The sequence below is a fragment of the Papio anubis genome, chromosome 17 (genome assembly GCF_008728515.1).
Source record: "Papio anubis isolate 15944 chromosome 17, Panubis1.0, whole genome shotgun sequence".
NCBI classification, from domain to species: Eukaryota; Metazoa; Chordata; class Mammalia; order Primates; family Cercopithecidae; genus Papio; species Papio anubis.
In genome coordinates this window covers 14,145,472-14,289,650 of record NC_044992.1, presented here as the reverse complement: position 1 = coordinate 14,289,650, position 144,179 = coordinate 14,145,472, and positions in this window count along the sequence as shown.

The following is a 144,179-nucleotide window of genomic DNA, read 5'->3' as shown; positions in this document are numbered from 1 at the left end:
TACCCCTAGGGATGAGATAGAGCAACCAACGACAAGACCCTCGTCTCCCCTAGAGCTTAGCCTCAGATGACATTGGGGAGGGAAAGACCGTGGCTCCCTGAATGGCAGAGAAGCGTTTGTAGTGCCGCGCCGGCAGAACTTGCTGGAAACCTCCTCTGCAGAATATCCTCCTTCTAAGGAGATATCCTCCTTCTAAGATAGCAGGGGGAGCTTTTCAAGGGGGAGGTGGAGGGAAGTTGCCGGCCCTGGGGCTGCTGCTGTGCATGGCAGGGAACCTGGTGCCGGGGCTGCCGCTCACACTGTCCAAGCTGAGCACTGACAGCTGCGTGCACTGCTTGGGCCTGCTAAGAGAAGACGCTAGAACCGACAAGGAAGCCCCTTCCTCCTGCAGTGTGTCCCCAGTACAGTCCACTGACAAACCAGCTACCAAAGGAAAAAGAAAAGCAGATATCTTTCAAAATAGCTAAAAAAGAATAATTCGAATGTTCCTAGCATAAAGAAAAGATGAATATTTAAAGTGATGGATATCCCAATTACTCTGATTTGATCTTTACACATCACATGAATGTATCAAATTATCACATGTACCCCCAATTATGCACATCTATTATGTATCAACAAAAATAAATCAATAAAAAAGAAAGCAAGGAATGAAGAATAAATTTGGAGTGGAGAGGCAACACCTTTGTAATTGGCACATAGAGTATCCCGCAAGCGGTTCTAAACAGATGCCGCCAACTGCTTCCGGGTGATGGTGAGCATAAGAAGAATCCTTTTCTGCACTTCTCTCTCAGTGGAATGTGTTCCTTGGGCAGAAGCATTTGAGGATTAGAGTGGAAGGACAGAACACCACGATGGGTGAGACACTTCATCCCAAGCAAGCACAGATGACATATTTAAATAACTGTGACTCTACCACATGCTACAGGACACTCATAGTTCCCCACCATTCTTCAAGGAAACGACCACACTCAAAGACATGAGCAACCCAAATCTGGCACTGCATCCTGAAAATCTGTTTTATTGGGGCCAATTCTGGTACCAATGACTGTAGTAGTATCCAACTGTGCTAGTATCCAACCAGGAAGATGGGAACCACTCTGAATATTTAAAACAAAGGAAATCTAAGATAGGAAAGTTGTTGTACAAGTGTTGGAAGAGCTAAATAAAATAGAAAACAGTAAAGTCACCTGAACAGTAGTAAGAACAGGAAGCCACTATCATCCCGAGGCTGAAGGGACAGAGCAATGAAGTAGTAGGACTGGTGTCCAAGGACTTTCCATGGGGCAAAGGAAGGGCTGGTCATCCCTGTCTGAATAACATTCTTGTTTACCCATAGAGGCATCCCCCTCTGGCCTGTTCAGAGGAAGCTGAAACCTCACCGCTATCATGGTCACTGCTGGAGGTGACACCAAAGTCAGAGGGGGATGGGAGAAAAACCTGCTTATCCCTTCCTTCTTCCTCCAAATTTCCCTCTTCCTGTTTCCCAGCTGACAACCTCTCTGCAATACAGAACGAAGCAGAGGAAATGTGAGTGAAACAGCCTGAGGATGGACACACTGAGTATCTGTAATTTTTTTTTAAAATATTCGTCTGGGGCTATAAATTAGCCAAGTTTGTGGACCATTGGTACATCCCAGTATTAGGTTATGTTCCCAGATTATTTTCCTATTTATATTCATATCTCCAGAAATTAGCACGATGTGTGGCATGCAGTGGATGCTCATAAATGGTAAATAACTTATTGAATGACTAAATTAATGAGATGCTCTAAATTAATAAAAGCTACAGAAATGAAAGAAGGGTCTGCATGGGGGCTTGAAGAAAAGAAAGGTCAGGGGAAGGAACTCCAAATGAGAGGAAAAGCAGAGAGGCAGGAACATACGAGATACAAAGGAAGTAATACATAGATTAAATTGGCCAAAGAGGCTGGTTCATTCTGGCTTCCCTGCAAAGAACATATCATAGAAGGCAGGTGTAGAAAAGTGGTCAATGGTCACGCTGTTTGACATTGCCATCCAGAGAAGAGATGGCAGTGGTTGGCCAGGATGGCAGCCATGGCGGTCAAGAAGGGCACATGTATCAGATGTATTTTAGAGACATTCATGCCTTGCACTGGAAATACAAAAATGAAAGACATGAACCTCGCACTGTTAAACCTCACAATCCTAGTGGACAAATAGTGGGAAGACAGGAAATTCAGGCAACAAAAGCCGGAGCGCAATTCAAGCACAGGTTCCATTTCAGTTCAAGATTTCCCATCAACCTGTCCTCACATGGGTCCCATGACTGGCAGAGTTCATCTGAATCCCTTTCCATGGGGCAAAGGAAGGGTTAGTCATCCCTGTCTGGATAACTTTCTGGTTTACCCATAGAGGTAACAGCAGCCTTCCGTTTTTCATTAAAATGTTTTTTTAAGGCTTACCTTCTTAATGCAAGAGACACTAGGCCTTTATCTGTATTTACTGATATAAAGTATCATATTATGTACATACAATAATCCGTTATAGATGTTATATATGATTAATTTCCAGTTTAGTCTTTTCTATACTAGAAAACTAATTGATTTCCCTTCTTCTAGATGACATATATATATTTGTATATATATTTGCTGTTGTTGTTTTGTTTTGTTTTGTTTTTGAGATGGAGTCTCGCACTGTCACCCGGGCTGGAGTGTAGTGATGCGATCTCTGCTTACTGCAACCTCTGCCTCCCAGGTTCAAGTGATTCTCCTACTGATTTTTTTTTTTTTTAAACACAAAAACACAGCCATTGTTTGTATGGATTAGAAAACCCCCATTATCACTTTTCTTTCGTATTCATAGCCACTGAATTAAGAAAGAAAGAAATTAAGAAAGAAATTAATTAATTAAGAAAGAAAGACTGAGAGAACCCCTCACACACGCTTGGTCTCTGTGTGATGCTCTGTTATAAGCATCCTTAGGCTTTATTTGATTCCAGAATCTCAAGTCTGTCACAGGAACCCATGTCTTTAGGCGCAGCCTGCCATGCTTCAGGCCTCCCACTAACTGGAACGTTCTCAGCCTAAGCATTTCTTTATGAAATTTCTCCTGAAAACTTGGAGTTATACCCTTGATACCACCCACAGATGTCTTTCTCCTTTGGCTGTTTATTCTGTTAGCAGTTATTGCCTCATGAACCCCCCTCTTTCACTGGGTGTTCCAGAAAGAAATGTGGTTTGTATTAACATCTTCAATCATCCTTCATAAATCAATACTCAGAGTCACTTAATTATCTTTATTACTTTTCTTTCAATTCTTTGCTATTTACTATACTTGTCACATGCTTTTCCAAACAAACATTTTAGGACTGTCAGAGGTGTCAAATGAAATAGCCACTGGCATTTAATAGGGTTCTCCAAAGAAAACCTTTACCAATGAAGCTGATTGTGTTGGGGTATGAACTGGTACAAATTTATCATCAGATCGAGGAACTGAGAATGAGGACACAAAATGGACTCAGGCTGAACACTCCAAGCCGTTTCCCTAAATGGTTGAAGGAATATAGGGGGCACAAAAGCCAGAAGATAATTTAAGTAAAAATACTAGCACACTTCCCCTTATCTTGACCAAAAGGATCAAGAAAAGCAAAGTTGGGGTGGAGTGAAGGGATGGGGCGTCAGGGCAAGGTGGTAACCATATGCCACAGGGAATTTTTCCAAATACAATAAAAGTTGAACCAAAGTTAAGGAAGATAAAAGCAGATGAGCAGAAATCTTAAATTATGATAAAGTTAAATGTACCATTCTATTCCTTTATGGATAGTATACCTTTTGTATCCTGTCCCAGAGATTTTTTTTTTTTTCTACTTCAAGGTCACTAAGGTATTCTCCTGTTTTCTTCTAGAAGTTTTATATTTCTGACTTTTGTGCTTGTGTTGAGGTGACCATGATCCACTTCAAATTAAGTTTTGTGTGTGGAATGATTAAGCTTTTTGTCCTCATACCTTTATCTAGTTGTTCCAGCATAATTTATTTTTAAAAAGCGTTCCATTTGCCATTGGATTGACCTAGCCCCTTACTCAAAAAGCAATTGACCATATGTGTGATTCTGTTTCTGGGCTCAATCTGTTCTGTTGCTTTAGTTGTCTGTCTTTATGCTCTTACCATACTGTCTTGACTACTTACCTTCAAAGGCAAGACAGTATGGTATGAGCATAAAGATAGACAACTTTATTTAGACAATTTCAAGTCTTGAAATCAGGTAGTGTACATCCTCCAGTTTTTTAGGACATTCTAGATCCCTTGAATTTCCATGTAAAGCTTGGAGTCAGATTTTGGTAGAGATTCCCCCAAATTGGGGAGAAAAAAATATCTTAACTCGATTATCTTCCAGTCTGTGAAGATAATATTTGTTACATTGATTTAGTGTATCTTTACTTTTCTTCTCAGTAATGCTTTGTAATTTTACCTATAGTTGTCTTAGACCTCTATTGTAAGATTTATTCCCTTGTATTTGCTGGTTTTAATGATACGTAAGTGGCATTTTAAGATTGTTTAATTTTGTTGTTAAAATAAAGATACACAATTTATTTTCCATACATTGGCTTTATAGACTTTGGCCTTACTAAATTTACTTATTAGTTATAGTAGATTTATTTGTAGTTTCCACAGAGTTTTCAACATATATAAATATGTTATTCTGGTAAAAAAGACACTTGAGGTTTTCCTTTCTAACCTTTCTGAACTTTCTTTTTAATTCCCCCTGCCTTTTTGCAATGGCTAGAATGTCCATTATACTGGTGAACAGTAATGATAATGAACATTATTACCTTTTTTCTGTCTGAGGAAAAAAGGGCTTAATATTTCACAATTAAGTATTATGTTAACTATAGGTTTTGCACTGATGTTATTTATCAAATTGAGTAAATTTTATTTTATTCCCACTTTTCTCAAATTATTATTTTTTAATTGTTAATGAGTGTTGCATACTGTCAAATGCAATTTCTGTGTCTAAAGAGATGATGTTTTACTTCTTTATTCTGTTAATGTGGTAAATTATACAGATCAGTTTTTAAACTTTGAAACCACTATGCATTCCTGAAATTAATCCCTAATTGTATATAACGTGTTACTGTTTTGATACGTTGCTAAATTATATTGGCTAATATTTTGTTAGGGTATGTTTAATCTATATGTATGAAGGATTTAATCTCTAATTGCCTTTTCTGGCAACATCTTTGCCAGGTTTTTATATCGGGCTAATGCTGCCCTAGTAAAGTGAATTTTGAAGTTACTCCCCTCCTCCATTTTCCAAAACAGTTTGCATATTGTTGGTGTTATCCTTTCCTTAAGAATTTGATAAGATTCACCAGTGAATATACCTAAACCTGCAGTTTCTTTGGTAGGAAGATTTTTTTTCCTATTGTCACAAATTCAGTTTTTTAATAGATACGAAGTTATTTAAGTTTTCTGCTTCTTTGCATGTCAGTTCCATATGTTTTACCAGAGAATTTGCCAATTTTGTCAAAGCTGTTCAGTTTATTGACATAGTGTACCATAATTTTCTTTTTAGTGTATGTAGGATCTGTAGTAGTATCTTCACATTCCTTCTTGATCTTGGTAATTTGTACTTTTTTATTATTTATTAATGTATCTGAAGATTTACTCTTTTCATTTTCTTTCAAAAAACTAACTTTTAACTTTATTTTCTATGCTGCTTATTTTCTGCTTTATTGTTCATTATTATTTTAAAAATCATTTCCTTCCTTTTACTTTAGGTTTAATTTTCTCTTTGTATAGATTATTGAAATGGAAACTTAGAGTATTTCATACCTTCTTTTCTAATACAGGTATTTAAAACTATCAAATTTCCTTCCAACTACTAACTTAGCTGCATTTCACAAACTTCATGTGTTTTGATTATCACTCAGTGTAAAATATTTTCAAATAGTTCATGCAATGTTTTCTTAGACTCTTCAGCTATTTAAAAGTGTGTTGCTTAATTTGCAAATATTTTGGACTTGGGGGTATTTCTGTTATTGATTTGTAATTTATTTTATTTTATTTTTTGAGACAGGGCCTCACTTTGTCACTGAGGCTTTAGTCCAGTGACATGTTCTGAGCTCGCATCTACTTCCACCTCCCAGGCTCAAGCATTCCTCCCACCTCAGCTGCCTGAGTAGCTGGGACTACAGGTGCATGCCACCATGCCAGACTAATGTTTTTGAAATTTTTGTAGAGGTGGGTTTCACCATGTTGCCCAGGCTTGTCTCAAACTCCTGGGCTCAAATGATCCAACTGCCTCAGTCTCCTAACTTGTTGGGATTACAGATGTGAGCCACCATGCCTTGCCCTGATTTCTAATTTAATACCATAGTGATCAGATAATATACTCCATATGAGATGTGTTTCATAGTCCAGCACATGAAACAAATTTCACCTCTGGCCACAGATATGCTCTGTGTGTAGGGGTCCTCAGAGCTCTAATTCATTATTCTGGCCTATACATTCCTGCCGAAAGTATTTACACTCTTCAGTCAGATTCTCCCTACCCTCTTCCATGGTGCATTCCTTCTATCTATGGTCTGACAGGCATAAGAGCAGCCATAGGCTTCTTTTTCTATGAAGAGATTTTCTGAAGTTTAGTTCACCTAATTTTCTCAGCTATTTTATTGGCTCAAGGAAGAAACCCTCTATGACTAGTAGTTTATCTGGCTTGTCTAGGTTATTAGATGAGACACAATCTCTTATAATCTTATACATCCTTCCACTCAGGCTCTTTCTTTCTTTTTTCTTTGCTTAGAAATTTCAAATTTTTAAAATTTTGATAATATATACATAACAGAAAATTTAGCATTTTGACCACTTTAAGTGTACAGTTTAGTGGCATTAAGTATACTTATATTGTGCAACCATCACCACCATCTTTCTCTGGAACCTTTTTATCTTTCCAAGTTGAAACTCTATACCTATTAACAACTATTAACAACATTGTCCTGATGTCCCCTTGGCAACCACCATTCTACTTTCAGTCTCTATGAATTTGACTATTCTAGGTACTTCCGTAAGTGGGATCACATAGTAGCTATACTTTTGTAACTGGTTTATTTCACTTAGCATGATGTCCTGAAGGTTTATCCGTGTTCAGCATGTACCATCATTTCCTTCCTTTTTAAGGCTGAGTAACATTCCATTGTATGATGAACCACATTTTGTTTAGCTGTTTATCCATTGATGGACATTTGGGTTGCTTCCACCTTTTTTGCATTGTGAATAATGCTTTTGTGAGCATGAGCGTGCAAATATCTGTTGAAGTTTTTGCTTTTAATTATTGGGAGTATATACCCAGGAGTAAAATTGCTGGATGGTATGATAATTCTATTTTTAATTTTTGAGAAACTACCATATTGTTTTCCATTGAGGCTGTGCATTGGGATCTTTTTAAAAACAATATAGTTGGATTAACAGGTTAATTAATTTTAGTTGGAAAGCCTTAAATATGGCTTAGGAAGAGTAGGCATTTGGATCAACAGAGTTTCCAATTTACTTGTAGCTTTTCTGTAGCCCAGCAGCCTCAAAAGCAACAGACAAATATATGACTGCATTTTCCAAATAACACATTGCTAATAAGGTTTCTATTATTCTTCAAGCAATAAGCCTGTGTCATTTCAAAGCTGATGATGAATCTGGTGCCACTGGGACATTCTCTCAAAGGTAAAGGCTACTTCTCCAAGTTGTTGAGATGGTACCTTATAACATGGTTACATAAAATGTAGAAGAAAAAGTGTTCAATGACTAAGTTACTTAGCTTCTGTGACCCCCATTCCCACCTCCAGGCTCCTGAAATTCTGGCTAATTAAATAAACTTGAACCAGCCTTCATTTTGTGTCCTCCATGGAGGACATTCAAAGAGAGCCCAGGTAAATAAGAAGGAAACCCAAAGTAAAACTAGCCACACTTTTTATGATAAATAGGAAGACTGGATAGATAAGTATCCATTCTAAAATAAGTAAACCAAAACAAAAAAAGAAAAAAGGAAACACAACATAGGGTTTGTACAAAATTTTCTAACACAACAAAAAAAGAAAATAAACACAAGCAGCAAAAAAAAGACTAAGAGTATACTTCTAGAAAAGACATATTTCTGCAACTATAAGAAAGGTTAGAAGAGTAAATGCTTTACTTGTCAATATAATTAAAAATAATGGGCAAGCACTCTACAAAGGTGAAGAGAAAACTGATAGTGCTAAGAAAACAATGGTAGGAGACAAAGTCCCTATGAAATGGAAAGAAATGGTAGAGAACATAAATTAAGATGGCATAACAAATGGAATTACATAGAGGATGTTAGCCAGAAGGCAGAGGAAAATTTTAAAAACACATAAAGGCAGCTAGATAGCAGGAATTTTTCCGAAAAATTGTTGATAGGCTCTAACATGCAACAGGCAAATTATTGAAAAATGACTAAAATCAAGACATATCTTGGTGAATTTATTTAAGAATTAATTGTCCAATCATTTAGATTAGGTTTTCTCAACCTCAGCACTGTTGACATTTTGGAGCAGGGAATTCCCCGCTGTGGGAGGGGCCTGTTCTGCTCATTGGAGCAGAGAATTCCCTGCTGTGGGAGGAGCCTGTTCTGTGCATTGGAGCAGAGAATTCCCTGCTGTGGGAGGGGCCTGTTCTGCTCATTGGAGCTGAGAATTCCCTGCTGTGGGAGGGGCCTGTTCTGTGCATTGGAGCAGGGAATTCCCTGTTGTGGGAGGGGCCTGTTCTGTGCATTGGAGCTGAGAATTGCCTGCTGTGGGAGGGGCCTGTTCTGTGCATTGGAGCAGGGAATTCCCTGTTGTGGGAGGGGCCTGTTCTGTGCATTGGAGCAGAGAATTCCCTGCTGCGGGAGGGGCCTGTTGTGTGCACTGTAGGATGCTTAGCAGCATCCCTGAACTCTACCCACTAGATACCAGTAGCATCCCCAAGTTGTGACAGCCAAAAATGTCCCCTGCAGGGCAACATCACCCCTGGCTGAAAATCACTGAAGTAAGATAAACATGTCACCAAAAAGACAAAAAGTAGGCTATTTCCAATATTTACAACTTTATGCACCAAAGGCCTGGGAGGCAAGGTCAACAGTTTTTAAGGACATATGATGTGCCCCCAAGAATTCTCTACTCAGTCAAGGTGCTGTTCATCAACTTTTGCAGAGTTCTTAAAAATCACTATGAAAATATGAGTTGCCCCTGTAATAAAATGGGCAAGGACACAAACAGAAAATTTACAAAAAAAAAAAACCCAAAAAACAAAAAACAAACAAACAAAAAGCGTGAAAAGGTTCAGCTTCATCAAATGAAAGTAAATTTTAAAAATTCTTTTTCAAAGATCAAATTAATAAACTGAATAAAATAGAAGACACTACAGTGTGGGCTAGGAGTGCTCAAATATTTCTTTTTCTGTTCCGATGAGTGATTGGGAAATATTTATCGAAAATGTTCATCGCATTGTTGCTTAGAATACGGAAAAACTGGATTGAACCTAAATGCATTACAATACAGAATTGATCAATACAGCTATACGGCAGTCATAAAAAGTTGTTTTGAATAAGGATTCTTGTTGGCATGAATAAAATTCTAATTGTGTTTTATTTATTTATTTATTTAATTTTATTTTATTTATTTATTTTTTTGAGACGGAGTCTCGCTCTGTCGCCCAGGCTGGAGTGCAGTGGCCGGATCTCAGCTCACTGCAAGCTCCGCCTCCCGGGATTTACGCCATTCTCCTGCCTCCGCCTCCCAAGTAGCTGGGACTACAGGCACCCACCACCTCGTCTGGCTAGTTTTTTGTATTTTTTAGTAGAGACGGGGTTTCACTGTGTTAGCCAGGATGGTCTCATCTCCTGACCTCGTGATCCGCCCGTCTCGGCCTCCCCAAGTGTTGGGATTACAGGCTTGAGCCACCGCGCCCGGCCTGTGTTTTAAAAAGAAATATATAAAGCACACACACACACACAGATAAAGTAACTGACTTAAGGCACTTATGCCAAAAGGCCACAGTGATTATTACTGGGTAATGAGATTCGTTTCTTTTTTTCTTTTTTCTTTTGATTTATCTGTATTTACCATTTTCCATACTCTGTATTTATCATATTTATTGTTATTTCTAAAATTTAATTTAAAAAGCCATTTTGAAATAAAAGTTTTAAGAGGTTTTTATGGAACATTTACTCTGAATTTGGATAAATCCACTCAGGTGATTTTAACGCCATAACAGAGTCAGCAAATCCATTCTGACTGGGTCCTTCTCTGCCGGCTTCCTGGTTCTCATTTGGGCTGACGTTGGACATGCAATATTTCAGATTCCACAGAGTCACCCATGTCATGTTATCATAACAGTCATAATTAGAGCAGTATCCGAAGACACCAAAACATGCCAGGGACATCAGCTAACAATTACTCCTGCTCCCTTTTAAGGATGGAGTGCCGTGATCCCCACAGGCCCGGGAGTCCACTCTTGGATTCCAAGGCTCACTTGAAAACCTCTCTGTTACATGAGGAAATCTAAAGTGCTAGAATATGATTTACAAAAATTAAATTGGCAAGGAATGTGGCAATAAAGTTGTCTAATGTGTTCCAGGGTGTTGGTGGGGAGATGATTTAAAGTCGCCAAGGGCAAGAGTGGTTTAAAATCGGCTGCTGAGCTGTGAGCGCTTTCGGAGCTGTCTGAGTTTTGGGTTGGGTGTGCAGCATTTTAGTTCAAAGGCTGTAGTCCATTTCAGGGTTTGACAGGACGAAGTAAGAGGCCAGCTGAATTCTTGCCAGAGGATATAACAAAGAATTCAGAATCCAATACCCAGCCGGCTCACACTCGCACACAAAACAATGGTTCTTTTTTCCCTTGTTTGAAATGCAAACCAGTCATTTTTCTGTTCCTACAATTGTAACTAATGAAATCATCTTTGCAGAGCTCTTACAATGGCTTCCCTTTCTATCTCTGGGGCACCCTTTCCTTATTCTTGCTTCCTCCTTCCTCCAGAACTGAGGCCTCTAAGAAGACTTATAACGGCTATAGAGTAAACACCATGTCTAGGACATAGTGTTCTTGGTTACTTCATTAGCTTGGATCCTAGAATGAGATGATAAGGACAGGTAGCAGAGCCATGGCGTGTAGCATGAGTCAAAATAAAATCTTCATATTTTAAGCCACAGGTATCTGAAACTGTTTGTTATTGCAGCATGATTTAGCCAAAGCTGCCGGATACACAGGAAACGTACCTATAACTGGCATTAATACACATGGATACAAATGTGCTCCCAGCATAGTGTCTGGGGTGTGTGAAGTGGGCACCCAATAAATATTTGCAAAAACAAATGCAGGCCAGGCACAGTGGCTTATGCCTGTAATCCCAACATTTTGGGAGGCTGAGGCAGGAAGACTGCTTGAAACCAGCTTGGGCTTACATAGCGAGACCCCGTCTCTACAAAAAATTAAAAAATTAGCCAGGTATGGTGGTGTGTGCCTGTAGTCCCAGCTACTTGGGAAGCTGAGGCAGGAGGATCTCTTGAGCTCAGGAGTTAGAGCCTGCAGTGAGCTAAGATGGCACCACTGCACTCCAGCATGGGTGACAGAGCAAGCAAGGCACCCTGGGTGACACAAACTCTAAAAACTGAGTGATGAAAAAGAAAAGAAAAAAAGAAATGCAAGGAAAAGATCTGGTTTCCAATGCCAGCTTTGTCATTTTCTGATTGCAAGACCAACACGTGATTTCTTCCATAAGTAAGCATACAGTTAGCTGCTGTCTGCTACAAGTATTGTGATGCCCCAAAAAGCATTTGGTAAAGCACAGAATAAGCCATAAAGTGTTGCACAAGTGAACTTGCCTATTTGAGGGGATTTTACTCATTTATTTTTGGTTGAGGCATAAGTTGAAAAGTTTTCTCTTGCCTCTAAGTAAAGGAGAAAATGGAGAAATGGAACAAAGTACATAGAAGTCCAGAGGGCTAGGGTCTAAACCAGGGTAAGTCATCAAGTAGCTGTGTGGACTTAGCCAAGTAACATCCCTTCTCTGGACCTCAGCTTCTTTATCTACAAAATAGTAGATTACCCTAGTTACCCTAGATTGCATATGAATTCCTTTTCAAATCTACTCTTCTAGAATGGACTTCATGGTTATAGACCTCATGGGGTTGGGCTCCCCAAAGCTGTAATGGTGAACAGATCTGTAGCCTCTCCATGTCTTTGGTCAGGGCTGTGTCTGCCAACATTTCTAAATGAAAAGTGTACAACGATTGACTACTTAGATGCTCCTCAGCACGGAGCAGTTTGGCATGGAGGCCTAGTGATACGGTTTGGACTTGTTTCCCTGGACAAATCTCATGTCAAATTGAAATAGCCAATGTTGGAGGAGGGACCAGGTAGGAGGTGATCGGAACATGGGGGCAGACTTTCCCCTTGCTGTTCTCATGAAAGTGAGTGAGTTCTCAAGAGATCTCATTGTTTAGAAGTGTGTAGCACCTCCCAGTTCTCTCCCTTCTGCTCCAGCCATGTAGGATGTGCTTGCTTCCCCTTCACTTTCCACCATGATTGTAAGTTTCCTGAGGTTCCCTGCAGCCACACTTCCTGTACAGCCTGAGGAAACATGAGCCGATTAAACTTCTTTTCTTTATAAATTACCCAGTCTCAGGTAGTTCTTTATAGCAATGTAATAACAGACTAATATACCTAGCAATGTAGTGATTGACTAAATGTCTTCATTTTTCACCCAGAACTTTTGTCTTGTTTCTGACACAGCCCCTCTCTCCAGACCTGGAAGAAATTGACCTATGAGGAAGTGAAGACCCAAAGTCCAGGCCAAGAGAAAAACGTGAGCTTGGAGCTCTTTGTCATACAGAGACTTGGTGTGGATAAGAGAGGCAATGGGTTTCCTGCTTTCCCTCAAATTGTCCTGCTTTGGTGTCTCAGTCCAAATATATTCATGACTCTAGATGCTTTGGGACCCTAGAAATTATAGAGACAAATGACATCTACAAGCAGTTTTACCTTGGCCCAGTCACTGGGTAAGTCAAAGACTGCCTTCAGTCTCTCTCTCGGTTACCCCTTCCTCTGCTCTCTCTACATAGCTAGCATGGACATGCCTCAAGTTTCATTTCCTGACCTTTAGCTCTTCTTATTTATCATCTTCAGAAAATATGTTTATTTTCAGAATTTCAGGAATCACCTTAATCATAAGTATAGAGGGAGAACAAAAATGAACTTAAGTTGCCCTAACACCCCAAAGCAATGTCTTCTTCTGAGTGGGGGAAGCCCACTGCAACAATTTAAATGTGATATAGGTTCCAAATATCCACAAAACAGTTATGTATACTGTAAAGCATAATACGTGTATATTGGTTTGATGAAAGTAAATTTTGCCAAATTATGTCAAGATAGGAAATAAGGAAATAAGGAAAAGCCATTCATGCATCTTAACAAACATTCTTTGAGGACTGCCAGTGCTCCATATTAGTCATCTAGTATCATAATGCAGAATAGCAACTCATCCCCCAAAACAGTGATTTAAAGCAATAAATATTTATTTAGCACATAATTCTAAGGGTCAGCAATTTGAGCTGGGCTCAGCAGGGCAGTTCTTCCAGTCGTGGCTGGCCTCACTCATGCACTACACCCTCAACACAAGTCAGTTCTTGTGTTGGTTGAGGACTGGCTAGTCTGTGATGGTCTCAAATTAGAGAGCTTATCCTTGCTCATCATGGTCTCTCATCTGGTAGTCGATTATCAAGGCTATTTCTCAAAGTCCTAGGCAGTGTTCCAAGAGAGCATGTGGGAATGTGGATGGTGTCATTAAGGCCTGGGCTTGGAAATGGCACAATATCACTTCCATCATTTTCTGTTGGTCAAAGCAACTCAAAGATTAGCCCAGACTCAAGGAATAATAAAACAGATTCAGCTTTGTGATGGGTAGAGCCATAAAATCAAATTGCCAACATTATGAATATAGAGAGAGGTGGAGAATTAGGACCATTCTTACAAGCAATCCATCACACCCCTTCGCATCTATTCTCTAGCCTTCTCCACTCTAATTTCTACCCAAAAGACTGACCTGTATGGGCTGCATCAATGAAGTCCCCTATGCATTGCCTTCTGAATGGACACAGCCAGCGGGAAACTGGAGAGAGGGAAGATTGGAGCAAGAAAGAAGATATTGCATTTGTTCCCTGGTTTCCTCAGGCTGGCTTTTTCATGCACAGAAGATCAGTGCTCCTCTTAAACTGGTCACAAGAGGTCAATGCCAGGTATTAATGGGGCCTGTGACGGTGTGAAAATGTGGGGCTGGGATGTGTTCTTCTAGCTGGCATGGTTATGGAAGATCTTTCCAAGGAGGAGGGTTTTAAACAGGTCTGAATGCTATGAGGAATGAGCTACGCAGGAAAATAAAGATGTGAGTGTAAAGCACTCCAGGCAGAGGGAACAGCCTGTGAACTGTGCTATAGACAAGACTCTTCACCCATCACAGCTCCCAATTCGCAGCTGCTGGCAGGACATGTGATGAGTCCTTCTGTCCTCCCACTCAGCATCTTCCCAAGTAAAACGGTCATCTTTTTATTCTCCTGTAATTCTCACTGTCCTATTTCATCATTTTTAGGATTTTCTGCATTGGAAACTTTGCAGTCAATTTTGGCATCATTCCAATTCAATATTTGTTTATTTTTACGTGTGACAAATTAACTTAGAAACTGAAGTTCCTTGTAATACAAAGATTCTATGAGCCACCTTTACTTATCTGAAATAGATAGCAATATACGCAACAATGTAGTTGTCATAAGAATTGAGACAATACAAATGACTCTGTTTAGTATGATTTCTGGTCCATAGACAATGTGCAATAAATGTTCATTTCTTTGCATGGATACACAAGAAATTTTACAACACATTTTGTTACTTCATTTTTTCTTGTTTTTGTATCAAAGTGTCTGGGCTCTGAAAATGACACCTAAAATGAGGCCTCAGAAGCCGAAGTTTTTCTCTGACTTTCTCCTACCCACCTGTCTCTGGCTCTTCATTCTTCCCGGAGGTTAGCAGTAGAAACTAGAATCCCTCTTCTCCAAGGCAGGTCACAGACCAGAAAGCTTTTCCCCAAAATGCAGCCATAAAACCTAAAATTATTATTCTAACTTTCCATCTGCTTTTCTATGTAAAAACTAGTCATAAAGAAATTATCTGTCCCATCATGTTTGACTGCAGGCCAGAAGACCCCCATTCCAGAGAGGAATGTCTCACACCTACAAGGCAGGCATGCTCAGAAAGGCCAAGAAGAATCTAGACAGGCAGACCTTGTGGGGTTTCCCCATTCAATCCATTAGCATTAGATCATACCTTTGGTCCCTTCCCTTCCCTTCCCTTCCCTTCCCTCCCCTCCCCTCCCTATTCTTTTTTTTTTTTTTTAGATGGAGTCTCACTCTGTCACCCAGGCTGGAGTGCCATACCGCAGTCTCAGCTCACTGCAACCTCCACTTCCCAGGTTCAAGCGATTATCTTGCCTCAGCCTCCCAAGTAGCTGAACTACAGGTACACGCCAACATGCCCGGTTAATTTTTGTATTTTTAGTAGACATAGGGTTTCACCATGTTGGCCAGGCTGATCTCAAACTCCTGACCTCAGGTGATCCATCTGCCTTGGTCTCCCAAAGTGCTGGGATTACAGGCCTGAGCCTCTCTGTGCCCAGCCGATTTCTATATGTCTGTTCATACTTTGTTGAACCTAAGAATAAAAACGGACAATTCCCCCTGCCACATAAAACTGTGATCAAATAAATTCATGTGTTTTTTCTCCAATTAATCTGTCTTTTATCAGTAATTTTCAGCAAACCTTCAGAGGGCGATGGGGAAGTTTTCCCTGTGTCCTCATAAGATTAATATGCACACAGGGTAGTTGTAGCAGATGCTGTCCGTGCCCTACCCAATATCCATGCATCTGCACCATTTCCATGTGATCCCCAACACTGCTGACTGGCACATCCCCATCTCTGCGCCTGAGCGCATTCTTTCTAGAACCACAGCAGGCTGTCCTAGAACAGTGGGCCACAGTTGCTCGGAAATTAACAGCACTCTGGGAGTCGCCCTCAGCTAACAGCTGAGAGGGATCGGTATAGAAACAGCCCCCAGCTCCCTTGCTTCTCAGTGCGGATGTGTATAAGACGTTTTCTGGTTTCTCCTTGGAATGAACTCTCCTTGCCTGCTGTGGTGTGCTGGTTTAATAACCGAGTCTTTCTGGTTCTCATCCTGCATTATATCATTTCCTCTCTTCCCTGGCAGCTGTGCCCTGCACCACTCAATAGACAACGTGCCTCCAAATCCTGGTTCAAGGTTTACTTCTAGGGGGACTCACACTAAGATAATAACAGTTACGCAGCACAGAATCTCATTGGCAGAAGCCAAGGACCTCAATCCTCCTATGTCCTACTCTGCAAAGACGAATTTCATTTACTCCTTCGGTTATTAATGTCTTCAAAACTTCAAATTGAATGCTTATATCTCTGTTTCTCGATTAAAATATTTTGACAATATCCACAGACTCCCTCATGCGAGATGAATATTTAGTCACTTGTAATACCACCCTCATTCTTCAACATTTGACATGTGCATTTTAATATTTGGTTCTCATATTGGCTACATTCAATTTTAAAATAATATATTCAAACATTTCTCTAGTTCTCAGGAAATCAACTTTAGACAGTGTACATGAACCCCCTATTCAGTTAAGTGAGGAGAGTCCCCCCACCTTCCTTACCCACACTCCCATTACCCACTTTCTGTCAACTCTACTTTCACTCTCACCATGTCAAGGTTGTTAACATTTACCTTTGCGCCTACAACCTCAATGAAGCTTTCCGTGCTTTATCCAAAAGCACGTGGAGACTGCAAGAGAGAAGGTAAATGTTAACAATCTTGACACAGTAAAAGTGGAGTTGGCAGAAGCTAGGTAAATATATAAAATCACATGGGATTGTGTTTCCATTTCAATAAGCCCAGAGTCATAATTCCTGGCCCACTAAAAACAGAATATTCCTAAAGTCCAATGAGCTCTTTTATCTCAGATTCCATCAATTGCTTAAAAATCATACCACATTTAAGTTTGTTTCACTGTTGTTGGATCATGGCCTTTTGGTCGGTTTGGTTTTTGTGTGTGTGCATTCTCTGTTTTGTTCTCAGGAGTATCTAGTTGCCTACTTTTTTCTTGATTTGTTTGCCTTTATCATGTCCTCATTAGTTTTCACAATAGCTCAGTCATATGCCCTATTCCCAAATTCCTTTTCTTCTTGGAGACTCTCCTCCTGCCAAAGGGATGGAGCCTGAGTTCCAGCAAACCTCTGGAGGGAGCTGCTGATGTGCTGGAGATCCAGGCGGCACAGGAACGTAGTGAACGCACCAGGAGTGTGCCCTCAGCAAAGTCCAGACCATGAGACATTCAGGTTAAATGGCTTCTTCAGGAGACAAATTATAAGGAACGGAAAGTGACCAGTGGTTTGCGTGTGTGTGTGTGTGTGTGTTTGTAATGGGAAAAACCAAATTTTTCCATAAGTAAATGTGATGAGATGTGTTCTATAACCTGAAGATTGTGATCTGCCCGTCTTGGGGCAGACCTTTTATAGGGAGGCAGGGGGCCAGGAGTGGAAGGTGCTCATGCAGTGGCTTGGGGGTGGTTGGGGGTGGTGAGCTGGCAAATCTCTCTTTTGACTTGGTTGATATTTTACAGGGATGTTAACCTTTTAGTAACTCACTAAGCTATTTGTGTATATATTTTTGTGGCTTTCTCTGTGTGTGTGTGTGTGTGTGCGTGCGTGTGTGTTTATTCAATACATGTTTTGGGAAAAAAGAAAGAATTCCAAAACAGAGGCTGATGTGGAAATAATATTCCTAACAAAGTGTACAGAGGGGTTAAGTAGCGTTAAAGTCATTTTTTGTGGTAATAAATACATGCAAATGTGAATATAAATTATAATATAAATATAAACACATACAAATGTGAATATAAATTATCTTATTAACGACTCAGTGAGTCTATCAGCAAATACCTACCATCTTAGAATATCTTTTCTGTTCTATGGTGGTGTGGAATAAGCAGAGGCACAGGATGTATTTTCTTTGCTAGAGAGTTTACAGGTAACAGAAAAGCATCTCGAGAGAGAGAGAGAGTGTGTGTGTGTGTGTGTGTGTGTGTGACAAGTTCTCACTCTGTCACCCAGGCTGGAGTGCAGTGGCGTGATCACAGCTCAAGGCAGCCCCAACCTCCTGGGCTCAAGCCATCCTCCTGCCTCAGCCTCCTGAGTAGCTGGGATTACAGACATAAGCCACCATGCCTAGCTTGATTTTTATATGGGATTAAAGGTAGAAAAAGAAAAGACTGTGAGGGTTTGGAAGATTTTGCTTTATTCTGCTAGTTTGGTGAGGTGGGGAATGCTATATGAAATTTTTAGTGATCTGTGCCTTGGACAAGAAGATTAAGAAACAGTAATACAGTAACATTCTAAACCCCTGGATCTGCCACCAAGCCAAGAGGTACGTTCCCTTGAATAATTTAACCTCTTTATGTGTTAACGTTCTTGTCTGTAAAATGGAAAATAGTCTCTATCCCTAACCCTCATGAGAGAGGAGGGAGCCCTTTCCAAGCCTTTTCAGATGTTTCTTGAAACCACGATGCAAGTCTATGTGCCAGCTTGAGCAGGGCTGTGGTTGTTTGCGGGGATAGAGATGATTGGAGGCATGTAGGCAGCAAGCAAAGAGAGGCCTGGGGAGCAGCCTCTAAAACACAGTGGGCCCATTCTCCCCTCTCTTTGCCCACAAGCATAAAAGAAGAGCTGGAGGAAGCCTGGTTACGTGGAATACTTCTGCCCCCTCTGCCCACTTCATTTATTTTGCTTTGCAACCTCCTTCCATGTTCTCACACACACAAAAACAAAAACATGTGTATGTGCTCAGGTAAGTGCACTTTGGCCAGAGAAGACCAGCCTGGAGTCCAAAGCCATCCCATGGGCTGAAGGGATACGTGTCTCACCCACACGGAGCCTTCAACATGGGCTGCAGGTGCGATGTTCTGGTCTAACTTACAACAGAAATGGTAATGTAGTCAACTCAGAACAAATGTGTGAAAAACAGGAACTCGATTTCTTTTTTTTAATTATTATTATTATACTTTAAGTTCTAGGGTACATATGCACAACGTGCAGGTTTGTTACATATGTATACACGTGCCATGTTGGTGTGCTGCACCCATTAACTCGTCATTTACATTAGGTATATCTCCTAATGCTATCCCTCCCCCTCCCCACAATAGGACCCGGTGTGTGATATTCCCCTTCCTGTGTCCAAGTGATCTCATTGTTCAATTCCCACCTGTGAGTGAGAACATGCGGTATTTGGTTTTCTGTTCTTGCGATAGTTTGCTGAGAATGATGGTTTCCAGCTGCATCCATGTCCCTACAAAGGACACAAACTCATCCTTTTTTATGGCTGCATAGTATTCCATGGTGTATATGTGCCACATTTTCTTAATCTAGTCTGTCACTGATGGACATTTGGGTTGATTCCAAGTCTTTGCTATTGTGAATAGTGCCACAATAAACATATGTGTGCATGTGTCTTTACAGCAGCATGACTTATAATCCTTTGGGTATACCCCCAGTAATGGAATGGCTGGGTCAAATGGTATTTCTAGTTCTAGATCCTTGAGGAATCGCCACACTGTTTTCCACAATGGTTGAACTAGTTTACAGTCCCACCAACAGTATAAAAGTGAGGGACTCAATTTCTTAAATGAAATTCTCTACCTCCCAGTGAATGATGTAATTAATCAGGTTTTCTACACCTGAGATATGCTGGGGCCATCTTGTCCCAGCTCTCAAGAGCCATGTGTGTGCACCTCGCCCAAGTGGACAGCACACTGAGGCCTAACACAGTGGAAGTATTTCCACCACAGAGAGAGGCAAGTGTTCCATACGGGTTTCTTTCTCTTTTCCTTCTCCTTTAAAATCTTATTAAACATTCACCAGCACCCCAGAAACCAATAGAGAAATCAATGCCATCGCAGAACTACCGTTTCACTGATTTTCTTTGTGCAGTTAAAAATTAGTTAATGACCCCGTCTCTACTAAAAAATACAAAAAAAACTAGCGGGGCAAGATGGCGGGCGCCTGTAGTCCCAGCTACTCGGGAGGCTGAGGCAGGAGAATGGCGTAAACCCAGGAGGCGGAGCTTGCAGTGAGCCGAGATCCGGCCACTGCACTCCAGCCTGGGCGACAGAGGGAGACTCCGTTTCAAAAAAAAAAAAATTAGTTAATGACAACTTCTACTTCAAAATGTTCTTATTTGTTTGATAAATAATTATTTAACACTTACTGTGTGCCAAGTGCAGCCAAGTAACGAGGATACAGTGGTGAACAGAAGACTCCCAGTCCCTGGCCCCAGATGAATAGATTGGAAAGATAAAACCAAGCAAGTGGCAGGGCGCGGTGGCTCACGCCTGTAATCCCAGCACTTTGGGAGGCCGAGGCGGGCGGATCACAAGGTCAGGAGATTGGGACCACGGTGAAACCCCGTCTCTATTAAAAATACAAAAAATTAGCTGGGCGCGGTTGCGGGCGCCTGTAGTCCCAGCTACTCGGGAGGCTGAGGCAGGAGAATGGCGGGAACCCGGGAGGCGGAGCTTGCAGTGAGCTGAGATCCGGCCACTGCCCTCCAGCCAGAGAGCAAGACTCCGTCTCAAAAAAAAAAAAAAAACCCAAAAAAACAAAACCAAAAAAAACCAAAAACCAAGCAAGCAAGTAAGTAAAAGATTACGAACAGACACGTGCTCTAAAGGAAAAGTACAGGGTGTGTTTGGAGAGCTCACAAGAGAGGAACTTGATTCAGATAAAAGGGCACAGGTAAAGGATTTTTGAAGAAGTGATATTTACTCCAAGACACAAAGAATGAGTGAAAATTAGTAATTAGCCTGAGGTTTGTATATCAGTGTGTCTCAGGAGAGAGGGAAGAGCAAATAAATACAAAGTCCCTGAGGCAGGAAAGTGCTTGGTATTGTTAAAAGAAGAACCTTAGGCAAATTAAATTTTACAGAGTTTAACCAGGGAAAGAATCATTCGTGAATCAGGCAGCCCACACAGGGGCATAGGTTGAGAGAGTCCAGCGCAGCCACATGGTAGATTTCTGGACAGAGAAGAGAAAGTGATACGCAGAAAACAGAAGTGAAGTAGAGAAAGTGAGGGATTGGCTGCAGCTCCACATCTGCCTTAGTTAAACATGATTTGAGCAGCTGGCCGCCTGTGATTGGCCCAAACTCAGTGATTGGCACAAGCATAAAAATAGGTTACAGGCCCTCAGGCAGTGCCTCACGCCTATAATCCCATCATTTTGGGAGGCTGAGGCAGAAGGATCACTTGAGCCCAGGAGCTCAAGACCAGCTTGGGCAACATAAGACACCTCATCTCTACAAAAACGAACAAAAAAATTAACTGGGCATGATGGCAGCACTTGTAGTTCCAGCTACTCAGGAGGCTGAGGTGGGAGGATCACCTGAGCCCAGGGGATGGAGGTTGCAGTGAGTCGTGATGGTACCACTGCATTCCAGCCTGGGTGAAATAATGAAGCCCCGTCTCTAAAAATAATTGCAGTTTAAAAGTAGTTTATGGTCTGTGTACACATCCAGTTAGGTTACAGTTTGCTATTTATGGGGAAATCTTTAGGCTGAACGTAAAATATGTAAGGAGGCAGCTTTAGGCTAAACTTAACAACATCATGAACTGATTATGGCAAGCCTTGGATGCTATGATGAAGACTTTGGATTTTACCTAAACATGGGAGGAAACCACCCGTGTAAGAAATGAGTCATGTGATGCAAGAAAACTGAGGAAGGGAATTCAAAACTTTGAGGGTAGGACTAACAAGGATGATTTTGTGACTCATCAATGAGATCGTGTGCATTAAGTTCTTAGCATAGTGTCTGGGGCATAGAAAGTGTTTGATAAATATGGGGCATTATTATTATTATTAATCGTAATTATCTGGGAAATGATTTAAACTGAGGGTCCAGCGACTCTCTTGTAAATTTGTAAATTATGGGTAATACCCATCTTAAAGTGTACATACAAATGGGAATCGTTTAATAAACTCTAAAGCACAAGTAATTTTTGGTAGTGGGTGGACGTGGCTCGCAGAGCGGCCTCATCTCTCCTTCATCTTCAGGATATTTTCACTGGTGTGGAAATTGCTCTAGGCTCTCAGAAAACAAACCAGTGTTTGCATGCGGCTTAGCTTTGGAAGTGCAACTGGTTTTCTTAGCTTTGACACAAGTACTTTTCTTCCTTAACACTCACCAGATCTCTCGCATAGGAGTAAAGGAGTTGCAGAGCAAGCTTCCAGCCCGGGTGCAGGAGCCTTGGCACGCTTCTCATCAACGGTTGCCAAGATATCCAAACCTGAAACTAGCGGCTCGGCAGGCTTAACGATCCACTGACGGAAGCTTTTAGAAATGTGTGGTTTCTATTTGTGCCAATGGAGTATTTTTCCTCTGGTCCCCATTTTCTGCAGGTGGTCCACTTAATTATTTAATTTCACTTCCAGCCACTACCTTCTGCTTTGATTTGGGGAAGTTACTTGTCTTCCCCATACATTTGAAATTCCAGAATCCTTTACACTTCCTGTGCTTTTTCCTCCTGCTCTCATCCCCTCCACCCCCAAACTCCAGAGGAAAAAAAAATCACACACACACACACACACACACACACACACGCATAAGATTTTTGAAAATCCTATAGAATAAAAAATGTCCATGAATTTGAACCAAATCTGGCATCATTTATACCTGCACAGCTATTTGACTCTGTGGTCGGAAATGGTTTGCTTCAACACCTGAGATTTTTTTTTTTCTTTTTAATGATCTTATTTTAATGGTTCGATTTTGACAAATCCGGAGTTCCTGCTGAAAGGGCTACATGAGACACCTCATTCCTCTAACTGGTGACAGGACTTTATGAAGTCTGGGCTGGTACAAAAGCTAAGGCAATTGTAAGAAATGAATAGGCGTTTTCAGTTTGGACCAGCCCTGACGGGGCGAGGGCCAGGCCAGACACATCATTCCTGCGAGTAGGGGAGGAAGACTTCCTGGAGGAGGTGATGCTTCAAAGGAGCAGGTAGATGATGAGAAGGCAGACACCTGGGAGGACATTCAAGATGCAAGAGAAACACCAAGGTAAGACTGCAATGAGAAGACCAAGGAGGCTTTCAGTATGTTATCCTGGGAGGGGCTCAAAAAATACTCAAGGTGAAGGAACATGGATCGTGTGGCAGGGGTTATGGCTTAGTGAAGGACCTGGAACAGAGGCGAGATCCACCCAGCAGGTAATGGTGTGCATGTGCATGAGCGTATATGTGGGTGTGTGCAGGTGTGCGCAAATACATTTAGGCAATTTAAGTTGTTCTCTCCACACCCCTTTTTCTGAGACATAGCAGGTGTTAGGCAACCACAATGATTTAATTATTCACCTTGGAGACCTGAAGGGCACAGTGACAGAGCTTTCTGGAGCTTGTTGAGAAGGAAAAAAGGAATTAACAACTAAGGCGATAGGAACCCTCTGAGCTATGGGAGATGGCTTATTCACTGGGAGTCCTCAGTTTCTCTGAGGAGCAGGGTGCTGTAGTGATCGAGTCACACAGGCTGTGTGACTGGAAAAAAAAACTAACACATCTCCATGCCTCATGTCCCTCATCTGTGAAGTGGACATTGTTGGGGTGCTGTCCGTCAGAATCAGGGGTGGCGGGAGAGCATTTCCTGCTCCTGATTCAGGATTAGGGGTCTGAGCTCTTGGTTGCTCTAGAAATAAAATAGGGGAGGCAATGTCTCTCGCCTGCCCGTACTCATCTGTTATTTGAGGTCACAGACAATCACCTCTCTCCTTCTGACTCAGCATACCCCCAACCCCGTTTTCTGCTGGTTGCCTGTAGACTGTAATATGATCTGAGGGGTTTGTCTGCTGAGTTTCTGATGCCTGAATATGGGAGACAGGCGTTCAGTAAAGCCTAGGACCCCAGTGGGTGTGGGTGGGGCCTCAGAACACAGCACAGGCTCACAGAAGAACACACATGTTCCCACAGACTAAGGGCGAGGTTTGCTTCTAGTGCTGATTCCTAGGGGTTGGTCCGGGGAGATACAGTTTAGAACCGTGCTGGGGGGTGGCGTTTTGTTCTGTTCTATCTTTAGCTCATGGCAAACAATGCAAACCTTTGAGGCAGCTTTAAGGCATTAAGTGGCTTAATTTTTGGTATGATCCCCAGGCTTCCCAAGAATAATAAAACTCCAAATTCAAGTTCAAGTTCAGCCAGGTAAGTGGTTCATTATTTTCTTTCAATTACCCTCATATGTGAAAGGGCTGCCCAAACTACCAAAAGATCTGACACTAAGATTCACAAATAACTGACCCCACAACGGTGTTTGGAGGATTAAATTCAATGTGATAGGACACGTACAGTCCTAAGCAAAGACGCTAATGAGAGCCGAGTTCTTTCTCCTGTGCCATCTCTGGGTTGAGTCAGCCCTTCCCTCGCTGAGCTCTAACAGCCTTTGCCTGCCTCTCTCACACAGCGTATTTCCTTCTGCTTTATTCTTATGTCAGCCTTCCAGCTGGTCTATGTGCCCCTGGAGAGTTGGGGTCAGGTCTTATTCATTTTTTATAACCTTCATAACCAAATTTAACCAAAACATCAAGAAGAGAAAAAAAAAAACCCTTCATTAGAGCTGTTTCTGTTTGACTGGGCTTCCTAGTAACTCTAAAGTCTTTAACACATTCTTGCTTCTCTGGTGTTTGAAGCCTTGCCTCATTTCTAACCTTCTTTTACATCCCTCAAAGTAATAAATAGCGTAGGCATATTTCCTAATTTAAATTTAATTTAGCTTGGCTTTGAAAATGCTGTGAACCTTTGGTGACACGGTCCCAGATAGAGGAGCTGTAGTATGTCATAAGGACGTTGGACAGGGAGAAAGTGCCCCTCATCTGTCCATAAGGAGGAGGCATTAGCTTCTGTTTCCTGGTCGGGGCTGGTGCTTCAACCTTGAGCTTTCTCTAGAATACAGCTTCTCAAAGTGTAGTCCCCAGACGAGCAGCATCAACATCACTGTGAAACTGCTAGAGATGCAAATGATTCATTCTCAATCCAGAGCTCCTGAATCAAAACTTAGTGGGGTCTGGGTGGGGCCGGTGCAGCAACCTGCATTTTAACAAGCAGCCCGGAAGATCCTGAAGCACTCCAGCGATTGAGAACCGCTGATCCTTTAACACCATTAGGGCTAGAACTACGTTGGCATGACCATGGATTCCTCTTCTGGGAGAAAGCAAAATAGATGCTGCAGGCTTCGCATGTGGTGTGTTCAACAGCAGAACTCTGACAGAGCAAAGGCCAACAAGGTATCTTACTTGCCATCGCTATGCTAAATGGAGATTTATTTTTTAGATTTTTTTCCATAAATCTTTTTTTTTTTTTAATCAGTAAGCATTTGTTTAGTACATAATCTATTTTGGGCACTCTGCTAAATGCTTTTGGAGACAAATTTATGACATAGTTGTTCCATATACTCTTACACTAAATATTTGATATTTAGATTTTTTCCTGACAAACGTGCTCCACCTGAACTCTTCTAACATCCTATAGCTTCTTTCATTGTCCTGCTATTCTTGCCTGTCTGCTCCCATTTTTTCCATAAATCTTTATGCCCACAAATCTCAGTGAAATGTTAGTAGAACTAGAACAGAGAAATAACACCGTAAACCTCAGACAGGCATGTATGCAGTATTGAAAGGAGATGAATCCCATCCTGCTTGAGAGAGGAAGACTGTTTTCTTACCATTTTGTCCAAGACTCTGGTAAGCAGAACACTATGAGGCAAAAAATCAGGCTTCACTGCAAAGCCCACTTTCTTTCCAGTACTACATAAAGTGCTAAGTGAACTTTAAGGGGTAGAGAGCAAAGGTGATCAGAGAAATAAAGGGGGATGTAGCTATGAGCATTCAAAGTCCACATGGGAAAGGTCTCTGGAGACAATACTCTTTGTTCCTGTCTCTGAACTCTTTATCCAAATTCAGGCACCCAGTTTCTCAGGAGGTCCATCCACCTGCATTTAGAGGCTCCAGTTAGGGGGAGCAGTGGCTCTAAGTACAAAGTGTGCATGCCTTCTATGGCATAGGTTGAGGAGCTGGTTTGGCTGGGAACTGTGCTGGTCCTGCAGATTCAACTCTGAGGAAGACACAGTTCCTGCCCTTGGGGAGCTGACAGTCCAGCGGAAACATGGATGAGTAATCAGTCAGTGACCAACAGCGTGGGCATCTTACAATAGTCTCACATGGGGCGCTTAGGCACTTGATCCAGTCTTGGAGGGGTCAGTGAATGCTTTCCAAAGGAAGTCCTGAAAGCTGAAGGATAAGCAAACGTCAGTGAATATGTGATTGGGAGGATGGAATGGAAAGGGCGTGGTGATAACAAAGACTGAATCAGGCAAAGCTAAAGGCATCTGCACGTTGAGGATGTCTCAGTAGGTATAGAGCAGAGGCCAGAAGGGAGCAGGGGAGACAGAAGTGATATGGGAGGCCATTATCATGGAATTTTAGGCCGACTGACTTTGGAGACTTTAGATGGCACTTTAGGAGGGCAGAAGTTTGATTTGAATATAGGCAAGGCTGAGGGACAGCAAGGAGATTTTTAGCTGAAGCTGCCAACAAAGATAAAATTCCTAGAGGTAATATTTGCAAGAAATTGGCTAAAATTATGTCAAGAAAGTTTTACGGCTCTGCCAAAAGACATAAAAGTAGACTTGGACAAATGGAAAGACATTTTATGTTCTTAGTTGGGATGACTCCAAATTATAAATATGTTGATTCCTTCCAAATAAATATGTATTTAAAATGATTCCAATAGAAATATCAAGACTTTTTCCATATACATACAAACCTCCCCTGACCTCCCACCAAGAGATAGAGAGAACGTTTGTATTTTTAAAAAATGTAAATAAGCACTTTGGGAGGTTGAGGTGGGCGGATCACCTGAGGTCAGGAGTTCAAGACCAGCCTGGCCAATATGGTGAAACCCCATCTCTACAAAACTACAAAAATTAGCCAGGCATGATGGTGAGTGCCTGTAACTCCAGCTACTCGGGAGGCTGAGGCAGGAGAATTACTTGAACCTGGGAGGTGGGGGTTGCAGTGAGCTGAGATCATGCCATTGCACTCCAGCCTGGGCAACAGAGAGAGACTCCATCTCAAAATAAAACAGAAGAAAAGAAAAAAATGTAAATAAGCAAGAATAGCCAGGGAAACCTTGAATTAAAAACAGCAATGAAGAGGATGGAAAGTCCTATAAAATTTAAAAACATACTATCATGTGGAATGATTTTTATAGCATATTATTAGAAACAACCCAAATTCTCATAACTCACAGACTGGCTGAATAAACTACAGTATGTTCACTGCACACATTACTAGGCAATCATAAGAAAGAATGAGGATGGTCTACGTGTACCAATAAGGTCTATGTGTTCTGATAAGTAGACCTTCCCCATCCAAGAGAAAGAATGGGGAAAAACCTGCAATGTGCAGGGAAAAAACATGCAAGGTGCAGGCTGGTACATTTAGCATGCTACTGTTTTTTGTATTACAAGAAAAATGGGAAAATGATGATAACTGCAAAGAAATGTTCAAGTTCACTTAATACTTTTGATAGCATTATAACTTTAAGCAGGCTTATGTATAGTGTAGGATAAAGGAAATAAGTATATGTCTCAATATTTGTAGGAACCAAGATTTTTCATGTAAGGAAACAGAGATAGTAATATGAAATCAAAGTTAAGGGGAAAAAACTGTGTTGTTTAATTTGAATTTGAAATATTAATGTGCACTAATATTTTTAAAAATCTGTATATATTATATATCAGTTCCCACAGAGAACCTAGGAACAATGACACCCAAGTAATAATCAAAATAATGGTATTTTGCTTTCTAAATACCATTCCCCATAAGCAAAAAGATAAGGCTCCTCTGCGAAATTGCTAATCCAGGTCTAGAGCAGAAAAAGTACAAAGTGAGTCTAGGATATCTTGTTGCCCCAGAAGATAAGGAAGTTCTCAGAGATAATGGGGGAGTATCAAAAGGTGCAGAAGGCAGCCTGAGGGGCTCTCCATGGTCAAATTCAGTTTCAGATAAGCATCAAAAACACATTGGCTGTAGGTAATTGAAACACCCAAAATCGAGGAGTCTTCACGGATGCACAAAAAGAGAGAGACAGAAAAAAAAAAAAGAAAACTCGCTTGCCACCACTAACAGTGATTATTATACCAAATCCTTATTCCAAGAATTGATAACTAAGAGGGAAAACTAAGGATTTACCCTGTTTTTTAGGATGAAGTATAGTTTGTTAATGATGGAAAGCTATTTTTATAGAAAAATGCAAGCTAATAACTATGGAAAGTAAATAGAATTTAAAAGTCACCATTTGGAAACCTCCAGTGAGGTAACTGATTCAGGCAAGGATAAACAATAGACGATAAAATCATTAGGTGACTGGCTGAGGGGGAACGGGATGTTCAAATGGTGCCAAAATTCACTCCCACAGGTTATAGGTAAATACCAAAGGGGGAAAACAGCATTTTAATCAGGTGATCAAACTTAGTATCACTAATGGTAGGACGTGTTGCCTTGCATGCCTTTTGATGTGATGCATTTATGAAATGCAGAGCATCACCCATGCAGAATGCTTGCAAGGATGCTTTAACTTGTGCCTAATGAACCCTTTAGACGGAACTTTTGGTTTGCAGAAAATAGAGGACAAAGTTAAATGGCACCATAATGAAACAACATAAGAAACCCAGAATTTGGGACATTCTGTAATATGACTGGCTTGCTATCATCACAAAAGTCAAAGTAAGAAAATACTTACTTTGGCAGGGCATGGTGGCTCATGCCTATAATCCCAGCACTTTGGGAGGCCAAGGTGAGTGGATCACCTGAGGTCAGCAGTTCAAGACCAGCCTGACCAAAATTGTGAAACCCCATCTCTACCAAAAATACAAAAATTAGTCAAGCGTGTAGGCATGCGCCTGCAGTCCCAGCTACTCAGGAGGCTGAGACAGGAGAATCACTTGAACTCAGGAGGTGGAGGTTGCAATGAGCCGAGATCATGCCACTGCACTCCAGCCTGGGCAACAGAGTGAGTGAGACTCCATCTCAAAAAAAAAAAAAAAAAAGAAAGAAAAAGAAAAAGAAAGAAAAGAAAATACTTACTTTGAGGGGACTCTTCTAGATTAAAAGAGACCAAAGAGATATAACAACCAAATGCGTAAACCCTGACTAGGCTCTGGATCACTGAAATAAAGGTATTTGGGGAAATTTGCCTTTCCCCAAAGGGAACACCAGTTCGATATTGGAGAATTCGTGTTAATTTTCTTGAACAGGATAATCATATTGAAGGATGTAGGATAATGTCTATTTTCAGGAGATTCCAGCTGAAGCATTTAATTGTGAAAGGGCAAGTTGTTTACAATTTACTTTAAAATGGTTCAACTGAAAATAGGAGGACAGATAAAGCAAATATGGCATAATTTTACAAATGCTCATTGTCTCATTCCATTAACATTTTTGTGTGTTTGAAAATTTTAAGGATAGAAATCTGGAAAATTAAGAAAAAAATGACAGGCTGATAGTCCCAAGTTTTTGGATTGGGCAGGTGTTCAGTAATTTACCAAGAAAAAGAAAACATGATAAAATCAATAATAGAAGGCAAGGTTGGTAGGCTTAAGCAAGCAGGTCTTAACTGAGGAAGAAGGACTATCTTTAATTCCCTTCTTGCTTTTCTCTTCCATGTGGTAGGCTATTCAGGCCAAAATGAGAGTGTGGGGCTAGGGAAAAGGCCAGAGGGGTACTAAGAAGTCTTAGTGAACTTTGGCCTTGAACCTAGACCTGTGATTCAGCTCCAACCAGCAGAACTAAGACATCAAACCTGAGTTCACTAAATAGACTTAAGGGCAGATTTATAAGGGCACAATTGTAATGGTTGGATGTGCTAGGGAAGGAAGTGTCATGAATGATTCCAAGTTTATCTAAATTTTTCAGTTGGGTAGATTGTGTTACCATCACCGAGATACCCTGATCCTACAGGGGCTGAAAAAAAATCAAGCTTAACCAACAAACACGTGAAAATCACTGAGGCCTACAATTGAGTATTACAATTACTTGAACTAGTCAACAAGATTCCAGTCCATAATCAGAAATTAAAAGTTTAAATTGCAACTGTCACGGGATCCCTGGGGTGTCACATCACCAGCCGGAAACATCTGTGGCCAGCGGCACCTTCTGCCTGAGTATTGCTCGTGTCTGTGGAGTTTGTTCTACCTACTCAGCCCAGCAGGGTGTGGTTGACTCACACCTGGATCCCAAACCTGCCAAGGTCAAGCCAGGCAAAGAGCAGCAAGGGGTTGTGAGTGAGTGAGCATAGGATCCAGCCATTGTGCACAGCCAGGCACTCTGGCTGCTGCAGCAGGGTGGACAGCTCCAGGCCATGGTATAGGTGCTGGCTCCATGCAAGACTGCAGCTGGACCAAATTTACCACACATGGCTTCTGCTACAGGCACCTGCATCTGGACTTGGGGAATGTGGTGGTGCCTGGAAGCTTGGAGATGCCAGGAACCATAGAGCCCCAAAAAGGGTGTCACAGCCCTGGCTTGGGGAGTCCCTAGATCTGGGCTCCCCAAAAGTCTGTAGCTCTTCTGTCCTTCTCATCACCCACAATGTGGTGAGCAAGGGTTGTGTTACAGCTATTTCAGTCCCATCATTTGGTGGGTCCCAAGTTCTTGTCCTGCATCTAGGAAGAATGAGGTATGTGGACAACTGGAGGGTGAGAACGGCAGAGAAGTGCTTCACTGAGTGACAGAACAGCTTTCAGGAGACCCGCAGTGGGTAGCTCCTTTCCTCAGGCAGGTCATCCCAACAAGTCGAAGAGACCTAAAGTGGGTAGCTCCTTCCTGCAGCTGGTAGTCTTGATGTCTGTTTGAGTCTGGCTGGGTCTGGCGTTTTTATGGGCTCAGAAGAGAGGAAGTGTCTGCTGACTGGTCCATGGGTGGCTATGGGGAGGCCCAAATAAAGCAACATAAGTTCTCACTCTGGGCCATGAACTCCACCTAGAACTGACAACCTGGCTCCCAAGCTTCAGGCCATCCCTGGCATGAAGGTGAGGCTTCACTGGGTACCTGCCCCTTTCTGCCCAGGAGCCTATCTGCCTCCTGGTTGTCAACATGTTGTCCATGGGGTCCAGGTTACTTATATTGAGGGGTGCCTGCAAGCCGGTGTTGAGCCACCCTCAGCTCCCTCTCGACCTTGCTCGCAGGCTTGTTGGCACCCAAAGTCCAGAGGGGGCCGAGGCAGCAGGGGACTGCTGTGTTAGCGCCACCCTGAGTGTGCTCACATGCAGCCAGGCTCGGCCACAACTTTGCTCCGATATCAGAGCAGGTGCTGGGAGCAGGGAGAGGCCAGGGAATTGGAGCAGGCCCTTCTCAGACTGCAGGGGTGGTGGTGGGGCTTCCCGGGTCCCCAAGAGCACAGGGATGCCCAATTCTGGAGCCATGGCTGAGTGGCTGCAGCCGTGCCCAGGAGCCTGGGACTCCTGTGTTAGCTCGGTAAGGGGTGGGGCTCCCACCTGTTCCCAGTTCCTGCTGGCCCCACAGAGCACACCACTGCAGCCGCACCTCCCTTGCTGCAGCTGGCGTCTTCACAGTGGCCCCTCCAGATGGGCCACGGCTGCCATCACAACCTCATTAGTCATTAGGGAAATGCAAATTGAAACCATAATGAAATTGGGTATTGTGGTTACGCACCTATAGTACCAGCTACTCAGGAGGCTGAGACAGGAGGATCATTTGAGCTCAAGAGTTTGAGGCTGCAGTGAGCTAAGATTGCTGTACTCCAGCTGGAGGACACAGCTAGATATTGTCTCTGAAAAATGAAAACCATAACGAGACATCACTACATACCTACTAGAATTTCTTGGTGTTGAGGGCACGGAAAACAATTCCCCAAAATATGGCTCTTTGGCATGCTGAGCGCTTTGAAAACTAAAAGGCCCCAGGTATGAGCCTGAGAACTAAGGTTTCCCTCTGACCTTCTCCTGCTCCATCTCTCTGATTCTCTGTGTCTCCCAAAGCATAGGATGAAGTTGTTCTCTGAAGGTTCATTATCTACCTAGTAACTGGACCCCCCAAAGAGAAACATGATTGGCTTCAATACTTTCCCTGAAATTTCACTAAACAGAGATTAAAACTCATATCATAGAGGAAAAGACTAAACGTTAAACACCACAATTAAAACCCAGGCAAACTTCATCCCAAACAACTGTTTGTTTTCCAGTCCCATTCAATTCCCAAAGATAATTATTTACTTACCACTGTCTGAGCAGTTGATCCATTCATTTCCCCTAAAAATCATTTACTCCTACATCCCCAGCTCCCCTTTCCTATGTAAGTTTCTGCTCCCCACTGGGCTATTGATTGATCATTCTCCTGCTATTCCTCCTCGCTATGCACATTAAACAACGTTTCTGCCTTTTTCTCTTGTTGATCTGCCTTTGTCAGTTCATTTTTCATGAACCTTCAGAGGGAGAAAGGGGAAGCTTTCCTTCTTTGCCCCTGCAAGTGCAATTACACACACACACACACACACACAAAATGTCTAAATATATATAATATATTTATATATCATTAATTATATATTAATTACATATAACATAAATATGTATTTATTAAACACATTAAAATATAGTATATATAAATTTTCATATAAATATATAAACAAATACACATTTATTTTATATAAAATCTGTAATATATAATCACATATAATAAACATTATACATATGTATTATATATCATATATTATATGTATAATACACATATATCATATATAATATATCATGTATTATACATATGTGATATATATAACACATATATATATAAAAGATAATACTAGGTTGTAGAGCAACTGAAACTCTGTGTTGCTGATAGGGACGCAGCAATGGCACAGACAAAAAATCTGCTTGGTCTGGGAAGCGATTAGCTGTCACCTATAAAGTTAATCATGCACTAAGCAGAGAATGAACAATCCCATTCCTGGGCGTTTCTCTGAGAGAATAAAAACATACCTAGAAACTGTCAGCAAATGTTTGTAGTGACCTTTGTTCAAAATTTCTCCAAACTGGAAACAAACCAAAATGTCGGTGAATGGCTAAACAAAATATGATGCGTTCATACAATAGAATACTACTGAGCCATGAAAATGAATGAAATACAAGTCAATCCACACAACAGCGTGAAAAAATCTCAAAACCATTATGCAAAGTGAAAGAAGCCAAACTCAAAAGGCAACATGCTGTATCACTCCGTTTTTATGACATTCTAGAAAAGGCAAAACTATGGGGCCAGCAGGTGAGGGATTTAATTGACTATAAAGCAGAATGAGAGAATTAATCGTAGGCAGGGAGGAGTGATGGAGCTGTTCTATATCGTGATTGTGATGGCGGTTATGAACCGTATGCATTTTTCAAAACACATAGAATTGTCCGTTATAAAAGAGTGAATTTACTGTATGTAATTACAGTAATCTTTTGTTTTTTTAAGTGAAAGTGCAAATAACCGTGAGCTCCAACACTGGGCTAGAGTCCAATGACATTAAAATGAGGTCAATTAGCCAACAACCTCCAGGGGTTGATGTCATGACAATTCCTGATTTTGGAGAGCAAATGTTAGGAACTGTGGCGTGCTGGGGGCTTATGGAGGGCAGGGGAAAGCGCCTGCAGATGAGATACGCAGGAGACCAGCTGTGAGGCTTCCTCATGTGGCTCAGGCCAGCCCTGCTCTAGTTCATCTGGGCACACTTCAATTAAACTATTCATTTGCTAATGCTTCTTAGGGTGCTGTTTGTCAGCAGCTCTGTTGCCAAGCCCTGAGCCCCAGGCTCTGCAATATCTTGGGGGACACAAAAAATTATTTTCCTTGATTTGCCACTAAAATATTCCATAGCAAGGATGATCCATCGTAGTTATATTGAACACTTTAGCCAGTTCTTGCTTAAGTAGAAAGCCTCAAGCAACCTTGTCCTAAAATTCTTCGCTGTGGTGCAATCTGGTGGGAGATCTTGGGACGTAGTGTCTGAATTCTGAGGTTCCATCCAGGCCACATCACTGACCTATGTCCTCTAGTGTCTCATTGGCAAGTCTCAGTTTTCCCACCTGTCCAGTGGAAATAGTAGTTGTTCTCAGCAAGAAAGCACATTCTGTACGGGTAAGCAATTTGTAAACTGAAAAAATGTTATTTATGCAGAGAAGCGGGGGCCCAGGCATCAATCCCCTCAGACGCGACGCTGGGCCCCCTCGACCCTCCTCTGGATTGTTCAGAGCCTTTGTTCTGTCATTTTTACATCTGTGATATGATACTGCTGCCTCCTCTGAAGGATCGGTGGTTCCCACTAATGCAGCCCCTAACAATGGCTTCGATGAAAGAGGTAAGCGAAGAGGCCAGAGGGTCTCCGGAAAGAAAGGAAGCTTGTAGCTTTTCAAGTTCAATGAGGCTTAGGAGGTTGGAAGGCTCTCCAAATAAAGGCCTGTTTAAAAGAACGCCAAGGATTCAAAGCCCGTTCTTTTCCCAGACCTCTGACCACTTTCAGCCATCCCGGGGACGTGTGTGTTTACCCATGTCTCCCGCTCCCTTCTCGAGTCATTATTCCACTCCCAAGCCTGGATTTCTGAATCTGTGATGACACAAATGGAATTACCTGGAAGGTCTGACCGGGGTCAGCCCTTGGAACCCAGGGCAGCAGGTGCAGCCCGCGCCACTATTCCCAGCCCCAGGGACTTGATATATGCAAATACGGGGGCCATCAGGCCAGGGACAATAGAGCCTCTTAATCCCCCCAGGCAATGGGAGGGGGAGCACTGTCATCCACACCCCTCCCCCCTTGCCAAAGCTGAACTCCAAATGGAGCAGCCACAGAATGGAGATCTCCTGCACAAGCCAGGGATTCTTTTTCCTCAAAGAGCAGAGGTCTGGAGTGAGATCTGTGAAGGGAGCACAGACGCCTGGAAGGACCCGCTACAGGAGCCTTTGCTCCTGTGTGTTTCCGCTGCATAGCCCAACCAGACCTCCATAACCCCCGTCAGCCCCCAAGGGCTTTCTCCTGCTCTCTCCAACTAGCAGCAAGGCCTCCAGGCTCATGCCTTATTATTTATTCCACCGAAGCAGAGGAGGTGACAACAGCAAAATCCCAGTTCTTATCCTACTTGGCTGTGAACTCTTAAGTCACTCCCCTCTTAAGTGGCTGAGACAGTGTTCCTGATCCCTCAGAGAATCCAAAATAGACAGAAGGTGACTTCTATCTGTCCAAAAGGTTTAAATCTCTACTTCCACCACCCTGGGAGGCAGGGGTTCTGTCCCAATATTAGGTCATGGGAACCCCTCCCTTTTACCCTCACTTTTTACCAAATGAAGTAGTTACTACCAGGTTGGGCACTGCGGGTATAAAAATGGAAAATGCATGGTCACTGACAGCCACCCCAAAACGATTTTGCCTCTTCAGGGCTCCTTTCCCATCCAACTTAGCCAGTAAACCTTCAAAGTGCACGCATTTCACTCTCATGAAAGAAAAGTGAAATGCAGGCTGCATACAAATTAGGAAAGTTTGCAAAGTACAGTCTCACACTGTTCAGGTTTTACCCGTATTTCCAGTTGTTGTTTCTTTGTCTTCCGTCTTCCAGACACTTTACGAAGCCAGCTCTTTCACTAAACTCCGCGTTCATTGTTGCGGGCTGAGGCGAATACTGTATTTCCAATACCCTTTGCTTTGAGGCTCTTACCAGTATTTTCCCTGGATTGCGTTCTCCTTTTCTGGGCACACAGCTCTCTTTGAAACTGGAGGAAGTGACGTTAGATAAATGCTGAGGTCTCTTCTAGGTCTGAGATTCTGTGAGTCTGGAATTGTTCAATGGTCATGTTTAATCCCCCAGCGTATATTTCTGATACTGTCTGCAACTCTTGCTGTACCCCGGGAACGGTAGCGGAACCCTTCCCACGTGGCAGAACTTGAGATATGCCTTTTGAGCTCCAAGACTGAAAATATTTTTCCTATGCCTTCCCTTGTATTTTTTTTCCCTCTCCTTCTGGAAGACCTGTTGCTTAGACACCACTGGTCTGATCTTGGCCAGAGGAAGCTGTAGGCTTGCCTGGGTTCGGGTGTTGGGACTGGGACATTGTGATCCTCTTCTGCGCAACCTGGCTGTGTCTAGGTTTGAGCCACAGTCCAGCAGCCTCTTGGGGAGTGCTGTGGAATTGCGTGGAAGTTCTCCTCCCTCCACAGAAATCTGCAGAGAGATGCCAGGGTCTATAGCCCATTTGTCCTCCTGCTATTGGGAGAGTCAGGTTCATTATTTTCCAATGTTTTCAGATTCAAATTATCATGTAAATTAGAGATAGGAAGTCACCATTAGGTCATTTTTCCTATCCTCTCAGGGGCTGAAGTGGGATCAATGTATGTTCTCCAGTTCTTTGTTCTCCCTTGTGTTAAATAATGTAAGGAATGGGGCTTCTATTCTTGAGAGAGTATTACATATTCTAATAGATTTTCACAGTTAAGAAGGCCTTTCATCTTTAGCCCAAAGTTTCCTTTCTTTACATTTCATGACTTCATTCTTTGGAGCTCTTTTTACTGCGGCCTCTCCCTTTTGGGGTTTAGACCCTAAATATACATTTCTTAGACTTGGTTCTCTGAGCAAGCCTCTTGAGCCCAGACTTTCTCAAATGGGAAATAAATCCAACCCAACCAGATCTTTCCCTCCTGGTGTGAATGGAAAGTATTAGAGAAACAGAGTAAGGAGCACTGCAGACCCAGATCCCTGAGGCCTTGTGGGTCAGAGATTCCCCTGAAATTTTTCTCTAGATGTTTTATGATTCAAACAATATAAATTGTTCTGTTTCATTCGAAAGAGCCTGGAACACCAATTAGAAAGACCTCTTTTTCTTTGCGGTGCATCACAGCCCCCTTCTTCTGCCCCTGTTTCCATCTGGGCATAAAGGTGGTAGTGAGGAAGGGAGAATCAAAGGCTTGTTGAGGTTGTAGTTCCCAAAGTTGTAGGTAAACGATTTCAAATACCTACGTCTTTCCTTCTAAACTTTCCCTTTCTTTCTCCCTCTCTTCTTCCCTTCCTTTCTCCCTCTCTTCTTCCCTTCCTCTCTTTCTTCCTTCCTTCTTTCTTTCATTCCTTTCTTTTATATTTTAGAGACAGGGTCTTGCTCTGTTGCCCAGGCTGGAGCACAGTGGCATGATCATATAGGTCACTGCAGCTTGGCATTCCTGGAGTCAAGTGCTCCTTCGCCTCGGCCTCCCAAAGTGCTGGGGTTACAGGCATGAGCCATCGTGCTGGGCTCCTTATTCATTCATTTCCTTCCAAATGCTATTGAACGTCTTGCCAGAGCAAGCCCCTTTTTCTCTTCCAGAGATACAGAAGAAAATAAGAAAAACAAGGTACTTCGATGAAACTTGTACTCAACTGGGGAGAGACAATAATTGAGTAGGCATAAAAATAAATAATTTCAGAGAGTGTCACACGCTATGCAGAACATCAACTGGGTGATGTCATGCACAGTGACAGGCAGCAGCCGGTGGGAGGAGGGCATTGAGAGAAGGAGCTTCCTTAGAACTGGTAGCCACAGAAAATCTCTCTGAAGTGACCTTTGAGCTGAGTGCTGAACAAGAAGGATCCCCCTATGTGAACCCCCGGGAGCAGAGTACAAAGGAAGTCTCAAAGCCCTTGAGAGAAATTGAAGTAGAGAAGTAGTAGATGAAAAGTTAGTGGAAGGCCAAATGTGGCTGGAGCCTACTGAGCCAGAGGTCAGACCGACAGGCAGGGACCAATTGCATCAGCAGAGATCGCTGTAGCCCACAACAGTGAGTATGAACTTCACTGAAAAAGCTAATTCTTAGCTTTTTTCCTCTGGATATGTCCTTTAACCCCTTTGGCAGTTAATCTGTTATTTATGGCCAGGTAACAGATTGCCCCAAGACTTAGTGCCATAAAACAACAATAATAAGGTATGATCTCACAGTTTCTGTAGGTAAGGAATTCAGGAGTGTCGAAGCTGGGCAGTCTGGCTCAGAGTCTCTCATGAAATCTCAAATTTCAGTCATCTGAAGGTTTGACACTGGGGGGGAAGATCTGCTTCCAAGAGGACTCGCTCCCAAACAGACAGGTGGGTTGCTGCAGCTTGTGGCTGTGGTTGGAGACCTGAATTCCTCTCCACTCTGTAAGTGGCCTCATGGCATGGCAGCTGGTTTCCTCCAGGACAGGTGATTCAGGAGAGCAACACAAAGCTGCAACATCTTTTGTGATCAAACCTCAGACATGACACACCATTATTTCTGTAGTATCCTGTTGGCTACACAGATCCACCTTATTTCATGTGGAAAGGCTCTATGAAGGGCATGGATCCAGGGGGTAAGGACTGAGGGGCATTCGAAGGCTGCCAGCCACAGGTCTGTTTGCTTCTCTGTGCTTAAAGATATTCAGTCTGGATAATTTCTGAGGTCTTTTCTGACCCCAATATTTTACGGGGATAATTTCCATGGATATTCATGTTCTAACAGGGATTCTGGTTTTTGTCATTACTGTTGTGCATTAAGGGTATGAGAAGATGGGAAGAGGAGTAGAACTCATCCCTGGCACCCCTCAAGACAAACCACAAAAAATGCCACTAGGCTTCTACTGAAGCTGAAAATCCTGACTATAGGGGTGAGGGGGCTGGGGGGGAGCTCTAGGATTTTATGACTCCCTTAATTATGCTGAACTTTGCAAGACTGAGCTTGCTGAATATTCTGACATACCAACGTTGCCTTCTCTGTTGCTCCTGGGACTTCTCCAAGCCACATGCATACCAGCGTTATCATCAGGGAAGTGTTCTGAGGGGGCATCCTGACAATATGGCATTGTCCTGTGGGACTTATAATCAGGTTCCAACAATGACCTTTTATCCCATTTGTTTTTCGCTCGGTTGGTGGATGCGCCTCAACACAGGCTCATAGGGAATGTTTGGGTACACTTGCTTCCACACTGCTTTTCTGTCATGTCTTCAAGATTACTGTGCATTGCTTTCCACCCATGATTGGCACTGTCCTGTCTGTGTCCTTCAGATGGAATGTTGTTTTAGGGAAGTCCGGGGACTGGGGTAGGGGGCGGGTTGGCAACGGAAGTCCTCCTGAGCAGCTGTGATTTGTAGCAAAGAATGTTTCATAGTGGAATTCTCCCCAGCACAACTCCTTCTGCAACTCAGCATGGGATGGAATAATGTTGTAAAAACCCAGAGAAAAAAGAAAAGGATATTGTACACCAGCCAGGGTTAAGGGGAAAAGATCTTTCAAAGTTACAAAAACATTCTTAAGGAAACACATCATTGAATCACGTATGATTATTCAGAAAACCTGATTTCAAAACCTGATGTCTTACTCTCTATGTGACTTAGGCAGGGATGCAGAATCTTCATGTTTCCTCATCTATCAAATGGAGATTAATCTTTATTTGCCTAACAGCGTTGCTGCGAAGATCAGGTGAGAAGTTTATAGTTATTTAAAAGGACATTTGAACACATTGGTAGCCGCAGAGTGGGAAGACATATCGTTGGGAATAGAGCTTTGCAATTCACTAGCTCTGGATTCAAATTCAAGTTCTGCAGTTTAGCTGTGACTTAGTTTCGTGCTTCTTAAACTTGTGCACACGAATCACCAGGAAGCTGTGCTAAATTTTTGCACATTCTGATTCAGAAGATCTGGAGTGAGGCCTAGAGATTCTGCATTTCTAGGCAATTCCTACGCTGCTGGTCCATCCTATGAGGAGCAAGGAGTGAAACTCCCTACCACAGTGATTCTCAACTTGCATTGCCAATTTAGAACCGTCTGGGAGCCCTACAAAGTCCCAACACCCAGGTTGCGTCTCAGATCAATGAAATCAAAAGGATAAAAGGCAACATCGGTATTAGTGCTGAGACTTAATTTTTTACTCTGTAAAATTTAAAAAGAAAATCATAGTTTTCCTTTATAGGCCTGTGCTGGCATTCCAGGTTTATAATACTCTTGCTATAGTCTGTGTCATTAAAAAAAAAAAAACAAAACTCTCAACAATTTAAAGATACTATAGTTCTTCTGTGTTTACAAAGCACTGTACATGTATTGTCTCACTAAATTCTCCAAAAAGTATTGTGAAATACTTGTATTTTCTAGACTTTAAGAGCTAAGTAGCCTAGATAAGGGTCCAGAGCTAGGAGACAGTATCACTGGGGCTTGAGCTCAAGCCTTCTCCTGCATTTCAATGAACAACTTTGTGACTACTGCATATGGCTCTATTCATGTAAACTGTTACCGTAAAACCTCTTTCTCAGGGTATAAATCTGCCTGAATATATTATCACCATGTATTAGTCTGTTCTTACACTGCTGTAAAGAACTACCTGAGACTGGGTAATCTGTAAAGAAAAGAGGTTTAATTGACTCACAGTTCCACAGGCCGTATAGGAAGCATGGTTGGGGAAGCCTCGGGAAACTTACAATCATGGTGGAAGACAAAGGGGAAGCAAGCACATTTTCACATGGCCGGCAGAAGAGAGAAAGTGAAGTGAGAGATGCTACACACTTTCAAACAACCAGATCATGTGAGAATTCACTCACTATCATGAGAAAGGTAAGGGGGATATCCACTCCCATCTTCCATTCACCTTCCACCAGGTCCCTCCTCCAACACTGGGGATTACAATTCAACATTTTGGTGGGGACACAGAGCCAAACCATATCACACCACAAAGGTTCAGCTATCGTTACTGAATTTCATTCACTTGGGATCATACTGTACCCAGTGTGTGGAGGTGTGGGTCACAGATGGAGTTTACTTCCTTCCTTCTCTAAAGAGAAGAGGGCACTTTGGATTTACAGCTTGAAAATCTGTGTGTGCCTCCCCAGCCTCAGACACTTGATCTCACTTTATTTTAGAAGAAAAAGGTGCTAATATAGGGTTCCATGTAGGGCGAAGCAAAGAGAAATGACCCTTTTGGTGGAGAGGATTCCCTTCTGCTCCTCAGTTTTAAAAGGTTAAATAGCAATTCGGGACCAGCAGAGCATCCCCTGTATTCATCCTGACTTGCTCCTTCTGTTTCTTTACCTTCCCCTTGAGGAGGGAAAGAAGTTAAAGACAAGAGAAGCGAGAAGTCACTTCAAAAAAAATCTTAGATGGATGATGGTCATCCATCTTTACGGGAGCTCTGAAAATATGTTTGTTTTTTGTTGTTGTTGTATTTTTGAATTTGTAAAAGGGGATGTGGTCCCTGCTTGCTCCAGGGCTGAGATTAGTCATGAAACTAATGACTTCTGTGCCCATGCAGTAAAAATCACGAAAACAGCCTACTAGGATGGAATAATTTCAATTGGGATTTTTAAAAGTGCCTGAACATTACACATACAGATCTCATCAGATCTCACTGAAAGCTGGCATGGCACACCGTAAAGATGCTCTCAAAGGATTTAGGGATTGCCCGCCGGAATGTTCCCCTTTCCTGTTTCCAGCCCAATGATTCAGTGAAATGACTTCGGAGGGAAAAAAATCTTCCGTTTGGCAACTGCACCAAGTAATGGATAGAAAGTAGTGTTTTGGATGTAATGGATGCTTTTTTTTTTTTTTTTTTTTTTAGAATCAATAGAGACTAAGGGAGTTCTCATTTATTTTTTAAAAAGAATTAAATGGAAATACCTCTGTTATTTTAAAAGTCATTGGAACACACAACAGAAGGGAATTTATCTTTTAGTTGCTGACAATGTGTGTTGCTTCACCTGTCATAGGCTTAAGATAATGAATCCAGAGCTGAAGAGGCTCCTAATTTCTTCTCGGAGATCATCCTTATTATGAAACTAACATTTCCCCTTTCTAAGGGTGCAGAAATATTTAGCACACTTTGGGTAGTCTCTTGTTCTGGCTTGTTCACCAAAATACCCATATGATCAGCTGGTGGATATTTTGATTAGGCCAGGAATAGATGCTCCATCCTTATAGGTGGATAAAACCATCCCTACTCCCCCAGTAGCAAGACCTTTTGAGATGGGAGAGAGCAAGCTCTTGGCTCCCTTGCCATGTGGTTCAAAGTTATTGCAATCTCGGATGGGCTGAAGTTGCGCAATTGAGGCCAGTTGCCAGAAGATGGGCATATTGGTTCCCAAGAGAAGATTATCATAAGAGTCAGGGTACTTTTGGCTGATGGCCTCTGGCTTACTAGTGGGGACAGAAATCATCACAAGACAGCTGGTCCTGAGCTCATGGTAAAATGCCTTCTGCCTTCTGCTCTCAGTTGCCTGGAACAAATATACCTTTGGGAAGGTGTGTACATATTTTTTGCACTTGACTGCATTTTTGTACATATGTTATAAAAGAGCTGTAGGGTTGAGAGCTTTGCGGGGGTCACCCACAGTGAGCGTAGCCCCTTTTAAAGGTCTGAGAGTGGCAGCTAAGCACCATGTGAAGACAAGACCCTTCAGAGGACCTGGCTGATAACAGGTTTCTTATTGGTGAGGAAATTATGAGCAGTGCAAATTCTTTTGTATAGGCAAATTTCCTCATGGATTATGGGCTTATCTTGGGAGGGAGAGAAAAATGCACTTCTTTCAATTTGTGGGATGAGGCCTGGGAGTCATAATTTGAACACACAAGAAATATGATCGTAAGCTGCACCCTAAGCCAGTGAAGTGGGGCATATCAATTATCCTTGACTATGGAGTAGCCAGATTTCCCAAAGGCATGTTTAATCAAGAGAGAGCAGCACACTTTCCCACTAACCCTCCAACATCTTTTTCTTTGCAAAGTTTTCCAGTGGCAGCAGCTTTCCAATATTTACCGACACACAAACCTTGAAGGTCATTGTAAGCCTGTGGATTTTTCTCCACACAAAACATCCACTGGAGGATTTTGAACAGAGGAAGGATCTATTCTGACTTACATTTTAATACAGTGTCATTCCCACTGTTATGCAGAGAGAGGATTGTGGGGGCTGGGGAGTCGGGGGAGAAAGTTGGAAGCAAGGAGACCGATTAGAGGTTATTACACAATCCAAGTAAGAGATGATGGCAGTCTGGGCTGAGTCGTTGCAATGGATACGGTGAGAGGATCAGATTCTGAATATGTGTGTGGCACAAATGTCTATGTCCTACCTCTTCCTCAGACCTTATCTTAAGTAATGCAACAGACAATTCCAGATTCCTGTGTCTGCTTGTTCATGTCTGAGAGCTTTTTCTCAGGAACTCAGAAGGACACTTTGTCTACAGTGCCTCTCCAAAAACACCACCCAGGATTCACTGGGGCATCTGGTTTATTGACCTGGGCCACCACCTGACATCGCTTCTTACCAAGGGACCTACCTAACAGTAAGAGGGGAGTGAGGCAGGCACATGGCTGTGGAATCACGTCACCACATCATACAGCCTGATGGAAAAATAGGACGGTCTCCTGAAAGGCACATCCGGATTCCCAGCTTAGGGATGACATCCTGTGGTGTACACAGCCCTGTTTCTCAAGAGGTGGAATATACTTCAGTGAGTCTTAAGCTGTGGACCCTGGTCCTAGAGCATCAACAACACCTGGGGGCTTGTTAGAAACACAGAATCCTTGGACCTGCCCTCAGACCTCTGTATTAGATTCTCCGAGGTGGAGAGAACATTCAGAAATCTGAATGTTAACAAGCTTTCTAGGCGTCGCACACTGACGTACGGGAAGCACTGCATTATATGGTGTCAGATCAGATACACAATAGATGGAATACATATGGCCAGGAATCGAAAGTGGAAACGAGGCCAGGCGCGGTGGCTCACGCCTGTAATCCCAGCACTTTGGGAGGCCAAGGAGGGCAGATCACCTGAGGTCAGAGTTCAAGATCAGCCTGGCCAACATGGTGAAACCCCGTCTTTATTAAAAATACAAAAAATTAGCAGGACGTGGTGGCACATGCCTGTAATCCCAACTACTCAGGGGACTGAAGCAGGAGAATCGCTTGAACCTGGGAGGCAGAGGTTGCAGTGAGCCAAGCTCTCACCACTGCTCTCCAGCCTGGGTAACAAGCATGAAACTCTGTCTCAAAAAAAAAAAAAAAAAAAAAAAAAAAAGCGGGGGGGAATGAGAATGGTCCATCTCCCATTCCTTCCAGTCCCACTTTGGAAATTTGTGCTTCCAGTTCCTGCAACTTTAGGCTCTGCTGGATCAGACGCTCCGATTCCCAGGAGAAACATGGCTCCAACAGGGGCACATGGAAGGGTCCCACTAAATTTTCTTTTTCTTTTTATTTTTTGTGACGGAGTCTTGCTTTGTCGCCCAGGCTGGAGTGCAGTGGTGTGATCTCGGCTCACTGCAAGCTCCGTCTCCCAGGTTCACGACATTCTCCTGCCTCAGCCTCCCAAGTAGCTGGGACTGCAGGTGCCCGTCACCTCGCCTGGCTAATTTTTTTGTATTTTTAGTAGAAACGGGGTTTCACTGTGTTAGCCAGGATGGTCTCGATCTCCTGACCTTGTGATCCGCCCACCTCGGCCTCCCAAAGTGCTGGGATTACAGGCGTGAGCCACTGTGCCTGACCGGGTCCCACTAGATTTATAGCTGATACTTATAGGCTTTTTATGCCAGTAGATCAACAAGTAATGAAAGGAGTGACTATTGACCCTAATTATTTTGAGGAAATAGGGTTTCTGCTACACAATGGGGATGGGAAGGATCATGTCTGAAACACCGAGGAATTAGAGCAAACATAGCTTGGCAAGGGAAAGGGCATGATAACCTGGGATTCAGGCTCTGTTGGGGAAAGGGTCTGTACCACCCCACTCCCACCAGGGAGCTGCTTAGATCTAAGCCAGTAGAATACTGGTTGAGAGGAAGATGAATCTAGAATGGGTGGTAGAAGAGGGAGGTAATCCTTGTCATTAAAACCTTGTCTTGCTTGTTTGTAGAAACAAACAAACAAAAAAATTGGGACCAGCCACCACGCTGGGGGAACGGTGGCAGAATGGAGTGATCTGAACATGAGGCATGAGAAGAACTGAGTGGCTACAGTGATTGGGCTATAATAGACTCTGTCACTGGCCCAGGCGTAATCCCTGGCCCCTACTGCTTCAGTGTGTTCTGCAGGACTTCTACTGACCTGAATCGCTGACTCAGCGCCTGAGGTCTTTTTCTGGAATTGTGGAAGGTGCTCTGCTACGTGGGAAACAAGCTGGAAGTTCTGTGAATCACACTTCCCAGAAGCTACTCCCAACCAGTGATTGACGGGAGTTGAAGTAAAAATATCATGGCTTTCTTACCCCTTAAGTGGAATATTTTATACTATTTTTCAGAATTTCCCCATGGAGTTAAGCTGTAATTGCCCACCACGGCAGCTGGGTTAATAAGGTACCTGTATCTGCCAGAATTAAACGAGAAGGCAGTATCACATAGTAATTTGAGCAGGAAAAGTTTAATATAAGGAATGATTATGTAATTATAGAGTTGTTCTATAATTATGTAATATTATATTCTAATCTCCTCTTATATACTATGGGAAGGGATTTGCAGTAACAAGGGATTAGATAGTAAGATGTAAAGAGAACTCTGAAGAATATAGGACTAGTGGATATAAGGAACAGCCACTACCCCTGGGGCTGAGGTGGAGCACCCCAAGAAGTAAAGAACCTGGAAAAAGAACACCTCACTTCACTCACAGCTCACTGAATGGTGGAGAAGTCCTTGAGTTGTGATGCTGTAGAACTTTCTGGAAATTTGCCCTCCATATTGTCAAGGAAACCCGTCCAAGAGAGGTTTCATCTCTCAGAACTTACCTCAAAACTTTCTTGGGGATTGCCCTGGGAAATTGTCACAGGAGACTCCTTGAGGGGGGCATTTCACTCCTAGGCTCTTCAAGGGAGTTCTGGGGGAAGCTGGGCCCTGCTGGTCACAACAGGTTGCAAGAGCCAGGCCCTGGAGAAGCTGCTTCCTCCTGCAGGAGACTGGGTGCTGCTGGAGTTGCTGGATGAGCTTAAGGCATGTGGGGAGAGGACAGCATTAGAATTAAGAAATGAAACCTCTTTCTATTCTACTGTCCCTCCAGCACCCTCCACTGTAAATACTTAACATTGTGCTAACTGGCACAGGAGTAATATTTACAGGGCCTATCTGTAACATAGCAAAGCAGGCGATGAAGGGTGAACTTGGAGTGGCTCACATGTTGCTCCATGTTGACTTCTTCCCTTTCCTTTTCCATTCCCCTATTCCCCTTATTGGTTTTCATTAAATTCTAAATAAAATATAGTTGTCCTCGGTATCCAAGGGGGATTGGTTCCAGGCTTCTCAGAGAATACCAAAATCTGTGGATGCTCAAGTCTATGTTATAAAATGGTGTAGTATTTGCATATAACCTACACACATCTTCCCATATACTTTAAATCATTTCCATATTACTTACAGTACCTAATATAAATGCTGTATAAATAGTTGTTATACTGAATTACTTTTTATTTTTGTATTGTATTTTGTATTTATTATTATTATTATTCATTATTTTTTTCAAATGTTTTTCACTGCCTGTTTGGTTGAATCATAGATGTAGAACTTGTGGATACTGAGGGCTATTTGCACTTGAATTTTGACTCAGTGTTTGCTTTTGGGAAAACCCAGACTACATTTTGAAAGTAAAGCCAATACAATTTCCTAGTGCATTGTATTTGGGATATGAGCAAAACAGAGGAGTCAAGGGTGCCTCCGATGTTTTTGGCCCCAACCATGGGGAAAATTTCATCTTTATAATATTAAGTTTTTCAATTTTAATACTGAATATGATACATCCTTCCATTTTCTCTGTAGAGTTCTTTGCATCTTTCATTGAATTTATTCCTAAGCATTTAGTAGTTTTGATGCTATTGTAAATAATATATTTTTTTCTTTTCCTTTTTTTTTTTAAATAGGGTCTCATTTTGTCACTCAAGCAGGAGTGCAGTGGCACGATCTTGGCTCACTGCAGCCTCAATCTCCTGGGTTCAAGCGATCCTCCTGCCTCAGTCCCCCAAATAGCTGGGACTATAGGCATGCACCTCCAGGCCTGGCTAATTTTTTTGTATTTTTTGTAGAGATGGGGTTTTGCCATGTTGCCTAGGCTAGTATTGAACTCCTGAGCTCAAGTGATCCAATGGCTTTGGCCTCCCAAAGTGCTGGGATTATAGGTGTGAGCCACCACATCCAGTTTGTAAATGGTATATTTTTAAATGTTAGTTTCTAAAATTTTTGTTAGCATAAAGAAATACAATTGACTTTTTAATATCCATCTTGCTAGTTTAATAATTTAGCTCTAGATTTTATTTAGCCTATATAGCTGTGCAATCGTACTATCTGTGGAAAATGACAATTTTTCTCTTCCTTTACAATCTTTAGCTTTTCTTTCTTTTCCTTGGCTTTTTGCAAGATAATGGGATGTCCAGTGTGGTGTTATATACAAGTGGTAATTGTGAGTGTCCCTGTTCTGCTCTTTTTGTTTGTTGCTCTCAAGCTCAAAGAAAAACACCTTTGTTATTTCATCATTGAGTATGATAATACTTAAACTTACCTTACTGTAAGTTTATTGTACATAATCTTTATTATATTAAAGATGTTCCTATTTTGCTAAGAATTCCGATTTTGCTAAGATAGTTTTTATCTCAGAGGTAATGATGAATTTCACCATATACTTTTTCTGTCTCTGTTCAAAGGATAATTAGATTTCTCTTCTTTGTTAATTCTCTCCTCAAGGTCACGCTAAATACCAGACTTCCATACATACCCCAGGAAGTGATGAATCCTCTATACTAGGATCTTTGCAAAATTATCTGGGGCTTCTATCATTTGCCTCCCTTTTCTATCCCCCCACCCCCTAGTCTCTTTAAATGCCATATTCTTTTGGGAGGACAATTGGCATATTGGAGGACATAGTCTTTTTTTTTTTTTTTTGATATGGAGTCTCGCTCTGTCACCCAGGCTGGAGTGCAGTGGCATGATCTCAGCTCACTGCAAGCTCCGCCTCCTGCATTCACGCCATTCTCCTGCCTCAGACTCCTGAGTAGCTGGGACTACGGGCTCCCCCCATCATGCCCAGCTAATTTTTGTATTTTTAGTAGAGATGGGGTTTCCCCATCTTGGCCAGGCTGGTTTTGAACTCCTGACCTCTTGATTTGCCCGCCTCAGCCTTCCAAAGTGCTGGGATTACAGGAGTGAGCCACCGCGCCCGGCCCAGAATTAACCCTTTTAAGTTAAAAATATACTGAAGTTTTAAAAAATCCAGTTATCAAATGGTATATACTATGTCATATAATTTTTTTTTTTTTAAATCATATGCTTGGGCCAGGCGTGGTGGCTCAGGTGTGGTGGAGGCAGGAGAATGACTTGAACCCAGAAGGCGGAGCTTGCAGGGAGCTGAGATCATGCCACTGCACTCCAGCCTGGTGACAAAGTGAGACTCTGTCTAAAAAAAAAAAAAAAAAAAAAAAAAAAAAAAAATAATATGCTTATACTTAGGGTTTATTTTTACCTCATACATACTCAGAGTGTAAAGAGTGAACAATCCTAGGTTAATGCCCATGTTATAGTATTTTGAACATCACTCACTTATACAGTTAAAAAAAAAAAAAGACAAGAAAGACAAACAGTAGTTCTATCTAAGATAAAGGATAACCTTTCTCTTTTTATTTCTCTATATTTTCTAGAATTTCTGTTAAAAACATGTCTTTAGTCCTTTGTTTCTAGGACTTTACTTTAGTACTAGGGATGAAGCGTGCTTAAAATATGAGACTTTTGAGTTAGATCCATTATTCTAAAGCCTACTTGATCATCAAAATCAGCAGAGGAGCTTTTGTGCAATGACTAATCAGGTCCCAGACCAGATGTGAGGAATCTGAATCTCTGGATGGGATTCCCAGTTAGCGGAGTTGCCCCAAGCAGCCAATGGTGATGAGGTTGGGGAATCTCTGGGCTGAATGGTTGCTAACATTCAGTCTCTGTATTTTATGATGTCTGTACTGGAATGGGATATTTTTAAAAGGCAAAAACAAGAATGTCTCTTAATTTTGTCTAAGAGATGGCGTCTCGCTCTGTCACTAGGCTGGAGTGCAGTGGGGCAGTTATAGCTCACTGCAGCCTCAATCTTCTGGGATTAGGGGATCCTCTGGTCTTAGCCTCCGTGGTGGCTGGGACTACAGGCACGAGCCACTGCACCGACCTAGCTAATTAAAAAAAAATTATTCAGAGATGAGGTCTTGATATTTTGTCCAAGCTGGTCTTGAACACTTGACCTCAAGTGATTCTTCTGCCTTGGCCTGCTGAGTAGCTGGGATTATGGGCATTTCTCACTATGCCCAGCAGAAGTTTTTAACTTGTAAATATTCATTGATCTTAATTGTAAAATGAGCTATAACCTTAAATATTGACCAAAGGTCAAAGTAGATTATTATTCTTATTACAGATTTGGTGTGAGATTTCTTTAAATAGTGAGACTTTCAGATTTATAGGTTAATTCATCCATATTTCTCAGGAGTACATCTGAAACCTGAATACTAAAACCAGACACACCTGGAAGCATGCAGTAGGTTTGGGTGAGGCACTAGTCATATCCATCCCTAACATGGAGAAGAGCCACCTAGGCTCTGGGATGAGCTGAAATGAAGAGTCGAATTGCACCTTTAATAAATGGTCCAGACAAAGTATTTGTGTTCACTGCACTAAATTTTAGACATGATAAAAACGACTTTAGATTTTAGCTTAAAAAGATGGAACATATATACTGTTATTTTGTGTCAATGACTGTTAATTAGAACAATTTAATAGAATAGTTCCAAAAATGGGCAAGCAAAATACCCTCCAAAAAGAAAACAGACACTCAAGACTATTTGTTGTCAGAGGCAGCCTCAGGTAACCCTATTTCGGCTGAACAGGTACAGAGCGTGAGGGTGAAGCATGGCAGATTCTGGCTGCAGCCTAGTGTCACCTGGCTATTCCCATGTACAGACCTTCCCCAGATCCAGTACATCAGAACTTCCAGACCTGGAGCCTAGACATTGCATGTTTTTAAAATTCCCCAGGTTATTCTAAAAAGCAGTCAGGATTGAGAACATCTGAACCTCAACACACTGTTTCCTCCCATCACAGATGATTGCTGTCTCATACTTTGCTACCTAATTCCAGCCATTTCTAACATTCCTCCTCTATCTCTTGGTAGTAGAATGAGGCCTGGGTCTATGGGGATGGAGTGGGTACCAGGGACAGTTTCATGGGCCTGTGATGTGTGTTTCTCACACAGGGCCCCGTGCTCAAGAGGACTTCATGCTTGGTTTTATGTTTCACTGCCGTCCTGTCATCTTGAAAGTCTTCATTTTACCTTTGAACTTCCACTTTGTAAGTGAAGTCCAAAGGGACAGTGGAGCATGCTCATGAAGCAGAGATACACGCAACCGGCCACCCCATTTATATAGTGTTCACCATGCTCCATGAGCACAGAATTCTGGTAGGCCCGCCATGCATGGGACTCAGCAAGACTCAGAGTAAGTACAGGCTATGTGTGTTCTATTTACAAATGAGTAGTCAGGGGTATGGAAATTCCCGAGAGGCCAAGCTTTCCATTCCAGCCAGAACTTGCTGCAAATGGAGAAAATGGACAGCAACAGGTTCAGAAACGCAAAACTAAAGGATTCTATTATAACCTTTCATACTGATGTTCTTTGCCTGTATTAGCCAACCATTTATGTTGAAAATGATGACATAAAAAGAAAGAAAAAGTTCATTTTTCCTTTCAGTCCTTTCAATTTTTTCATCAGAAAGCCAAAGGTAAAAGTGAAACAAAAACAGCTGAACTACTTTTGTGCAGGATTTCCCGTTCTGATAAGAACAAAATACATACGCATGTGCATGCTAAGAGATATGCTGGGTGTAATTTTGTCGATTTCACATAGGAGTTAAACACCATTATAGTTACATTTTTAGTTTTTTTTAAATTGACACATAATTGCACATATTCATGAGGTACATGGTGATGTGTCAACGCATGCAATGGATAGTGATTGGATCAGGGTAATTAGCATATCCATCATCGCAAACCTTTACCATTTCTTTGTGTTGAGAACATTCAATATCTTCCTTCTAGGTATTTAAAACTATATAATATGTTATTATCCATGATAGCCATCCTATAGTGCTATAGAACACTGGAACTTATTCCTCCCATCCAGCTGTAATTTTGTATCCTTTAAGATATCTTTTCCTATCCTCCTTACCACATCCTTCCCAGTCTTTAGTATCCTCTGTTCTACTTTTTACTTCTATGAGATCAACTTTTTTTTAGCTTCCACATATGAGTGAGGACATTCAATGCTTAACTTTCTGTTTCTGGCTTATTTTGCTTAACATAATGTCCTCCTATTCCACCCATGTTGCTTCGAATGAAAGGTTTTCATTCTTTTTTACGGCTGAATAGTATTCCATTGTGCATATATAACATACTTTATTTATTCATCTGTTGTTGGATACCTGGATTGATTCTACATCTTGGCTACTGTGAATAGTGCTGCAATATACACGAGGGTGCAGATATTTCTTTCATATACTATTTTCCTTTCCTTTGGATAAATTCCTAGTGGTGGGATCACTGGATCCCATGGTAGTTCTACTTGTGATTTTTTTGAGGAGTCTCCATACTGTTCTTTATAGTGGATGTACTAGTTTATTTTCTTACTAACAGTGTATAGGAGTTCCCTTTCCTCTGCATCCTCATCAGCATTAGTTGTTTTTTGTCTTTTTGCTAATAGCCCTCCTAACTGGGGCGAGATGACATCTCATTGTGGTTTTGATTTGCATTTCTCTGACGATTACTGATGTTGAACATTTCCTCATATATTTGTTGGCCATTTGTATGTCTCCTTTTGATAAATGTCTGTTCAGATCATTTGCCCATTTTTTAAATTGGATTGTTCTTTTTTTTACTGTTTTTGCTTGAGTTCCTTGTATATTCTGGATATTAATCCCCTGTAGGGTAGTTTACAAATATTTTCTCTCATTCTGTAGGTTGTTTTTTCACTCTGTTGATTGTTTCCTTTACTGTGCAGAAGTTTTTTAGTTTGTATTGAAAACTGGCATTGCACAATATAAAGATGAGTGTTAAATTTATGACAACAATTTAAAGTTTTAATTTTTCTTGGCAGAGTGACATTCAATAGCAAAAAAATAAAAAACAATAAAAAAAAATCATGACAAGTTGAAAGAGACCATGGGATAAAAGAAAAAGCACTTTTTCTACACTTTTTGAACAGAGTTCCACACTTTTATGTTGTACTGGGTCCTGATAATTATGTAACTGGCTTTGGTGGGGGCCATTGGAAGTCAACTATGAACAAAAGTGCCCCCTTCCCTGGCCCCCACTTACTTACCCTCTCACAAGCTCCAAGAAGCCTGGCCTGAGGGACCACAGGCCCACAGCCTCCCAAGAGCCGAGAGTCACTTTTGGTAGCGACATGATCCAACGGCAGAAAATGCCGGGGCTCCAGCTCTACCACCGCCAGAATCCTGACTGACTGTTTCCAGACGGCCCAGCCTGCAGTCAGAGAATGATAATGAGCAGTTCCCTTCTGAGGATGAGCTAAGTACGGGCAGGAAGGGTAATCATTAACAGCTCTCTTGTGGATACACTAAGGCCAGCAAAAATGTCTGCAGACAAGTAATTTGACTGGGCGTGTTTTGACAGTAAACTCAAACCAGACAGAAGGTGGGGAGGGATGGGAAGGGAGAAGCCATGAACTCTACTGGAGAAAATAACTGGGTTCCTTCATTCTCCTTACCCCAAGAGGAGAGCTGCAGAGAGCAATCACCCGCATGGAGATAGTGTGGGCTAATGGTTAAAACCCTGGACGGTGTCAGGCTCTGGGCACTCTAGCTCAGCTCTGCTGCTGACTGGCTGAGTGACTCTGGGCAGTTCTAGCAGCCTTGCTGAGTCTCTGTTCTTACCCTCATCACGTTCTCATAAGCCTGAATCTATCCATATGCTTAGGATGCAGTGATTGGAAGAAGAACTCAGGCTTCAGCCACCACTTTCCTGCCTTATCTCAGAGTGGAAGGTTACCAGGTTAGCAGTCCTAAGTTTGGGCATAAATGGGTGGTGAACGTGCCAGTAAGATCCATCAGTCTGAGGAGATGAGCCCTCCCCCAGGCACGGGCAGAAATAGGTCAGGCCTGAAAGGCAGACCCGTCAGGCACCTGCTGTAATTCCTGAAAACCTTAAGCTCGTTTCATTTTGAGCTCTAGCTGTCTGGACTAATTATCCACTTTTAGAAATCCACAGATTAGCAAGTGTGGTAAGATATGTTGCTCAGGCCTAATATGGTCAGTCACCAGGGAACTGAAGAATGTAAGCTAATATTTTCCATCACAGTTACTGACAGGTGGTATTCGTGTCATACAGCTCTGAACCTTCACTCTTAAGAGCAGGGTTGCCTCTCCCCTCTTTGCAGAGGCCTTGGTTTCCTGTGGAACCCAGAGCATCCCTTTAGCTTGTGTTATTTATTGATTTCTTGCTGGAGATATTATTTTCAAATTACAGATTTAAACCTCATAGACCAGAATCTATCCATCCACTAGTGTTAACCAAGCAGCTACTCCGCATCAGAAACTTACTCTTTTCAGGACAAAGGCTTACAGAGAAGAAGTCTGAAATGGCCTCTGTCATAAAACAGTGTTTCTCAATTGTTTTAATTATCCTCACTTAAGGAGAAAAGTTAAATTTTATTTAAATTCTCCCCCCAAAACAGAAATTAAGTACTAAGGAATAAAATTTAGGCAGATAGGGTTGAGTTTCAGAGGACCACAAACCAGTGTACTAAGATTTTTTTTTTTTAATACTTCTTGAGAACCAGTTCTCACCATCTTGGGAAGAATATCCATCATCTCCAGTGAGAAGGCATCTCACACAGGACCCATTGGCCTGATCTGGTTGGGAGAGATAGGAGAAGGGGCAGAATAGCAGGATGATAAAAGGCCCAAAGTTTGGAATCAGACTTCCAGGGCTTTATTTGGCATAAATGCTTCCTGCCCTCAATTTCTCCACTTGTAAAATAGTCTGATAATGGTTCATTCCTCACAGGGTTACATAAGGATTAAGTAAGATAACACTCACATAGTACTTAGTAAAATACTTGGCATGAAGTAAGCACTACAAATCATACTTTGAATAACTGATAGTTTGGGGCCAAAATCTATATTATCTATTGCCACATAACGAGTTGCCCAAACTTAGCCGTTCAAAACAGCAAACATGATCTCATACAGTTTCTAAGGATAAGAAATCCTGGACCAACTCAGCTTTGTGGTACAATACAGCATCTCTCTCCTGAGATTGCAGTCAAATGTAATTGCCTTGGAGACCATTGTCTTAGCACTGCTACTCTATATTTTAAGTGACAATAGAAACAGCACATCCAAATGCAGCATAACCTCCATAAAGACATTGAAGAGGACCTTAATTGTTGTATAGGTTGGTGCAAAAGTAATTGTGGTTTTGTCATTACTTTAATGGCAAAAACCGCAATTACTTTTGCACCAACCTAATACGTTCTATTACATGGTATGTTATATCTTGTTGTTTGAGAACCTGCTGGAGAAAAGTACAAGAAATGGCTATGCTTTTCTAATTTGTCACTTTAGGATGCTCTGAATTATGTCATAATCAGATTTTGCTTTTTACATTGGCATCTAGAAAGGAATTGTACAGGAACTTACCATATATTTGTGTATTAGTTTCATGTCTGGCTTTACCTGATGTCCCTTTCCTTTTATCCTCTCTTTTTCATTCTGTCCTTCTTCAAAGTTCTTGTTTTATTTTATACATTCTCATACATTTTCTTAAAATCTTTCCGGAACAAGACAACTAATAAATAAGTAAGCAAAAAAACAACAGTATAATTATGTATATAAGTATATTAAAATGTGGTTAATCTAAGAATACATTTTAAGAAATAGTCTACTATGAGATAGAAATAAACAACATCATTTAAAATAGCATAAAAATGTGAGCAAGTTGGGGCAAATTTAACAACATATGTGCAATATCTGTACATCAGAAACTATAAAGCATTGCTGAGAGAAAATAAAAAAGACAGGATAAGGCTGGGCGCGGTGGCTCATGCCTGTAATCCCAGCATTTTGGGAGGCCGAGGCAGGCAGATCACGAGGTCAGGAGATCGAGACCATCCTGGCTAACACGGTGAAACCCCGTTTCTACTAAAAATACAAAAAATTAGCTGGGCGTGGTAGTGGACGCCTGTAGTCCCAGCTACTCGGGAAGCTGAGACGGGAGAACAGTGTGAGCCCGGGAGGTGGAGCTTGCAGTGAGCCGAGATCGTGCCACTGCACTCTAGCCTGGGCAACAGAGTGAGACTCCTTCTCAAAAAAAAAAAAAAAAAAAAGGCAGGATAAGAAGTTTCAATATTATTAAGATAGCAATTATGCCAAAATTGATAGAAAGATTCCACACAATCCCAATCAAAATTATGAGACCTTTTTTTAGAAATTGATTAGCTGATTCTTTTATATTAAAATGCAGAGAACAGAGAATAGCTAAAAGAATTTTGAAAAATAAAAAAACTGGAGGACATGTACTTCTTGATTTCAATATTTACTCTAAAGCTACAGTAGCTAATGCAGTGTGGTATTTGGTGCAAAAGTAGAAATATCAATGAACAAAATATAATGGAAAGTCTAGAAATGGATACAAATATAAGTATCCAATTGATTTTGAGTAAAATTACCAAGATAATTCACTGGGGAAGAGTACTTTCAATAAATGGTGCTGGAACAATTGGGTAGCCATATGTCAATAGACAGAAAGATCAATCAGTCTCAACTGTTACTTTACATCAGAGTTAAAATTAACTCAAAATGGATCTAGAACTGAAAAAAAGAGCTAAAACTCAAATTTGAGGGGAAAAAAGAGTAAAAAATATTTGTGACCTTAGGTTAGGCAAAGCTTTCTTAAAGTACAAAAAGCACAAATCATGTAAGAAAATACACTGATACGTTGGACTTCATCATGGTTTAAAAGTTGTGCTCTTCTAAAAACACTGTTAAGAAAATAAAGCAAACCACAGGCTTTTTTTTTTTTTTTTTTTTGGTGACATTTGGCCACACACACATTGCTGGCAGGAATTTAAAATGGTTCAGCCACTTTGGAAAATAGTCAGTTTCTTATAAAGTTAAGCCTACACTCATCATTCCACTATTCCACTCAGTGATTCCTCTTCTAAGTATCTGCCCAAGAGATATGAAAACATATATACACACAAACACATGGATGTTTAAGGCAACTTTATTGTTAATAGGCCAAATCTAGAAACGACCCAATGTCGTCCAACTGGTGAATGGATGAGCAAATGGTGAGAATGAAGACAGAGTGCAGGGCAAGCCTAAGGTGTGCTCCACATCCTTTCTAGAGGTTCTTGGAGGGATTAAGCCCCAGCTGTCCTCAGTAGGAGCCCACTCTTCCGCTCGCCTTGCACTGGCCTCCTCTGCTTCCTTGTCTCACCCCTCTCTCTCCTCCCAGCACATCCTGGATCACTCCCAAATAAGCTCCTTGCATTTAGACCCTTGTCTCAGAATCTGGGACGATTCAGACCAAGACAGTTCCACTTGGGTGGAGGTTTTGGTTTGGTTTCAAAGCATTCTTTGACCCCTAACGATCCCTAAGGGAAATATGTGATTAGGATTACCCAGTAACTCTTCCAATGGTGTGTAGCTTTGACCACAATAAAGACTGAAGTGCCAAGGTGACAAGTGGGAGCAGTGTTTTGCAGACTTTGCTCTGAACAGAAATCTGTCACTGTAACTAGGACTTTGGAACCCTTCCCTGTTACCCCTGTACATGTGACATTAGACATGTTAATGCTAAAACTGGGAAGAAATCAAGCTATTCATTTCACCCTCCCCTTGAGAAAAATGGTCTTGTCTTTTGCTGGGTATAATTATAGGCAGCTTTCTGCTTAAGTATCTCAAATTTGTTAAGCATCTACTATGTAGCTGACACTCTACTAGGCACTGAGACCAAGAGGTGAACGAGGAGGAGAAGAACTAGCAGGTGAGACAAATAGACAAAATCAAAATATGCAGCATGAAGAGAGGCATAGAGTATCGCCCTAAGTATGAAAGGGATGTCTCGGGACTCTGAAGAGATGCTTAAACTGAGCTTCGAAGGGCTAATAGGCACTCATCAAGTGGAGAAAAGAAAGGAAGGGCATTTAGGGCTGAGGAAATAATGTGTACAAACGCACAGAGTGCCTCAGAGCATGGTGCATTCAGCCATGCAAGTTCTGCAGGATGGCTGGAGGGCAGAGGTTTTATGATCCACAGATGGGGACATGAATGGCGGTACAGATGGGGCGGGCTACTGCTACCCAGACTTTGCCTCAGAAGCAATCCTGTGCACATGGGAGGCATGGTATTCACCAAGGTAAACATGTGAATTTCCCCAAACCGGAAATCCAGCTCAACTCTCAGCCTTGGCTGAAGCGGTGTGAAGAGGTTTTTTCCCTTACCAAGAGCCAGGAGCAGTATGAGGAGCCAGGGGTCACATTCTTAGGACTGAAGACGCTTGGAAACACATGCATCCCTGCTACCACTTCTCTGTACAGACTTTCTCAGTGGCTTTCCCTAAGGAAAGAGAAGGAGACTTTCTTCAAAGGTCTTTAGAGATTTCCAAACAGTGACAGGGTCTTGGTTGCCTGTTTCCTGAGCTGTCAAGCAACACCCTTTGGTCTTCACGGGGAGGACCATAAAAACGACTCACTCGTTGCTGTCCATCTCCCATCTCCTGACAACGTCAATGGTTTCTGCCAGATGGCCATTATATGTTTTACGAGCTCACAGGCAGTTTTGCGTGCCAAAGTGCTTGGATTTAGTACTTATGGAGTTAAGGACATTATCTCCTATATGCCAACAACAGGCGAACACCAGAACTACACAATCAGATTCCTGGACATTAGTGTGGCTTCTTCACGGGACTCCAGCAAGGTTGCCAGGCGTCAAACCTGACATTGTCTCCAAATCAAAAGATGTTCGCACACACTTCGCTTGTGCACTAAGCAACAATATGCCAGATGGAAGCCAGAGCTTCATTAGCCACAAACCTTGCCACTACCTCTGTTTGGACTTTGAAAATTATAAAGGAGCTTCAGGGCTGTTTTTCTTGGCACTCAGAGGTAGAAGTGAAGTTTCAAGACACCGGAAGTGAGCACCTTGTTTCTCAGCTTCTCTGCTCAAAAAGGTAGATGCCAATGGAAAAGATGCTTTTTTTTTCTTTCCTCCCTCTTTCCTTCCTTGTCTGCCTTCCAGGAGCTGATCGCAACATTCAGGAGTATGAAGACGGGCAAGACTTGATCCTGGGCTCAAGAAACTTGCAGGTTCTTCATGGAGAAAGTGTAGACAAAAGCACCAAAGGGGCCTACTGCCCTGCTGCTCAAAGTGTGGAGGCCAAGAGCATCACCTGAATGCTGCTAAAACTGCAGAAACTCCGCTCCAACTCACACCTCCTGAATCAGAGCTCGGTGTTCTAACCAGGTCCTCAGGTGACGCACGTGGACCCTAAAGTTGAAGAAGCTTGGTTTCGTACCCTTCAAGCTGCAAGATATGCTCCCTAAAGCACACAGGCTGGAAGTGGAATGAGTAGTTCTGGAATAAAGGAGCTCAAAGCAGGTTCTGTGGAAATAGTACCCAGTTTTGACAAGAGCTCGATGTAAACCAAGTGAGCAGAGAAGAGACTGAAGAAATAGTCTGTACAGAGAGTGAGTGGGACGGTAAAATCAAGTGAAAAGAGAGCTCTGGAGCTAAGGGAAAAAAACAATCCAGGTTCTAGTCCCAGAACTTGTCTTTATTATTCCCTGACCATTTGACATTGGACAAGAATCTCCATTTTCAACAGTAAAATGGGGATCATGCTACCTGCCCTGCTGACCTCATAAGGTCCCCAGAGTTTCTGATTCCGCAGATCTGGGTTGAAGTTCAAAAACTTACATTTCTAATATTTTCCCATTGCTGCCAATGCTGCTGATCCGGGAACTACACTTTGAGAATCAGGGCTCTAGGATGCACAAGATAAAAAGAAACATTTAGGCTGGGCCGGTGGCTCACACCTGTAATTCCAGCACTTTGGGAGGCCAAGGTGGGTGGATCACCTGAGGTCGGGAGTTCGAGACCAGCCTGACCAACATGGAGAAACCCCGTCTCTACTAAAAATACCAAATTAGCTGGGTGTGGTAGTGCATGCCTGTAATCCCAGCTACTCGGGAGGCTGAGGCAAGAGAAACACTTTAATCCGGGTGGCGGAGGTTGCCATGAGCCGAGATCGCGCCATTGCACTCCAGCCTGGGCAACAAGAGCGAAACTCCATTTCAAAAAAAACAAAAACAAAAACAAAAACAAAAAACAAAAAAAGAGAAACATGTATTGAAGCTAGGAACATTTATGACGATCTGGTTTTCTTTGTTTATTTCCTGAGATGGAGTCTTGCTCTGTCGCCCAGGTTTGAGTGCAGTGGCGAAATCTCGGCTCGTTGCAACTTCTGACTTCTGGGTTCAAGCGATTCTCCTGTCTCAGCTTCCCCAGTAGCTGGGACCACAGGTGCCTGCTACCATGCCCGGCTAATTTTTGTATTTTTGTTTGATTTTGTTTGTCTGTTTGTTTTTTTTGAGACGGAGTCTTGCACTGTCACCCAGGCTGGAGTGCAATGTTGCGATCTCCGCTCACTGCAACCTCTGCCTCTCAGGTTCAAGCAATTCTCCTGCCTCAGCCTCCTGAGTAGCTGGGATTACAGGTGCCGGCCACCACGCCCGACTAATTTTTTGTATTTTTAGTAGAGACGGGGTCTCAAACTCCTGACCCCTCGTGATCCACCTGGCTCGGCCTCCCAAAGTGCTGGAATTACAGGCATGAGTCACCACACCCAGCTAATTTTGTATTTTTAGTAGAGACAGGGTTTCATCATGTTGGCCAGACTGGTCTCAAACTCCTGACCTCAGGTGATCCACCCACCCCAGCCTCCCAAAGTACTGGAATTACAGGTGTGAGCTATCGTGCCTGGCCTGATTTTCTATTTCTAAATGCTTCTTCCAGTAGTCCTGCACCCTAAGACCAAGGCCTTGGAAGGTGACCACTTTAGTGCTCCAAGGCAGATGTGTGGCTTCTTAATCAAGGAAGCTATGTCTGGGAAGGGGGAAGGAGCCCTCCTGGGCAATGAAGCAAGTTGGAAGCAACTGGTGACCACTCTTTAAATGACAACTTCATCCCTAGGGTCCAGTTAAATCTCAGCTAGTCCAGGGACTAACACCCCAAAGACCTACACAGCCCAAGTGAATCTAGGGTTTGAAGTCAAATCTCCAACACCCACCTATAGGAAAAACAACTCAGAAAATACTTTCCAGATATTTTTTTTTGAGACGACATCACATCAATCAGAAATGTAGAACAATAGATGAATTCCAACCTTTCTTTTGTAAACATTTATTGAGCACCAACTCTATGCCAGACACAAGTTTTGAACGCTTCACCATGATGTAATCTTGAAATAACTTCCTGACAAAGAGTAAATCACCATACCCATGGCATCTCAATTCTCTTCACAAGTTCCTCTTTGCTTTCTTCTCATTTGTATTATTCATTCATTCTTTCATTCATTCAGCATCTGAGGCTGTGTTCTAAATTTGGGGCATGCACACAGATGATTAAGACCCTGTCATTGTCTATGAGAAGGTCTATAGAACAGCAGGGGAGATGAGGCACGCAATGAATAATTATAGTGCAACCTAGGAAATAAGTGGTTTAGGAGGGTTACAGATAAAATGTCAGGGGAGTTTTGAGGCAGGAGAGATTACTACCAGCTGTGGGTTTCATCAGTTCATGGGGAAAGAGTCTGGGATCAAATCTGGCAGAGGGAATTGAGTTCTCACTCCCCTTCTCTGAATCAACAATAGCGCAACTAAGTTTTCTGAACAAGGCCAGCAGGAGAGCCAAGGGGAGATGCTATAGGATCTCTGAGGTGTCGACGTTTCTGGCCAGAAACCTCTGTGGTCACAGTGCCTTTGCCCGAGTTTTTGTCCTACGTTCAGGAAGAATGAGGTAGGCAGACAACCGAAGGATGAACAAGAATTTTTTTTAGTGGTAGAACAGTTCAGAGGGGTGGGTAGCTCCTCTCTGCAGGCAGGTCGTCAAGTCAAGTGTTCAGCTCTTAGCAGAGAGGAGGGCCAGGAGAGGGTGGCTCCTCTCCACACCAAGTCATTCCAGCGTCTCTGCAGGTCTCTAAAGCTCCCAGCATAGGGTAGCTCCTCTCTGCAGCTGGTTGTCCCATCGTCTCCAGCTATCAGCAGAGAGGGAACTCCCGAAGATGCCCTCCCTGGCCAGAAGGTGGGGCCTTACCGGGACCCGGCTCCTTCCAGCCAGGAATCAATCTGCCTCCTGCTATCATTCATGGCCCCGGGGCTCAGCCCCAATTCCCCAGGGAGATCAGAGCAGGCTCTGAGAGGAGAGAGAAACCAGGCAGTGGGAGCGGATACTGCAGAGCTTGCAGGGACGCGGGGTCGGGGAGAGGGTAAGGTGTGGGGGACGGGTCCTTCCTGAGGACCCAAGGGTGCAGGCTGCAGAGATGCCTGGGTCCTGTGCCGCAGCTGCACCAGGGAGCTCTTTCCTCGCCAATCTGGAAGGGGCAGGGCTCCTGCTTGTCCCTGGTTCCTTCCTGCTTCCTGGAGCAGGAGGCCCAGAGCACCTGGGAAGACAGATCCTGCCTGTTCCTGGCTCCCCCAAGAGCACAGGGAGGCTCTGATCCACAGCTGTAGTTTGGGCGGCTTACTCCGTAAAGCAGGAGGCCTGGGTTTGCAGCTGCAGTTTGGGCGGCTGCAATGGCACAGGAAGCTTCCATCCCAACTCAGAAGGGCAGGGCTCCCACTGGCTCCACGGAGCGTGCAGCCCCAGACATACTTCCCTGCTACAGCCGGCATGATGGCAGCAGCCACTGCCATCAGAGCTACAGATGGGGGCCGCTGTTGTAATATTCCCAAAGAGTCTGATTTCAAACCCTCTCTAGGTTAATGTAATGGGACATATTTTCTGGATCTCTTGCAAAGAAATGAAGATCACATGCCTGGTTCCTTGTACCTATTCAGAACCTACTAGGAAATGACTAATACCATGTTTTGTATGGGATAACAGCAGTCTTTCTATCTGAAGTGCATTGAGCCAGGCCATCTGGGGTCTTCTTTTCCATTGACCATCAGGTATGTGATGGTCAAGATCTGAGACCTGGGAAAAGGTTCTAGGCTTCTGCTGAGGAAAAAGACATGGTCTTTAGTGTCACAGACCTGGTTCGTGTTTCAGTGTTTCACTCATTAACTTATTCAAAAGCCATTTGTTGAATACCTGCTAGGTACTGTCCAGAGCCCAGGTGTGGGAACACAGCAGTGAACTAGAAAGTGAAGGTCATTATGACTTTTTATCTTTATCAACGTTTCTTTGATCTTACGCATCCTAGAGCCCTAGTTCTCAAAGTGCCGTTCCCAGACCAGCAAGCATTAACAGAAATGGGAAAATGTTAGAAATTTTCTAACATTTGGCCCTGGCCTAGACCTGCTGAATCAGAAACTCTGGAGATGGGCTCAGACTTTACATACATTCACATTTTTTTTTTTTTTTTTGAGGCGGAGTCTCACTCTGCATACAGTGACACGATCTCAGCTCAGTGCAACACTTGCCTCCCGGGTTCAAGCAATTCTCCTGTCTCAGCTTCCCAAGTAGCTAGGACTACAGGCACCCGCCACCATGACCAACTAATTTTTGTATTTTTGTAGCGGCAGGGGGTCACCAGATTGGTCAGGCTGGTCTCGAACTCCTGACCTCAGGTGATCCACCCACCTCAGCCTCCCAAAGTGTTCGGATTACAGGCATGAACCACCACGCCCGGCCTATTCACATTTTTGATTGCTCATCAGCTTGTATTTCATAGTGGGCAGGTAGAAAATAAACAAGAAAACAAATAAATAACTATAAAATGTTAAATGATGGTGACTACTCTGGAGACGAGAGAGTAGAATAATGTTACAGAGAATGATCTGGAAGGTAAAGAGGCAGGTGTGGGTTCCTGAGCTAGACAGAGAAGGCCCCCCAAGGAAGGGACATTGCAAATGACCCTGAATGATGACCAGAAGCCAGGTGAAGGCCAGAAATTCCTCACTGTGACCTCAAGAAATTTGACTGTTTTGAGTCTCAGTCTTCTTACCCTTGAAACGAAGACAGTGTTACTGACTTCACATGGTTGTTATAAAAATCAAAAGGCACAGAAACTACAAAGCGTTTGGTTTTATGCCCTCTGAGTCCTCACGTCCCTTTCTCTCCTTCCTTCCCCCTGAAACCAAACTTGGAGACGAGGTCATGACTCAGTCCTACCTCCTTGGAGGTGCCTCCTTAGTACCCACCCCAGGACCTTTGATGCTCTGAGTCCTCCTTCGGCTTCAGACAGACTTTACATTCCCCAGAGGTCAGGAATGGAGTTGCCATCTGGCATTCAAGCAGATATCAGAAACTCTTCCGACTATATAGGTTCACATCGCAATCCCTAGAAAAGACAGAATCCAGAATATGCCAAATTGGTCTTCATCTCTTTTTGATGACAGATGAGCTTGCTGGGAGATCCCTGCTAATGCCCTTTGTACATATACTTTTTAAGTTAAAAACAGATTTTTCATTCAGGGTTACAAAATGCACTGCTTGTGAGATCAACGGCCTGTGTTTCACTGTACAGATCCTTCACAGACGGCTCCTGTTTTTCTGTCGACTGTCTTTCCCAGGAACCTTGACTCACTTGTGTGATAGCAGGAGAGGTTAATTAGTACCAACAGATGGGGGCATTTTTCTAAGGTTGATAAAATGTTCCCAGGTAGGATGTCTTGCGGTCATTAGGGCCCTCAATAGAGATCAAACTTAGGTTCCAGGGTCTTCTCTCAACTCAGGAATGAATCCATACACGACTGAAGAGGTGAGGGTGAGGGTGGAGGTAAGGAGAAGGGTCACCCAGGGCCAAGGACATTTCTGTTCTTGGCGGAGCTGCGGTTGCAGAAAAGAAGGAGGCAGACACTCTGGGAACTTACATATGAGGTAGGATTTCTGACCCTGGAGCACCGGTTGAGCTAACTCCACAGGTAAATGGAAGACACAAGTGTGAGCTTGGAAAACAAGAGAGGGCTGCTGTGAGAAACCAGTGTTCAGGGGCAGTATAGGATTGAGTTTCAGAACTTCATCCCACTGCTTGGGCTGAAATCTCAAGTACCTGCTGCCTACCAGATGTGTGGCCTGCCTTAGGCACGTTATTGAAAACTCCAGACTCCCATGAGGTGCAAAGGCCTTGCCTGAATGCTCTGCTAAGAGGCTTGATCACACACTAGCCTGGCTCCTGCCTACACTGAGTCATGTCTGTAAGGGTGACCACAACCCTCATGTTGAGTCTTCGCTCAAGAAAACTCAGTGCTGCTAAACCACCAACGTCCCAACCATTTTCAGTAATTTTCTACCTTTACTCACTTCCCGTAATTTTTCCATTTCTCTGTAGGCCCCTGCTCCCTATATTGGTTCTCTCTTTTTTTTCTCTCTCTCCATAGTCCTTTTTTCCCCCTTTTAAAAACCTCAGTCATGACCGGGCGCGGTGGCTCATGCCTGTAATCCCAACACTTTGGGAGGCCGAGGCGGGAGGATCATGAGGTCAAGAGATTGAGACCATCCTGGCCAACATGGTAAAATCCTGCCTCTACTAAAAATATATAAATTAGCTGGGCATGGTGGCACGAGCCCGTAGTCCCAACTACTTGGGAGGCTGGGGCAAGAAAATCGATTGAACCCAGGAGGTGGAGGTTGCAGTGAGCCGAGATGGTGCCACTGCACTCCAGTCTGGTGACAGAGCGAGACTCTGTCAAAAAAACAAAACAAAACAAAAAAACCCCTCAGTCATCTTTTTCTTTGGTGGAGTTGAGCTCAATTCATATTAGAGTCTCTGTCCCCTACTGCAATCATCTGAATAAAATATGTCTTTCTGTCTTTCATATGTGTCCAGGCTATTTTCCTTTGATGATACTAACCACTGCAGAATGACTTTCCTCCTCTGAAACATGGATCTCATTATAGCATGTATGTCATGAAGAGAAATAAGCTCTGTAATGCAACGTCCACAAAATATGTAGCCCATGTTCTAAGTACTACTCAATACATGTTAGCTGAGATGATTGTGTTAGCGGTTATTACAGCAAGGGCAGTCATCTTGCCTGGAAAGATGATGGCATTACTTGAGTGTGGTTCGATCCCTTGTCAGACCTGGCTCAGAAAAGCCTCATGAATGCCGGTCTGCAATTGGCAAGGTGTCTGGGAGGTGGAAGAGAGGAGCGTTTTGAGGTTCTTTATCTCACACGGCCTCCTCTGTGCCGAGCTAGCTGGCCTTCTCTGCTGTTCCTCATAGAAAGCAGCTCTTCTGCCAGAATGCTGAGATAACACAGAGAAATGACAGCTGCAGGAGGAGGAAGTGATTACATCCTATGTCTCTGTCCAGAGGTCGAATGTCCTTACCACTCCTCAGAAGAGGCAGGAGCTTATTGACCTAACAATTTAAATCATTTGCAATTAAGGATGAAAGCTTTCTTCCCTTAACTGCTCAGCTGGTGAAGTATGAGGTGAAAACTCGGCTGGCTGAGGGGACAATGACTCTACTTCCCAATAATGAATGACCCTAGGACCAACAGACTTCGGTGTCTTCAAACCCAGGGGGACTAAGCCTCAGCAGGTTCAATAAATGGGTCTTCACAGTCCTCTTCAGGGCTGGCAGAGAGGTAAAAGGGTGAAGGGTTCCATTTCATCATTCAAAAGATCCATAGGAGACTGCTGGTCCCTCCCTCTAGAAAGCAGAAGGCGGGTGGAAACATGACGGTCACGTGGGTCATTTGTGAGGGAGAGGTGACTTTTACTCAGGAAGCCGGAAAATCAGAAAAGACATCCTGTGACGGGCCTGGAGTCCCCACCCCTTGCCAGGCTGACATGCATGGGAAGAACAACGTAGGCAGGAAAACGTGCTTTCTAAATGGGCTCTCTAAATTGCTGCCTCTCCCTGATGGACTGGTTTTCAAAGTGCGGTCCCGGTACCAGCAGCATCAACATCATCTGAGAACTTGTTAGAAATGCCAAGTCCAGGACCCCATCCTGGAGCTATTGAAACAGAAATTCTAGGGGTGAGACCCAGGTAAGATGTTTAAAGGGTTTCCAGGTGATGCATTTGCACACCCAAGTTTGACAATCCCTGCTGTAAGAGATTAGGGTCCATTCTCAGCATTTGAATTCTTCTTTATTTTTCTTATGATGGTTAAAATTTCTAAAAGTAATCAGTCAGTCTCAAGTTCCTATCAATTAAACAAGAGGAATAGATTCCTGTTAAAGTAGGACTCCTAAAGATGTTGGGGAAAGATGAAAGCCAGGCGTGCACCTCACTGACTCCCAGTTCCTCTTCATGGTCACTGCTGCGTGGTCAGTACAGCCTTAGTGTTCAGCCCCAGGAGGGTCCAGAGAAGAAAGAAGCCAGTGTCCAGCACCCCAGGGCTGAGCTGAAATAGTATCGCCACTCTCTCATCTCAGGTCCTGGCCACTCCAAGCTGTTTTATTTTATTTTATTTTATTTTTATTTTTTTAAGTTTATTGTATGATTTTTACAGACCTGGAAGGCTGAGTCTGAAATGATCTCTGACCACTCCCCTCATTGCTCCCTTTAAGAGGATGACACAGCTCCCTTCTGAATGCTGAGAACCAATGGAGGGTTCTCGAAGGCAGCTGGTGCCTGGTCTTCAGGTGAGAGAGGAAAGAATGAAACTGGCTGTTACTATACAAACCTAATTAGCATCCAAAGAAGGCAAGGAAGAGGACAGACATTGAGTTGCAGTGCCCATCTCTCTCGTTGAGGTATTTCACCAATATCCTTTTAGGCTTCAAAACCTTTTATTACATTAGGCTAAGTGAAATAAGACACAAGAGGATGGATTCTATGAGATTCCACTTCTCTGTGAGACCTAGAATACTCAAATTCATAGAGACAGAATGTAGAACAGTGACTACTGGGAACCGGAGGAAGGAGGGAATGAGAAGTTAGTACTTAATGGAGACAGTTTCAATTGGGGATGAGAAGCAGCTCCGGAGACGGATGGCAATGGTTGCACAAGGGTGTGAATGTACTTAATGTTACCGAATTGTACACTTAAAATGGTTAAAATGACATATTTTATTTGTACATTTTATCCCAATTGAAAATAAGTAAATAAAAAACCCTTCATTGCCCTTGGACATGGCCTGACGTTAAGTCCCAGACCTTTTCCTAGCTCCACAGGCCCTGCGTGCTCTGCAGGCCTCTCCAGCCACATCTCAAGAACCACATGCTCCTCTAGAACAGTCAGCGCAGCCTTCTTTCAACTCCTTGAGAGCGCCATGATGCTCCTGCCCAAGGACCTTAACCCTTTCCGGTTTAACTGGCTGTCACTCTTCTTTGAGATTGTACCATAGGCATTTGTGCCTTGGGGGCACCTTCCCTTATTATCTCTCTCAACCACAAGACTGGGATCAACTCTCCATCTTGTTTAATACTATTCCCCTGGGGCTGAGCACAGGGTCCGCTCCCAAATAGAAACTTGGTAAAATATGTACTGAATGAGTAAATCAGGAAATTGAGAAATAGGGCCATATCCCTCTTATTCCTGGATAAGAACCCATTGGTCTGGGAAGTGTGATTCAAGGCCAGAAATTCTCAAAGTTTCTGGCATTGGGACTTTACACTCTGAAAAATTATTGAGGACCTCAAAAAGCCATTGTTCATGGCATTATGTCTACTGATATTTATCACATTAGAAATAAAAACTGAAAAATTTTTTAAATGCAAGAATATACAGTGACACACTGCATTAATGCCAGAGGAATAACATCATCACACTTTATTAGCCTCTAGAAAGTTCCGCTGTAGGCCGGGCGCGGTGGCTCAAGCCTGTAATCCCAGCACTTTGGGAGGCCGAGACGGGCGGATCACGAGGTCAGGAGATCGACACCATCCTGGCGAACACGGTGAAACCCCGTCTCTACTAAAAAATACAAAAAACTAGCCGGGCGAGGTGGCGGGCGCCTGTAGTCCCAGCTACTGGGGAGGCGGAGGCAGGAGAATGGCGTGAACCCGGGAGGCGGAGCTTGCAGTGAGCCGAGATCGCGCCACTGCACTCCAGCCTGGGCGACAGAGCGAGACTCCGACTCAAAAAAAAAAAAAGAAAGTTCCGCTGTAGACTCATGAGAGATGAGAGTGAAGTAGGAAAATGACTTCTCAGTAGTAGTATAAAAACAGCTTTAACCTCAAGACTCTAAAAGGGTTTCAGGAAGCCCCAGGGGTCCCCAGACCACACTTTGAAAATAGCCGTTCCAGGCATTTGAAACGGCAAGTGCCTTGCTTGTGGTGGTGTGCTTACGGGGACTAAGTGCTTGAGTTGTGCTTTCTAGAGGCATGCAGGCCTGAGAGAATGGGGTGTGTGCTACAGGAGTCTACCCTTGTCCTCAATTTCACTTCCCACCATTTTACCTTCCAAGCTTTCAGTTACCCATGGTCAACCATGGTCTGAAAATATTAAATGAGAAAAATTCCAGAAATAAACTATTGACAAGTTTTCCTTTTTTTTTTTTTTGAGACAGTCTCACTCTGTCACCCTGGCTGGAGTGCAGTGGCAGATTTCCGCTTACTCCATCCTCCAACTCCTGAATTCAAGTGATTCTCCTGCCTCAGCCTCCCGAGTAACTGAGGTTACAGGAGCCCACCACCACACCCGGCTAATTTTTGTATTTTTAGTAGAGACAGAGTTTCACTAAGTTGGCTGGGCTGGTCTTGAACTCCTGACCTCAGATGATCCACCCACCTCAGCCTCCCAAAGTGCTGGGATTACAGGCGTGATCCACTGTGCCCGGCCAACTGACAAGTTTTCAGTTGCACTCCACGCTGAGTAGTGTGATAAAATCTCTCATCACCCCTCTCCATCCAGGATGTGAATTATTCTTTTGTCCAAGGCATGCACGCTGTAGATGCTCCCTGCATGTAAGTCACATAGTAGCTGTCTTGGTGACCACACTTTAAAAATCAAAGTATAGGCCGGGCGCCGTAGCTCAAGCCTGTAATTCCAGCACTTTGGGAGGCCGAGATGGGCGGATCACGAGGTCAGGAGATCAAGACCATCCTGGCTAACACGGTGAAACCCCGTCTCTACTAAAAAATACAAAAAACTAGCCGGGTGAGGTGGCGGGCGCCTGTGCTACTCGGGAGGCTGAGGCAGGAGAATGGCGTAAACTCGGGAGGCAGAGCTTGCAGTGAGCTGAGATCCGGCCACTGCACTCCAGCCTGGGAGACAGAGCGAGACTCCGTCTCAAAAAAAAAAAAAAAAAATCAAAGTATATAGAAGGTTCAGTGCTATTTGAGGCTTCAGGAATTCACCAGGGGTCTTAGAATGTGTCCTCCATGGATAAGGGGTGGACTACTATACTAGCAATACAGAAACTGGTATGACTGATGCTGAACTGTATTGTGTCAAGGGTGAGAGTGTAGAAGATCAACACATCCAACTGGTGCTTATTGAGTACTTTCCATGTTCCAAGTATAGTTCTAGGCACTGGAAACATAAAGATACATACCACACAGTTCCTCTTTTTGTTTCCGCAAAGGTAGCTTCTGAAATAAGCAGAAGGGCTTCTAGAACATGACAAGGGTGCTTCTTCAAACAACCCCTCTTTACTTTCATGGAATAATTTCACATAAAGGCATCATCTACAAATACACTTCATGAGATCTGAAGAGTGGAATACGGTCATGCAGCGGTTAACAGCAGGGATATGCTCTGAGACATGCATCACTGGGCAATTTCCTTGTTGCACGCACATCATACAGTGACTTACACAAACCTCGATGGTATAGCTTACTACACACCTAGCTTCTGTGGTCTAGCCTGTTTCTCCTAGGCTACAAACCTGTGCAGCATGTGACTGTACTGAATACTAAAGACAAGTGAAACACAACGGTAAGTATTTCTGCAGTATCTAGATATATCTAAACACAGAAAAGGTAAAATGTTGTCCTACACCATTACGATACCTACAACGTTAGTAGGCCTAGGAAGTTTTCAGCTCCATTATAATCCTATGGGCGCACCATCGTGTATATGGTCCACCACTGATTAAAACATCATTATGTAGTATCTGATGGTACAGTTTTGCATCAGAAGTCAGCCTTGCAGAGTCACTGGCTATGTGGGACCAGGACATTTTCAGCCTGGCTGGTTGAAGATGTTGAAGGAGACAGAATCACAGTAAAGCTGATGATTTTTGCCAGATATATACGTGAACATTCTAACCCAAGTACAGATATCTGTTCCCAAAGGCGTATGGTTAGCAGATATAAGGTGTACGGTTCCCAAAGGACTATGGCAGATTTTGACGCAGCCTCTCCTTCCTTCTCGCTAAAATACCCAGGAAGATGAAGAAATTTAAACATTCTAAATAATGTTAACAAAATGAGACAACTCAATGCCAGAATCGAATGGGAACGGACACAGGTAGAGCTGTTTTGGGTTAAAAACCTATCCTAACTTCCACCAACAATAAGGAGAGAAGGTGCTTCACAACTGTCCTACCACCCCTTCCATCATCTTTTCTTGACTCAGAGCCCACCTGGAGATTCTGTAACCACTCAAAAATAGACTTCCCTCTCTGTCCTATAGTTCTTCTCTCTATTCCTGCCATATGAGTTCAAATTAGTTGAATCTCTAGGATGTCAGTTGAGTAAAATGTTTCTGAAAGCCTATCCCTTGATCCAACAATACTGCTTCCAGGTCTTTATCACTAAAATACAATCAAAGTTGTGTAAAAGTATCTAGTTTCAACATAGTTCTAAAAACATCCCGGCCGGGCGCTGTGGCTCATGCCTGTAATCCCAGCACTTTGGGAGGCCAAGGTGGGAGGAACACAAGGTCAGGAGTTCGAGACCAGTCTGGCCAACATAGTGAAACCCCATCTCTACTAAAACTACAAAAAATTAGCCGGGTGTCGTGGTGTGCACCTGTAATCCCTGATACTTGGGAGGCTGAGGCAGGAGAATTGTGTGAACTGGGGAGGCAGAGGTTGCAGTGAGCCGAGATTGCCCCACTGCACTCCAGCCCGGGTGACAGAATGAGACTTCATCTCAAAAAAAAAAAAAAAAAAAAGTTACTTTGGCTTGATTTTTACAGAGAAACAATATTTCCAATCTAGAGAATATTTTTGTACACCTACACAATGAAATAACATTTAACCATTAAAGATGGTACAGTAGATATATATATACTAACAAGAAAATATTTGAAAAAAGCGAATTACATGATATATGTCTAGTATAAGTTCAGTTTCTGCCATGACCCTCCCACCACCACCACCACCAAAGGTTAATCATCAAGGTACTAGTCATCAAATAAGTAATCATAGAAGTTATTTCTGAACAATAGGATTATTTTTACCTTTACTTTTTATATATGTGTTTCTTTTCAAACAGTGAAATGCTCACAATGAACATTATTGTAATTTAAAAATTATATTGCAAGTGGCAGGGATGCCCAGTGTCATCATATCAGCAGACAAAAGCACCTTTCTAACTTGGCTGGGAAACAGGCAAATCCTAGCAACAGAAAAGCCCAAGGTAGGAGGGAAGACTCCGAGAGTGCCCAGCCTACTGCCGGCAGAGCTTTGTTCCACTGGGAGCACGACATAGCCCATCAAGGCTCCAGACTGATGCTGACTGATCTGGAAATCAAATCTCCTCTCAACTGCATCCTCTGGGGATAGTTCAGACATCCCCATTTAAACAGATTACATAAAAGGGCTGCTGGAGGCCTGACACGGGCTGACACATGAATCTTCAGCACCCAAGAAACAGGCAAGAAAAGGTACATTTTCAGATCAGGGGGAGGGTGTCCATTTGAAAGAAGGGAAACTGGAGAGAAAAGAAAGCAGATATTCCCAGGAAGAAGGTATTCCAGGCTCTCTCAGGGGGTTGCGGAGACCCTGCTAACAGGCCCCCCATGGTCTGAGCTCCCCACTGAAAGAGGACACAGGACCATAGCCACCTGTTATTTCCAAGCTCTGTGCTGGGCTTTCTTGTAACTACCAAAGATTCAAGGAATGCAGCAATGTTCCCATTATTATAAAGCTATCGTCTGAATATTTGTGTCCTCCTAAATTCATATATTGAAATCCTAACTCCCAAGGTGATAGTATTAGAAGGTGGGGACTTTGGGGGGTGATTAAGTCATAAGAATGTAGCCCTAGTGAATAGAATTAGTGCCCTTATAAGAGGGATCCCACAAAGCTCCCTTCTGCCATGTGAAGACAAAGCAAAAAGACTGAGACCCAGGAATTCGGTCGCCACCATGCACTAAATCTGCTGGCACCTTGATCTAGGACTTCCAGCCTCCAGAATTATGAGGAAAATAATATGTTGTTTACAAGTCATCCGGGCATTGATATTCTGTTATTGCAGCCTGCATAGACTAAGAGATATACAGAGATAATTCTACACTTACATCCTACTCTAGTGTTTTCGAGGCTCATTTACATGGAGGCTTTTTCACCTGATTCTTGCAAAATTTACAGGAGAGAAGGGGCACAGGTTTCATCTTCTCTGCTTTTCAAATGGAGAACAGGAGGTGAGGCTGGAGGCAGGTGAGGAGCGGGAGAAAAAGCAGAGAACAAATGCCAACGTGCTGGGCATGTCCTCTGGGTTAGTGCTTTCCAGATTTCCCTCCTCTAAATCACAGACCCCGCAAGGCCGCTGCTCTAAAACTGTTCACAGAGGTGTGATGGAGGCTGGGAAACTTTCCTTAAGATTCCCATACTTAGACCGTTGAATCCTGAGCTGGTCCTTCACACAGGATCACGTTGCCCCTACTGACTTACACTCAGTTACTTCATCCAGGCGCTCACTGAAACTGATCTCCATACTATCTTGTAAGATAAAGTTTGCATGTGAACGGTTTCTGCTCGTTTCCAGCATACTGTGCTCTCTAACATTTCCAATAACAGGTAAGTTTGTTACAAATGAGGTTTATCATTTTTTTTCTGTTTGATTGTGTGAGGCAAAACCAGACAATTTCTGTAAGAGGTGATACTTTAAATGCCCCCCCAAGAGGATGTGACCACTTGAAAATGACAAAGTGGGATTTCTGAACAACATGAGTGGTCAGACTGTGTTGCAAAGAAGGCCCTGGCTGGAAGAAAACTGGACATGAGCTGACAAATACCGTCTTGCCCAGAATCACAGGGGCTGGGGGGCAAAGTCAGCTGAGGGATTAGGATAGGGAAGGATGTGTGAGCTGTCACATCGTAAACGCAATCAGACCCCTTAGACAAGGTGTGGCCCTACCCAGCTAATGCTGTTTGGCGTTTGCAACTGAAAGGGAAGAACTGTGTACATTTATATTGACAGGGACACATATTTAATGCACGTATAGAAACACAGGGGAAATGTGTCAGAAAGAAATAATATCAGAATACTATTATTGATGACTTGTATTTTCCTCTTTTTGATTATCTGTATTTTATCATTATAATTTATTCTCTTTGTTTTCTTTAACAAAATAGAGGGCCAGGCGCCGTGGCTCACGTCTGTAATCCCAGCACTTTGGGAGGCCGAGGCGGGTGGATCACGAGGTCAGGAGATCAAGACCATCCTGGCTAACGTGGTGAAACCCCGCCTCTACTAAAAATACCAAAAAATTAGCGGGGCACGGTGGTGGGCACCTGTAGTCCCAGCTACTTGGGAGGCTGAGGCAGGAGAATGGCGTGAACCCGGGAGGCAGAGCTTGCAGTGAGCTGAGATTGCGCCACTGCACTCCAGCCTGGGCAAGAGCGAGACTCCGTCTTAAAAAAAAAAAAAAAAAAAAAAAACCAAAGGAAAATAGAGGAAATTACAAGGCAAGGCAGGCTGGCTTTCATAAACAGTGTGAAGCTTCCCCTGCTGTAGTCACAGAGGACAGAGGTGAGCTTCAGAAGAAATTCACTGTTTCTGATATTTCTGACCAAAGACATAGCCATAGAAAAGATTCCTATTTAGCCTCTCCTGTTTGTTTAAGGGAGCTAAGGCAGAAACGCAATTGTTGATTCCATGCTCCTGTCAGGATGCAGGATCAACATCAGTACGTCCGTGAGTGACCCAGGTTTTCAGGAGGAGAGAAGCCCTCACTCCCTAGAGTACAGCCTAAGAAGCCCATGGTGCCAAGATTCTATTTCCAGGAAATTGCAGAGAGAAACTACTGAGAAAATGCAGAAATGGATTTGTGTTCTATGCAATGGCAATTAAACAGCTTTTTGTAACTTGCATTTTATCTTAGTCCTTTCGGACTGCTATAACAAAAATGTTATACACTGGCTTGGACAACAAACTTTTGTTTCTCACAGTTTTGAGAGCTGGAGAGTTCAAGATCAAACACTGGTATATTCAGTGTCTGGTGAGAGCCCCACTGCTGGTTCATAGACAGCTGTCTTCTTGCCGTGTCCTCATTTGGTAGCATGGGTGAGGGAGCTTTCCACGATCTCCTTTACTAGTATATGGCACTGATCTCACTCATGTGGGCTCCACGCTTACGACCTAATCAGTCACCTCCCAAAGGTCCCCCTTTCTAATACTATTACTTTGGAGGTTAGGATTTCAACATGTGAATTTTAGGGGGATGCAAACATTCAATCCTTCACACACTTTTTACCATTTTATTTGATGAGCTTAGCCAGAATGTGCACTACTTGGATACGACTTTAGATACATGTATGTATCTAAAGATACCCTTTTCCTGGGGGCATACATCTCAAGAGCCGCAGAAAATGCCTCAAACTGGAACCCTACATAGACTGTGATCAGATGAACCAGTTACTTGAACACAGCACTGCGATACCATGACAGTCAATCTGATAACCAAGGCGGCCACTGAGGACTACGGGGCGGGCAGCATAGGCAGCGTGGATCTGTTGGACAAAGGGATAGTTCACATCCCAGGCTGGGACTGGATGGAGTGGGGCGGTGCAAGGTTTCATCTCATGACTCAGAATGGTGCAAAATTTAACATTGATGAATTGTTTATTTCTGGAATTTTTTAAAATAGTTTCAGACTGCGGTTGAATGCAAGTAACTTAAACCACAGAGTATGAAAGCTTTGATAAGGAGGGACTACTATGTTTTTAAGTTCATAGTTATTTGACTCACACTCCATTGAGCAATGTGTTCTTTTCTGTCAATAACATCAAGGTTTCAACATGATTTTCTCTGCGGTGCTCCTGGGACAGACTGATTGCATTCCTGAGTCATGGCTGTTGGATCTGTTTCTCCAGTGACGGGACTGGGTCCATGCTGACTCATGGGACACCCACACCAGGCTCTCCCAGGGTCCAGGGCCATGCACCGCAAGCACGGCTGGCCTGGAGGGCTGACGCTCATGGGTGGCCCTGGGGAATCGGCGGCTCTCCTGCAGCAGAACCAGCAAACTCCGTCTCATTAATACAAAGCCCTGAGTTAACCCTCTAGCCAAAGGTGTTTCTCATAAAGTCACTTTGCGTCTGATTCATCTCTTGGCTGGGTTGGAAGGTAAACTTCTCGGCATAGAGTCCCCAGAGGCCTTTTGTAATCACAGAAGAGAAATGTGACAGCCTGAACTGGGTCGAGAGGTCATGGTGAAAGAAAGGCTGGTGTCGTCAGCGCAGCACTGACAGACGCCCTCCCCTAGAGGACGGCACAGGCACAACTAGTTTTGCCTCCCTGGATTAGCTGTACTTACATTTTTTTTCACCCTCTTCTCATAATTGCACAAAAGAGAGTCCCCAGAAATGTCACCTCAAGCCCCTTTGCTACCTCTTGTATGCACTGAAAATGCTGTTTATTGGGGTACAGTCTATGATAATGCTCAGTTATTGCAGAAAAGCTAATTCAGTAAAAGGATGGATAATGAATTATGATGCATAATGGGGTCCTAGGGGAATGGAGACAGGGGAGAACAGCCAGCTACCGAGAATTTCCTAATACATTAGATGTGACAGACTTCAGTTCTTATTACGGGGATGCTGAGAGACACCCCACTATCACTCATACTTCTGTCCCAGTGTGCAATGAGCCAATTTAATAAGTGTTGGCCAAATCAGCATGTCCTTTGACTCACACCTGATGTTTGGTGCTCCCACGGCTCTTGTTCCCCTCTCTGCTGTCATACTTATTAGGCTAAATTACACCTATTTTTAAATGTAATTAGCCCCTGCTCATGGACGGAAGTTAGCAACTGTAGCTTCTTTACTTTTACAAGCCCTACAGCACAGACTACCATAACCAGCACATAGTAGGTGTTCAGAAACGAAGGCCCAAAAGTATTGACTGATTGGCTAAATTATATATGCAGAATTACATTCCCAACACAGCTGCTGTCAGCAGCTCCTCCACGAACCTCCCACAGCACAATGCTATTGCAATTTGATTTTTTATGCGCTCATACGTATGACAGCAATTCGTAAACTGTAAAGCTCCAGCGTACATGAGATGGCATTGCTCGCCCCCTTGCAGGGACACAGGACCCCGATACAAGAGAGCTGCGACTTAAACTTTCGTCCTAAAAGTAAACCACCTATGGATTCGCTTCTCAGGTCCCTTGCTCTCTGAGTGTATAAAATTCCCCTTTGAGTCTCTTTTCCAGTTTTCTCTCCAACTTACCAAGAGCTATCTGGAGAGCCACCTAGAAGGGCTTCGCCCTCTAAAGGAGTGGAGACCGTTAGGCAGGCAATAATGAGCAATGAGAAACAGCTGCGCCTCAAGATGTGTGATTCTTGATGTAATCTCCATAATGAATATTTGTTTCAGTGGGAGGCTTTCTGGCAATCTAAGTCCTCGTCCCATGTTTGGAGAAATCCCCACCATGAGAATCATGGTGACACATAAGCCCAGAAAGCCCCAGACAGCCCAGAGGCTTACATTCCACGATGATGCTTTCCCAGTACTTGGGATACCTGCGGCCCCCCAGGGTACTTTGACCAGGCGCTAGAGATGAGAGCACACAGGGAACCCAGAGGAGACACTCCAGCAGAAGCAGTGGTAGCAGCTCCAGCCAATATTAGGTCTAGAAACAGCCATGTCAGCAGGAGCACACGGTGGCAGTGGCCGGTAGTGGCGTGCTCACCTGAGTCTCCTGGTGGCCTGCTGGGACTCTAGTTCTGGCCTCCCTCTGCACCCCACTGTTCTCCTATCCTGTTTCTGCATAGTTTCCCTCCCTTCCCCTAATTGCCAAGACTACTATAGAGATAACCTAAAATGTTTAAACAGGGGTTTAGAAAAGCCTCAGGGGTAGCATAAGAAATAAACCAGAGACGGATACAGGCAACTGAGGGGCCAGGCTTACTGGAGACACGGGCTCTCAGGATCCCATGGTCCCTGTGCTATACCCAAGCAGAGCATCCAATAGACAGGAAGGCCCTGGCTTTTAATCATCCACTGTTGTCCTCTTTCTATTTCTGTCTTGCATATTATCCTCCATTTCAAGGGAGAAGTCCCATATATGAAGATCTCTCTTTCCATCAGAGTAGTTAAATCTTTGTGGCCACCTCTGAGTATGTCTTTTGGAAAAACAATTCTTGAGTCAAAAGGTATTTGTATTTAGAAAGCTTTTGATGTATGTTGCCAAATTCCCCTCCAAAAGAGTACCAATTTACCAATTTACTCTTCTACTGGCAGTATATTAAAAGGCTGTCTCCCTCAATCCTAGCTAACACCAGGGATTATTGTTCTTTTGAATTTTCCCAGTTTGATGGCTTTAACACGGTATGTCATTGCTGTTTTAATTTGCACTTGTAAAAGTTACTTATGAAGTTCACATTTTTTTCACTTTAATTGTCAATGAGTATTGTTTTTTGAATTGCCTATTTGGATTTTTGCTTTGTTTTATTTGCAGGTGTTGGCTTATGTTTCTCCTATTGTTACATTAAAAACGTTTAGCATATTGATAATTTCTTTCATTCCTACTATTTTTTGTCATAACATGCTTTGTAACTTTTCATTTACTTTATATTTTAATATTATTTTTTACTTTGTGGACAGCCTAATATGTCTCAAATCATCAAAGTAAATAAAAATTTAAAGTTTCTTTTGCGTGTCATTGTCTTTTCAATAAGAAGATGAAGAAATAAGAACTTTCACTCTTTCCTCAGTGATTGGTTTTCATAATATAATCTAAAGATTTAAAGCTTAGATTGTTTTTATTACATTCCTATTTTTATATTTTAAATCTTTTATTTAATAAATAACTTTTTAGAAGCAGGGTCTTGCTATGTTGCCCAGGCTGGCCTTGAACTCCTGACCTCAAGTGAGCTTCTTGCTTTGGCCTCCACAAGTGCTAGGATTATAGGTGTGAGCCCCACGCCTGGCCATGTTGAATAGTTTTTGACATCTGCATGAAGTCTTCTAAACAAACATATGTGTAAAATACTTAGCACAGTGTAGGAAGATAGTAAGCACTGAATCAGTGTTGGCTTTGATATTATTAACAAATATTTTTGAATTAATTCCATGTTTAACTGTTTTAATTGTCACCACCAGCTTTATTTTTTGTTTTCACAGAATTTTCTGGTCTTACATTCTTTGTTTTATTCTACATTTCACATAGAATGAATTTTTTCAACTTTTTTTTTTCAAGAAATATACCCTGGGAATATATTTCCTAAGCTTTCAGGTATCTGGAAATCTTTTTGTTGCCTGCACATAGAAAATGTGGCAGTGTTTACTACTGTGTAGTCGCAATAGTTTTCCTTCAACGGTGTTTCCGATTCTCTTAGTTTGGGCTGTTTGACATTACACAGGAGAAATCTAAAACCCACTAACTTTGTATTACTTTGGGTTTGATTTGCCCAGTTTTTATTGGATATTTACATAATTTGTCTTTATAAGGGAAATTTTTGCTCTGGTTCTTCTAGGTGTTGGATTTGTTTCATATTTTTCTCTAACGTAATGTGGTAACATCTTAATTTGCAGAAAATGTGTAGAAAAATGTGTGTGTGTGTGTGTGTGATGTTTAATTAGTAATTCTATCGTTGCTGTTTTATTGTTCAGAAATACATTTGGTTCTTCAGTTTTGGTTTCTGTTTTCTACCTTCAACACTTTTCTCCACTGTTTGCATCACATTTGCCTTTCCTTAATATCACTGTGGCTCTCTACATCACCCCACTTGGATTTTGATTCTACAATGGAACCTTTGGTTTTCCTTGCCGTTTTTTCTTATTCCAACCATTTGCCTTTAAATTTCATGTTGTTGTCTTTTCATCTTAGGCAATTGTCTCCTTCCTAATTTCTCATTCCTGTTCGATAGAGCCCAGACTATCTTGTAGTCTATTAAGGACATGATGTATTTACAAAAAATAACTTTTGTCTGGATCCCAGAGGACAGCATTTGTGGGCGTCTGCTCCTCTGATACTCAGCGGGGGTAAGAACCAGCCAGACAGGTAGATTGTCCTGAGCCCCACATGGGTTCCATCTCCTTTCCAGGGCATTGTACTCACCGTCCTCCCGCCCAAATTTCATCCCTAGAAGGCATGCATATAGGGACAGGCCCCATCTTTCTTCTCAACTGCATCAACTGCATTGTTCTATGGTATACTATATCCATGGAGTATATGAAAAAGTACAGCCTCCAGCATTTACTATTAACAGGAGCATGACTCTTCCCTCCTTCCTCCTTTGCACACACCCCTATTCCTTGCTCAAAAAGAGGACACCTCTGAAGATGCAATTTGACATTGTCAACCACCTCTTCATAACAGCGGATTACTTAAAGAGGGTTACGGTGTCTTCGTGGCATGTAAAAATATGGAATAAGAAAGAGAACTGGGACAGGACCACTACCCTAAACTAGCATACAAATAGACAAACGGTTGCTCAGTTTCTTTCCAGATGTGGAAGTAGAAGAAACAAGAAGGAAAGAACACAAGCTTTGAGGTTAAACGGTCTGAGTTCAAATCCTGGACAGACAGCTGGGCTAAGATCACCCAGGGCCTGAGTGACCCTGGGCAGTTATCCAACTTTCTCACAACTCAGTTTCCAAATTAGTAAAATGAGGGAGATAATAACAGAACCCCTCAGAGTATTGTTACAAAGAAAGTTACTACAAATAAAGCACTCAGAGCAATGAGTCAATAAATAAGCCTTCAATTAACACTAACTATTGTGAACAGGCATTAGGGATCTTATTGGGGTATACAAATATTCTAAAACTGGTTTATGCAGATGATTGCACAATAAATCACTGAATTGCACATTTGAAAAGGGGGACTTTCATGATATAAAAATATATCTCAATATACTTGTTTCCTAAATCAATAAAGATTAGTTGTCATTACAAGTCAACAGGTTGATTTTTATGTATTAATTTTTAAAGTTTTTATATTTTTCCTGAGAATCTTGAGTCTCTTAAATATCTATTATTTAATTCTATAGTAACATGATTCAGGATCTGAGAATTGTGTTGCAAAATATTCCCTGAGCCCCCAAATTATTCTGCTCCTCATACTTTTCTTCAAATTTATAGACATTTAGTTTTGCTCTTAACCACCCAATGTTCAGGAGTCAAGAGATCTGAATTCACATCCTGGCCCTGACATTCATTAGCGACGGAATTTAAATGGATATCGTCTCCTCTCCAGCTCCAAATTAGTCCTTATCTACCTAAAAGGTAGATACAGCTAAATAATCTCTACATTTCCTTCCAAAAACAGAATGTTCCTTTCTCATTCTCTCTAAGTTCTCAGGTTGAGTAGAAGCTTTATATAAACAGGAGCTTTGTTTATAGGATATTATGCCAATGTTTATAGTTATATCTCAGTCCAGCCCTATTCCTATCTTCCTTCTATCCCATGTGGTCCCCCAAGGAGAAGTGCATTTGCAGTGAAAAAGGGAGAGAAGAAAAAATAGCTACTGAGCTCATGATTTACCCGCTAGATTTCAGGCAAAAGCTCAGTGAACCAGGCTCTGCATGTGGATATGTGGAACTCTCCTCTGCCTGTGCTATCTAGGCCAATATAGCCACAAACCACAGCCCACTCACTTCCTCAAAATAGACACTGAGAACAGAAAACTATGTGGTGTCTAAAGATTCAAAACTGGTTCCACCATTTTCTATGCAAAGAATCTTGGACAAGTCTCTTAGCTTCTCTAAACTTCGATTTCCTGGTGTTTAAATGAAGTTAATAACCCATATCTTTCAGTGTTGCTTATAAAAAGAAAAAAAAAAAAAGGACATTCCATGTGAGAGAATCTAGCACATCCTGAGGACTTAACAAGCATTGAGCAGATGAACCAACAAGGCACTGACATGTAACAGAAGAGACCAGAAGGATCATGGTTTTCCCAGTGTCTCCTGTGGTGAATTTACTAGAGCTGGACAGAGACCGGAAGTGGGAAGTCTAATGAGGCTAATTGAACAGGACCCCTTTCTCTTTTGCTTTTCTGGTTTTCTGTTGGCTCTAATAGAGAGAAACAAGTTAATGAAAAACAAACATTTCCTAGTAAGCTCTCCTCAAACAGCTGAGGGTTGTTGCAAGGTTGAGAAAGAAAACAACTTCAACTGAATTCAAAAGGTCAGGAATTAGGATAACCAAAACAATCTCATAACAAGAGCCAGTCCCCAGGAAGCCATGAGTGACAGTAGCCCAAGGCCATCTAACCAGTGTGAAAAACAGGGAGAGTACTGGGAGCAAAGTGAAACAAATCCTCAAACCTTGGGCTTCATTTCATCATGTCTTCTCCAGGAAGGCCAACAGATGACTTCAAAGTAATTCATGGGCACGAGTCCACTGAATTCAACACGAGGTAATCTCCCCACAAAACACTAGGCAAATACAAAGAGAAAAAATAGTCAATTTAGGGTGGAGAAACTTGGAAGACACCACCATGATTAGGTGCGATGAATGGACCTTATATTCCTCTTGATATGAGACACCATGAAAAGCCAGAATCTGTTCTGCGTATCGCTGCCACGAATCCATGACCAGAGCATCAGCAGGAAACACAGGACAAACCTAGCTTGAGGGTCATCCTAGAGAATGAAAATTTTGTTCTCCTTAAGAAAGTCAGAGACATGACAGCTAGGGAGAGAACAAGCAGCTATTCCAGACTGAAGGCAATAATGAGGTACAATAAATAAGTGCAATGTGGGTTCCTAAATAGGATCAGAAAGGATAAAGAGACATGGTTGGGACAGTTGTCAACATTCAGAGTCTGTGAGTCATCCACCACTAGAAGAGTGGCTGGAGGGTGATTTTTTTATATCCATTATTGCTTCTACATATATTAGCAGGCATCCTGCTATAAGAATGAACATTCATTCTCCTCCATTCCTTTGTCTATGGATATCAGTATGCAATCATGGCCTTCTATCTTATTCAACGGGCAGTCATCCAACATTTTGGTGCTCAGTTTGGTCTGCTTTGGACAGGGGGATCCCACAAGCAGGCTCCTGCCCCTTTTGATATGTGTCCCTAATTCCTCAAACTCCTCTTCACTTCCTGGCATGATATTTCAGACTCATCTTGTACTTTCCTGCGATACCCCTGGATCATGTTATTTCTCCAGGCCATGCATGGTGGCTCTTGCCTATAATCCCAGCACTTTGGGAGGCCGAGGCAGGTGGATCATGAGGTCAGGAGATCAAGACCATCCTGGCTAACATGGTGAAACCCCGTCTCTACTAAAAATACAAAAAATTAGCTGGGCGTGGTGGTGTGCTCCTATAGTCCCAGCTACTCAGAGGGCTGAAGCAGGAGAATGGCGTGAACCCGTGAGGCAGAGCTTGCAGTGAGCCGAGATTGCGCCACTGCACTCCAGCCCAGGTGACAGAGCGAGATTCCGTCTCAAAAAAAAAAAAAAAAAAAAAGTTATTTCTCCAAGGAGCCCTGGATCCTTTTAGTAAAGTGTTTAGAATCAATATGGGTACTAGGTGTGCTCGTTGCTTTTGGGAGAGAAGGTGGAGGGTGGCTGCCTCAAGTGATTAGAGGAAGGGAATATGCATCTCTACATACAAATATATGTATATATACACTCACCTACTCATAATTTGTAACTATTTTGTTATTAGTCATACCCCAAAAGTCTTAGTACCATTTTAAGCTTTAATAATGAGTTAAAATGTATAAAAACAACAAACTTAAAACACAAGAAAGTTTTATTATTTGATCATACATTTATATATGAATATATTTAATACATTATATATTTATATTATATATTTGGCCTTGTGAACTTAATTAATACATTTTAATAGTAATTTAAGTGCCTCTAATTTACAATGGCAAAGATTTAAGTGATACAAAAAATTTATCCTGGCTGACACGGTGAAACCCCGTCTCTACTAAAAAAATACAAAAAACTAGCCGGGCGAGGTGGCGGTCGCCTGTAGTCCCAGCTACTCGGGAGGCTGAGGCAGGAGAATGGTGTGAACCCGGGAGGCGGAGCTTGCAGTGAGCTGAGATCCGGCCACTGCACTCCAGCCTGGGCGACAGAGCGAGACTCCGTCTCAAAAAAAAAAAAAAAAAATTTAAAATTAATTTTGTGAACTAAATAATTACGTAAGACATATAAACAATTCAAATATCAAACGCTGTTTTTTTGTAAGTAGACAACCACTGTTCCTCTTGTCTTTTCAGCTAGACTGTAAATGCCTTTGAGACAAGAAACAGTATTTTTTGTTTTGAATTCACTGTTGCCTGTAGAACAGTCAATATTTTAACTCAACACGTATGAATAAAGTAGTATATTTATGTATTTCTCCAGGCCACAAGGACAGAGGTAGAATCAGGAAGCAAAGACATAGCTTACCTGGCTCAATGCCTCCCAATGTTCAAGAATCTCTCTCTTACTTGAACAAGCAGAAAGCATTTATCAAGTTGCTCCTAGATGCTAATTAGGAGACTTTAGTAATACTTGTGCTTCTGATGAGATGGCCTTGAAATCTAGAAGTAGAACCGAGATTGGGTAGAGATCTTTCCAATCCAGGCACACATTGATCCATTAAAGGTATTTCTTAATATTCAGACAGAGAAATGAAAAACAGATAGGAAAGAAAAAATATTTTAAAGTGTAAAGGTGGGCCGGGCGTGGTGGCTCACGCCTGCAATCCCAGCACTTTGGGAGGCCGAGGCGGGCGGATCACGAGGTCAGGAGATGAAGACCATCCTGGCTAACATGGTGAAACCCCGTCTCTACTAGAAATTAAAAAAAATTAGCCAGACGTGGTGGCGGGTGCCTGTAGTCCCAGCTACTTGGGAGGCTGAGGCAGAAGAATGGTGTGAACCCGGGAGGTGGAGTTTGCAGTGAGCTAAGATCATGCCACTGCACTCCAGCCTGGGTGACAGAGCAAGACTCCATCTAAAAAAATTAAAAAGCAAAAGTGATTTTTATTTGCTTTATGTTACAGAATATGTGTTCAGCAAGCCAGGAATACGTGTTCACCCAAGACCAGTTCCATCGTTGTAAATCAATTTTCAGTCATTTCTATCCAATGTATAGGTAAAGCAATAAAAAAAAATCAAACATTGTTCTGTATGTCATGTCAAGGAAACCTAATAAAAGTTAAGTTTTTCAACAGATTGTTTGCATAGCAGGAAGACATACCCCTGTATACACAAGCATAAAGGATTTTCTCACTAAGCTCCACAATGATCCCCTGCCATTTTGAGATTTGTTCATGAATTAGAGAAAAAAAGAGTCTCATATTCTATAGGTGAGTTTTCCCAGCAACCAGATTACAGGCTAATCAGACAAATTTGGGGTACATCGTGCCTAATTTACCCCATCTCCAGGCTCCTCCTCTTTCTTTTCCTTCTCATTTCTAGGATCTGTGATAGGAAATTTAGGGAATTTCCTCACCACAGTATAGTTTAGGTTGTGAAGATGACTGTAGCTGATCCAGTCACTGATAAATGCAACTGCAAGCATTCTATGGCCATGTTTCCCAAAGTGTTTTTCACTTGACTCTCAGCTCTGTAACAGCAGGGACTACGTCTTATTTATCTTAGAACGGAAGTCAATAGGAGCAGCTACTGTTTATGGAGCAACCACAGAGAGCTAAACGCTTTTCCTTATGTTCATTCTAATCCTCACCGCCATCCTTCAAGACTGCACGAGAATTATTCCCGTATTCTAGATGAGGAACTGAGGCTTGGTGAGGTTATTACATAGCCCAGATCCACCACTTGGTCAGCAGTGAAACTGGGAAGTCAACTGATAAGTTTAGCTCGTTTGCAACCTGGGTTCTTTCCACTAGACCATCCCTGCTCTCCCTCCCCTCCCCAGCACCTAGGAGAGTGTCTACACATAATAAGATTCAATTTGCAATTGCTGAAATAAATTGAACTAAGCTGAGTATAATATCCAGCAGCCCCTTGATTATAACCAAACGGGGTTGGGGTGGAGGTGGGGAGTAAAGTTTGAAACGGTAGGAAAAGCTCCAAGCAGGATTATCGTTTATTCTCAGAGACCTTGAACAAGTGACTTCAGCTCTTCCTCCTTAGTTTCCAAAATGATAAGATGAGGTAGTTATTCTTGATCCCTAGTGTCCCTTCTACCTTTACTCTTCTTTACTTTTACCTGTCAAAAATCCTTCCTTCAGCATTCAGAGAAGAGAAGCTCTGAAGCTCCTAGTCTCACTAACCATCCCCCAACTGTTGGCCTACCTCCACTCCCTTATTAGGAAACAGGTTTTTATAAAAAGAACTTTAAGCAATTGGCTGCTTTTGGAAAAGAAGGTGCTTAACAAATAAAGGTGTGATATACCAGTGATTCCCACTGAGAAAGCGCAACTCAATGCATCCTCAATGTGTCCAAGGATTTTTTTTAAAAGGTCCATATTTACATATCTTCTTTTTCTCTTTTGCATTAAAACAAATAAAGAATGAAAGATTTTTTTTCCAAACGGCGAAGCATTAGCACACACTATAAGTAAAAGCCCAATTCCCCCTGAAATAAAAAGGCCTTTAGACATATGATAAAAGCTATTCATTCCACAGCCATTCTCCCATGAAAGACGGGATGCCATTTTTAAGATCAAACATCCTATTTTGTGCAAATATGCTTGATAATAAAGTTTGAGAGGAAATACCAAACACGTATTTATTTAAAATGTATATATTTCTAATTTATGTATTCAGGCCAAAGTCCAAATGTGAACTAATATTAGGATTAGGTAAAGAAAAAAAGGGGAAAAAAAAAAAAAAAGGCTAATGCTGAACCTCTGGGGAAATGAACACATTTTCCACACTGGAGTCTGAAAATTAGCACCTTCAAGAACCAGCAATCATTAGCACGTCAAGAATTAGGGTGATACCTCTTTCAGCCCAGTTAATGAAACAATTCTTTTTATTTGTTTTTTTGCAGAATGCAGCATTAGCCTGGCTTACAGAGGCAGATTTTCATGGGGGTCAATGAAAGTTCACCTGTCAAAAATAGAAGTAGTGACCTATAAAGAATTTTTTCCAATGTAGTCTTTTCAGGGTCTAGGAGTATTCATAAGAAATACAACCAGGCAGGGCAGACATTGATGGCTGGGGAACAGAAAGCTGTCAAATACTTGTCCTCCACTGGAGCTCAATGGGGTCTCCGCTCACGTGGGGCCCTGTCTGCCCCTCTACAGAACGCAGCCAGCCTAAGCTGCAATGAGTTGATGCCCTTTCCCTGGGCACACTCAAATGGAAGCTCAAACTTTTTCAAAATAAGAAAATAGAAATTCCCAAACTGTGTTCCCAATCACTGAATCAATGAATAGAGGCTGCATAATTTGAGAAAGAAGAGTTTCTCACTTTCCTGTCACCTCTATAAGGGCAGGGACGACGGCTTATTTATCTTGGAATTGAGGATAATAGTGGTGACTGCCACTGTTTATGGAGCAGCCACAAAGAGCCAAACACTTTTCTTGAGTCTATTAAAATTCTCACAGCCATCCTTCAAGACAGAATGATAATCATTCCCATGTTCGAGATGAGGAACTGAGGCTTGGCGGGGTTATTACATGGCCCAGATCCTATAGTTGGTCAGCAGTGATCAGAAACACAAAATCCACTTGGAAAATATTTAGCTCTTCTTGGTTAAAGACTGTGGTAACAACCTCTCTTGGAAGCTAAGGGCTCTCCCTCTGCAAGCGAATCTGAGAAGGAACAGGTATGCTCCAATAGAGAAAGGAACGGTACGATGATTTGCATTGTGAAAGGGTACTTCTACTTATAAGAAGTTTCACTGCATTCCTTTTTCATTTAACCTTCTTACAGTTTTCCAAGTTCATTAGAAAAAAAAGTAGTAAACACAAATAAGAAAAGAGTAAAGTCCCTGTAATCCAGCATCCAGAAATAAACAATGTGACCACTTACCTCCCAGCTATCACTTACCTCCCAGCTATTTTTCCCTCTGCATATACAATTGCACATATATTTTCAGACAAGAATGGAATCACGTTAAACATGTTATTTTGTAACTTCTATTTTCACTTAATAGACATGACGAACATCTGTTTATGTGAAGAAAATATTTCTCCAGTATCATTTTTAATGGCTACGAGGAATTTACCCATTCCATGTTTAGCCTACGCTGAGGGTCATTTAAATCGCTTTCAATTTTTTACTCATAAAGAATGCTGCGGTGTAAATTATTTCAGCCAAATATTTACTCACTCCTCTATTTATTTCCTTTGGATCAAGTTCCAAATCTGGAATTCTGCTGAAGAGTGTGCACATTTGGATCATTTACTTTTTGCAGCGCTGTCATCCAGAAATCTGCCATTGAAATGTACAGTTTTTAATTACCATGCAGATAGGTCGCAGTTTTGTAAGCCTGTGGGTTAGTCTTTCTCATCTTTTTCCTTTTTCCAGCATGCCTTCGCCTATTTGTAGGCAGCCTGCCAGGTGGTCCAGGCAGGTAGCCAGTGATAAAATTCAAGTGTTGTTATATCTAATTTGAAAAGCCTTTAGGAGCAATCTCCTATTGTTTCAGAAGAACTTCTTGATCTTGTTTTCACTTGTCATTTTCTTCTTTAAAATCTGGTTTTGCTTCAATGATGTGTTCATTGTTGAGATGCCAAGCCAACTCCTTTTGTCCCTATGACAACCTGGTGAGGGAGTCACTATTTTTTGCAGCCATGGAATTCACTGGAATCATGCTTGTGAATGACTGTTGAGTGACTACTTTTGAAGTATCCATGAGGAGACCATGAGGACACAGGGCTCAAGCTTTGTGGACAGAGGAGCTGAGAGAGGCAGATTTCTAAGTTTACCCTCAGACTCTTGTTCTGAGCCTGTGACTTCGGAGGGCGTATTCTGCACTCACGGGCAGTACAATTCCCATTTTCGTATAGTTGATCTCCCTTTAAGAAGGGTTGGATATATTTCTGTGGCTTAAAATCAAAGACCCTGGAGATGGATTTAACTTAGAAAACTGAAGGAGTTTTCTAAGATGTGACCCTGCCCAGGGGAGGAAGCAAAGGACCATCTTATTGAAAAAACTGAAGCGCCGGGAAGACCCTCAAAAGCTTATATTCCAAAATGTCACCTAAGAATTAAAATAAATGTCAAGTCATCGTAAGATAAAACTCATACCATTGGTGCTTACGTTTTCCAAATCCAAAAGATTGAGTCATTTAACAAGGATGTGCTCTCTCCACCTTTCAAAAGTTTGACAAACCAACAATATTGACAAAAGATAACAAAAAAATTGAATTTTTGCAAAGCCTGAAAAGATCCTGGCTTTTGCTCAGATTTTGTTTTTAAGGTTCTAAAGTACCATTTTCATGTTGTTCTTCTGATCCATTTGGCATTGTGGTCTAGGGTAGAAGGCAGAATTATATCCTCACCTTCCCTTCATTTGGTTTCATGTATTTTTTTCTAAAATAAATAAATAAATAAATAGTGCTTTTTATCACTTTGGTACTAATTTGAATAGGTACACATTCCAGGCTCATTATTATGCATGGCTTTTGTCGACATTTCACAGGGTGTCAGGAGCAAGGTAGGTTGCAGAATGACTTTGTTTGACCTGGATGCTGTCTGACAGTACGCCGTAGAGAGGACACTACAGTTCTGATGGGGAGAAGCAGCTTCCTGGTGACAACCCATATTAAGTGTTATGACCCTCACCCTAACCCTCATGCTATCATGCGGTAGCTTTAACACATGCCTGCATTATACTCTGGGAAACAACATAAGTCAAAACATGGTAATCATTTTAGGAAACTTTACTGTTTTTATGTTAGAGATTTACTTCCAGTGGATACAAAAACATATGGAACAAAATATTCTCATGAACTAAATACTCTTTTTTTTTTTTTTTTTTTGAGATAGAGTCTCACTCTGTTGCCCAGGCTGGAGTGCAGTGGCGCAATCTTAGCTCACTGCAAGCTCTGCCTCCCGGGTTCACACCATTCTCCTGCCTCAGCCTCCCGAGTAGCTGGGACTACAGGCACCCACCACCACGCCTGGCTAAGTTTTTGTAGTTTTAGTAGAGACGGGGTTTCACCGTGTTAGCCAGGATGGTCTCAATCTCCTGACCTCATGATCCTCCCATCTCGGCCTCCCAAAGTGCTGGGATTACAGGCGTGAGTCACCATGTCCGGCCTAAATATTCTTAAAGCTTTCAATGTACCAGGCATGTCTTGAATCTTGTGTAGCATATTATTTAAAGAAAATTTGCTGTGATGTTTTTCTGTGAAGAGCACAGACTGAAAAGGCAGCCTTCTGATATCAGTATAGTCACAGCCTATGTCACTGGTCTTTATCTCCCTCTGGGCTCCGAGGAGGGCCCATTAACACTCAGGACTTAAACGACCACCCAGATTGGTGATGAGAAATTCCATGATCACAAGCACTAATTCTGAAAATATAAAGATGTTTAAGGTTCTTTATTCTTTCTGTGTTTGGAAATTGAACACTTTTTTCACCTTTGTTTTAGGTTTGGAGGTACATGCTCAGGTTTGTTATATAGGTAAAGTAGTGTCACAGGCGTTTGTCATACAGATTATTTCCTCATCCAGGTACTACGTCTAGTACCCAATAGTTATTTTTTCTGATCCTCTTCCTCCTCCCACCCTCCACCCTCAAGTAGTCCCCAGCATCTATTGTTCCTCTCTTTGTGTCCATGTCTTCCTATCATTTAGCTCCCACGTATAAGTGAGAAGATGTGATATTTGGTTTTCGGGTCCTTTGTTAGCTTGATAAGGATGATGGGCTCCAGTTTCACCCATGTTTCTGCAAAGGACATGATCTCGTTTTTTTATGCCTGCATAGTATTCCATGGAGTAGATGTACCACATTTTCTTTATCCATTGTCATCAATGGATCTTTAAGTTGATTCCATGTCTTTGCAATTGTGAATAGTGCTGAAATGAGAATGAGTCTTTATGACAGAATGATTTCTATTCCTTTGGGTGTATACCCAGTAATGAGATTGCTGGGTCAAGTGGTAGTTCTGCTTTTAGCTCCTTGAGGAGTCAACACACTGCTTTCCACAATGGCTGAACTAATTTATACTTCAACCAACAGTGTATAAATGTTCGCTTTTCTCCACAACCTCGCCAGCATCTGTTATTTTTTTAACTTTTTATTAATAGCCATTCTGAGAAGTGTAAGATGGCATCTCATTGTGGTTTTGATTTGTGTTTCTTTTCCTTTTTTTTTTTTTTTCTTTAAATTTGAGACAGAGTCTTGCTCTGTCACCTGGGCTGGAGGGCAGTGGTGCAATCTCAGCTTACTGCAACATCTGCCTCCCAGGTTCAAGTGATTCTTGTGCCTCAGCTTCCTGAGTAGCGGTACTCTCTATAGGCCATCATGGCTGGCTAATTTTTGTATTTTTAGTAAAGACGGAGTTTCATCCTGTTGACCAGACGGGTCTCAAACTCCTGACCTCAATTAATCCACCCACCTCGGCCTCCCAAAGTGCTGGAATTACAGGCATGAGTCACCATGCCCAGCTGAGCTTTTTTTATATGCCTCTTGGCCATATCTATGCGTTATGTTCTTTTGAAAAGTGTCCGTTCACATCGTTTGCCCACTTCTTAATGGGGTTGTTTTTTTGTTTCTGGTAAGTTTGTTTAAGTTCTGTATAGATACCGGATATTAGGCCTTTATTAGATGCATAGTTCACAAATACTTTCTCCCATTCTTTACTCTGTTGATAGTTTCAGAGCTCTGTAGTTTAATTAGATCCCATTTGTCAATTTTTGCTTTTGTTGTAATTGTTTTTGGCATCCTCATCATGAAATCTTTGCCAGTTCCTATGTCCAGAATGGTATTTCCTAGGTGGTTTTCCAGGGTTTTTATGGTTTTGGGTTTTATGGTCTTGAGGCTTTAGGTTTACACTTTATGGATTTAAGTCTTTAATCCATCTTGAGTTGATTTTTGTATATAGTGTAAGAAAGAGGTCCATCTTCAGTCTTCTGCATATGGCTAAGCAGTTATCCCAGCGCCATTTATTGAATAGGAAGTCCTTTCCTCATTGCTTGTTTTGTCAGTTTTGTTAAAGATTAGATAGTTGTAGGTGTGCAGCCTTATTTCCGGGCTCTCCATTCTGTTCCATTAGTCTATGTGTCTGTTTTTGTACCAGTACCATGCATTTTGGTTACTGCAGCCCTGTAGTACAGTTTGAAGTCAGCTAACATGATGCCTCTAGCTTTGTTCTTTTTGCTTCGGATTGCCTTGGCTATTTGGGTTCAACATTTTGACTCCACATGAATTAAAATTTTTTTTCTAGTTCTGTGAAGAATATCATTGGTAGTTTGATAGGAGGAACAGCATTGAATCTATAAATTGCTTTGGGCAATGTGGCCATTTTAATGATATTTATTCTTCCTATCCAAGAGCATGGAATGTTTTTCCATTTGTTTATGTCATCTCTGATTTCTTTGAGCAGTGTTTTGTAATTCTCATTGTGGAGATCTTTCACCTCCCTAATTAGGAATACCTAGGAATACGCCTAGGTATTTTATTATTTTTGTGACAATTGTGAATAGGGTTGCGTTCCTGATCTGGCTCTCAGCTTGGCTGTTGGTGCTGTATAGGAATGCTAGTACATTTTGTATCCCAAAACTTTGCTTAAGTTGTTTATCAGCTGAAGGAGCTTCTGGGTCAAGACTATAGGGTTTTCTAGATATTGAATCATGTTGTCTGCCAAAAGGGATAGTTTGACTTTCTCTCTTCCTATTTGGATATACTTTATTTCTTTCTCTTGCCTAATTGCTCTGGCCAGGACTTCCAATACTATGTTGAATAGGAGTGGTGAGAGAGGAAATCCTTGTCTTGTGCTGGTTTTCAAGGGGAATGCTTCCAGCTTTTGCCTATTCAGTATTATGTTGGCTGTGGGTTTGTCATAGATGGCTCTTATTATTTTGAAGTATGTTCCTTCAATACCTAGTTTATTGAGTGTTCTTAACATGAAGTGATGTTGAATTTTATTGAAAGCCTTTTCTGCATCTAGTGAGATAATCATGTTGCACATATTTTTTTTTAATTAAGACATGCAGAATATACAACATGATTTAAGGATTATTTTATTATTTTTATATCATGAATGAATTTTATTTCAGGGAAAATTTTCTGAAAGTGCACAATTAGTAATAACTGTGTAGTGTGCAATTGTAATGTTGCATCTTTGAAGACATTTCATGTGCAAAAAGTAAGCTTAGTAATGGGATGGTAGGAGGGTGTGTTTCAAAGAATTAGGGCGGAGGAACACAGACAGGAACTAAAAAGACAGACGTGTTAGTATGTGTATAGGTCTGGAAAGTGGAGGAGAGAAAATGTCATGTCATATTATAGATGGCATCAGTCCTGTAATGGGCTGACCTGTTTCTCCCCAAAATTTGCATGTTGACGTCCTAACCCCTAGTAACTTCAGAATGTGACTGCCTGTGGAGATGGGGACTTTTAAGAAGTAACTAAGTTAATATGAGGTTATTAAGGTGGGTTCTGATCCAATATGATGGGTGTCCTTATAAAAGGAGGAGATTAAAATACACACACACATACACACAAGCACATATATGCACTCATGCACACATGCAGAGGAAATACCACATGAAGACACTAGAGGAAGACTGTCATCTACAAGCCAAGGAGAGAGGCCTCAGAAGAAAGAAACCAACACTTCTGACACCTTGATCATGAACTTCTAGCCTCCGGAACCATGAGGAAACAAATTTCTGTTGTTTGCGCCACCCCGTCTACGGTACTTCGTTGTGGCAGCCCCAGCAAATTCACACATTTGCCAATTTTCCCTTCTGAGGTCTACCAAGCAGTTATTCAAGGTATTGAGTCATGATGTAGTCACTTGTAATCCTTACCTCCAACATCTTACCTGTTGCCACCAAGTCTTGCCCCTCTGGAATGGCACTTCCCTCCCTGCTCCCTCCACGCACTTCACTAGCACCTGTGACTCGGCCTGCCCACAGTCAATCAGTGCTGAGACTCTGCTGATGCCACTGCCCCTTGGTTCAGTTGTTCCCCATCCCTGTCTAGACAGTTTCACCAGCCTAAGCTTTTCATGGACGGCCTCTCCCCTCTCCAGTCCATCTTTATGTTACAACACGACGTCTACACAGATTCTCTGAGAGACAGGAAACAAAACAAGGAGAAGAAAGCTTTCTTTCCTGAGGTTGTAAATCAGCTCTTCAAGCTCTGCAGGCTGCTGGGAGCAACTTGGAGGAAATATTGTTTACTTTAGTCTTATTGTTTGTGCAGGTTCACCTGTGTGTTTGGGAGGATTAGTGCCATCTTACCTTCTCAGCTGATTCCCTGGGATTGGCTGCTGATCGCCACCTGCATTTAGACTCAGATTTCTCCAATGAAGTTCCTATGCTTTCTTCTTTCTACCACTGTGCACTGCCTGATGCTTTTATTAAAAGATATACATTTTGATGGAGGAAATATATATACATGACTACAAGTAAAATTTTACCAAAAAGCTTAAAATAAAAAATAACTGTACTCTGTCCCAGTCTCTCCTTGTCTCTTAGACTTCATCCCCAAAGTCAATCACTTTAAACTCTCTTAGTTGATCCTGGTAGTAAATTCTACATTTCTAAATAGCATGTTCATATTACCCTTTACTGAGTTGTCAATTTAAACATTACTCTCTGTCATGATAGCTGAGAATGTCACTCTCCTACATTTCTCACCTCTTCTCCCACCTTCCCAGTGTAGCCATTTGTAGTTAGATCTCTTGACTACTCTGTTGACTATTTATGTGCCTTCTAACATTGAGCAAGGCAATATACTATGATTACATAGCATTATGTGTAGTACATATTAAAGAAGTGTACTCCTTTAAATCATATAGTGAGGGAAGGAGAAAGGACATAAAATAGAGAAATGGCAAAATGTATGACACAGCTTCATCCTCCTGAGCAAAATGCCAGGTAGAGGGAGGAGATATGTGGGAAGGGAAATAAAACCAAAACCAGAAGAGTCTTTACCCAGTTTCCCATTGGGTCTCTCAGAAGAGACTACATGTATTAATTAGTCAGGCTTAGATTAAGAAAACGGAAGACACTTTATGTATTTTTGAGTATTGGAAGTCTTTAGATAAGGACTTAGAGTGTTAACCATTGGAATACCTGGGAGTGTGGAGAGAAGAGAACACACCTCTGCTAAGGACTGGATGTTGACTTCCCCCCACCAAATTTATATATTGAAGCCCTAACCCCCAGTGTGATGGTATTTGGAGGGGGGACCTTTGGGAGGTGGTTAGGTTTAGATGAGGTCGTGAGGGTGGGACCCCCACAATGGGGTAGTGCCCTTACGAAAAATGAAAGAGACACCAGAGGGCACCCTTTGCCATGTGAAGACACAGGGAGAAGGTGGTCATCTGCAAGCTAGGAAGAGGCTGCTCACCAGAAATCTCAGGAACTAAATCTGCTAGCACCTTAATCTTAGACTTCCCAGACTCTAGAACTGTGAGAAATAAATACCTATTGTTTAAACCACCCATATAGCAGCGTAAGCTGACTAAGACCATCTCCAGTGACTTTAGCCTGAAACATCAATGTAGGGGTTTTCAAGAGCATACCAGGAGGACACTGTGTATCTCACATCTGCCCACATATCTGGTTGCAACTGTCTCAGGAAAGTAACGGCTGTCCTTCTCATCCACCTTCCAAATCTCCATGAGTGTCTCTCATTAACAGGCTCTGTCCTGGACCACTACGGGAAAGAGGGTTTCAGAAAATATAATTCTTAACTTACCATCTGCAAAATAAACCTCAGACGGGGTTGAAAATGATGCCAAATAGACAACAGATGATCCAGCATGTGAAACGCTTTCTTAGATCTTGCTTATTGCTGAGGGATGTATGGCAGAACACCTGGAATGGAAGCTGTCCTTGATCAACCATGGAAGAAGAGACCACAATTTTACCAGTTGCAAACATCAGAAGCCACAGGCATACAAGGGACACCATTGCCACAGAGGCCACAAGGACCAGATGGCACCACAACTGACAAGATGGATCTGAAACTCACCTCTGCACAGCTGAAGCCACCAACCTTGCAGTGAGGATGCAATAATTTTCATGTGCTGTCAGGATATATTTTCTTCATATACTCAGAATGCCATCTCTGGGAGAAAAAGTGGGAGGGGACACAGGGCCCTGAAAAAACAGCACAGTTACCTTAAAGCCTAAAAACAGAAGAAGACAAAATAGGATACCGGCTGTTCTGAGAAGATACTATTCAAACTTTGAAGAGATACTCAGTGGAGTACAGGCTATTGGGAAGACCATGTAAGTTATTTAGAAAAAAATTAAAGTCACTTTTATTCAGCACAAGTTGTTTGTATGTGTAAGTCACAACCCTAGAATACAAGGAATCAACAAAATCTCACCGCAAACAACTGCAGAAAATATGGGACTAGAAAGGGAGCTCCTCAGGCAACTTCCATGTTTTTCACTTGCATCTAATGCCATTCTTTTCCCTTTACAGACTACATCCACTGCTCAGTCATCTATGTGTATGCAGCTGGGAACATGGCCTCATAAACAGCAGCCTCAACCCCTAATCTACAAAACCTTCCAGCCCCAAGCCCCTACAGTAGCCACCTCAGTCTCTGTCTCTATCAGGGAGAACATCAGTCCATGCATTTGTGGCCAAAATAACTGTAGATTATGGGGGTAGGAGAGGGGAAATGACTATTTCCAAAAGACATTTAGTGTAAGAAATAAACAATTTTCAGACAGAATTCTCGACATCTTTATGGTATTTTCCTTCTCTTGACACTGGAAACCACAGCCTCTGAGCTAGCACTTTCTCTATTTGCATTCAGTTAAATACCCATCCCATCAACAAATGAATTATTTAAAAGCATACATATCAAAACGGAGTTATTCGAAAAGGTCACAAATATAAGCTGGCAGTATTCCGATTACGGAGAAGCGAAAAGCCCTAGGTAATATTTGCTGAAGGTATTGAAGGGAAACAAAGACTTTGAAATAAATTAATTAGTAAAGACCCTGTATTTTTAGTAAATCAGTAAGCAGAGATTAAAGCTAGGGCCCACTAGCAAGAAGTCACATTCCAGCACAATCCAGACAAGAAGGGAAAAGACAAGGAGGATGAAACCAAACCAGACCAACACAAGCCATCAGCTTAGTCAGCTAGTTATGGGTTCCACTAATTCCTTTGTAAGGAGAATAGAACTTGATTTTTGAGCCCAGAGTATATTCTTCAGAGTTCATCGTATATTAAAATGCAGTAAAACTATGGGTAATTCTTTTCATCATTTATTTCCACTAGTAAATATAAAATTCTTTGAGCATCTTGTACTATGTCCCCATGTATTATGATACATTATGTCTTGGGACTAGGTAGACTACTATCTCTGAATGTGCCTTCCAAAATTCAGGTGTTTCCAATATGACAGCATTAAGTGGTGGGACTTTTAAGGGGTGATTAGATTAAGGGGTCCTCCTTCATGGAGGGGGTTAGATGCTCTCATAAAAAGGCTTCACAGAGGGAGTTTCTCTCTCTTGCCTTTCCACCATGTGAGAACACAGCAAGAAGGCCCTCACAAGACACCAGCACCTTGATCTTGGAATTCCCAGTCTACAAAACTGTGAGAAATAAATTTATATTCTCTATAAACTGGCCTGTCTAAGGTATTCTGTTACAGCAACACAAAACTGAGTAAGCCAGTACCTTTACAAGAATCTCTTAATAAACCTTATTTCTGTCCTACAGTTACAGTAAATTTTTATATGATGGGATTTTCACTAGATTGCCAGCTCTTTTAGGATGGAAATTAAGTCCTATCCACATTCATATTCTAAACATATAATCTTGTGCATGTCACATGCTAAACACTAGAATAGCTGTACTTTACAGTTTTAGAAATAGTTTGAACTACATTAGTTGATTTTATCATTATGGGAATCCTCTCAGATAGGTAAAGATAATGGATGTGCTGGAGAAAAACAGGGATGAAAATTTTGAGTGTGAGTGTTTTGATCAATTGAAAACAGAAAACCAGAATCCATTGGTTGCATTTTAGGCTCACTTCCAAGTTCCTCTTAGCTTGAGAGCTTCTTGCTTTAAGGTCTCAATGGGTCTTCCTTGTGGATTTAGATGGTGAAGGTTGGAGTCTGGACAAAATGATGTGCTGAAATAACAACACCACAATAAATTAACAGAATGTACACTTCCTTGCCATTTGGTGGACTCAATCATTTATTAATTCATCCTATACTTCAGCAAAAATTCATTATATGAGGCACAGGGCCAGCCTTGAGGACATGCTGTTCTTATTCATGGCCCTGGGTTGAATGGAATTCAGAATTGATATGAAGCAATGGCAGAAAAAAAATGTAAATGGAGTTATAATCAGAGATATTATGTTTGAGCAGTTAGATACTGGCAAGAATTGCCTTGTTTAGTGATAAAATTTTTCCAAGTAAAACATATTTCATATGGGATCATTTTAGTTTACTGTTATCTCTGTAGAGGAGAAGAAATGTATTACTTGCTACCCTTTATTCCAGCTGTGAAATTCCTAGTTATACTAATAAATCTATGTGGAGAATGTTCTACATGATAATTCAGCCAGTCTTCCATATGTTTATCTTCCATCACTTGCCTACTGATGTTACAATAAATGGATCAGGGGAAAAATGATCTTAAAGAGTCATATAAGGAGTAGACACCTCCAAAAATTTAAATCTATTTTTTCTCCTTCCTTTTGTAGATATCATCTCAAAAGACAAATGTGTTTCCAAAGCAGATTCCTAAAAGATAGTTGAAGTAAAGCTACCAGTTAGTTTGGAAGGTCATAGAGCTACGCAAGTGCCTCAGATGAAGGAAATTTAGGAGTATCTTGATGTATGAGTTTCACAGAAGAAAAAAAGACTGTCTCCTCAAGCTTAAAGAAATTGTGGATCTTTTCTGTCCGCATCTGTAACCCACTTAAGACAAAGATTTTCTGAATTCTAGAAGGGAAAGGGATGTGTTGAGTCTGGTTTTGGTGACATTTCTGTGTATAAAATTTTCTTCATTGTTTGTGACTTGCATCACAGTCACTTTCCAACACCAAAGAGGGAGAGGCGTTCTTTGAGAAATGCTTTTCACCCCACTCTTCAGACTCAGCCAGTTGAGTAACATCTATTTATCATTCCTGTCTTAATTGCTGTCCTCTGTCAGCACTACCATTGCCAGCCACACCTCACCCCATCCCGGGGGTGCCAATTGTTTTTCTCTTGTATCCCATGTACCCCGCGTATGCATTCATTCAGCACTTTGGATTTTTGTTTGCCCTTACCTGATTAGATTTCGAATCTCCTACTTCTAGACCAGTGTCATTCAACAGGGATAGTCCCATCCTCTGAGGTGCCATTTCTTCACCAGCCATTTGCTGGTGGAGAGGAGGTATTTTTTGGTGGTCGTAGTGATTCAAAGGTGCTGCTGGCATAGAGTGGGTGAGAACCAGGGAGTCTGGACATACTGCAATGCAAGGGACAGACCAACAAAAAAGACTAGCTCCTCATCCTCTTTGGCTCAGAATGCTCAGCTGGATATTTATCCGTTTAAAAACCCAACTGATACTCTTCTGAGCCTAGACTCCAACTTCACTTTATACATCAAGTACTTTTTTAACACATTTATATGTATTGAATTTTCTAGAAATGCAACCACTATATAAATCAAGAGGAAATTGAGCTTTGTTTTGTTTAAAACATAGTTAGTTATTCACAATTTCAGCAGCAATACTTCCTGTGGTGATTGGGTTAAGGAAAAATAAAACAAAATAAGATGAGCCTACAACTGTAGCTGTCACATTTGAGGTGATTCTACATATGGGATAAGTATTTGACTATTTTAGTAAAGTTATGAAATACATATTGAAATACAGATCATTTACTTATGCATCTTTTTTTCATTTATGTTACAAAACGTTTTATTGATTTTATGGTATGTGAGCAGGTGGGTTACATCAGCTTGTAAATAAAATAAAATTCAGGATAGTTATAGGGGTGATTATAAAAAGTTATCAAAAAGGTGTTAAGTCTGATAAGATTGAGAAATACTATACCAGACCATCATTTACTTGAAGATCTTTCTTATTCTTCAAGGTTAACCATCATATTTACATCTTTATTACTAATTCATAACAAAATACCTTCTGTATAAAAGGCACTATTATCTTTAACTGTTTATTCAATACATGTAACCTACATTTCCTGTTTCTTGCTAATTTAAACCCTCAAATATTAGTACAAGGCCACAGTTCTCTGCAAAATTATTTTCTCTGAGCTATTTCAAGGAGTTAGAAAAAGTCTAACAATAAATATGGTCAAATATGTAAGACACCAGGCTTTGTATGACAGAGTTACCTTTACCTGGGAACTTGGTGTATGAGAAAAGTCACTTTATAACTGAGTAAATAATAAATTATTCAACAAATGGCATTGAGAAAATTGGTTATTCATTTTGAAAAAAGCAGATCCCTGCCTCACACAACACACAAAACATTCTCTTCAGTTGGAATAAAGATAAATCTGAAAAGCAAAGCTTTAAAACTTTTAGAATAATGTATAGAAGTATGTTTCTATGAACTTGGAATGGGAAATAATTTCTTAAAAATGACTCAAAAAGCACAACTGATAAGTTGTGCTTATAAAGAAAAGATTGACAAATTTGTTCACATTAAATTTTAAAGTTTCTGAACTGCAAGCCACCATAAAACTTTGCATATCTTAATGCAACAGACTTGAAAAAGATTAGCAGTGGATATAACTCATAAAGTGTCTGGAACATACTTTTAAACTCCTATAAGTCAATCAGAAAAGAGCAAAAAAATGCAAAAGTTGGCAAAAACTATAAACAAATCAATGAATAGGAGACTCAATGACCAATAGAGTGGTAAAAAGTTACTCAACTTCACTAGCAATCAGGAAAATGAAAATGGAAATGGTGTAGTGTTTTACGCCTTTTAGCATGGAAAAAGATGATCCATCTGAATTGTAGAGAAGATCCAGGCTCTCAAATTCAGATGATGAGAATGTAAGTTGATACTACCAACTATGGAGAAAATTTTGCCATACCTAATGAAGTTAAATATGAAGAAAGCATATGACTCATCAAGTTCATCTTAGATAATTACTGTCAGTAGAGTGTATTTCAAACTGTCTCTAAGTAACTCACAGTAGAAAATACCTCTTAAAACACCAACTCAGTACATATATATGTACATATGCACTTGTAAATAAAACAAAACTTAATTTCATGAAACATTCATTATCCTTAGCTCTATGTAATACAATTGTATCTTTTGTATTATTCAATCATCTTTCTTAAAATATGTTGGTGGTGACTACATTTATTTCACAATTTTCTAAAGAGGCACAATCAATACTCTCCAAGAGAAACACTAAAACACATGGAGACATGTTCAAGGGTGATTATTATTACATTGTAATAGTAACACCCCAAAGCTTATATTCATCGATTTGTAGACTTTCTGAGGTTGTAGGATATAAGAATCATTGAATTACTTCAGTTACTTCTCTGCTTTCATTCTGCAGCTGCAGTGACTGAAGTTGAGAGAAACAAAATGGCTTATCCAAAGAGTTGTCACTAGAACCCTGTTCTCCTTAATCCAACCAGTTTCATCTCACAGACTGCCCTGCAAATTGTATTGTATTGTATTGTATTGTATTGTATTGTATTGTATTGTATTGTATTGTATTGTATGGTATTGTATTCAAAGCCAAATGTGTTCACTTGGGGTTCTCTTAAAATGATTTGGTCATGGAGCTTTGAAGTTCTTTGAATGCCTTGGAAGAATGTTGGTTTAATGTGATGATACTGATCCTTTTAAAGCCAATCTCCTGTCTTGGGTGGTAATCTTCAGCCCATCTTCATGTGGGCTTGAGATCATCTGTTTCTCTTTTACCATCCATTAGATGTTTCTTTCCTACTCATAGCAATTTCAGTATCTACCTGAGGCCAAGCTATAGTTGTCACTATAAATTTCTCTTCCAAGAGCTCAATTTAATCATTTGCTAATAAAATGTCTCAGCTGGCAAACTATAATGGTAGTAGAACTACACCATGATACCAGGTCATGAGCAGCAGTAAATTTGAGTTATTAATTGAAGAGTTCAGTTGAAGGCACACAAAAAACAGAGGATCAGCTCAAAAATGGGGTTGGAAAAATAGGTTCAATGAGTATTATTACAACAGTTCAAGGTGAACAATTATACAATAAAGTAGGTTCTATGAATTCCTAATTACTAGAAGCGCATTTCCCAAACCAGTATCCCACAACTACGATTTCGTAGAATATTGCTGGAGGTATAATGAAAAATGTGTTCTGTGTTCAAATAAGATTGTGAACTCAGATTAAACATAGTCAAAGAGATTGCCTAGTTGCTGATACTCTTAGAAACACAACCATTTTAATATTTATTGTGGATACCCCCCAAAAATGCCCAAATATTTCCCTGTCTTGCATAGTCATAGAACGTCTTGTGATTTTTTTCCTAGAGCATCCATTAACATCTCCTCAAATAATTAATTCGCAAAACTTTTCTTTGAAAAACAATTACACTACGAAAAAAAGTACATAGGAAAGAAGTAACATAGAAAAAAAACATAAAAAAGCTGAAAGCACAAAATAAAATAACTGAAGAAAATTATGGCATTTATAGCACTACATAACAGTGACTTAAACACTCATATTGAAATAAAAGATTTTTATATGAGATGAAAAAAATTCAGCAAATCTTACTTTCAAAATTATAGGGTTAAAACAGAAAATTACCATCTCACATGCAGAGACACACATAGACTCAAAATAAAGGGATGGAGGAAGATCTACCAAGCAAATGGAAAACAAAAAAAGCAGGGGTTGCAATCCTAGTCTCTGATAAAACAGACTTTAAACCATCAAAGATCAAAAGAGACAAAGAAGGCCATTACATAATGATAAAGGGATCAATTCATCAGGAAGAGCTAACTATCCTAAATATATATGCACCCAATACAGGCGCACCCAGATTCATAAAGCAAGTCCTTAGAGACTTACAAAAAGACTTAGACTCCCATACAATAATAACAGGAGACTTTAACACCCCATTGTCAACATTAGACAGATCAACGAGACAGGAAGTTAACAAGAATATCCAGGAATTGAACTCAACTCTGCACCAAGTGGACTTAATAGACATCTACGGAACTCTCCACCCCAAATCAACAGAATACACATTCTTCTCAGCACCACATCGCACTGATTCCAAAATTGACCACATAGTTGGAAGTAAAGCACTCCTCAGCAAATGTAAAAGAACAGAAATTATAACAAACCGTCTCTCACACCACAGTGCAATCAAACTAGAACTCAGGACTAAGAAATTCAATCAAAACCACTCAACTACATGGAAACTGAACAACCTGCTCCTGAATGACTACTGGGTACATAACGAAATGAAGGCAGAAATAAAGATGTTCTTTGAAACCAATGAGAACAAAGATACAACATATCAGAATCTCTGGGACACATTTAAAGTAGTGTGTAGAGGGAAATTTATAGCACTAAATGCCCGCAAGAGAAAGCAGGAAAGATCTAAAATTGACACCCTAACATCACAATTAAAAGAACTAGAGAAGCAAGAGAAAACACATTCAAAAGCTAGCAGAAGGCAAGAAATAACTAAGATCAGAGCAGAACTGAAGGAGATAGAGACACAAAAAACCCTCCAAAAAATCAATGAATCCAGGAGCTGGTTTTTTGAAAAGATCAACAAAATTGATAGACCACTGGCAAGACTAATAAAGAAGAAAAGAGGGAAGAATCAAATAGATGCAATAAAAAATGATAAAGGGGATATCACCACCAACCCCACAGAAATACAAATTACCATCAGAGAATACCATAAACACCTCTATGCAAATAAACTAGAAAACCTAGAAGAAATGGATAATTTCCTGGACACTTGCACTCTCCCAAGACTAAACCAGGAAGAAGTTGAATCCCTGAATAGACCAATAGTAGGCTCTGAAATTGAGGCAATAATTAATAGCCTACCAACCAAAAAAAGTCCAGGACCAGATGGATTCACAGCCAAATTCTACCAGAGGTACAAGGAGGAGCTGGTACCATTCCTTCTGAAACTATTCCAGTCAATAGAAAAAGAAGGAATGCTTCCTAACTCATTTTATGAGGCCAATATCATCCTGATACCAAAGCCTGACAGAGACACAACAAAAAAAGAGAACTTTAGACCAATATCCCTGATGAACATCGATGCAAAAATCCTCAATAAAACACTGGCAAACCGAATCCAGCAGCATATCAAAAAGCTTATCCACCATGATCAAGTGGGCTTCATCCCTGGGATGCAAGACTGGTTCAACATATGCAAATCAATACATGTAATCCAGCATATAAACAGAACTAAAGACAAGAACCAAAGACAAAAACCACATGATTATCTTAATAGATGCAGAAAAGGCCTTTGACAAAATTCAACAGCCCTTCATGCTAAAAACTCTCAATAAATTCGGTATTGATGGAACATATCTCAAAATAATAAGAGCTATTTATGACAAACCCACAGCCGATATCATACTGAATGGGCAAAAACTGGAAGCATTCCCTTTGAAAACTGGCACAAGACAGGGATGCCCTCTCTCACCACTCCTATTCAACATAGTGTTGGAAGTTCTGGCCAGGGCAATCAGGCAAGAGAAAGAAATAAAGGGTATTCAGTTAGGAAAAGAAGAAGTCAAATTGTCCCTGTTTGTAAATGACATGATTGTATATTTAGAAAACCCCATTGTCTCAGCCCAAAATCTCCTTAAGTTGATAAGCAACTTCAGCAAAGTCTCAGGATACAAAATCAACGTGCAAAAATCACAAGCATTCTTATACACCAGTAACAGACAAACGGAGAGCCAAATCATGAATGAACTCCCATTCACAATAGCTTCAAAGAGAATAAAATACCTAGCAATCCAACTTACAAGGGATGTAAACAACCTCTTCAAGGAGAACTACAAATCACTGCTCAGTGAAATAAAAGAGGACACAAACAAATGGAAGAACATACCATGCTCATGGATAGGAAGAATCAATATTGTGAAAATGGCCATACTGCACAAGGTAATTTATAGATTCAATGCGATCCCCATTAAGCTACCAATGACTTTCTTCACAGAATTGGAAAAAACTGCTTTAAAGTTCATATGGAACCAAATAAGGCCCCACATTGCCAAGACAATCCTAAGCCAAAAGAACAAAGCTGGAGGCATCACGCTACCTGACTTCAAACTATACTACAAGGCTACAGTAACCAAACAGCATGGTACTGGTACCAAAACAGAGATATAGACCAATGGAACAGAACAGAGTCCTCAGAAATAATACCACACATCTACAGCCATCTGATCTTTGACAAACCTGACAAAACAAGAAATGGAGAAAGGATTCCCTATTTAATAAGTGGTGCTGGGAAAATTGGCTAGCCATAAGTAGAAAGCTGAAACTGGATCCTTTCCTTACTCCTTATACAAAAATTAATTCAAGATGGATTAGACTTAAATATTAGACCTAAAACCATAAAAACTCTAGAAGAAAACCTAGGTAATACCATTCAGGACATAAGCATGGGCAAGGACTTCATGTCTAAAACACCAAAAGCAATGGCAACAAAAGCCAAAATTGACAAATGGGATCTAATTAAACTAAAGAGCTTCTGCACAGCAAAATAAACTATCATCAGAGTGAACAGGCAACCTACAGAATGGGAGAAAATGTTTGCAATCTACTCATCTGAGGAAAGGGCTAATATCCAGAACCTACAAAGAACTCAAATTTACAAGAAAAAAGCAAACAACCCTATTAAAAAGTGGGCAAAGGATATGAACAGACACTTCTCAAAAAAAGACATTCATACAGCCAACAGACACATGAAAAAATGCTCATCATCACTCACCATCAGAGAAATGCAAATCAAAACCACAATGCGATACCATCTCACACCAGTTAGAATGGCAATCATTAAAAAATCAGGAAACAACAGGTGCTGGAGAGGATGTGGAGAAAAAGGAACACTTTTACACTGTTGGTGGGACTGTAAACTAGTTCAACCATCGTGGAAAACAGTGTGGTGATTCCTCAAGGATCTAGAACTAGAAATACCATTTGACCCAGCTATTCCATTACTGGGCATATACCCACAGGATTATAAATCACACTGCTATAAAGACACATGCACACATATGTTTATTGTGGCACTATTCACAATAGCAAAGACTTGGAATCAACCCAAATGTCCATCAGTGACAGACTGGATTAAGAAAATGTGGCACATATACACCATAGAATACTACGCAGCCATAAAAAAGGATGAGTTTGTGTCCTTTGTAGGGACATGGATGCAGCTGGAAACCATCATTCTCAGCAAACTACCGCAAGAACAGAAAACCAAACACCGCATATTCTCACTCATAGGTGGGAATTGAACAGTGAGATCACTTGGACATGGGAAGGGGAACATCACACACCGGGGCCCATTGTGGGGAGGGGAGAGGGGGGAGGGGTAGCATTAGGAGATATACCTAATGTAAATGATGAGTTAATGGGTACAGCACACCAACATGGCACATGTATACATATGTAACAAACCTGCACTTTGTGCACATGTACCCTAGAACTTAAAGTACAATAATAAAAAAAGTTAAAAAACAAAACAAACAAACAAAAAAACAGAAAATTAGAAGAACAGGAAGTGAGAAAGATTGCATATGTAAACTTTATAAGATAGAGAAGAAGAGGAAGAAAAGAAGGAAGAAAAAGACAGTATGGAAAAGAGGGAGGAAGAAAGAAGGAGAAAAAGTAGAAAAGAAAACTGGATTGGCCAAATAACTAACATTGAGAGTAACAAAATTTATGGCAAAGTTGAGTTTAAAAGTCAGGAAGAAATAAATAATCCACAATAAAGGTATCACAGTTATGAGCTTATATAGGTTAAGTGACCCAGAACTGAAATATACAAATAAAAATAATTATTAGATATACCAAGATATATGGACAAGACAGCTATGTTACTAGACTAAATCATTAGACTAGATCATTAGGCTAAAAATATGTAATAATATACATAATTTGAATAATATGTTACCAAGGTTATTTTACCAGTAATGTTTCTATAACAGATTTTATGCTCAAAAGGACACAATTCTTTCCCCCAATTCACCAAACACTCATGAAAATAATTAAATAATTCTTCAAAAAGAATTATATTATTTAACATTATAATATTATAATATTAGGTTACAGAGAAAATCTCAAAAAAATTCTAAAATGTAGACATTAACAGGCAAAAATCTATGAATACAGCATACTATCAAGCAGCAAAAAAATATATCTGGGCTGGGCGCAGTGGCTCATGCCTGTAATCCCAACACTTTGGGAGGCTGAGGTGGGTGCATCCCTTGAGGTCAGGAGTTCGAGACCAGCCTGGCCAACATGGTGAAACCCTCATCTCTACTAAAAATACAAAATTAGCCGTGTATGGCGGCACATGCCTATAATCCCAGCTACCTGGAAGGTTGAGGCAGGAGAATCGCTTGAACCTGGGAGGCAGAGGTTGCAGTGAACCGAGATTACGCCACTGCGCTCCAACCTGGGAAACGAGCGAAACTCCATCTCAAAAAAAAAAAAAAAAAAAAAAGAAGAAGAATATGTCTGAAATATATAAATAACAGAAATTAACTAAAAGATATTGAAAACTGGAGTCCACCACTACTAGTGAAAGAATTTAGGAAATCTTGCAGATAATCAGCAACTAAAAAACATCAGGCCCAGATGCTTTTTTGGGAGCGTATTGTTAGCCTCCAAAAAGAAAAGAAAAAAAAAAAGAGAATTCCCATACCTTCTAAACTGCCCTGGCTCACGAGAATAGATGGACAAAGGACATGCTAATGGAAGAAAAATAATAGACTTTATATGAATATGCATATTACTGGAAAGTTATAAATAAAATATGAGCAAATAAAAACCAGTACTCTATTAAAAGAATAATGATACAATTATGATACATTATGGCCAAGTAAATTCACTACAGGTGTGCTATGATGGATCGATGTTAGAAAATCCATTTATATTTCTCATGGTGTCATTAAGTCAAAGGAGAAACACTTAAAATCTTAAGTGTTAAAAATGGCTTTTCATTATCCTAAGCGAATTAACACAGGAACAGAAAACCAAATCCTGCATGTTCTGAAATTAGTAGGAGCAAAACACTGGGTACTCATGGACATAAAGATGGCAACAACAGACACTGAGGACTACTCTAGACGGAAGGACGGGAGGGAAGGAGGAGTTGAAAAACTATTAGGTACTGTGTTCACTATCTGAGTGACGAGATCAGTCATACCCCAAACCTCAGCATCCCACAATATACCTACGTAACAAACCTGCACATGTACCCCCTGAATCTAAAAGAAAAGATGAACTTATTTTTAAAATTTTAAGTAAAAAGTCAAATAAGTTACTTCAAGAAGAATTATAATATTATTTAACATGCAGAGATTAGGTTTTGCTCAATCAATAGTATTTATGCGCAGTGATTTACATGCACACACACAAAAGAAGATCAAATTATGAAGTAACAGAACACTTTTTTCTAACAAGATGCATTGACACAATTAAGGTGAAAAATTATAAGAATGTTCCTTCCTCAATATCTATCTCTATATTTTCAAATATAAAATAAAATTAATAAATAATTTTAAAACATGGCTTTGGTACAATTAAGTATCCAACTTTATTTTTTAAATTATTTATTTTTTTAAAAGCCTTGGTAAATTAACTATAATATAAAAGATACTTATTATAAAATAATGCAAATATCATCCTTAATGGTAATATATAGCTAGCTAATGTATTTCCACTAATGCTAGAAAGAAGAGCAGAATAACAGCTATCACTACTGCTGTTTATCATTGTTCTGAGAGCTCATTTCAAAATACTAAAATATAAAAAATAAAAAAGTGGAACAAATATTTTAAGAGAGAAAGCTAAGCTACCTTTAATGTGTAAACTATGCTATCTACTTCAATATTTCAAGAGAATCTGATGAAAGAAATAATTATTTGGGACAGTTGCTCTTAAGGTAAATGTACATCAGTTTCCATCCAAAACATTAGAAATTTAGTTAAAAACTCAATAGCCCATGGGTCCATAAAGCCCACATTATAATTCCTAAATAACGGTTTTCAGTAGAAAGAACCAGGGCTCCTTGGAAAAATGGCTGATTCTAGGTGTAAGGAAGGAAATGTACAAGGTTGGATCTTGTAAATGCAGAAAGTAAGAAAACTAACAAAGTTTAATTGCAGTCATGTGTGGAGGCTAAAGCAACTCCATCTTGGATGTGAAGCTGCCATATTGGCTTCCGATTTACCCCAGATCCAGGAAACACTCTAAGATTTTCAGTTTATCTAGTGTTCCTTGACCACTGTATTTATTGCAAATCCTGCCCTTAGGTCAAACTACCTTGATGTTATCATACTTCAACTGTCCCACACATCCTTTCCGAATCACCCACTTCCTACAGTATATAAGCCCTGGCTCTGGAAAGTCATGGTGTGAAGGGATCCACCATCTTGTCTTGCTGCACCCCAACACAAAGACATGGCTCCTGTTCATTAAGTCCCTATTAACGGTTCTTTCTGAGAAACTGAATTTGTCAGTCTCTTTCTTTAGCCTTTCAGCTTCCTCGGACTTTGGAGGTAGATTGGTGTGGGCCAGCACTTAGCTGAACATCATGTCAAAAGGATTCAGGAACCATCTTGAAGAGGCTCCCTCTGGACAGAGATGGGACAGTTTGTTCATCAAAAGAAAAATAATAACATTAATGGATTTGGAGTATGTCAAATATATTTAAACTCTTGAGCTCATAGTGATACTGAAGAAATTGGTCACCCTGTGGATATTCTATGAATATACCCAATTATTTTGAACGTTTTCAAGCAAAAGAAAACAATCCAGGATTTTTCTTGCCTATTCTACATGATTTGTAGCACTGGGTAATTAAGTAAGTGATGAGGAAACAGTGATCTTTTAAGAAATATACAATTCAAGTATCACTGGTTTGTAACCACTCGTGAATAAATGTATCTAAGTGATGATCATCAAGGCTCGTATTTTTGTCAAAAGAGAGACAACCAGATTTTATGTGTCTCCTGATGGAAGTAAATGACATGACTTATGAAGTGTTCTTGCTAAACATATATATATGTGTGTGTGTGTGTGTGTGTGTGTGTGTACACAGATATACATATAACACATATATTTGGATTCAGGTTAAATTCATCCCTTTGGATCTAACTTCTCATTTTCAGAAAAATACAAGGCTTGTGTTAAGTGACATGATGTGAAATTCCATGTAGATGAAATCATCAAATCCAGACTAGGGGAAATTTTATGAGACAAATAACCTTGTGCTTTCAATAAAAGTTTTCACAAAGAAAGAAGGATTTAGAGAAAGAATTGTTGAATTTGAGAACACATATCAACCAAATGGAATGTTTTAATCTTATCTGGACTGAGACTCAAGTGAATTTAACTTTAACAATTTATATAAGACACTTGAAGAAATAGGAGCACTATAAGATATTTGATATATGATGGATTTATTACGGATTTTTAGCTTGATGGTGATATTATGATTATCTTTTAAAAGTCATTATCTTTTAGAGATAAGTATTGAAACATCGATACATAAAATAATGATTGATGTCTTCAAATTATGCAGGGGCTATGGAAAATTGAATAAGGGTACAGATAAAACAACATTGACCAGGTGTTGATAAATTTTGCAGCTAGATGTTAGATACACTGAGTTCCGTATCATCCCTCAGGCTCTTTCCTGGAGACGTAATGTTGTAATGTAATTTTATTTATTCACTTTCCACCCACAGACTGTGATTTTATTACACTAAGTTTTATTTATTCATTTATTTTATTTTTTGAGATGGAGTCTGACTCTGTCGCCCAAGCTGGAGTGCAGTGGTACAATCTCAGCTCACTGCAACCTCTGCCTCCTGGGTTCAAGTGATTCTCCTGCCTCAACCTTGAGAGTAGTTAAGATTACAAGTACGCACCAACATGCCTGGCTAATTTTTGTATTTTTAGTAGAGACAGGGTTTCACCATGTTAGCCAGGCTGGTCTCGAACTCCTGACCTAAAGTGATCCGCCCACCTCAGCCTCCCAAAGCAATCTTTTATTTATTTTTGTAGGCAAGTATCTCTTTTAAGAATTTCAAACATAAGCTTCCATGTCACAGAGACTAAAAGAACAAACTCTCATCAACTCTACCTACTAGTGTTGACAATAGTGTTTATAATCATACCTTGGACTTCCAAGCAAATGGGTTTAACAATAGTCTTTTGAAGCATATCTTTTTCATAAATGGAGTCCTCTGTATTCCCAGAACCTAGTACATTGTCTACATAAATCAAAAGGTATTAATTAATAAATAACATCAAAAAATATTGTTGTAGTGAATTGAAATAAAATGAATTCGTGTCACACCAGCTCCTTGGTTTGATGATTGCTAATGGGAAAAACAAAGCATATATTTTGCCTTTGCAATAGAAATATATGTTAGGATAACTGAATAACCCTGATGAATGTGTGTAAACTCTATAGAAGGATGGGTGCTTATTAAATGTAGAAGAACCAATAGCATTAAAGGACACACTTCTGCAAAGTCTAATGAAATTCCAGATTCAGAAAGAATTTTGGATAGTGTGCAACACAACACAGTCATAAGGGGGAAAATGTACACGTGGATCACACTTGCATTACTCATGTCCCTAAGTCCAGTGGTTGGTGGGACGAATGGTGGCACAACCAGATAATGTGTGTCTTCTGATGTAAATAAACATGAAGACCACATCACTTCTGTGAATTATCATATTACATGTCAAAATATTTGACTCGACTACATGAAGCTTTCGATCTAACTCTAGTTTACTGAATATACATGAACTATAGAAACAACTCAAGTGATACAATGAGAAACTGACAAATGACAGAAGGAAGAACACTCTGGAGGACCATCGGCCTGATCTCCTAAACTTAACCAGTGCTATTTCAAAGAGACGTAAGGAATACAACAAGCAGACACAATGCGTAGTCCTGGGTTGCATATAATATGGCGTTTGGGGAGAACAACAACAACAAAACCTCAAAACACAGCTAAAAAGACTTCTGGGGACAATTAGGAGAATTTGAATATTGCCTAGCCATTAGATGAGATTAAAAAATTATTGAAAAGATGAATAATATTAACAACAAAGTTACAAAGCAGCATGTTCAATATAGATTAATTTTACTGCAAAATTATAAAAGATCTCACAAGGTATAAATTAGTGTTAAAGAGGTATCCTGTGAGTAGTGAGATATATTTTTGTATTCTTATTTTTGTTCTGTGTACTTTATAATTTTCTAAAATATGCGTATCTGCTTTTATAGTCATGAAAGGTGATTTTAAAAATACAATATACATAAAGTACTCTGAGTATTCCAATGTATACATAGAGACTACCAAAAATTTAAAAGTACATAGACTAATGAATATGTTGAGTTCTTATAATTTGCTTAAAATCAGTCTATGAGTACAATGGATTTTCAGTCCCAATTTTAATGTGTTCATTTTTTCTTTAGTCTACACTTTATTATCATGGTAAAAAAAAGCAACAGCCATAAAAGAAAATTGACAATTAAATGAAACTACATAACTTTTGCAGTTTAAAAGTAATTGAGTGGCAAATGTTGAACAAGGGGCAAAATTTTACCACACAAACAACAGCTTAATAGCTTTAATAGATAAAAAGTCATTTTAAATCAACGAGAAAAATATATCTACCACCAAAAAAAGCAAATGATACTAACTGACATGTCTAAAAATTATGAAGTCATAGGCAAGAATGCTTTGGACTGAGGACACCAAGGACAGCCCCTAGACAAAGACGGGCAAAATTCAGTCTGTTAATTCAAACTAAATATGGCCTGAAAAGGACTCCGTTCTTCCATATTTGAGTCCTTGTGGATGAAATGCAACCTAACTTTATAGGTAGACAAGATTGAAAACCTAACTTTGGAGTATGCGCCTGTAACAACAGCTGAGTCTTGGCCAATCCCAGCGGCTGTACTTCAACCACTCATAGACTGCTGAGTGTTCAAACTGTGTTCAACTAAGGCAAACACAGACCTGTAACCAATCCAGCTGTTCTCTGTTCTGTACCTCACTTCCGATTCCTGTACCTCACTTTACTTTTTTTTTTTTTTTTTTTTTGAGACGGATTATTGCTCTGTTGCCCAGGCTGGAGTGTAGTGGCCTGGTCTCGGCTCACTGCAACCTCTGCCTCCTGGGTTCAAGTGATTCTCCTGCCTCAGCCTCTGGAGGAGCTGGGATTACAGGCGCCCGCCAACAAGCACCTGGCTAATTTTTGTATTTTTAGTAGAGATGGGGTTTCGCCATATTGGCCAGGGTGGTTTCAAATTCCTGATCTCAGGTACTCCACCCGCCTTTGCCTCCCAAAGTGCTAGGATTACAGGCGTGAGCCACCTCACGTGGTCACGTCACTTTACTTTTTTGTCTATAAATTTGTTCTGACCACGAGGCACCCCGGGAGTCTCTACGAATCTGTTGTGATTCTGGGGACTGCCCGATTTTGTGAATCGTTCATTACTCAATTAAACTCCTTTACGTTTAATTTTGCTGAAGTTTTTCTTTTAACAAGTCTGAGCCTCTAAAATGAGGTTGCAAGCCCAGTGTGGTGGCGCATGCCTGGTCCTTAGTCCCAGCTACTTGGAAGGCTGAAACAGAAGGCCTGAGCCCAGGAGTTTATGACCAGCCTGGACAATATAGTGAAATGCAGTCTTGAAAAAAAATAATTTGAAAATTAAAATAGAATGAGGTTGCAAGCTCAAATGTCTCCAGATTGGGAATGCACATGTGTGAATCGGGATCCACAGTGGGTGCAAAGCAATGGGAGTTGGTGAAGTCTGGGTGAACTAGAGCATGTATGTATTACCTAACGACAGCCAAATCATTGTTATTTTTTAAAGCTGTGCTACTCTGATTTGGCCCGTGGGCCACCAGTTTGTGGTTTTGTATAGTTATTAAAAAGTAAAATGGTCTAAAGGAGCTCTGGAAAATACACTTCAGACAAAGAATCACATATTTTTTGGATGAAGACTGTAAGAGAAACTAAAGATATTAATGGTCTCCCAGTGCAGAATTTTTTTAAAGTGCAAATGATCCAAGGGGCGTACTAGAAATTCACCATGAAGATTTCAAATGAGTAAAAGGAGGAGACCTTTAGGGATTTTCAAGTAAACAGAGGCAAAACTGTAGAGACAGCTATCAGCTAGAAGGAAGAGAGTTAAAAGGGCATGACTGAGGGAAATAGAAGTTGAGAGAGCATGTTATTTGCTGTAGACATTGACTATGAAAGGAACCAGAGCTGGTCGTGGTGGCTCACAGTTGTAATTCTAGCATTCTGGGAGGCTGAGGCGGGTGGATCACCTGAGGTCAGGAGTTCAAGACCAGCCTAGTCAACATGGTGAAACCTCATCTCTACTAAAAATGCAGAAATTAGCCAGGCGTGGTGGAGCACCCCTGTAATCCCAGCCACTCAGGAGTCTGAGGCAGGAGAATTGCTTGAACCTAGGAGGCAGAGGCTGCAGTGAGCTGAGATCATGCCGCTGCACTCCAACCTGAGCAACAGAGCAAGACCCTGTCTCAAAAAAAAAAAAAAAAAAAAGAGAGAAAGGAACCAGAGCAATAGGATGATGGCTACAAGTTGGAGCAAAATCATAAGGTAGTTTTCCCCAAAGTAATAGTTATCATTTGTGGGACCTGTAGGCCTGGCTCTAGCTACGTCTCCACACACATTCTCTTACTTATAAAAACAGCCCTGTACTGGGTTGCTAAGTGTCCCCCAAAATTTATGTTCACCCAGAACCTGGGAATATGACCTTGTAAGGAAATAGAGTCTATGTAGCTGTACTTAGTTAAGATGAAGTCATACTGGCTTAGCCTAGTCTCTAAACTCAATGACTGGTGTTCTCATAAGAAGGGCATATGAAGATGCAGACAGCTATACTCCTAGGGAGAGTGCCATGTGACCATGAAGGCAAAAATTGGAGTGATGCAGCCACAAGCCAAGGAATGCCAAGAGTGATATTCCGGAACCATCAGAATCTAAAAGGAAACAATGGAAGATTCTTCTCTGGAGTCTTCAGAGGGAACATAATTTTGCTGACACCTTGATTGCAGACTTCTAACCTCCAGAACCATGAGTGAATACATTTCTGTTGTTCCAAGTACCAGCACCCACCCACCCACAGGTTGTGGTAATTTTTTACAGCAGCCATAGGACACTAACACAAACCCCATTGTTGTCAGGGGAGAAGAGAGACACTGAACATGTTGGGATGGATTTAAATAAAAAGTCAATGTGATCCCAATAAGAATACCAACAACCTTTTTTTTGAAGCTAGACAAGTTGATTTAAGGTTTCTTAGTAAAAATATTCATGCAACAATAGCCATGAAAATAATGAATAACAAGTGAGGGAGATGGAATTAACCCTAACAGACAACCAAATACCACGACTCCTCTAATTAAAATAATGCAGTACTGGTACATGGAATAGGTTAAAAGTCCAGTAATAAACCCAAATTCATGTGGAAATTTTCTACCTGATTGGTCCTTTGTTGTTGTTGTTGTTGTTATTGTTGTGTTGTTTACCTTTTTTCTGCGAATACACTTAGAAATAGGGCTTGGTGGTACAGCTAAAAGAAAGGTTGATTTTCAAATGAATTCGGAGAGCTACAGAGTGCAGGAAAAGGTGGCACTCTTCTTCCATCAAAACAGCAGGGCCACTGATAAGGAACAAATCACTTAGAACAACAGATAAAAGTTATGGGAGGATGGAGCTAGCCACAGGTGGAGGTGTGGTTACCTCTGGAAGTGAATGAGTATCCTGATAAATCAGAAGTAAAGAGGCTTGCAGCTGAAATGTGAGGGGCCTGAGGTCCCAGAGTCCATCAGCCAAGGTGTAGACTGGTCTGGAAGCCCAAATGAAGACTCAAGGCAGCACCATGTTTTTTCTTCCATGGCTTCCACATATGCAATGTGATGAGCAAATGGAGAATGGACACTAACTGGACTTTGCCCCTGGATTTCCTTGAGACTTCCTGGTGGACCTGAGGTGCCCAGGCCAGGAGTTTCTATACCCTGGTCAGAGGTGGGGGATGGGGGCCTGATCTCAGGAAGGCCTGAGTGCCTGGAGTAGTACTAGGGAGAATACCTCTTGTCCTCCGTGCCATCCCATGCCGTGCTCTGTCAGGTATAATCACCTTGTCACTCATCCTGTCCAACTTATTTCTCCAATAGCAGTTACCACAGACAGTCTGAACTGAGATCATTTGCTCCAAACCAGTGCTGGGGAATGACTGGCTTTCAACCCAGCAATATCAGACACCTCTGCCTCTTTAAGGCTCAGATGCCACCTTCCTTGTGTAACTTCCAAAATTGTGGGAAGGATGTGTCTCTCATTCTCACTTTTTCTTTTAATGAATCAAAGACATTTATTAAGCTTTCTGCAAAGTGAGAGTGAGCAGAGGCTAATGTGGGTATTCACACTTCAAAAGAACCTTTCAAATGTAGGGAGTAACTGACACCTCTGTGGACAAGTTAGTGAGAACTAGTTAGGAAAAATACTAATGATTTTCTGATCTAAAACCCTGTGATCTACCCTGTCAGAGCCTGAAACTTTTTCAGTTCACGTGCTTTGTTTTTTTCTTTTCCTCATTTCCAAGTCAGCGTTCTCAAGTGGTCATTCGAGTTACAGGATGGTGTCAAATAGCATACTTCAATGTGTGCAAACCTAAAATAATGCCAAATGTAACATTTTTTTTAGTTGTTTGAGAACGTTTATAAACGATTTCATCCATTTGGATTTATTTGACTTTTTAGCACGATGAAATTAATTGCTGTTCATAAAAGTGTCATTTATTTATATATTCAACTATTGCCTAATTCATTAAATGAGAATCATTTTTGGTCTTTCTCTTCCTTCTGAAGTAATCCTACCTTCCTCAAAGAGACAACTGAGCAGCATAATGACCCCCCTTTGTTCTCCAACTGGAAGTGTCCTATCATTGACTCCTTTATTTACTTTCCTTTATTTACTAGGTCAATAAAGCTTTCATAGCTCTTTTCCTTGTTCAAACAAAAACAAATTCCCCTCTCTCACACCCTCATTTCACTTAGGAATTTGCTTTAGCCATAATTAGATTAAAGCTCCTGAAGTTCTATTCAGCTAACAATGTATGTTAGAAGGATTCTTAGCAAATAGTTTTCCAAAGCCTGTAATTTGCGTAGCAATGCAATCAGCTCATCTCTGGGATTTGCAGCAATGACTGGTGTTTAGTTCAGCATCATGCCTAAAAAGCATTCTAATGGGTTCAAAGTGACCATAAGTGCTATTTGCAAAGGCCTGAAAATTCTGGGTAATGGTACTCTGTGCAGGAAATCATTCTCTTAAGCTAATCCCACACATTCTGTTCATTTTGTCTGCCCAGGTTTTGCATGACTCTGCCTGGAATGGTATAACATTTTGTCAGGCTGCAAGCCAGTGACGTTGGTAGAACTTTTGGTTCATATGGGGAGATGCTTGACACAATCACCTCAGCTAAGGCCAAGCAGAAAGTAGAATCAACTTTTTGAATAATTCAAAGTAAATAAACCATACCGTCGTCTTTGCCTTCCACTTACCTTTGACTGTGAAGAGAACACTGTGTCTAAACCTACAACCAATTGAATCTTGACTTTGGAGTTACCTTTCAAATAAGTCACTGGATCATTTTAATTTTGTTAAACTGCATAATCAGTTCTTCTTTCAGCCAATATGACTGAGCTCATAGATTGGGTAAGGGTGCTGTAAGATTTACACAAGGACCTTTTTCCATACAAAACTGTCACAGATGAGGCCAAAACATCTGGGTGATTCAGAAAAGTCAGTGAAAAAAAAAATCACTTGGCATTTGAGTTTCTTTCAATCACGGACTAGGAGCATCTTGGTCTGTGCCAGTGCTGATCACGGGTCTTAATGTGAGTGTCCCATACGCCAGGGTTAACTTCTACAAGTTGACAAAACCAGTTAATTCAAGTGAGGTCCATTGAATGTCCATGTGCAAATAACACTTAATTGAAAAAACAAACAAGGAGAGTCTGCATGTTTGGGGAGGGGCGGGCAAGAATAGCAGAGCAGAAGTCAGCCAAAACGAGTTGGTTTGAGAATTGAACTCTAAGCCCTAAATTCTCCTAAATGTAGGAAGCAAACGCGTAATCCTCATTTACCTGCACTTTCACATGACTTAATTCCTCAATTATTTTAGAGCTTCTTTAAGGCAAAAATTAAAGCTTACAGCTATCTCTAGCCGTAAAAAGCACTTAGTTAATGAACTGACTAGGAGGTATGCAGTTTTCTAATTGTTAACTAATTTAAGAGGATAAAGAAGTCCTGTCATAAGCTTTGAGACTAGTATTAACCCTTTGCCGCCTCCTGTCGATTCCCAGATTTGGGCCCAAGTCTTCACTCACACTGGGCTGTGGGGCATGTCTACAGGAGCTGCTGTGGCTGGCGACTGGCATATCTGCTTCCAGGGACTCATCCCCTTCTTAGGCTATGACCTAGGAGAGCCCAACAACCAGAAGATGAGGTCACTGGGGCAGGGAGAATAATGGAAGCAACGCCATGGACTGTCCAGGATAATTAAATCTAAGCAATCTGTCATATCACCCCTCTACTTCCTCTGTTTATCGTACATAACCCACTCATTCTTTCCTTCCATAGGATTTTCTATTAGGTGGTCTTGAACTTGGAATGGCCCTGTAAAAGTCACTAGGGCAGTTGGAAATATTGGATTCTCTCTTTTCTCCAGACATTTGGGAGGGTTATTGCACATGCTTAGGTGTGGCCACGGTTCTTGGTTTGACCAGGGAGGTATGAACGGATGCGATATGGGCTACCTCCATGCAGAAATGTGAGGAGCCAGTGCACGCTTTACCAAGTGCCCTCTTCATTCAGCCTCCAGGGCCACCACCAAAGTTCCCTGTGACAGTTGCTCCATCAACTGGGGCCCAGCCTAGGTGATGACATGGAGCAGAGTTCCTAGCCCACTGGTAATGGGCATGTAGCCTGAAAGGACTAATCTTTTTTATTCTTCCTTTCATATAAATCTCTGAAATTTGAGATTATTTGTTTCTATGGCACAAACATCTACCCTAATTGTTACCTGATTCAGCCCTACCATTAGGCAAATCAATTTCTATTTTTTCCCCATTTCTTTTTTTTTTTTTTAATTTTAAGTTTCAGGGTACATGTGTAGGATATGCAGGTTTGTTACATAGGTAAACGTGAGGCAAATCAATTTCTAACAGGCTTGATTTACTCAAAGTGAGTCACTTTTAGTCCTAGTTTTAGGGGACTCACACTTTTTTATATGAATAAGAGGATTCCAGAGAATGAGGATTTTAATAAAAGGCTAGATTAATTCATAGCGTTCCGGAAAGTTGATTTTCGCGGTTCACTGGTGCTAAGGACCCACACATACACCTTGATTTTGGGTGTTTATTTCTTGTAATAAAACTTATTGTTTATGGTGGGGTACATGCATTTTTCAATGCAATCTTGCAGTCTAGTTTGCCTCTGGTGATATTTGCACAAAGCCAGTGCTGCTTTCGTCTTCATTCATGCACACTTAAGCTCTCCTGCTATGAACTATCACATCCATATGTCCATATCAGCAAGACTTACATACTGGTTCTGACTGAAACTTGAGGTGAGGAGCAGAGGGAGAATTTTCTCATTATTCAGGCAGCAGGGTCAACTGAGCACCGGATATTTATAGATTATAATGTTTTATATAAGTTCGTTACTAGGGAGTATATCAAAAACAAGGGCCGTGGATTGCATTTTGCAATGCATACCTTTTCCTGTGCTGTCCTGGCTCATGCTCCAAGAAATGCACAGTTACTTTCGTCTGTGCTTTCAGTTACAAATTTGAATAGGGATCCTAGATATTTTAAGCTGCTGTAAATGCATGGAGAACAAAATGCAATCTGTGACATGATTATGACATTGTGAAGTTACTTCCATAAATTAACTAGAGCTGAGAAGAGAAATATGTTTTAAAAAATGAGATTGTGAAAGGCCCATTTTTTAATTTTAAAATCGTCTTATTATTGTTGAAATGTTTTAATAATAGAAAGCAGAAGTTTCATAAAACATGAAAACAGCACAGGGTTTGAGTGAATTGGCATGTTCCTACTGTAAAATGATTCAAGTGGCTTGACCTGGGGTATTCAGTCCATCTCTGGCCTTCCAAACCTCCCTGCTCCCCAAACTCTCTTGAGACACTGGGATTATGGGAGGTTGTTTAACTGAAACTCATTCATCAAAGATCTGAGAGTGAGTGGGGTGGATCTGCTAATCAGTTTAGTCTTCCAAGTTAGTTGGAAACAGCTGATGTTTGCCACACTAGACTCTGGTTCCACATACACCCCTTCCAACGACTCTGCAACATCTCCATCAGAATGTGCATTTAGAGTAATGAATTTGTGTCATTAATATGTTGGGCATGTTCCATGGCTATAAAGTATTCCACAAGAGAAAAGTCATCGCTGCAGACAGACATGTTTTATAGCTGCTACTGATTTACAGGCTGGTAAAGCCACTCTTCAATTGCCCTTGAGGATAAGAAAGAGCAAGAAAAGCAGGGAGTGAAATCACCCAGATAGTGTCTTGGTCTCCTCTGATGTGAGGGATGAGAATGCAAGGACACTGGGCACCTAAATAAACATCTTTTCCTTTTTGAGTGTCTCTAGCTCGGCCACTCCATTCTAAAATCTTGGTTTTCTTAGTATCTGTCAGGTATAGGGTTTTATTTTGCCAGCAGAGCAAGCTGGGACCATCTGACACCTGGAGTCTAGCAGACTAGGAGTGGACACACCACAAGGAGTTAGAATTAGAGGAACGTGTTCACTCCTGAGCATGGAACAGAGGTCATTAACCCTTTGCCCTCCATTCAAGATCCTCACTTAATGAACGGCCAGGGCTGGCTAGAACAGAGATTGGGCTGGCAGAGAGTGGGTAAATTAAGAGGACAGAACTATGGGAACCATGGGACCTAAGTTTTCAATGAAAGGGAGAATCAATATGTGTGGATCACCTACTATATGATCAACCAATATTATTAGTCACCGACTATGAAACAGGCATGTTCCTTAATCTTTATAATGACCCTATACAATTGGTAATACCTTTATTTTATGGAAGAAAAAATGGAATATGGTGGTTGGATGACTTATGTGAGATCAAAACAAACTCTTCTTTACCCACAATTTTATTTCCCAATTCCATTGACATCCTCCACCTCCTTGCTTTCTCAGGCCCTTTCAGGAACCAGGACTTCTCGTTCTTTTGCTTATGGGTTCTATTCATAAACATGCCTAGATTTTCTTGCCCCTAGTAGTCAGACATGATGATAAAAATTCCATCAGGACAGTGTCAAATTACAATTTATATTCTCCTTTCTCCCACTCCTAATCCCACAGCCCAGGAATCACCAAATTAAACTATTTCTTTGGAACTTTAAATAATTTCTTAGACCTGTGTTTCCTAACTGGTCATCTTTAGAAAATGTCTGCAGATTTCCTATCACGAAAAATTAAATTTCAATACCCTTGCCATAATTGCAATAATCTTCTGCTTTTAAATTCTCAGTTCACCTCTTCTTGGTTATCACCTGGGCTTTACAATAACAAATCAATATTTCTTGATCTACCAATTTTAGGTAGCCCCTCTTAACTTGCTGTACGTGATATGAATTCTTTAGCCCTGTTTCATTTTCTCTCTAACTCATCTCCTGAACTTACTCCTACCCTGCATTCACTGTGTCATTGATTTTACATTGCCACAAACGAAGGCTTCTGTATTTCATTCTGAACTGAAAAGTCCTTAGTGGTTTGTCTATAAATGGATTTTTAAAATTGAGTACCCGTAATTCACATGTAACGTATTATTATTGTCGAAATATCATTTACTGCAGAACCCAGTAGTGAGTTTAATTCATGGAGATGGAAACTCTGTGGCATTAAATATGTGTCACCTAGAATAGGTTTCAAAAATTGCAGGTTGAGAGGGACATAAGAAACTGACCTATGTTTTGCTTTTTTTTTTTTTTTTTTTTGTGAGATGGAGTCTCGCTCTGTCACCCAGGCTGGAGTGCAGTGGTGCAATCTCCACTTACTGCAAGCTCCACCTCCCTGGTTCAGGCCATTTTCCTGCCTCAGCCTCCCAAGTAGATGGGACTACAGGTGACCACCACCACACCTGGCTAATTTTTTTTTTTTGTATTTTTCGTAGAGACAGGGTTTCACCATGTTAGCCAGGATGGTCTTGATCTCCTGACCTCACGATCTGCCCACTTGGGCCTCCCAAAGTGCTGGGATTACAGGCGTGAGCCACCATACCTGGCTTGTTTTGCATATTCTTATAGTTAATATTATAATTTTTATCTTTTAATTGAAATTATCCAGCTTTCCTATTTTAATTTTATAGGAAATTGTTCTTGACAGTATTCTTAGAGCCCTTGAGCTGTCAGTCAGGTTTGGATAACTTGCTTTCTAAAACCACTGCTAAGGGGTTATTCTAGAATTTTTTTTTTATTGTACTCCTGGGTTTGATCTGCTCTTGTATCGAACTCACTCACCCTTTTTTCCTCATTCTCTCTCTCTGTCTGTCTGTCTGTCTCTCTCTCTCTCTCTCTCACACACACACACACACACACGCACACACGCACACACACACACCACACAGATTCCTTTATCATTTTGTTGATGTACATCTTGATGTGTAAGTGATAAACTTTTGAGCCCTTTCTGTCTGGGAATATCTGCATTTTTTCCTTTTTCTTAGTAGAGTGATTTCCTTGTATATTTTTTTGTACAGAGACTTCCTCTACTATAATTTAAGCAAACAACCTTCCCTCTTTTCCAAAACTTTGAAAAGTCTTTAGTCCACTGCTGTGCTCCATTCCCTAAACCTGCCCCCATTATAAGTGCTTTCATAAATCCACCCCATGCTCTTCAGTAAATTATTAGGAAAGAGAAGGAAAATGTGTGCTCAGTTCAATTTCTTGAACCATAAACCCTCCAACCAATGCATAATATGGTACAACAATCATGGGTGCCACTTGAACTTTGATACCTCTAAATAGATAGCCAATTTGATGTCTAATGAAACCAATTTACAATCTTTTCTATTATTTCTATTAGTAGACAGTCACTACCTTCACAGTAAATTCAAAACACAGACTTAAGCTATTTAAATACTCACTTCCTTACCCTAGCTGTCCTTAGTTTTCAAAGCAAGTAAAAATGGTAACCTCCTTTAATCGAAATTTTTAGTAAAATTGTATTTCACTTAGGATTTTATTGATTAGCTACCCAGCTCCACTGGGGCTGCCCCCAAAATTAGTATTTTTCTTGGCAGCCCTGGAGTTCTGATGGGTCCATCAGAATCTAGCTACCTGGGGGAGAATGGAGACAGCAGGTTGAGCTGTTAGATACCACAATTCCTCCCACTTATCATGGCTCAGCACAGAACAAGCAGATAAAAACCACAGCTTCCTCCTTCTCTCTGGGGTGGAAAAGAGTTGGAAGAGTCCCTCATAATTTCTGGCTGGGCTTATCGGTGGGAGTTTTCTCTTGTACAAGTTTTCTCTTGTGAAGACAGGAAGATGTGCCTCTTTTATCTAATACACAGACATCAACACAGAGAGTCAAGGAAAATTAGGAACTAGGCTAAGACGGTTTCAAACAAAGAAGCAAGATCAGTCTCCAGGAATCAACCCTAATGAAATGAAGTTATATGATTTACCTGACAGAGAACTAAAAATAACTCTCATAAGGCTGCTCACTGAGGCAAAAACTACGATGCATGAGTAAAGGAAGAATTTCAACAAAGATAGAAAATATAAAAAGGGCCGGGTGCGGTGGCTCACGCTTGTAATCCCAACACTTTGGGAGGCCAAGGCGGGTGGATCACGAGGTCAGGAGATCGAGACCATGGTGAAACCCCATCTCTACTAAAAATACAAAAAAACAAAAATTAGCTGGGTGCAGTGGCAGGGGCCTGTAGTCCCAGCTACTCAGGAGGCTGAGGCAGGAGAATGGCATGAACCCGTGAGGCGGAGCTTGCAGTGAGCCAAGGTCGAGATCGCACCACTGCACTCCAGCCTGGGCTACAGAGTGAGACTCTGTCAAAAAAAAAAAAAAAAAAAAAAAGAAAGAAAATATAAAAAGATACCAAATAGAAATCATGGAGCTGAAGAACGTGATAGCTGAACTGAAAAAAAAAATTACTAAAGGGTTTCAGAGAAAACTAAATAAGGCAGAATAAATCAGTGAACTCAAAGACAGGTCACTGAAAATACTCAGAGGTGTAAAAGTTTTTAAAAAATATTAAAAAGTGAAGGAAATTTTAGAGAATTATGGGACACCATCAAGCAAACCAATACATACACTGAGGAGTTCCAGAAAGAGAAGAAAACCTTCTTGAATAAAACCTCCCAATAAACAAAAGCTCAGGTCCTATGGGCTTCACAAGTGAATTCTACAAAACATTTAAAAAAGAAATTGACATGAATCTTTCTCAAACTCTTCCAAAAAATTAAAAGAAGGTGGAACTTCCAAACTTATTTCCTGAGGGCAGCATTTACTTAATACTGAAGCCAAAGGTACTACAAGAAGGTAAAATTACAGATAAATGTTCCTTATGAACATAGATGCAAAAATCTTCAACAAAATGCTAGCAAATTGAATTTGACAGCACGTTAAAAGGATCATACACCATGAGCAAGCAGGATTTATCCCTGGTATGCAAAGATAGTTTAACATATGTAAATTAATAAATGTGATACTCCACATAAACATAATGAAAGATAAAAGTTATATGGTCATCTCAATAGATACAGAAAAAGTATTTAACAAAATGCAACATCTTTTTATAATAAAAACTCTCAAAAAAATAGTTATAAAAGGAAATAGTCACAACATAATAAAGGCCATATATAACAAGCCCAGAGCTAACACCACATTCAACAGTTGAAATACAATATCCAAAATATATAAGACAGAGAGAAAGAAAGAAAGAAAGAAAGAAAGAAAGAAAGAAAGAAAGAAAGAAAGAAAGGAAGGAAGGAAGGAAGGAAGGAAGGAAGGAAGATTTTTCTCCGAAATCAAGAAATCAGGAATGAGACAAGAATGCACATTTTTGCCACTTCTTTTCTATGCATTACTGGAAGTCCTAGATAGAGCAACTTGGCAGCAAAAAGAAAGAAAAGATACCCAAATGAGAAAGGAAAAAATAAAATATTCTACATTTGTAGATTTTATATATTAAAAAATGCTGAAGACTCTATCAAAACACTTTTGGAACTAATAAATGAATTCAGTAAAGTTGCAAGATACAAAATCAACATTCAAGAATTAGTGGCATTTCTACACACTAACAACAATAATAAATGAAATTATTTCCTTCATTTCTTTTTTGGAACAAAACTTAGCTAAACTAATTAAAAAGAAAAAGAAGTTTCAAATACATAAAATTTAAAATGGAATATATTTTTTGGAAAGAAATGTAGGGAATCATTTCATTTACAACAGCATTTAAAAACCGTCAGATACTTAAGAATAAATTTACCCTAGGAGATAAAAGATCTATATAGTGAAACTATAAAATATTGAGGAGAAAATGAAATATGACACAAATAAATGGAAGGAATCTCTATTCCTGTATTGGTAGAATTAATATTCTTAAATCATCCACACTGCCCTATGAGATCATGAGATCTACAGATTCACTGCAATCCTTATCAAAATTCCAATGGTATTTTTCACAGAATTAAAACTCCTACTGTCATAAAGAACCACAAAAGATCCTCAACAGTCAAAGCAATCTTCAGCAAAAAGACAAAGCTGGAGATATCACACCATCTGATTTTAAAATATGCTACAAAGCTATAGTAATCAAAATAGTATGGTACTGGCATAAAAGCAGACAGATGGACCAATAAAACAATAGAGGGCCCAGAAATGCATCCACACATTTATTTCTAATGATCTTTGACAAATGTTATGAAATTGAGAAAGAATAGTGTCTTTGATAAATGGTGTCAGGAAAACTGAATATCATATTCAGAAAAATTAAATTGGACCCTTATCTCACACTGTATACATAATCAATTCAAAATTGATTAAAGACTTAAATGTAAGACCCGAAACTATAAAAGTATTGGAAGAAAATTTAGGGAGAAAGTTTCGTGACATTGACATGGACAACGATTTCAAAAATGTAAAAGTACAGGCAACAAAAGGAAAAATAGACAAATGGGATGAAATCAAACTAGAAACCTTCTGTACATCAAAGAAAATTCTCCAGACACCATACAGAATGGAAGAAAATGGTTTACAAAGCATACATATGATAAGGAGTCAATATCCAAAATATATAAGGAACTCAAACAACTCAATAGCATGACAAAAAATAACCCTATTTAAAATTGGTCAAAAGACCTGCATAGAATTTCTCCAAAGAAGACATACAAATGGCTGCCAGGCATATTAAAAGGTGTTCAACATTACTAACTGTCAGGGGAATGTGAATTGAAGCCACAGTGAGATATCACCTCATACCTGTTAGGATGGCTATGATCAAAAAGACAAGATAACAAGTGCTGGCAAAACTGTGGAAAAAAAGGGAACCCCAATGCACTCGTGGTGGGAACGTAAATTGGTAGAGCAACCCCACTTCTGAGTATATATCCTTAGAAAATAAAGTTAATATCTCAAACAGATATCTACATTCCCATGTTCATTGCAGCATTATTCTCAATAGCTAAGATATGGAGTTAATGTATATATCCATTGACAGATGGCTGGATAAAGAAAATACATATATATCTCTATATATCTACACATGTTTATATGTTAGGATGGTTGAAATTTGGTGAGAGGTAAGTTGGGGGTTCATTATACAATTCTCTCTAATTCTGTGTATGCCCATAATAAATACTTAAAAATATTTAACTTGCCACAAACTAAATTACACTTGTTGCTAAATTTGAACAATTAATTTTAATAATAAAAGGAAGAAATCCTTTCTTACCTCAGTGTAATAGTCTCCCATAGTCTCATCAAATCATTTTACATTTTCACATTTAGGGCTTTGATCTAACTTAAGTTTATTTTTGTGCATACTGTGAGGCAAATATATAGATATATGGGTAGGAATCTTTGTATATAACTTAATATGTTAATATCAAATTACAAAGTGCTTATAATTTTAAAAACTCAAAAAATATTAAATAATAAATTAAATAATAAAAATATCTTTTCCCCCACTTAATTAAAACATCTCCTTAATCATATAACAAAGTCTCATAAAGCTTTGGGTCTATTTTATACACTTTCCTCGGCACCTTCAATCTGTTTTTGTTTACCTCTGTGCTGGCATTATGATTCTTTTTATTCTTATTTTTTATTTTATTTTTTTGAGGCAAGGTCTCAGTCTGTGGCCCAAGCTGAAATGCAGTGGCACAGTAACAGCTCACTACAGCCTTGACCTGCTGGGCTCAGGCAATCCTCCCAACTGAGCCTCCCAAATAACTGGGACCATAGGCATGTGCCATCATGCCCAGCTAATTTTTTTTTTCTTTAATTTCTCATAGAGACAGGGTCTCCCTGTGTTGCCCAGGCTGGTCTCAAACTCCTGGGCTCGAGAAATCTTCCTGCCTCAGGTTTCCAAAGTGCTGGGATTACAGGCATGAGCCACTCACTGCACCCAGCCTCGCTTTATAACTCTTAATGTTGGGTAAGTCAAATTCTCTGTTTTTTCTTTTTCCCAAAATTGCATTGTCTCTTCTTGACTCACTATACTTCCGTAGAAATGTGAAAAGTTTCCTCATTTTAAAATAAATGCTGGCCGGGCGTGGTGGCTCAAGCCTGTAATCCCAGCACTTTGGGAGGCCAAGACGGGCGGATCACGAGGTCAAGAGATCGAGACCATCCTGGCTAACCCGGTGAAACCCTGTCTCTACTAAAAAAATACAAAAAAAAAATTAGCCGGGCCAGGTGGCGGCGCCTGTAGTCCCAGCTACTCGGGAGGCTGAGGCAGGAGAATGGCGTGAACCTGGGAGGTGGAGCTTGCAATGAGCTGAGATCCGGCCACTGCACTCCAGGCTGGGCGACAGAGCCAGACTCCGTCTCAAAAAAAATAAATAAATAAATAAATAAAATAAAAAATAAAAAATAAAATAAAATAAATGCTATTGGAATTATTTTTTCCCACCGTAATTGTAGGTTGCCTTGAGAACTGACGTCATTACAATATCGGAACTTCACATCACTACATAAAGATGCTATATTTTGCCATTGCTTCACCTCTTCTATAAATGTTTCCGTGGGATGAATTCCTAAAAGTGAATTGCTTGATCAAAGAATTTACTCACCTTAGGCCAGGTGTGGTGGCTCACGCCTATAATCCTAGCACTTTGGGAGGCTGAGGCGGGTGGATCACTTGAGGTTAGGAGTTTGAGACCAGCCTGGCCAACATGGAGAAACCTGTCTCTACTAAAAATACAAAAATTAGTTGGGCGTGGTGGTGCATGCCTGTAACCCCAGCTACTCGGGAGGCAGAGGCAGGAGAATAGCTTGAACCTGGGAGGCAGAGGTTGTAGTGAGCCGAAATCACACCACTGCAGTCCAGCCTGAGTGACAGAGCAAGATGCCGTCAAAAAAAAAAAAAAAAAAAAAAAAAGAAAGAAAGAAAAAGAAAAAGGAAAAAAAAGATTTACTCACCTTAAATTTAAATAAATATTGCTAAATTGCCCTCCTCAGATTTTATATCAGTTTGTATTCCCATCGGTAACATACAAAATTGTTCCAAACATCTTATTTAAATGCAAGTAAAACTGCTATGACAAATGCTGCTAGCGAAAAATTAATTTTCTCCTTTACCTTAGTAAGAATAACTTGTCATAGAAACTTTGATTCTAGCCTGTGCTTTGGCCCGCTGGTTTAAAGATGAATCCGCAAGCCTTCCTTGCAACTTAATCCCGTGTGATGAATCTCTGGCCAATCAGATGTAAGTTGAAGTGTTACCTGACAGCTTCCATAAAAACCTTGTTCTAAGACCTCTGGCTTGTGCTCTTGGCCTCTTTTCTTCTCCCTTTCCTTCATCGCTTTACCTGGGAGTGGGACACTGTGGCTGGAATTCTAGCCATGCTCTTAGTCTTTCAGAATGAGAGTTCGTGGACCCATAAACCGAAAGGAGTCTAGTTCCCTGATGAGTTTGTGGAGCCACCTGACCTGACCCTGACTGTCTGCCTTCATGACTTTGTTTACCTGAGAAATAAACTACCCCCTTGCTTAAGCCAAGCCAAAGAAAATCCTAACTCATGCAGAGCTTAGTATCTGGAACTGCTAAGTAGTAATAACAAAACCTAAAATATGGCACTAGTTTGTTAGAGGAAGTGATGAAACAGACATGGCAGCTGGGAAATTTGTAATCTCTGTCAAGTGGTAGGGATACATTTGGTCAAAATGTTGCCTGCAGACTACAAGCTGACTGAAGTTATATTGTTAGGGCAAACGGTCCAAAAATCCCAGAATAGTTTCCTTGGTTGGCTACTTCTTGCCACTTTCAGCAAAGTTCTACTAGAGAGAGATCAACAAGGGGAGACCTACCTACCCAGCCTGAAAACATGGAGAAACGGGACTATATCCCTGTAGGCATGGAGTCCTGGTTCTACAGCTCTCACTAACTGCCCTGAAATTTGCAGCCTTGCAAGAGAGAGAACGCCAAATGCCTCTGTACCTGTGCATAGGAAATTATGCTGAGTGGCTGCGAAACTGCAGTCTTTGCAGAAGACAAGCTTGCTGTTCTGCCACACAAAGACTGTGGGCCTAATTGCAAAGGGAGAATGAAGACACTCCCACCCTCATTTGCCCATCATTTCAGATGCCTCATCAGTATCCAGGTTGCATCCTGATGGGCTGAACACACAGACCAGTAAATAAAACCCAGAGGTATCAGGCTCAACCACTTCCTGTGTACGAGACTGTAGGCTATGATTACTCACACCTACAATTGCCTGAAAGCAAGTACTCCAAAACCCTAGTACACTTTTAACATAGTGATATTGCCAAAGAATCCTGAATCTGCCTGCAAAAGGCTGGCAACTATAAATACAAACGGCTCTCCATGTTTGTAGGTTCCACATCTGCAGATTCAACCAGCCATGGAAGGAAAATACTAGAAAGAAAACAATAAAGAATAATAATGCAATAATAAAAAATATATAAATTTTTTAAAACATAGTATAACAACTGTTTTATGGCATTTACATTGTATTAGGTGTTATAAGTAATCTAGAGATGATGTAAAGTATACAGGAGGATATATGTAGGTTATATGAAAATATTACACTATTTTACATCAGGAACTTGAGCATATGAAAATTTTGATATGTGGGGGTTCTGGAACCAATCCCCCATGGATACCAAAGGACAATGGGACTCCAACAATCCCTGGGCCTCTTAACTTGCATTAGCAGAAAGTGGTCTGGAAAGCTGGACTGCCTTCAAGAAGGATATGTGTTAAAAATGATCAGGTCAACTTCAGATGGACCTTTGGAGGCGTATGTACAAGAACAAATCAAAGAGGTGGAAATCGGGGGTCTTGGGCCTTGAATGACAATGAATGTTGGATGAGAACATTCTTCCCAGAGCCCAGCACAAGGAATATTCTCCAACCAAGGAAGGTTCTCCACTTCCAGATCAGGAGTACACACTATTTATGCCTAGCAGCGTTTGATCATGGCTAGAAATTAATGACTGCTGTGGTTTTCATTCTCCCATTTTTCAAAGTGGGTGATTTCTTTGTCATTCCTTGTGTATTATGCTGTGTTAAGAGCTAACTTACCTTTGAATATAGAACTTGCCAGTCTACAAGAAGCAGCACATGGCGATGGAAATAGAAGACTGCAGATCCTAGACTTGCAGCTAGAGGCAGCAATCTGTGTTTACTGGTTTGAAGATGAGCATGAATGTATTCTTTCCATTACAAGGTCTCCCATGAGTATTTTAGTAGCCAAAATGGTGAACGATGGCAAAGAACTCAGTTTCTATTCTCCCCTGCTTTCTTAGTAATAATATCTTACATTTTGGGCTGAACCTCCATCTCTCAATTGCCTTTGCATTTAAGTTTGAGCACATGTTTAAATTCCAGTCAATAATATGTGAAGGAGACTACTTTCTGAGAAATGTCTTTAAAAGATTGCTGACATGTGACCTTTGCTCCTTTTCTTTTTTGTCCCTTCTTTCGTCTTGATATCTAGAACTCCGATATGATCATTGGAGATATGGCCTTTATCTTTGATCATGAGAAAAAAGTCTCTTTTCATAGCAATGGTGGACTTACTCATTAAAAAGATCATTGGTTTCACTTAACTCTATTGTAACTCCCTCAGCAAACCAAGGCTGCCTACCTCATTTACATAAGAGGCAAATAGATCTCTAAGTTTTTTAAGCCACTTTAACTTTTAGTTAATGGCAGCTCACCTAATCCTAATTTACACACTTCCCAAGCAGCCCCTGCATTATGCAGTACGCGAATGGTGGGAAGGAAGAAAGAGGAGACAAGGAAAATGAAATTATGCTAAGGAGTCATTTGATTTGTCCCTGACTCCCCATATTTCCTTAATGAAATACAGAAATCCCAAAGCCGAAACATACAAAACATATAAACGTATTCTCTTCTGTGCCGCAAGGTCTGCTGAAAGGGACTCAGTGCTCTGGGACATCCTAGGCCCACCGCTTCACGGAGGCTCAGCCTGGAGCACGGGGCGATGCAACAACATGGCAAGTTAGGACAGCTGGCTCTGAGCAGGGCTCCTCGGTCTGTGGGGCCTTTGGGTTGACTGGAAGTCATTTTCTCCAGATGGTGCCTTGTGTTTCAAAGGCACATTCTGAGGCCTCAGCAACTGATCAAAAAGATGACTGAATGTTGTTCTCTGTGTGTGATAGTGGGGTGTAGAGCTGCAGGAAGTGGCTCTGCTGACTTCTGAAGTTCGTCTTACACAGTTTTCCTTTTGGAGCTCTTTCTTTCTTTCTTTCTTTCTTTCTCTCTTTTTAATTGCTACCTCCTTCCTCCCTCCTTCCTTATCTACTCCCATCTCTCCCCACCCCGACCCCACCACCCCACACACAGTTCTCTCTCAAACTTGAAGCTCTGGCTCCAGCTTGCCAGTAAGGCATTGACATCCCTTGGCAGTAAAAGATTTGGAACTTCTCACTGACTGCTGCTTGGACCAGTGCCAGCAGTCCTTGACCACTGGGCAGAGATGCGAACGTGTTAAAAATGTATGTTTGTTTGTTAAATGTTTAAGAGGAGAAAACAAAAGCATGAAAACTACCAGCAAAATTTGCTTACGTCAGCTCTTTAAATTGTCTAGGCTGTTATCCAGCTAAACATGACACTGAACCCCAGTGGCCTGGATGCGCCCTACCAGGGAAGGGGATGAGGTAGTCTTTTACACAGCAAATCTAGAATCACTGGACAGTTTCAAAAATTGATCTGAATGTTCCCCTCATCTGCACACAAACTGTCATTCTCTAATCCCATTGTTTATTGATTTTGATGGGAAAGACAATAAGGATTGAATTCAAGTGAGGAAGTACACAATTTCCCATTATCCTCACATCCGGTGGCTGAAGTGCTACGAGACATTCCCAACTGATGCATTGTCTGGCATAACCTTGCTTTGGTTGATCCTCCTCAATTCTGCTGAAGTAATCTTTACAAAATTATATACGTATATGATCGCGTGACTCCTTTGGCCAGATCCTTCTACTGCTCCCCATGCTCAATAAGCACCATGCAAGGCCTAAACCCCACATATTTTCACAAACACACTCCCATCCACACCCCTACCAAGGAAATCTGCAGTCCAGTCACATCGAACTTCTCATCCCTCTTAAAATATTACATGCTATTTCGTGGCTCCTTACTATAAAATGTTAGAATGATTAACTAGTATGTCCAAAGTTACATGACTTGGAAGGGGTAGGGCTGAGAGTTAAATACAAGCAATGACTCTAGATAGCATGCACCTTTTCACTGAGCTATTTATCGTGCTCACCAATGACATATGGATGCGTAGGTTGTTTGCCCTTTTTTTTAGGTAATGAACAAAGCTCCAGTGAACAACAATGGTTACTCAATTATTTAATGCCTCCATGATAGTTTCCCTAGAATAAATGCTAATTTATTTACATGCAATTACCAAATCTAAAGATGCTAAATGTTGACACACCCTTGCTGGTGGGCAATTTTATAATGCATATTCTTTAATCTTTTTAAATCTGAATATCGAATACAGAAAAACAGTATCGTTATTTTGACTTATATTTCTTTGACTCCCAGAAAAATTGGACTTTTTAATCCCATGTGACTTTGTCTACTTATGTTTTTGTTTTCCAATATTAAACTTTGCCTTTTGTGTAGATTGGAAAACTCTTTATATTATTAAGAATATTATTTGCCTGAAATGTCATCAGCATACTGGTGGCAGCTGGTAAGATTGTCTTTTAATTTTTTATTTTATTTTATTTTTTTAAATATCACTGTTGGCTAAAACAAGGACTGTCCAAGTAGAGTGACTGTCAACAGGCAGGATGCTTGTATTGGCCTTAATTCTTATTTAACAGCAAAATCCATTTCACACTCCTGCAGTGAATAGCCACATTGACATAGGCAGCTCTATTCACTGGACAACTCCTATCTACTAACGGGCATTGTCTACCACATTGCTTGGTTCTTTAATATCTACGCCTGTCTATAAAATATACTGCATTAGCCAACATGCTCTTCTGAGAGATTCTTTCCATCTCTTACTTTTGCGAATCATTATCTTTTATTAATCCACAGATGTTTGGTATCTGTTGTGTTCTAGACATTGCTCAATAAACAAAACACAAACATCCTTCTCCCCATGGAATTACATCCTGGTAGGATTTATTGTTACTGATAACAAATACTAAGCTTAATCAATACATATATAGAAAAATTATATTTTTCAATATTATTATCAATATTATTGATAACAAATAATAAGCTTAATAAGTAAATATATAATAAAATTAAAGTAGAATAAGGGAGTTAAGGAATAAATATAGGTAACCATGTGTTGAAATATTAATAGGATTGAATATTTTAATAGAAAATGACGAGAAGAAGAAGAGAGAGAAAGCCATACAAATACCTAACAAAGGAAAGCCCCAGGTAGGAGAAGTCGGCAGTACAAAGGCCCTGGGGTGGGAATAAACCTGGTATGTTTGAGGAACGACAAGGAGCTCCATGTGCTAGAGAAGAATGAGCAAGGCCGGGCGCGGTGGCTCAAGCCTGTAATCCCAGCACTTTGGGAGGCCGAGACGGGCGGATCACGAGGTCAGGAGATCGAGACCATCCTGGCTAACACGGTGAAACCCCGTCTCTACTAAAAAATACAAAAAACTAGCCGGGCGTGGTGGCGGGCGCCTGTAGTCCCAGCTACTCGGGAGGCTGAGGCAGGAGAATGGCGTGAACCCGGGAGGCGGAGCTTGCAGTGAGCTGAGATCCGGCCACTGCACTCCAGCCTGGGCGGCAGAGCGAGACTCCGTCTCAAAAAAAAAAAAAAAAAAGAATGAGCAAGAGGGGAATGAGTAGGAGATGTGATCAGAAAGGTAATCAGTGGTCAGATATGTGGGGTCTTTTGGGTTACTTAAGGGGCGTGTGTTGTGCTTGAAGGAAATGGGGAGCAACTGAAGGCTTTAGAGCAAAGGAATGATATGGCGTCACTCCCATTTGAACAGGATCACTCTAGTTTCTGAGATTGAAAATAGAGGGAGTATGTAGAAGGCCTATGTAGTAATCATGTTGAGAGATGACGTCGGCTGGGACCATAGCGCTGGTAATGGAGATGTTGAAAAGCAGGTAGGGAAAGGTTGTGGAGAAAAAGGAATACTTACACACTGTTGGTGGGAGTGTAAATTAGTTCAGCCATTGTGGAAGGCAGTGTGGCGATTCCTCAAAGACCTAAAGACATAAATACCATTTGACTCAGCAATCTTATCATTAGGTATATACCCAAAGGAATATAAATTGTTCTATTATAAAGATACATGCATGCATATGTTCACTGTAACACTATTCACAGTAACAAAGACTGTTTCCTTTGCAGGGACATGGATGGAGGTGGAGGCCAGTATCGTTAGCAAACTAACAGAACAGAAAACCAAATACTGCATGTTCTCACTTATGAGTGGGAGCTGAATGATGACAACATGTAGACACACAGAGGGAACCAACACACACTGGGGTCTACTGGAGGATGGAGGGTGGGAAGAGAGAGAAGATCAGGAAAAATAACTAATGGATACTAGGCTTAATACCTGGGTGATGAAATAATCTGTACAACAAACCCCCGTGACACAAGTTTACCTATGTAACAAACCTGCACGTGTACCCCTAAACTTAAAAGTTAAAAAAAAAAAAAAAGAAAAGAAAGGTTGCCAGGGTTCTGGATGTGTACTGACAGAAGAGCCAGCACTATCTCTTGTTACATTGGGCGTAGGATGTAAGAGACAGAGGAAAATATCTTCCAAGATGGCAGTTCTCATGCTCAGTCCCCACAGCTGCCTTCTTTTCTCTTATTTTCTGTAGCTACTGGCCGAGTCAGAGCAGAGGGTTCGAGAATTGTCTGGGAGGCCAGCATTCATGGGAGAAAAGCAAAGCTTTCCTGTTTTCTGCATGGTGTTTAGACACAAGGAGTGAGGAAGGAAGAGGATGTATTCTTACTTTTTGCCAGTGGTATTTTTTCCAAGAAACACGAACGTGTCATGAGGCAAACTCTTTCTGATGCCTGTGTATTCTTACTTTTTGCCAGTAGTATTTTTTTCAACAAGAAACAACGAACGTGTCATGAGGCAAACTCTTTCTGATGCCTGCCCAAGCAGCTCCAGCTGCCTTGCAGAGTCCTGGCTAGGCTGGTTGGCCGTTAAGTCCCAGTGATTCCAGGCTGGGAGCTTTCATCTGTGTGTGTGCTGTGTTGTCTTCATGTGACTTTCAGTGGGAAGCTGGCTGTTAGAGATGATCTATTTTTTCAAATTCATCATATTTTATTACTTTTTCTTGTGGAGTAGAATATTTATACTGGATTCTCCTATGGTAAATCATTTGGATCCAACTAAAGTTCAAATGAATATTAATAGATGCTCTGAAAATCATAGAGTTCATCTTTAGCATTTGCTACACGTGGGGCTATTGTTCTCATGTACAGGTTTATTATAATAACGCCTTTATGAAGACAAGTGTTGGATAACAAACCTATTCTCATACCTTAATTAATGGTTAAGAGACTATATTGTTTTAAGCTTTTTTTTTTTGTTTGTTTGAGACACAGTCTTGCTCTGTCGCCAGGCTGGAGTGCTGTGGCACGATCTCAGCTCACTGCAACCTCCACCTCCCGGGTTCAAACGATTCCCCTACCTCAGCCTCCCAAATAGCTGGGACTACAGGCATGCACCACCACACCCAGCTAATTTTTTGCATTTTAGTGGAGACAGGGTTTCACCATGTTGACCAGAATGGTCTCGATCTCTTGACCTCATGATCTGCCTGCCTCGGCCTCCCAAAGTGCTGGGATTTCAGGCATGAGCCACCACGCCTGGCCATTTTAAGCTTTTTATTTTGAAATAATTTTAGATTTACAGAAAAGTTGCCCTCTGCTCTTTGCCTGCCATTCTCCATTGTCACATCTTACATTATCCTGGCATATTTATCAAAACTACAAATTGTCACACGACTTTCCTATTGGTACATTATTATGAACTAAATTCCAGACTTCATTCAGATTTTACTCGTTTTTTTTTTAATGCATGTCTTTTTCTGTCCCAAGATCTCATCCAGAATACCTCATTGCATGTAGAGCTCATGGCCCCCAGTGTCCTGTGGTCTGTGACAGTTTCTTAGCCCTTCCTTGTTTTCTATGCCCTTGATAGTTTTGAGGGATCCTGGTCAGGTATTTTGTAGAAAGTTTCAGATGTTCCTCAATGCGGGTTTGTCTGATGTTTTTCTCATGCTTAGAGTAGGTTTATGGGTTTTGGAACAAATACCACAGAGATGAAGTCCCCTTCTCATCACATTATACGGAGAGTACTGGAAATCAATATGTCTTATCGATGGTGATGTTAACTGATTATCTGGCAAAAGGGGCATTTGCCAGCTTTCTCCACTGTACAGTTAAGGTTTTTGTACACTCTATTCTTTGGATATGAGTTTAGTCACTAAGTCCAGCCCACAGTCAAAGGCATGGGTGGGAAAGGGGATTTTGTTTGTTTGGTTTTCATTTTTCTGTTTGGTGGAAGACAATGCTTTTTCTTAAAAAAAAAAAAAAAAAAAAATCTAGGGCACTCAGAGGAGGGCATAAATGTGCATCTTCTGCCTGTTGGTTTTGATATCACAGCCGTGGAGGTAATTCTTTGAACATACAATCCACCTTGCCTTTCTCTATCAAGACAGTTTAATCCCTTCTGAAAAACTCCCCAGTTACCTTCACCCAATTTTTCTGCATCCGTCTGAAAAACTCTGTTTAAACAATTCTGTACTGCAATGATTTCTACCTTTCTTATTTGACTGTGTACAAAGTGACTGAGGACTAAATTCTGGTTAAATGAATGAGAAGATGAATGTCTTTCATGAATTTCTCCTTTTCGTCCCCTCTTGGAGGGAAGGCAGCAGATTTAATTTTTTTTCTTTCCTCCTCACAGTAACTGAGATTGTAACTAACACTCAACAAATGCTTTTTATCAGACTGAATCCTATCATTGATGGAAGAGCTTCTAAATAATCTGCAATTCTCTCATCAAACTGTCAGACCCAATAAGTGCCAATAAAATTTGGAAGAGAAATTCAATTCCATGGCTGAGTCCCAATGACATTTTCTCACAAAGATTCCTAATAATAATCATCACTGGGAGATGTGGCTATTCATTTTCCATTGTTCTTTGTAGAAGGGCTGTTAGCTTTGGGTTTTGCTTTGTTCTGTTTTGTTTTTTCAAAAACAAAGAATAATACACTGTGACTTTGGAGAAAAGCACAGTGTTGATGAAATATTACCAAAAGGAATAAAAAAGAGGAACTACAAAGGGCAAATTAAATTCTGTCCTTTTTTAGCTTCGAGGGTGCCAATTTGTGTATTTTAACAAGCACAAACCATCCCTTGTCATGTCAGGGGGAGGAGAACCTCACAGAAAGGGGATAACGAAGTAATTCCTGCAGCAGTACTGAACACCTCCCTTTCCACCCCTTTTCTCCTTCTCTCTTGAAAAAGAAATCTTTGGTTCCTGCGGAAATGTTAGAAAATGTATATAATAAAAAGGTAAAAAAAATCTATAGTTATGGGCAAATGGGAAAGAAGGAAAATGTTTACTGTTGTAGGTTTGGGTGGCCTCTTTTGTGTTTGTCCAGAATCAGGAAACAAATGACCTTCGCAGGGAGAAGGAACTTTACCCAGGAGACTGAGAAGGGTGGGGAGGGAGGGTGTCCAGGAAATGTATTACCAAACAGCGGTATTTAACTGAGGTGATACCCCTTCCTAACCCAGCATGACTCCCCGTATCAGAAGACCCCTGGGACTGTGCCCTGCCAGGGAATTTAAGAGAAAGTGGAAGAAAAGGTGCTGGTTCAAATGGCCATCTTGAAACAGAACAGTCAGACATCTTTTCAATTTTCCTTTTTCCTTTTTGTCTTCATGGAGGATGGTGGCTACAATTATTTCTCATTCGTTGAGATGAAACCTGAGTATTACTAGAATGCGAGGCTGAGACTCTCTGGAGAGCTGTGATATGAATGAGATGCTGTGTTACATTATTTTTGGTATAACTGAGAAAATAACCATGGTGTAGCACAAAGGTCAGCAAACCACTGCCCATGGGCTGAATCCAGCTGCTTTGTATACAAAATGTTACTGAAATATAACTTGGCTATTCATCTACATATTGTCTATGGCTGCTTTTGTGCGACAATGGCAGATTTGAGGAGCTGCAACAGACACATAATGGCATGCAAAGACTAAAATATCTGACCTTTACATTGAAAAGTTCGCTGACACATGGTGTACTTGAACAGAAAATAAACTTGAAGTTAAAATATCCAATGTCTCGCCCCAGATCTACTTCTACCAGTTTTTGTGACTTTGAACAGAATTCTTCTTCTCCCTAGGTCTCCATTTCTTCTTTTGTAAAGAAGACTTCTAATTTCTCTTGTAGCACTCGTTCTGAAGCTCAGTGGGATAAACATGGCCCAAGGCTGCCAGCAATTAGACAGAGTCTGCAGAGGGAAGTCACAACCTACAAGAGACAGGAATGGTGTGGGGAGGGCATGTTAATCCATCCTTTTACTTGCCACATCTCTGTGACCTTGTATTCAAAGTATCTCTTGTAAACACCACAGAACTAATATTGAAATCTAGAGTGATGATCTATACCTTACAGCTAAAGAGTCGAGCCCATTTGCATTTGCTGTAGGTTCCGATAAACATGCATTTCATTTCTGCCACCCTATTTTTGCTTCCTATCTGTGTTTCTATCAGACATCTCTAGTGCCCAGATTTATGTCATATTAATCCACTATTTTATTCCAGTTATTGTTGTGGCAACCAGCTCCACACAGGTGCAACCTGATACCTGCTTCTCTCAGCTGTTCTGTGAGTCTTCCATTTCCTCCCCTTGGAGTGTCTCTGTTGCCACCACACAGGATACCTAGGAGAACATGCTTGTTATTCTAATGCGTGCACAAACCTGGCATTGAGAAGCAGTTAACACCCTCTGGGCAATGGGTGATGGATAGAAACCACAAAATAAACACCCTCTTCTTCTATTCCTTTGGTGGACAGTTCTGGAGACTCTGCTTCAGGATGCTTCAGAGGGTGCCTGGTGGGATTGAAACGATGACGATCTAAGTGATGCATGCCCAGACTGGCTTTCCATCACCCTTGCCTGTTTCACTCTGCCCAGTCTTTTATTGCTGCTCGCTCGGTTGGTTCTCAAATAAAATGCCTGTAAACAAGCCCTCATTACAAATTCTGCTTTTGGAGCAAACCACAGTAGGATATCTTCTTTTCTTTCATTTCACTTTCATTTTTCTTCCTTTCTCTTATTCTTTTGAAATGATTGAGATATTTTCCCCCTCGTTCTTTTTTTCCCCCTTTACTGGTTTGAAAATACATTTCAAACCACACTTATATTATTTAGTAATTACCTTTAGAATACTGACATGCATTGCTAGCATAGTGTTAACTTAAAACATAGTGCTAACTTAAAATGCAAGCTAATATTTCTCCTGAAAACTACAAAGAACTTTGACAATTTTAATTGCAAATGACCAGTCTGGCTTATGTGATATTATTGTCCAGTATTTCAACTCTGTATTTTAACTTAATAAATTAGCTGTTATGATTGTTATTGTTTATGCCATCAAATTGAATGTTTGTTCTATTTTTCCCGGTGACTATTCTTTTATTTATTTGTTATCCTTTGTATTTCTAACCTTTCTTTTTTCTGAAGTAGAAACATTAAAAGTTCCTACAGTGCAAATCTGCACTGATCAACTCTCTCAGATTTTGCTTATCAGAAAATGTCTTTGTTTAATTCTTGTTTTTGAAAGGTATCTCTAGTTCTGTGAAGAATGTCAGTGGTAGTTTGATGGGAATAGCATTGAATGCATAAATTACTTTGGGCAGTATGACCATTTTCACGATATTGATTCCTCCTATCCATGAGGGTGGAATGTCTTTCTATTTGTTTGTGTCCTCTCTGATTTCCTTGAGCAGTGGTTTGTAGTTCTCCTTGAAGAGGTCCTTCACGTCCCTTGTTCTCTGTATTCCTAGGTATTTTATTCTCTTTGTAGCAATTGTGAATGGGAGTTCATTTATGATTTGTCTGTTGTTAGTGTATAGGAATGCTTGTGATTTTTGCACATTGATTTTGTATCCTGAGACTTTGCTGAAGTTGCTTATCAGCTTAAGGAGTTTTGGGGCTGAGACAATGGGGTTTTCTAAATATAGAATCATGTCTTCTGCAACAACAACAACAACAAAAAATCCATATAGCCAAGACAATCCTTAGCAAAAAGAATAAAGCTGGAGGCATCATGCTACCTGATTTCAAACTATACTACAAGTCTACAGTAACCAAAACAGCATGATACTGGTACCAAAACAGACATATAGACAAATAGAACAGAACAGAGATCTCAGAAGTAACACCACATATTTACAACCATCTGATCTTCAACAGAATGGATAAAAACAAGCAATGCGAAAAGGATTCCCAATTTAATAAATTGTCCTGGGAAAACTGGCTAGCCATATGCAGAAAACTGAAACTGGACCCCTTCTTTACACCTTATATAAAAATTAACTCAAGATGGATTAAAGACTTAAGTGTAAAACCTCAAACCATAAAAACCCTAGAAGAAAACCTAGTCAGTACCATTCAGGACATAGGCATGGGCAAAGACTTCATGATGAAAATGCCAAAAGCAATTGCAACAAAAACCAAAATTGACAAATGGCATCTAATTAAACTGAAGAGTTTCTGCACAGCAAAAGAAACTATCACCAGAGTGAACAGGCAACCTATCGAATGGGAAAAAATTTTTGCAATCTACCTATCTGACAAAGGTTTAATATCCAGAATCTACAAGTAAAAAAAACAAACAACCCCATCAAAAAGTGGGCAAAGGATATGAACAGACACTTTTCAGAAGAAGACATTTATGCAGCCAACAAACATATGAAAAAAAGCTCAACATCATGGATCAGTAGAGAAATGCAAATCAAAACCACAATGAGATATCATCTCACACTAGTCAGAGTGGCATTCATTAAAAAGTCAAGAAACAACAGATGCTGGTGAGGCTATGGAGAAATAGGAATGCTTTTACACTGTTGGTGGGAATGTAAATTAGTCCAACCATTGTGGAATATGGTGTGGCAACTCCTCAAGGATCTAGAACCAGAAACACCACTTGACCCACCAATCTGATTACTAAGTATGTACCCAAAGGAATATAAATCATTCTACCATAAAGACACATGCACAAGTACGTTTATTGCAGCACCATTTATAATAGCAAAGACTTGGAACCAACCCAAATGCCCATCAAGGATAGACTGAATAAAGAAAATGTGGCACATATACACCATGGAATACTATGCAGCCATAAAAAGGAATGAGATCATGCAGGGACGTGGATGAAGCTGAGAACCATCATCCTCAGCAAACTAACACAGAAACAGAAAATCGAACATACATGTTCTCACTCACAAGTGGGAGTTGAACAGTGAAAACACATGGACACAGGGAGGTGAACAACATACACTAGGGCCAGTTAGGGGGTAGGGGGCGAGGGGAGGGAGAGCATTAGAACAAACAGCTAATTCATGCAGGGCTTAAAACGAAGATGATGGGTTGACAGGTGCAGCAAATCACCATGGCACATGTGTAACTATGCAACAAACCTACACGTTCTTCACTTGTATCCCGGAACTTAAAGTAAAATAAAACAAATAAATAAGTAAATAAAAAAGAAAGGTATCTCAGTTGGAAATGTAATTCCATATTGGCAATATTTCTTCATCATTCTGAAGATATTTTACCCCTGTCTTCTACGAGTCTCTGTTGCTTTTGAGAAGTCAGATGCTAATTTGTTTTTCTTTACCATTTGTTTGCTTTCCTCTGGCTCTTCAAGAAACTATCAACAGAGTGAACAGACAACCTATCGAATGGGAAAAAGTTTTTGCAGTCTACTCATCTGACAAAGTTGTCTTGTTGCACTTAGTATTTTATTTTACTGTGACACATCTACATGTGAATTTCTTTTTCTTTTTCCGACATGAATTGAATTGGGCTTCCTGAATCTAAGAAGTCCTGTGTTTTCATCAATTCTGGAAAACTCTCAATCATCAAACTTTAAATATTCTCTTTCTTCTTTCTAGTAAATTGCTGAAACTCTGATTGGTATTTTGGACCATTCTTGCTCTTTCTTCCTTCCCTCTCAATGTTACTTTCATTGTTTTTCTGGGTTTTTTTTCTTTTTGTAAGACATTCTGTTTAATAACTTTAAGTCTATATTTCATTCGTTAACTCAGTTTTCATCTCAGTTAAATTTTCTGTTCTCTTTTTTAACAGAGTTTTAATTTTAAATATATATCTGTGTCCTTCTATGTATTTTAAGATGTAGATAATTTTAGTATATTTAATACTTTTGTCAAAACCAGATCTGCTACTTTTGATAGCTTCTTGCTTCTTACTCAGAAGTTTTATTCATTCTTGTGTTCTTGAAACATATTGCACTTCCTTATCTTTTATTCTGTATCCTGTAATTCCAACCTGAATTTTTAAAAGCAGGGCTCTGTTGTTTGTTCTGCTCACTCTCAATCATGTGCCTAGTGGTCTCTTGTGTTTTGTTTTGGACTGTAGGCACATGTTTGCTTAAATTCTGTCAGTGGAATTTCTTTTAGACCCGTATTGAGATTAATTGTTATAAAGGAACAGCATTTGCCTCTGCCAGGTTCCTCAGGCTATTACCGAATCTGGTTCACTTTTAATTAAAATTTTCAACTTCGGGCTATGGCCATATCAATACTGTTAATGCCGTGTAGAAACCTATGTGAAGCCAGCAATATCCATGCATTCATAAAGGACAAGTCTCCTCCTTACCCTTCTTATCCAGAGTCAAGCTCAAGACATGTGTGGAGTTTTCTTAGTTCAACCTTTCCTTACACATATATACCATTCTGTGCTTCTGATACATGTTGAGTGCTGTGGTCTACTTCTTTCTCCTGCAAAGGCCAAAGATTTTCTCTCCTGTCCCTGACTTGCATGGAGCCATTAATGCCAAAGCTCTGGGCCTCTCAGATCAGTAGATGTCCCAGGGATGTGGAGGCTCCAGGGCTTCCTTAACACCCTGGATTCATGCACCCGCATTTTTCTTGCCTTCAGAAGAATATTTTTTCTTTCTTACAATTTCATCTATGCATTTAAAAGCGTTTTCATAAATATTTTTCTAGAATTTGTGTTGGCTATTGAAAGAGTTTCAAGAGAGCTAGTCAATCTACCTTATTTCCAAAAATGGGAGATTTTCATAAGGACTAAAAACCACAGACTTCATCAAGTTAAGTATCTGTCATTAAATATCTGTCATTCCCTAACATGCCCATGTCCAAACAAAAAAGAGGAGCCCCCAGAATGCCCTGTTGGTAACTA